Here is a 144,179-nt window from a genome sequence, read left to right on the forward strand (position 1 = left end):
TGGGAAGCAGGACTGCAGCAATGCCACTAGCCTGAGTTCTTTCCAGTCACATCCTTCCAATACATGGTCTGGGAATGGTATACTGCTTTGGTTTGAACTGTACTTGATCTGAACACCCTATCATTTGCTTCCCCCTAATGAGCCATCCTGCCATCTGGTGCATGCAAAGCCTAGATGCTGGAACGGCTTTTCCATTGCTAATCAAAGCACAACAAAGCCTTGTTTCAATTGAACGCAAAGATTCAGGATAGGGGAGGTGGATTACAGCATACTAAAGATCCTGTGGGTTCTAACATCTGCAGCATTCATCCCCACAAAAGCCACAAATCAGTTTGGCGGGAGGACAGCAGTCAGTTTACTGCAAATGAGACTATTGGACTCAAGCAGATCTGTGCTCTGCTAGGGCTCCTTCTATATATGGAGATATACCTATCTCATAGAACGGGAATGGACCTTGAAAGGTCATCAAGTCCAGCCCCCTACCTTCACTAGCAGGACCAATTTTTTTGTCCCAGATCCATAAATGGCCCCCTCAAGGATTGAACTCACAACCCTGGGTTTAGCAGGCCAATGCTCAAACCAATGAACTATCCCTCCCCCCTTCTACAACAAAGCTGTTCAGTGACTTCTTCCATGCATCACCAATGTGCCTGGACTCTCCTTGCTGATCCCGTGTGCCATGGAATCTCACTCCCCTCCTTCAAATGCCTCCCACTGACAGACCATGGCCCCGGCAAAGCACGTGCTCAACTTTAAGCATGTGAATAACCCCAATGGAATTACTCATGTTCTTAAGTGTTTTGCCGGATCAAAGCCTCAGTCAGGATCTTCCAGTACCAACCTTTACCCAGGTCTTCATTATGAACAGTGTCTATAAACGCCCAAGCTATCTTTTTTAAATCCAAAGTCAAACAAATTTTTTTTTTACTTTGTTACATCTTTCAATTTTGCAACCCTTGTTCTCCTAGTGTTTATCATCAGCCCCTTGTTGTGTAAAGTCTCATTTAGAATGTAAGTTCTGCAGAAGAGGAATTTCATTTTCAGGTTCTAACACATAAATACAGCTTTGTCTTTTCTTAGGGTATGTCTACATTACGAGGGTAGTTCGATTTCACTTAAATCGAATATGTGGAATCGATATTGCAAAGTCGAACGTGTGTGTCCACACTAAGGACAGTAATTCGACTTTGTGAGTCCACACTAACGGGGCAAGCGTCGACATTGGAAGCGGTGCACTGTGGGCAGCTATCCCACAGTTCCCGCAGTCCCCGCTGCCCATTGGAATTCTGGGTCGAGCCGCCAATGCCTTCTGGGTAAAAAAATGTGTCGAGGGTGCTTTTGGGTAACTGTCGTCATCCGTCCGTCACTAACGCCCTCCCTCCCTCCCTGAAAGCGCCGGCGGGAAATCGGTTCGCGCACTTTTCTGGTCAGTGACAGCGCGGATGCCACAGCACTGCGATCATGGATCACGCTGCGACCATCGCTGCAGTTGTGGCCGTTCTCAACGCCTCGCAGCTTATCATACACCTTTCCCTGAGGCAGATGCAGAGAAATCAGGCGAGGAGGCTACGGCACCGCCGTGAGGGCCTGAAGTCGGAGAGTAGCACAGAGCTGTCAGAAACCACGAGCCCAGCGCCCAGGACATCACGGTGGCAATGGGTCATGTGGATATTGTGGAACGGCGATTCTGGGCCCGGGAAACAAGCACGGACTGGTGGGACCGCATAGTGCTGCAGGTCTGGGATGAATCCCAGTGGCTGCGAAACTTTCGCATGCGGAAGGGGACTTTCCTCGAACTTTGTGAGTTGCTGTCCCCTGCCCTGAAGCGCAGTGACACCCGGATGCGAGCAGCCCTGACTGTCCAGAAGCGAGTGGCCATAGCCCTCTGGAAGCTTGCAACTCCGGACAGCTACCGGTCAGTCGCGAACCACTTTGGTGTGGGCAAATCTACCGTGGGGGTTGTTGTGATGCAAGTAGCCAACGCAATCGTTAAGGTACTGCTCTCAAAGGTAGTCATCCTGGGAAACGCGCAGGTCATCATAGATGGCTTCGCCGCGATGGGATTCCCAAACTGCGGTGGGGCTATAGATGGGACTCACATCCCTATCCTGGGATCGGACCACCAGGCCAGCCAGTACATTAACAGAAAGGGCTACTTTTCAATGGTGCTGCAAGCACTGGTGGACCATAGGGGACGTTTTACCAACATCAACGTCGGATGGCCGGGCAAGGTTCATGACGCTCGCGTGTTCAGGAACTCTGGTCTGTTTAGACGGCTGCAGGAAGGTATTTACTTCCCGGACCACAAAATAACTCTTGGGGATGTGGAGATGCCTACAGTGATCCTCGGGGATCCAGCCTACCCGCTAATGCCCTGGCTCATGAAGCCCTATACTGGCGCCCTGGCCACAGAAAAAGAACTCTTCAACTACCGGCTGACCAAGTGCAGAATGGTGGTGGAATGTGCTTTTGGCCGTCTCAAAGGGAGATGGAGAAGCTTACTGACTCGCTGTGATCTCAGCGAAACCAATATCCCCATTGTTATAGCAGCTTGCTGTGTGCTCCACAATCTCTGTGAGAGCAAGGGGGAGACCTTTATGGCGGGGTGGGAGGTTGAGGCAAATAGCCTGGCTGCTGATTACGCCCAGCCAGACAGCCGGGCCATTAGAAGATCCCAGCGGGACGCGCTGTGCATACGGGAGGCTTTGAAAGCAAGGTTCCAGACTGAGCAGGGTAACCGTTGACTGTTATGTTTGTGGACACAGAAGCTGAACCTGCCCCCGTTTCTTTACCCAGTTTATGTTGACTATCCTCTCCAGTTACATACCCCCTTCACCCCCTTCCCAAAAAATAAAATCAGTTCTATTTAGTTAATGAACACCGTTGTCTTTATTACTGTTTTCGCGGGAATGTTTTAAACCGGGGACGCAGACTGTGGCGGGGGGCGGGTTTAGTGTTCTGATGCAAATGATGCTTCTAAACTCCCGGAATGACAGGCTCCGCAGTGGTGGACTGGTTGTTTCAACGGAGCCTGCCAGCACTCCTGGGCGGAACTGCGTGTATGTGTCGGCTATGTGACTTTCTGGCAGGGGGAGGAGGGTTACAGATCCCCTGCTGCGTGGCTCTGTGATCCAGGATAAGGACCGCTGCATAAGATCTGTAACTGCCCTCCCCCGCCACAAAGTCACAGAGCAACCCCCCCACCCCCCACAGAACATGAAAACCACCTCCCAGATTGACCAGGGTAACTAGTGACTGCACTGTGTATGTGTCCTGATGCTGGACCTGACCCCGCCTCTGTACCCTGCTAAAGGTGACTGTCCTGTCCAATTACCAAGCCCCTTCCCCCCCTTCAGACAGACTCTCCTCCAAAAGAAAATCATGGAAACAGTAATTAACAGAAATGAATATTTTATTATGAACCACACATGAAACGTGGGGGGTGAAACTTGCACGGGGGCTTCTGTGAGGTGGGTAGGAAAGGACTTTTCAAATTTTGGGGAATGAGAGCCTTCTAGTGCTAGAGCAGTCTGCAGGGGTTGACTGAAAGTTTTAACGGCCCTTGCCGCCCCTCCTTCTTTGTACTTTGGGTGAGGGGGGTGTGGGACTTGGTGGCGGGGGAGGGCAGTTAGAGATAGACTGCAGCGGGGCTCTGTCCTCCTGCCTCCGGTCTTGCAGAACATCCACAAGGCGCCGGAGCGTGTCCGTTTGCTCCCTCATTAGTCCAAGCAGCTTTTCAGTAGCCTGCTGGTCCTCCTGACGCCACCTCTCCTCCCGTTCCATGACTGCTCGGTGCATTTGTGACAAGTTCTCCTTCCACTGTGTCTGCTGGGCTGCCTGGGCTCGGGAGCAGCCCATTAGTTCTGAGAACATGTCCTCCCGCGTCTTCTTCTTCCTCCGCCTAATCTGCGCTAGCCTCTGGGAGTGTGCTGACAGGCTGGGTTGGGAGACAGTCGCAGATGTGTCTGTGGGAATGGGAAAAAGGGAGTGAATTCCTGAGACAGATAAATGAAGTTGTGTACAAAGAACCTAGTCTTTCTCTGTGAACAAGACCATGCACTGCACCTCTCACATGCGCACTCAGGACAAGGTCGAATTTTCGGCCCTCGCCTTCAGTGCCTGGGGTCTTGCAGTTATCTGAGAAGCGGGGCAGGACACCTGAACTTCTGTAGCGGGCAATCATGGTAAGCCGTAGACTTGTGGCTGCTTAAAACTGTAATAGTAGCACTGGCCTCCTTTCACATTGAAAGCAATGCCAGTCTCTGCTGCCAGCAATCAGGACAGCATGAACTCTGCCCCTGTCCCACCCCCTCGCGGCTGTCCCAGGGAAAGATCCCTGTATGCTGCCCCTCTCCCTCCACCGCGTGGCTGTAAAGCAGTCCCAATACTAACATTCCCCTCCCTAATTCAAAGCAGGGCATCATGAGCGACATCACCCTCATGAGGATCTCGGACAGCGAGAAGGAACGCATGCTTAGGGAAAGCATGCAAAAACCAGGGCCGTATGCTGCCATGCTCTGCCGTGCGATGATCCCAGAATACTTGATTGTGTCGTGGCGGGGAAACGTGTCCTACCACGGAGGGCCCAATAAGATCACCCTACCCAGGAACCTGATGAACAGGCTGGAAATGTACCTCCATGAGACCTACGAGGAGTTCTCCTATGAGGATTTCGCGTCTATCCCCGGCCATATTGACCGGATTTTCGCGTAGGTGCACTGGGACTAAAGAGTGGAGCGTCTTGGGCAGCAGAATCATGAATTACCGGACATTGTAAAATTTTTTTTAAATACTTGAGACTAAATAGTGAAGAGCCTAAGGCAGACAAATCATGAGAAACCCTTTGTTACTATTGTAAATATTCCAGTTTTGTTGCAGATAATTGTTTACATGTTTAAAGCACTTTAGGAAAAACCCATTGTTAATATTATAAATATTCCCGTTCTGTTAAAAATAAATGTTTACATGTTTAGAGCACTTACTGCTTGATCCTTCCCCTGATTCTGTGTCCGGGCTAACGGCTGGGGACGGTTGGTAGGGGATCTCGGTAAGGGTGATGAAGAGCTCCTGGCTGTCGGGGAAATCAGCGGTGCCAGCGCTGTCGACTGCCTCGTCCTCCTCATCTCCTTCTTCATCTTCCCCGTCCGCTAACATGTCCGACGAGGAACCGGCCGCGGACAATATCCCATCCTCAGAGTCCACGGTCAGTGGTGGGGTAGTGGTGGCGGCCGCACCTAGGATGGAATGCAGTGCCTCGTAGAAACGGGATGTGTGGGGCTGGGATCCGGATCGTCCGTTTGCCTCTTTGGTTTTTTGGTAGCCTTGTCTCAGCTCCTTGATTTTCACGCGGCACTGCGTTGCATCCCGGCTGTATCCTCTCTCTGCCATGGCTTTAGAGATCTTCTCATAGATCTTAGCATTCCTTCTTTTGGAGCACAGCTCTGAAAGCACGGACTCATCGCCCCACACAGCGATGAGATCCAAGACTTCCCGATCAGTCCATGCTGGGGCCCTCTTTCTATTCTGGGATTGCACGGTCACCTCTGCTGGAGAGCTCTGCATCGTTGCCAGTGCTGCTGAGCTCGCCACGATGTCCAAACAGGAAATGAAATTCAAACTGCCCAGACAGGAAAAGGAATTCAAATTTTCCCGGGGCTTTTCCTGTGTGGCTGGTCAGAGCATCCGAGCTCGGACTGCTGTCCAGAGCGTCAACAGAGTGGTGCACTGTGGGATAGCTCCCGGAGCTATTAGCGTCGATTTCCATCCACACCTAGCCTAATTCGATATGGCCATTTCGAATTTAGCGCTACTCCTCTTGTTGGGGAGGAGTACAGAAGTCGAATTTAAGAGAGCTCTATGTCGAACTAAATAGCTTAGTGGTGTGGACGGGTGCAGGGTTAATTCGATGTAACGGCGCTAAATTCGACATAAAAGCCTAGTGTAGACCAGGCCTTAGAGTCACTACAAAGGGATATAGTCCCATGTCTAGAATCAGATGACTTCGCTCATATGGCTGTTCTCTGTTAGATCTGCAAAGTGATACACACAGCAGCCAAAAAAAACAAATCTTACTACATATTATGACACACAGACACATATACCACATACTCTTATGCATATTTATTAACTGTAAAGAAAATTAATAGTTATTAAGGCCAGAAGGGGCCATTATGACCATCTAATGTGACTTCCTATGTAATACAGGCCAAAGAACCTCACCCAATAATTTCTGCATCAAGCCCGTAACTTCTGTTTGAGCTGTCACAGATCTTTTAGAAAGACACCCAGCCTTGATTTAAATACTTCAAGTGACGGAGAATCCACCACCTCTCTGGGTAAGTTTTTCCAATGATTAATACTCTCACAGTTAAAAATGTGCACTTTATTTTTAGTCAATTTTTCTAGCTTCATCTTCTATCATTAGCTCTTATGCATTTTTCTGCCAGATTAAAGAGCGATATACCACCAGAAATCTATTCCCCAGGGTGGTTGCTTGTAGACTGTGAGCAAATCATCTCTTTAATTTCTCTTAGATAAGCTACATTGATTGAACTTCTTACATCTCTGACTTTACATTCTTGTCTCTCTTTTCTGAACCCTTTCCAAATTTTCAACTTTTTAGAATGTTCAAAATCCCATCTTGGCGTCACAAAAAACTTATTCTGTCCCATGAGAACAGCCAGTATGATTCTGATTTTACACAGCATCCACATTGTTTGTAGGCTGTGTAACAGAAATTAAACTAGCACATTCAAAACTCTGCTTCCGCTTGAAGTGGGCTCATCACTTCCTGTTCTATGCACAGAAGTGGGAATTCAGGTCAGAGTGAGAAAGTGTCTGTCAAGTTGGAAGCCGCAACAGTACAATTTTTGTCCATGACACAGACATGCCACTATTGGACAGGAACTGCTGGCTTGGCATGGGGGGAACTGGTTTAGAGTTGCAACGATGCTAAAATAGGGAGATGAATTGTGTAATGGATGCTTGCACAGTGCCTGTCCCACACTATACCCATCTCATTCTCTTATTTTCATGAATCTGCAGCCCTGTGCTGCCTTATGGACGAGAGGTAAAACTCAGGTCAATGGCCACTGTGGTCAAAGTTACTGTGACACTTTTCAAAAGAGGAAGGGTTTCAAAGCTAGGGTTCTGGTCAGATTCCAACCGGGATAACTACATTCTGCTTCTGAAAATCCACCCACTCTTTGAATTGGGCTTAGTATAGAGCTGAGCAAATGTTAAACTTTAAAAAGGAAAAACCCAGACATTTGGCAGGAATGATAACATAATATAAATAATAGAAAATGACAGCAAACACTTGCTTAGGAAAATAATATACTGTAAATTCCCATCACAATAACTGACGTTTTTCAATGAGAGGTTGTCTCACCCTACGAGGGAATCAACGCCTCTTCTCCCTGGCTGCAAAGCCCATTTTCATCCCAGCTGTCCTGCCTTCATCTCTCTCTGGCTTGCAAAGCTCCTTTGCTTCAACGCTACAGTGACTGCACTCTTTCCAGCAGGTCCACCCATAAATGACAGCTCCTCACCTGGAGGGCCACACCAGTCCCACAGGTGCCTAAACTTATTCCCTTTGTCAGTGTCCCATTGGTCAGCCTCAGGGGTCACATGGTCTATGTCCCTCATGGCTGGCTCCTTGCACACTGCCCTTCAAAGTCCACCCACCTCTCCCCAGCAAATCCCCTTTTTACCCCAGCGCTGCCTCTTTCACCTCTTTCTCCTCTAATCACCTTCTAACTGCCTCTGAGCCCCCTCCCAGCTTGAGCTGCCTTCTCTTAACGGTATCTCTCCCCAGGACAGCATCCTGGGTGCTGCATCACAGCTGTCGGCCCTAACATTACTCCTCTTGGTCAAAACTGCAGCAAGCGATAGTGCCAGAGCTACTACACCTGTTCAACCCGAAACGAAATGCTTTGTTTAGGCTGCATGCTGGGTTTTAACATTTTTGAAACAATACAAAAATAAAATAAAATAAAATAAAATAAAATAATGGTTTTGGCCGAGAAAAGTTTAGTCTGAAAATTTTTGCCTTGCTCTGATTTAGTATTCAGTCACTCACTGTCCTGTGCGCTGTTTAACAACTGCCAGATTTCACCCCGGCGGTGGCTACATTTCAGTGGTGGGCCTCGATATTCAGCCCTGTAGGATTCTTGCTCACTGGCCAGCCATGGGGCTGGTGGAAACCAATCGCACTCAGAATGAGACTGATAGCAACTAGCTACGCCTTACCCCACAAAACCCTGCCTATGAAATGAACTATTCATGAATGGTATGCTATTATAGCACCAGTGATGCCTCACTGACCCTCCCACAGCTGAGCTATCCAACTTCCCAGCAACCGAAGATGGGATTTGGGAGGAGATCGGAGAAAAATGCAAATGAGTAGACAAGCCGCTTAAGGAGAAATTAATCCCTAGGACAGATAAGGCCCCCATCCCCCTGCTCCTGGAAAAGGATGATGATCTAAACTGCACTTCCTAGATGAAGCTATAACCATCTGCCGCAGGAAGTAGTGATGGCAGTGCTGAGGGGGACACTGGAGGGTGTATCCCTTCCAAAGGTTGAGTTAGTTCCTCTCTCCTCCTACCATGCAGGGGAAGAAACACTGACTAATAATCGCTTGATGTAATGAGCAGCTTTCAGCGTGTGGCTAATGCTAGGCCATCTGTGTGATTACTGTGTACACAAATACATACACAGATAATTACACACACCTCCCTTGTGAGCATTAGGGATGGGGACAGGGGATAGGTATTTGTAGCTACAATTTTCACTGGCTTTTTTAAATGCCTCAGGGAGGCTCAAAACTGCATGCCTTCTCCAGGCTCCCTGATCATTTCTCCCTAGGGACTAAGAGGATACCCAGAAGAGATTCTCCCTGAGGAACTACGGTTCCCAGCACCTTAGAGTTCAGCTTCACATCTGCATCATGCCGCCAATGCAGACAAGCCTAGGACAATGGAGACTGGCAGGACTGCGCTGTAAATCTCATTGCTGTCAGTCAGGGTGGACACAGAGAGAGGGTCAGATAAGAAGGATGGAGAGATCTTTGGCAGGGTTTACACCCACTTTGCATAGGTTTGAATGGCTGCATCAGGAACAATGGGAGAATCAGGCCCAGTATCTGCTTGAAATCTGTTCAAGCCACAGCCCAGCACGTCCACCCACAGTGCACAGACAAGCACCAGCTCACAGTGATAGCTCTGGTATTCTCTCGGAATCAAGTGACAGACAAGTTCAGGCTTTAATCCAGCATGTGACCTGAACTCATCCATTGTGGTTTCTTGTGGAGATATGAACGCTGCCCGCGTTACTAATCCTCGGGGCTGAATTCCGAAGATCTTTTATATTAAAAAATAGGACATTCTGGCAGACTGTATTCTATGAAATGTATCTAAATACAAGTCAACAGGCGTGCAATTATAGCCATTCCAGTTCTTTCATTCCAGTACAGAATTTTCCTACTTCTTTATGTTGATCCTTTCATGTGTCCACATTTGCTTTTTCTGTGTCCCCACATATGACTGTCTTCATGATTATTCTGAGCTCTGATCATGTTACCGCTCTAAGAAACTGATTTTCAAAGAGCCTTTATTTCCTGGGTTGTCTGCCAGTCTTATACTACACCACCAGCCTGCATTTGATAAACGAGCCGATAATAGCCTAAAGAGAGTTGAAATTTAGTGCTTAGCCCTGTAACCGAATCCGAATCAAACAATGATGAATGTTCAGATGCCTAAAGCTACTCAGGGGCATTTTTATAACGTCTTTTAAAGCTTGTGCCAAAGGTAAGAAGCCTTTTGAAGATGTCTTTGTGAATTACAGCTGCTGAAACACTTCTCTTTGTCCTTCTAGACACTGATGCAATTATGCCCAGCTCCAAAAAAGAAGATAAGTGATAAATTACAAGAGCCGTATTATGCCTCACGATCAAGGTCACCCATTTTGAATTTATGAGCAAAGCAGGTAATGTGCAGTTTGATGGTTTGTTGATATACCTTTCATGCAAATGCGTTTACAACACAGCCGTTGGAAATGACTTTAATATGACAATGCTGTTTGCCTCATTTAAGCATAATTTCATGTGGTTTTGGCAGCCATATTACCTTGACCTGTGAGCTTATCAGATCTCACAATCTAAGCAGGGTCCGACCTGGACAATGTTTTTGGAAATCTCCAAAAAATCATTCAGATACACCAGAAAGTCGTGTTAGTAGGTGCCCTTCTCTCCAAGGCAGTATTGATGCCCAATATGGGGCTAGAGGAGCATGGGGCTATGCTACTACAGAAGGTCTCTTTTACATAGCACTGAGATCCTGGGGCCAGATCTGACCTTGTGTGAATTGTCATAGCTCAACAGAAGACAATGGAGCTCTAACACCGTCCACCAGCTGAGGATCCAGCCCTGAATCTTTAAAAGATTTTCCACAACAGTAAGTGTGTGAACGCTGGTATTCTTACAAACTGTGCTGTGGCGAACAGTATTCTGTAGAGCCGAATCCCTCTTCTGATTTCAGCTGGAGAAATTCCTTTAACTTTCTCCTCAAACAACTATGCTGGCATGTGGCAAATACAGAATGGCTGCCACTCTCCACCCCAGAAGTGGTTGCACATCAATGGCAGGGTGAGCGAAGACTCAGGCTGTTTGGGATCCCTTACGTTGAAAGGCATCCCATAAATCTGAGCTGATATGATTTAGTCCATCTTGAATGAGACAGAATTGCTGATAGAGAGAGTCCCACATGCTCACCCGACACTGATGACTATAAGGAATGCAGGGTATCTATGTAACAAATGTTCTGTTTTATGAAACGTTCATGGTTACAGACAACAGGAAAGATGGTACTTGGAACAATTCATACATTATATAATAAAGTGCTTGGATCACTAATGATGCAACCAAGGTTATGGGAACAGTCGTTAAAACTACTGAGAAAATTAAAACAAACCAACATATGGAAAGAAAGAAACAAGACAGGGAACATCTTTGTTACCATCTATAAAAGGGAAACAGGCACTAATAAATCAGCTGATATAGAGGCCTAGGTGTATGACTCTTGACTGTAATGCCAAAGGCCCTGGCTTCAAAGCCGTCATGGCAGAAGTGAAAATTATCTATAGCCCATGTTGTGCAAGAGGTCAAACAGATGATTGTTTTAATGGCCCGCTCTGCCTTTAAAATCTCTGAAGTCATAGTTCAGTGCAAACAGGAGAAACGTAAAACAACCTAATTGTCAATGATAATAATGGGGGGGAAAACTGACCTTATATCCTAGGAATCTGCATTAAAAACCAAACACACCTGCACCTGCCTTAGAAGAGTTTTTACTTTACTTGGGGATAGACCATTACACTGTTTTTCTCTTTGCTCCCCAATATTCTGTGATCTCCTTGGCACTTCAGTAGATTAAGTTTGACAGCAATGTTGCAGAAATGCAGGCAACCGCTATGTTAACAGCTTGGAGAAACTGAAGTTTGCAAAGCTTCCTTTCCTCGAGGGAGCTGCATTTTTCTAAGATTATATTATTACTTGGGCTGGCCACTCAGCAACTCAGCATCATTTCCCTTTTGGGTGGGAAAGTTCTCTCCTCATCCTCTGACTCTAATTATGATTTCAGCCTGAAAGGATAAATGTAAACTCTGCATAATCAAAATACAATAAGAAAGCAGTGTCTCGTGTAGCAGCAGCAGGATATTATGGTACATATGGCTTGTGACGCCTTAAAATATAGACATACATCTGTACACACCTCTATTACGTCTACACAAAGAGAGGGAAACCTGGTTGGCTATTATAGAACAATTTCCCACAAATATGCACTTGAACAGTCAATACATTCATTTAGACTGGGTTTGTGCCCCTCTTACATCTGCTCCCCATGAATATTCTTGCCGAGTTTACTAACATTCATGGAAACAGTGCGTTTGAAATGACAATTGCAAAATGTCCACGAAGAGAGAATTTTAAACATGTAATAATAATAATACCTAGTTCCTATATAGCACTCTTCATCAGTAGATCTCAAAGCATCTAACCAAGGAGGTTAGTAACTGTGAGTATTCCCACAAGAAACTGTCAATCAGCCAATCAGGAAAGAGAAAACACACCATAGGACCTACAAGTCAAATCAAATGTAAACAACAGAGCCCCCATTTGGGATATCAAACAACAAGCTGCTTGCACACAATCTGCAGGCTAAGAATTACTCTCATCTGGTGAGTAGTTCTGAATAAAGACATTGGTTTGGAGAATCCTCAGGTAGCTGGTTAAGTTGCCTTTAAGGCTACGTTGCTCCACCAGAGAGTAACAATGCAACCTTAGCAGGTGGCAGGAACCAGTCCCGTGCCTTTTTACAGAAACTCAATGTGGGCTATGGAGTGAGTGGATTAATAAAGTTTGAATTAACAAGGTGCTACGGTATGTATGTGTGTGTGTGTGCGCGCGCGGGGGAGGGGGGGATGCAAGTAGAAAGATACCTTACTTCGAATGGGAGCGGGGGAAAAGACCTTGTGAGCTTCCCAAATGCCACCTTAACACACACACACCCTCCCAAGAAAACACAGGAATTATTTTGGGGAAGTTCTATGGCCTGCGTTATACAGGAGATCAGACTAGGAGGCCACAATGGGCCCTTCTGGCCTGGGAATCTATATAACATCCTTACCCTCACTCTAAGAAAACAAAACAGAAATCCCTGAGCGTTTTAGAACTTTCTGCTGCCCACTCAGATTAAAATACAGCAAGCCTGGGCTTTTCAAACGGACTTAGCCCTGTGCGCTGGGAACAGAGTTAGGTCAGCGCTATGCCTTTTTGAAAATCCCAGAGTGAGTGCTCATTTGGCAAGTTCCACTTTTATGTCAAAGATGTGAAAAGGAAAAGTGGAGAAAGCTGCAATGCTCTGGGGCAGAAAGGATGGAGGCTGTTTTGCCATCCGACACTCCGGCTTACACCCCCCCGCAAACTGTTTTATTTATCCTCATTTTTGAAATCGATATACTTAACTTGGCGAGGACGCTTGCAATTCTGGCAGTCTGGCCTTTAAGCAGGGCTCTTGCTGGGATTTCAGAGAAGTTGGGGAACAGGAAAATTTGAAAGTTCTTAGAAGGAAAATAATAGAAAGCCTGGGAATAGCTTTTCCAGGGTACAGATTATTGCTGCACAGGTGGGGTTTTTGTTTGTTTGTTTGCCTTTATAAGAAAGCAGTCTGGGATTCTTAAATTGTGCTTTTATTGTATTTCACTCATGTTTTCACTACACTGTGAAAGTGCTGCCCCCCCCCCCCCCCGACTGTGAGCGTTTAATAAATAACATTATTATTTGTCAAGTGAAGTACTGTTAAAGCCTCAGTCCTTCAGCCTTTACATGCTCATATGATCAATGGTCCTGAACACAACTTTCAGGTCTCTCATGCCATTACGACTTCAAGTTTTATTCACAGACTTTAAGGCCAAAAGGGACCTTTACAATCTGACCTCCTGCATCACACAGGCTGAAGAGCCTACCACTTACCAGTAAAATCTGCCAACTAACCTTAGCCTTCCAAGGAAACAGCTAATGCTCATACACAATGACTGGACATTTTGTTTATACTTTCAAATACATGGTGATTCACAATGGGTCAGAACTAGGGGCCACCAATAGAGCTGGGCAGGAAATGGTTTTTGAGATTTCATAAATTTTCCCATTCCGCTTTGGGACAACACCAAGACCTTTCAAAGTTTTTTTTTTAAAAACTAAAGAGAGGGAGACCTACCCCAGAATAGCCAATAGCATGGTGGTTGGTGCACTTATCTGGGATGTGGGTCTCCAGAGACTTAAATCTGGGGCTATTGGCTATTCTAGGCAGAGTCTCTCTCTCGTTTTAAGCAGAAATCCATCCAGGCCTTGAGAAACCCTTTCCCGATGAATGTTTCATTGAAACCTGTATAGTCTCAACGGAGGAAAAAAACCAACCACCAGTTTAGAAGATTCGGCGTTTTCTGATGAAAAAACGGTTCGTCAAAAAATTCTTGACCTGCTCTATCTACCATTGTTTTCCAGTGGTGTAAAGAAATCTCTTTCCAAGAATGACTTGAAATATCACAGTTCTGAAGAAGCAGTCTGGAAATGTAAGACTTCTGCCCAACAGCAGGAAGCCAGAACCACAACCTCTGAACAAGTCCTTTTAACTTGTATGCTGAAACCACAGTCAAACAAAAGTCATTTCACACAGAGCGATTTTCTGCTGCACCTCAGGAAAAACAAGTCAGTTTCAAGATCAAACTTGCACTTACTTCATTTATGGCAGGCGCAAAAGCTCTGTAGCAAAGACTCCTATGATCATACACCCAAAGGGAACCTTATTGAAGATTAGGCTTTAATACAGATGGTACAGACTGTGCCATCACACACAAAGTGAACTCCCATCTTCTCACAGTACAATTTAATTTTACAAGATACTCAAGTAACTGTCCCACAATACACATCAGGGACAACAGTGGAAGTGTAACAGCAAGAAAATGTGAGGACAAGAAAGTTAAGGCCCTGACTCTGCTTAAGGCTAGGATTCGTGAAACTTGAGTTTTAGGCCCAGTTTGGCCACAGAATTCCACAAATCACTTAATCACTCTGTGCCTCACTTCCTCGCTGGTTAAACTGGGATGGTGTTAGCAAGATCCATTAATGTTTGTGAGGTGTCCAGTTGTTAGAACAAGGAGTGCAACAGACAAGGAAGGTAGAAGGTGGTACCAGCAAGTGCCAGGGTGCAAACCACCTGAGATCTTAAGCAGCATTGGAGAGCGGGGTTTGAGTTCCAGATTTAAACGACGGATCCAGGAGGCTGGGGGAAAGAAACAAACTGTTCCAGACACTGAGTATGTTGGGCAAAAATGCCATCGTCATCCTTATCTGATCAGTACTGTTAACTCTTTTGATACTTACGTAAATCACATTCACAGAGGAACTCATCCAGGACATGTTACAATGGCGGGAGTACGTCACATGGGCATTTCTTCTAACCCAGCACCAATTAATGCGCTGAGAGAATAAACCTTTCGCACTGTTTTTCCAGCCACGAGAAAAATTGCAGCTCATTACATTACCTGTTTTAAACTTAAGCAGTGGTTACTGAGTGGCTGGGATGATCGTAGGAAGCGTGCTGGACTGCTAGGCGTGTGTGAGGCCTGTCATGGCTCTAATAGTTTGCAATGCAAGACTGAAACCATCAGAAATAGCTTCTGTAATAGCACTTATAATAAAGTATCTCATCTCACATTCATGCAATGCTTATTGCAATAACCCAGCATATGACAGATTCATTCCATGTTAATGTAGGTGTCATAGTCTCTGTAAATCTGGATTACAAACATTTGCATTTCATCATTCATTAATCTGCCATTAAAATAAATGGTTACTGATTCAAAACCCACTTAAGTCAATGGAAAGACGCCCATTAACTTCAGTGGACTTTCCATCAGACCCTTAATGCCTGTAAAGATCTGGGAACTGAGTAGCTCTCTCTCCCCTTCTCTTTTGTTCCCCTGAAGGAGCAAAGCTAAATCCATATAACTTCAGGGACTACAAATCTGCAGCACAAAAAATCATTTAATTTACATTTTGCATAAGGATGAGTAGGGAAGGGGGCGAGACAGCAAAGCATGTTAGTGCATAGGTCTTCCAGGTACAGTACAGAGACACGGTGCTTGATGCACCATTGCTCTGCACCTTGAGCAGTCATTTACATCAGTGCAAAGTGGGTGCGATCAGAACGGCAGTGTTTTATGTCCACTTTACACTGATGTAAATGATTAGATAAGGTGCAGGCAACAGAGAATCAGGCTCATGGACTGGAGGGAATCATGTGATCAATACTATTGAGTGGGAGGGAGATTTGAAACCAGCTTGAGGACACAAGCCCCCCTCCCAAACCCATCTCCCTGCTCCCCAACGCTCCTTCTACCAGAATGCTTCAGAGATGGGAGAGGAAGGGAGTCAATATTACACAGTTACTTCTAATGCTCATAATGTGCAGCACTAAAGAAATGCAAGGCAGCAACTGGCGTGGAAAAGATGACGGAGGAAGGAAGGAAGGAAAGACAACACAGACATGGAAAGGAGGAATCTACTTATTTAGGCATTTGCACGGCTCCCATCATCACCAGGCTATCCGAGTACCTCACATACCATGGCCACATAAGAGGGACAGCAGAGAAGACAAGGGGAAAAGACATAAGGGGAAAGATTTGCTTGACTGGGGACCCTTGTCTAGATAGGAAACTTGTAGAGGCCCAGTGCTAGCCTTTATCATCATCATTTGCATTATGGTAGCACCTAGAGGCCACAGCCCAGATCAAAGACCTATTGTACAAATACAAAGAGCAAGCGGCAGCCCCTGCCCTAAAGATTTTACAAATCGAAGTAGACAAGACAGACACATATGAAAAGGGAAGTAGTATTATCCCCATTTTACAGATGGGAAAGTGGAACAGAGAAATAAAATGACTTGCCAGTGGACATAAAGCAGTCTGTGGCACAGTCAGGAATTGAACAACATCTCCCAAGTCCCAGTTCAATGCCCTACCCACAGACTAGCCACTTCCTCTCAGGTATGCCCCCTCATGGTATGATATTAAGATAAAACAACTGCCAATAGAAAATGCATAGCAGAGAGTTTAGGTGGTCTCACAATTCCAGCTATTGCTCGAACCATCTGTCCTGTTTCTCAGCATGACTACTTTTTCTGAATACATCTGTGCCCGCCCGGATTCAGTTTCTATGTTACACAACAAGCAAAAAGGATTTGTCCTAGTCCTAATTTATTCACATCACAAAATGATTGCATGGTTTTGGCACAAACAGCCTACTGAAGGGAATGGAGGTGAAGTTGAAAGTCAAGACTGAGGTGCCCCGGCCGAGGTGCGGAGAGCAGCTTAGATAGGGCCTGCCTCTGTTATGCATAGTTTGAACTATCTCCGCCAGCTGCTCACTTTCACAGGCATTAATTCTTAAGATTAAGTTTCACTGCAGAGCTCCTCTCTGCTGATACCATCTACTTACCTAACTCTGCTGAGAAAGAACCTTTGCATTCTGACTTCAAAGAGAGTCAGACCACAAGCTGCCAAGATGCAATCTTTGTTTCCATGTAGCGACAGAGTGATGAGTTTACAAGAAATGCTTGTGGAAGGGTAGGCAAGATAGACAAAAGCTAACTTTTCAAGTGTCTGTAGCTCAAACCCCAAATGATTCAGTAGACCACATCAGACTACAGCTATAATACAGAATCATTATCTTGACTGATAGGCACAGAACCTTACCTAACATCTAGTGGATTGCAGTTGTCAGGACATAATGTAATTTATTAGGTAGTTTACCATGGTTTCCAGCAGCCACCATGCTCTCAGCCTTCCTAATTCCTCCTAGGTTAAGACTGACATAATTCATGGCCTACTAGAGCATGATAAACTCTATGGAGAATGGCTCTCAGTGAAAGGCCTGAGCAGTCGCTCACAATAAGCCAAATTTATTTTAGAGCTCTTGCGCACATAGTTTTAGTTTTTCAAACCTTAATGATTGAAATGCATTCCTCTCTCACCTCAGGAGTCGTCAGAGCCATGAAAAGATGCTGCACTGCTATCTGAGCTTAAATTATATATATATATTTTCTACCCATCTAGGAATTTACATGACCCTCATCATTTAAATCTGAGCACATGATGATCATTAATGGATTTTCTCTCTGTCAGGTAGGGAAGTATTGTCCCTATTTTACAGATAGGGAATTGATGCACAGAATAGGTTAAATGACTATCTCAAGGAACATAGAGACCTCTGTGGCTGAAAATGCAATAGAACTGAGAGGCCTCTTAAATCGAAGCCAGTGCCCTATTCTTCCTCCCTTGTTATGCAGGCATCATTGTACATAGTTCTTTATAGGGCTTTATTTGATCCACCCAGGTATAAACTTTCTTTTATATGTGTACATTTGATAAAAGGCACCTTCTGGATATGTTAAGAAAATCAAAATATTTTTTCAAAGTAGTTTTAACCATATGTTCTGAAATTGTAGCTCTATAAATAAAGTACATCTCTAAATAGCACAATGTGACATTGGGGAGTTCTCTCCACAGCAGAAATTACTGGGTGAAATTCTATGGCCTGTGTGACCACAAGGTCAGTAATCATAGTGGTGGTCCCTTCTGGCTTTAAAACCACTGAAGCTATATTTATCACATGCTAGAGTTCTTTACACTGTACACAGAAATCCAATGCCAACTTTTCAAACATATTAATCATCCTTAGAGTTATGTGTTCAAGTTGGAAAATAGGGAAGTCATGCTGTTTAAAATTATATCCACTTTCCCTATAAAAAATGTGGCCTGTGTGCCAGCCTGTGTAATCACCAATCTAGGCACTGACCATGGTCAGTGGATACCGCTGTATAGTGTATACCTGACAGATGACTAATAAGAAGAGGATTTTACAATCTATTGTGAATAGCTTCCCATTCTTCATAGCAGAAGTGCAAGAAAGAAAGAAAGAAATTAAAAATTATTACAATTCTGAAAAATCCCTACATCTGGATCTGAAAGGCCAGTAATCAATATGAAGCAGGATATGGGGAAATCTGAATGAAGAAAACATCTGGGTGGTATACAGAAGAATTCTCACTGCACCTGCTGATTTCCTGCCCTGGAAGCATTGCGTAACACCTGGTAAAATATGCACCTTTGGAATGCAGCAGCAACTAACTGCCATTCTAACAGTCGGCTACTAAACTAAGGACCATCCTGCAGTGTATCCACTTCCTATTGAGGTTCTGCTAGCCTTGTCATTTTCATTTCCACGTTGTTTTTAAAAAGTAGGAGGTAGAATCTTTTAAAGTGGATTCAGTCAGTATAGTGGAAATTTACAATCTGAAATATGTAAATGAAGGAATCTGAATGAATGAATTTTATTGTATTCTTTGCACAAGCCTTCATCTGCTCAAACCCTCCTTTACTACACTAGTATACAACTGTGCAATGTTCAAGTGATTTCAAGGGACCCAATAATTTATAATTACCCAAGCAAATGAATCTGTGCTTATAATATTTCTTTAGAGTTCAGTTTGATATTTTGTTACAGGCTTCTGTAGTCTGTACTTAAAAGTATAAAGGCATCATACTCTGTTTAACTTAATCATCTCTTAAACCCAGAGGTATTTCTTTTCATATTCTATTCTCCCGCAACAAGGTAGCATTTAAACTTTTGAAACTCTAAACTACATCTGAGAATGTGAATTTTAATTCCATATGTATTAACTAACAGGATCACATTTATTTTCTTTTTTACATCAGCACCTGTTTTGCCTTTTCATAAAATGTAAACGTTGCCACAAAAAAACAGGCTGATGAGGATTGCAAATTAAAAGTGAAACCTGAAGAGGAGAAATAGTCCAAACTTTTCTCTCTCTCTCTCCTTTTGTATCACAGGCTACTAAGGTCACCAGAATGACATAAATGCTTACACTGATCAGGGCCTGAACCTTTCCAGTGGTACAATTCCAGTATGTTGTAAGGGATTCATCCAATATTACCTTCATCATGTATATGTTATCTCACAGACTTTGCAAATAGAGGCTAAACTCCTTAGCTTTACAAGGGCAGGATTCAAAGCTCTTTGAAGCCAATAAGAGTCTTTCCATCAACTTCAAGGGGCTTTGGGTCAGACTAAACCCAGCTGAAGGGTGCCGGCTGTTCTGCAGCGCTGCCCACACACCCCTTGCTGGAGTGCCTACATTAACTTTCCTTTCCTTTGCAGCCCTTTGTGTTGGAGGAGCGCCCGATTTCCCCATTACTCAGAAACAGCTTCCCGATGCCTGTGCACCCAAATCCGCTAGGAAGTAGACTCGGGACAAGCCCCCAGCCTGCTCGCAGTGCTCCCATCGCAGCAGGGAGCCCCCAGGCAGGCTCCCCCCAGCTAGTTACAATTACATAATTCCAGGGATCTACCCCAGCAGCTGGTTCGCCACTTCTTAGCACAATTCCTCTGCTGCTTTCTCTCTCTCCGCCCTGTGGGATAACACAAACCAGAGCCCATTCCCCCTGGATACGCGTCCACGCCGCACCCCAGCGAGCATTGCAAAGTGGCCGAGGAGGTGCATTGGCCCCCACACCCACATGCAACCTCCTTGCCAACATTTGAAAGCTGCAAATAGGGATTTTCGGGATGGGTGAGTGGGATAAAATAGGGACATGCTGATTTAAAAGACCAAAACCAACTCCTCCTCCTCCCTGGAAATGATTTAGCCTGGAGGGGATTTTTGCAGAGGGGGGGAGTTGCAATGATTTTGCTCCAAAAATAGCCACACAATTGGCCCGGGTCTCTGCAGCTGGCTTCGGTGCCGCCTGCCCTTGCCGGGACGCGGGATGATCGGATCAGCCCCCCGACCGACCCTCCCTATGGCAGCGAGCAAGGGCTGGGGAAAGGGGGAGCCCTCTCCAGGCGGGGCAGCGCCTTTGCTGAAGCCAGAAGGGTGCCAGGGCTCAGGGGCACCCAGGGGCGAGCTGGGTGGGTGGGTGCCTGAGCGGGAGAAACCCCCGCACCCTCCCCAGAGCAGCAGCTCTAGTGCCTCACTCACCCGGGCTGCTGGTGTGTCCTCCCGCGGCCGGCTCCGAGGTGCTGCCGGACACTGGCGGCGCCCAGGGCACGGAGCTCTCCCTCTCCCAGGGAGGCAGCCGGGAAGCGGCCGCCGCCGCTGCAGCCGCTGCAGCAGCAGCCGAGACGCCGCGGCTGGAAGAACCCTGAGGCCCCGCGGCCGGCGTGGTGGCTCCGCTGAGCTGGGTCCGAGCACGGGGGTCGCTGGAGGAGGCGAAGGGGCCCGATCCCGCAGAGGGCTCCAGCAGCAGGAGGAGGAGGAGGAGGCTAAATTGGCGCAGCAGCAAAGTGCACGTTGCTCGCATGATGCAGCTGGGGGGGCTTCACATGCCCGGCTAGTAACAGGAATAATTATTATTAATGAACCCGGGATAGATTATGGGGCGGGGGGAAGCGAAGGAAGCAGGAAGATCAAGGGGAAGCAGCGGCAGCCCCTGCCCTAAAAGTTCCTCGGGTCCACGGGGAGGCTGAATGGGGGGATTTCATGGTCGAGCCCCCGAGGGTAACACTAGTAAGTGACTAACAGCCTCATGCTAATTACATGGAGCCTGAAAGTAAAAGGACAGGCACAGGCTCCTCCTAGAGGTTGACATCACCAGCCAAAGCCGCTTCCCCGGCTCCGCTGGTGCCCTGGCCAGCCCTCCTCCGCAGCCCCATCCCGGGGAGAAGGGGCCGGGGGCTTTGCAGACCGGGGAGGGCGGGGACAGGGGCACCTCAGCTTTGCCCTACCGTCCTGAGACATGAAAAGTGCTCCAGCGTGGGACTTCTCCTCCCGCAGTCAAACCAGGCTCTGGACTGCACAGGAGAGGGGCAGCGGTGGGGTTGTGTGAAAGCATCTGACACCACACGGTTTCTCTTCCATTATTATTTACTTATCATGAGAATCGCAAGATGCCTGATAACAATATGTTCTGCATGGATATCTTTACATCCTCCCCCCCCAGTTGTTCCTGGCCCTGGGCTCCCAGCTTCTCCAGCTCGGTCTGAGATTGCAAACTGTTGCCAGAGGAGGTTCTCTTGAGCACATTGGCAGCACTTAAACAACAATAAGGTCCTGGTCTCTGCAGGGGCGATTTTATCCCTACACCCTGCTTGCACATATATATAACTACAACGTTTGTGTGTGAGTTACCATGGAGTAAAGGGTGTGGAACACTGTGTCAAACCAGTAGTCCAGCAAGTCTGGTATCTTGTCTCTTGTCCCCTGGCAGTGACCAGTACTGCTTCAGAAGCAGATGAATATCTGCCCAGTTGTACATCTGTCCACTTGCACAATGGTAAACAAGAAGGAACAGTTTTCCTCCTGACCCTGACGGTGTTCCTCTGAGTCCATGAAGCATCAGATTTGGTTGCCGTCTTAGGACCCAACATTTAATTCCCATTGAAGCTGCTCAGGAAGCGCCTTTTGCAAGATCAGGCCCTTAGCATACATCACTGCACATTCTTTTATTGGCTGTAAAGTTATCCAGCCCTGTTTTAAATTCCAGGAGAGCATTTGACTCGGCAGCCGCCTGCAGTAGTGAATTCCACAGGCTGGCTGCATGCTGTGTGAAGGATTTCCTTTTATTTTTTTTAAATTACCTACCATTAACTTCATTGAGTGACCCCTTGTTCTTGTAACTTGAGAGCCAATATAAAGGATCAGCAGATTCGTTTTTACTATACTATTTGTAACCCTAAATATCTCACTTACATCCCCTCTAAGTTTTCTTTTTCCAAGTCCAAATAAATATAGCCTGGGTAGTTTCGCCTCATATGTAAATCCTGACAGACTTCTAACCTTCTTCTCTGCCTTTCTCTGGAGCTTTCCAATCTCAGATTTAACTTTCTCAAAGTGCAGCAACCAAAACTGAACACAAGGCTCCAAAGCAGGGTGCTCCATTGTTCAGTATATTGTCACTGGAGTAACACAACAAATCCACAACTACCTCGACATCCACAGCTGCCACTATGCCACACACTATGGCCACTGCGTCTTTCCTGCTCCTGAAGCACAGTCAAGCTAAAGTAGAATCAGGTTAGCTGGTAGCAGTATAGGGCCTAGAGTCTGACACACACCGTTGAACAGTTCTGGTTCCATCCAGTAGAGGGCAGTGGTACACATGGACACTAGCCAGTTCATTACAGTATGGTCCATATTGTTTTCTGCCCTTTTTAAAAATGTACTCTGGCGTTACATTTGTTTTTAACTACTACTGCATGCTGGACAAACATCTCTTCATTGAGTCCAATCACTCCCAAATCATTGGGCACAAAGAATCATGCATGATCAGTGCCCATTGGTGCATGATCTTAAACATTTTCCGCCCTGCAGTTATGCATTTCCTTACCTCCGTCATTGTGCTCCCTAATCGCCCCATGTGGACTGTCTCATATGCCTCTGTGCTTTTGACAGACTTACCAAAGCAACTTCGCTATTCACCATTATCAGAAATAACTTCACTGAACTTCTCTGATAAATATATTGAAATTAAACCAGTGCAAAATGCAGAACCCTAGGGCAGCCAACTATTAACCTTTCCTCCACTCTGCTCACAACAACTTTTGGTTTCCTCTTGTTAAAACCCAGGAACCGATTCAATGTAGACAGTTTTTAAAGTATTAAGAAACCGAAGCAAACAAATCACAACTACAAATCTCACATTGTACATAAAAGACCCTAATTCATGACAAATTTGACATGAGTGAACTAGGCACCAGGCAACTAAATGAAATGATTACGAAGCAGGAGGGTAATTACTAATGCACGAGTTGAAATGGGACATCAATTTATTTCTCAGCTATTTCTCAACAGTTTTCCCATTCATTCTTTATTGGATAACTTGTTTAAAACAATCAAAGTGAGGTAAAAGGAGGCTATTCATACTTAGCTAAGGTACCTCACAGGGCTATACTAAGGCTTAGTTAAAATTTGTAAAATACTTTAAGATTTTTTTGGATGGACTATGAAAGTATTAATATTAGCCTTTCAAGTACCCATCCTATTTATACACACTGAATTTTCTGGTTTTGCACGAAATGCTTAACTGCCACTTTGTTTCCTGCCCCTAATAATTATGATTCTTTGTAAACTGCTTGTAGTTGCTGGAATGAAAGTCTCGATAAAGAACAAACATTAGGTCTCACTACCTCCTGTGAGGTAGCCAACTCCTATTTTAGAGATGGGGAAAGCGAGGCACAGAGATGAAGTTTGATATGCCCATGGTCAGATAGCTGGGTAGAATATAGCCCAGACATAAAGTGACCACAAAACTTACTCTAGAGCTGAACTTGGCCCTAGTGTCATTACACTGAGTCTACGGCTCTACCACACCAGAGAACACCCTCCCCCCCCCATTTCTAATCCATTTAATTGTTCCCTGCCATAATTGCACTCTCTGAAATTGTAAATCCAACGGGCAGGAGGCACAATATCAAACGCTTGCCTAAAAATCTCAATACATTATTCTGACTGTCTTGCTCAACAGGCACGTTGAGAACAAGATCAGAAACACATGAACACAAAATACTCATTCCGGGAGAACAACTGAATTATACTGTGTCAGTACGAAGTATCTCAGTTTTCCACTATACATATTGCTTAGCTGGATCACCATTATTTGACATTGAAATAACTTTAAAATCAGACAAATGAGAGCTAAAAAGAAATATTAATTAAAACCAGAGATGAGCTCAAACTTCAAATGAGGATCTGAACCTTTCCAGAATTCTGGAGTCAGGGGGGTTGGATAAATCCCTACTCAAAAGTTTCCAGGAGCATAGGTATACAAGAGAAGTGATCAAAGCCATATATATATATATATATAGAGAGAGAGAGAGAGAGAGAGAAATATATATATAATTTACACACACAAAGTTAAGTGTGCAGCAAAACACCAGGAAATGTTCAATTAAGGGTACCACATTGTCCTTGACCTAGTGGCATCCTGGTTAAACTTAATATAGATGGAGAAAAACAATAATAGGAGGTGTAGGTCCCATACCACTTCATAGGATGTAACCATAGCGCCTCAAGTCCCATGCTGTTGCCTGGGGAGTAATGCTTGGATTTGCCTTTTACAGCCCACAATGTAATAATTAGCAGTCGGTGTGCAGAGCTGAGCTGTGGCTAACTGGAACATAAAAACACATTAACAAGAACAAATACATTTAACAAGTATCTGACATAAAAACGTGGGGAAAACGTGCCCTCTCTCTGCCATATTTACAGGCACCGCTGGTACTGTATTAGCAGGCTCTTGAAATGAAAATACCCATATTCACACTTCCCCAATTTAAAGCTTTTCCACTACAACTGCCCAACTTGTTGGGGGTTTGGGGTTTTGTGTGTGTGTAAGTTTAAAACTACTGTTTCTTTTCTTCATGTTATTTTTTCCTCTCTCCACTTCACTGTCTTACATGTGTGTAATATTCACCCTTCAAAGAGATTCCCAACAAAAATGGCAGTGCTGCCAACTCTTGAAATTTTATTGTGAGCCTTGCAATATTTTCCATTTTTCTTTAAGCTTCAACTCCTGGAGTCATGTGAATACATGAGAATGTCAGCTTTCATTTTTTAAAAAGTAAGTTTCTAGCCCTAATGACTGCAGAGGAAAGATTGATCTGAGTGTAGTTTGAAGGTTCAAAACCAGAAGGCAAATAAAAATACCCCACACACACTTTTTTTTTTTTAAATCTCATTATTTTTAAGCCGCACTCATCATTTTTGGGGCATGACTTGTGATTTTTGAATGCTTGAGGTTGCCAATAGTTAAATCACAATAATCCTCCATTCCTCTCTGGCACGACATAACTAAGGATTTCAAACCACTTTACAAACATGAACATTGGTCAAGGTAGGAAATGACCACTCAGATCAAGATGAAGTGTTGCATGCTGGGACCTGTAGTCTCAGTATTGAGAGAAAAAAGCATGGCTGCTATCAGATCAGTTTAACGAAAGCTAACGGGGGGGGGTCATCAGCATCCTGCACGTTGGCTCCGTGGATCTGAACGGGGTGAAGGTTGAGCACCCCTGCATTAGTACTACAGTACTGCGTCCTTCACTAATACATACAAATAATGTGCTCTGTAATGCAAAAGTGATATAAAGGCCAGCAGGCTGTTTCCCTCTCTTTTTAGGACCACAGCCTCAATAAAGAATTTAAGTGCAAGAAATAGTACCACGTGTCAGATTGCCCATGTTTATCCTGACACAAAATATTACCCAATTACCTTCCTGAAACAGGGTGTGATCTAAAAAGTCCATCTCTCTCTCCCTGTCTAATATAGTTGTATGAAACATGGTTCTGGTCTCCTGGTTAATTGAATCCCACTCCTCACCCTGTTTGCAGAGAGGAAGAGCTTAGTTCGTTTTGCACATTGTATTCACTTTGAATTTTCTGGTCCTAACCTGAAAACTCCCAGTTGAAACTACCACGTTTTGCATAGTTTCGAGATGAAACCATTAAAAACTCAGAGAGTTCCTCTGATGTAGAACTCCTACAGGATTTAGTAAGAATGAAACTTATAGGTTATTTTCTATTGTATTAGCTAGGACTTCTCCCTAGGGGTTCATGTGATTTCTATCCAGTATCACAAAACTCCTGCAGTTCACTTGAAATCCAGCCCAGATTTGTCCAAACCTCAGATAATACTTACAAACCTCAGACAAGTTTTGTGTTGATAATAAATTTAAAAACTAGGTGAATTTCACCTAGTTTGAGGTTTGTTATAAAAGGTATTAAGATTACAAGTAGGTGAATAATTCATAATTGAGCATTTTTTTTAGTTTGGAAAGTGTCCACAAATGGATCACAGTTGACTCAAATATATTTGGTATTGGAACATTTTGGCTGAATGATTGTTTGCACATAATGCCTAGTCTGTAGCATGCTTAGAAGCAACTCATTGCAAATATTCAATATTTAAAAATAGGGCTATCAAACCATTAAAAAACATAATTGCAATTAATCGCGAGATTAAAAAAATAGTCGTGATTAATCAGAGTTTTAGTCACACTGTTAAACAATAATAGAATACCAATTTAAATTTATTATAAATATTTTTGGATGTTTTTCTACATTTTCAAATAGATTGGTTTCAATTACAACACAGAATACAAAGTGTACAGTGCTCACTACATATTTTTATTTTTGATTACAAATATTTGCACTGTAATAAAGATTATTAAAAAAGTGCAATCTACAAGTCGAAGCACAAAGGGGCATACAGATGTTTAGCATATCTGGCACATAAATACCTTGCAACACTAGCTACAACAGTGCCATGAGAACGCCTGTTCCAGTGGTGCAAGTGGAATCCATTTCTTACTGGTACCGGGGGCGGGGCAGCAGCTAAGGGGGGGACACGTGACCTCCTCCCGTGACCCTCCACGTGACCCCACCCCCACCCGTGCTCTAGTGGGGCTGCTGCTGTACTGACGGAGCCGGAGGAGACGCAGCTCTGTGGAAGGGCAGGGGGCGGGGCTGGGGGTTCTGCTCCTTTCCCCGCTGCGGTTCCCGGAGAGCCCTGAACCACAGGCCTCTCCTAGGAACTGCAGCGGGGAAAGGAGCAGAACATGGGGCCACTGGTCGGCCCCACGCCAACAGCTCCTCCAGCACGGCTGTACCGCCCCAGTCCCGTCCTCCGTCAGGGCTGCTGTACAGATGGAGGAGACCCTGCATGGAAGGGCTGGGGAGGGTACAGCTGCGCCAGAGGAGGAGCTGGGCAGCCCCATGTTCTGCTCCTCCTAGGTCTTTCTGGTTCATTGTACCAGCTATAAATATCTTGCTAGTACAGCAGACCAGACCGCCCTACTTGCCCTGTTGGCCTGTTCTCACTTTCAGGTGACATTGTAAATAAGAAGTGGGCAGCATTATCTCCCATAAATGTAAGCAAACTTGTCTGTCTTAGGGATTGGCTGAACAAGAAATAGGACTGAGTGGACTTTGTTTTGTTTTTGAGTGCAGTTATGTGGGGGGGGGGAAATAATTTACATTTGTAAGTTGCACTTTCACGATAAAGAGATTGCACTACAATACTTGTATGGGGTTAATTGAAAAAGACTATTTCTTTTGTTTATCTTTTTTACAGTGCAAATATTTGTAATTAAAAAGCATTAACTGAGGACCTCCAAACTATGGAACCATACTCTGAAATGGAGGCTCAACCAAACCCTGGAAAAACAATAGTAAGCGTATTTCATCTTGATAATAGGAGTGCCAAAAACACACTGAAAGTAACTTTCTGTGGTAAAAATGTGTGACACCATTACACTCCAACATATATTGGAGTGAAACTTGACTACACCCTCATCTTCCATGATCATCTTGAGAAGGAAGCTGCAAAGATAAAAACAAGAGCCAACATAATCGAGAAACTAGCAGGTACAACCTGGAGTGCGTTGGCATCAGTTTTGCGAACATCTGCAATAACACTTGGACTAGATGACCTCCTGAGGTCTCTTCCAACCCTAATCTTCTATGATTCTGTGATTCAGTAACTGAATATTGTGCACTGGTATGGAGCAGATGCAGCCACACACGACTTGTGGATACCCAGCTGAATACAGTGATGCGGTGCATCATAAGAACCCTTAAGTCGACTCCAGCACCATGGCTATCTATTCTAACATCGCTCCCCTGCTGATAAGCCGAACTGCTGCAACATTCCATGAAGCTCAGTGAATCCAGGAAAACCAATGTCTTCCTATCCATCAAGACCTTAATAACACCCCCTGCAATCTCTTAAGTCCCGCAAGTCTTTCTGGGAACATTCATTTAGCCTCATGCAATCAGGCTACCATCAGAAAGAGGCTTGGAAAACAGATCGGGCTAAACAAGACTTAAAAAATAAGCACCTTGTGCTGGATCCCATGCAAAAGGTTCCTGTGTTTGACCTTCCACCATCATCTTGGTCAACTCTGAACCAAATTCGAACCAACCATGGTAGATGCAGACATCTAATGCACAAATGGAAAATTAAGGACTCCCCTGCGTGCGCGTGTGGTTTCCCACGACAGACCGTCGAACACATCACCATCCACTGCCCAATTTATAAATATGAAGGAGGCATCACTGCAATAAATTCTGCTACTCCTGGTGTAGCCATTTGACTTGATCAACTTCAGGTGAAATTGTAGTTGCTGCTCTACACCAGACATACGAAAGAAGACGACGACAGCGCCTGGAATAATAGTGGCCTGCTCCATGACTGGGCTTCCTAGGTACTACAGGTAATAAATCAATAAAGGGCCATGAACATAGTCAAATCCAATGAGTCCACGAAGCACCATTCAAATTTTTGAACATTTTTTAGAATTCACCCAGCTTTAGTTTGGATAGTGCTAGTGACTTCTAGCCCCCTCAGAGCTCACCAGAAAGCCTGCACAGCAAAAATATAAAAAGAAGCTCTTGCCAAGGCTTATGAGAAACATTTGGATCCAATAAAGTTACAGGTGCATTTCTTTGCCTTTTCATTTTTCAAAGTGCTCTCTCTAGCTGTATATACAATACAGAGTCGCTTCCATTTGCAGTGGAAACCATCCGCTTTCACACAACCAATGCAAATTCCAAATATTAAAAGTCATATCCCAAAGTTTCTGGAAGAAATCTCCCTCCCCCCAACCAACTCTCTGTTTTCATGACAGTGATCTGGCCTCCCACCCAGAAGCAGCTGTGTGCTCCAGCAATAACAGGAACCCAGCTCCTTGCAGAGAGCCTGCATAGCACTGCAGATAGGCGCTTGTGTGGCAGCAAACACAAGGTTGGAAATGGTCAACAATAAAACTATAAATAATGTGGCGATGTAGGGAGGCTCCCTTATCCTGAAGCGATAGTGGATTCAACAGATAATGCCACAGTCACTCCAGAAATGCAGCTGCTGTTCTGACCAAAAGTCGTCAAGAAAAGTTTTGCTTTGGAGGGTTCCGTGCTTAATGCCTCTCTGGGAGCCTGATCCAAAGTCCATGGAAAGGCTTCCTTTGGATCGGGCACAGGGACTCCAGATTAACCTTGCTTAGTTTGCAAGTGGTTTTTTTTCTCCTGCTAACTTAGTCAGCCCCACAAAATCCTCTTGGGATGCAAGAGTCAAGCTGCATCCTTTCCAGTTCCTGGAGCAAAATTCTGCAGCTGAAAATTAGTTCCAAATTCTGCTTTCATGTACATCTGTATCAATCCAGAGTAGCCATTTAAATCGGCCCTTAACTAACCCCGGTGATGCACAAGCCAGAGCAGACTCCAGCTCACTCTCTGACTTAGCTATGCTGGTTCGGCAGTGCCAATAGACATGTCAAGTAGTAAAAACTTATTATTTTTAATAAAGTCATCAGCTAAGACTTGGAATACAGGACAGGCACCAAGGGCTGCATGCACAAGCGTCAGGTTAAAAGTATTGAACAGGGTATAAAAGCCAGGGGAAACAGAGCCTGCGGCTGCACCGCCACTAGTGTACTCCTGCCTAGCATCTGGAGAGAGGTCAAGGATGGGGGAGAAGAAGGTGCCTCATTAGTGCGCTGAGGATCACATTTAAGCCCATGACTCATTCAATATCCGCATTCTCTGCCCACGCTCATCCCTTTTCCCATGTGAGAGAATAGGCACACAAGATGTTCGCTACAATAGGCTTACCCTTACATGCACCTCCGAAGACCTTCCACTTGCGATTGAATTGAATGGTGACTGCCTTGCACTCTGAGGGGAGCAGCTCTGTAGCTGCCATATTGCTGTAGTTGTTTCCTAAGCATAAGTGCATGTGCACTTTAAAAACTGCACAGGAGTTGAAGTGAAAGTGACTGGTTTTGTAATACTAGATGGTCCTTTTCAGGGCAGGTGCTCCACTGCTCAAATGAGGTAAGTATCTGCTCAGGGCTTTGCTGTAGCCTCAGCAACTCCTGGCCTGATTACTTTTGCTCACCCTTCATCCCCTCAGCATCAGGACCAGAGATGGAGGGAATTCACAGCCCAGCCATATAACTCGGCCAGCATCAGCACAGCAGAAGGCATGCAAGTGCCAACTCAACGTGCTCACAGCAGAACTGAAGGGATAGTCCCAGTGCTTTCAGGTCCAATGCCTTCAACGAAGCAATGCACTTCATTGCTTTGGGGGGGTGAGGGGGAGGGGCAAGATTTTTTGCCTGGAGGCCCAAAAAATCCCAATGTTATCCATGCAAGTAGTCCCAATTTTGAGCCATGCAGCTCCTAGGTCAGCAATTAGCATCCACATCCTCATCTCCACTAGAACATTTGGTCATGGAGACTCTTTACTAGCCCTGGATCACACTGTGATTCAGATCTAAAACATTAGGTCCCAAATCTAGACCTCCAAATCTAGGTCCCAATAACATGCCACTGCTATTTTGGGAATAGAAGCGAAACGATTAGGTAGCTATTTTTAAAGCTTCTACCAAATCCGGAGTCACCAGTAACACTTTTCTTTTCTCTGTGCCTCCGACCCAGGTAACCCCCTTTTCTAAGTGAGATCAAAGTACTAGTTGTCTCTGTACAGCTAAAGGCATATCTTGACTGAATACAGAGAGGCCCAGAGATTGAAGGAATCTCAGACTCTCACTAACTTTAATTATAATTCTGGGGCCATTACTTGCAATTCAGTTAACCTGATCTTCTTTCCTTGGAGATTTAAATATAATGCTGCGCCTTTAAGTTCAGGAAACAAAGCCAATTTCCCAGTCTGAAATTCCAGTGGGTCAGTAAAACACACTGTCTCACTGGTAACAGATTGGCCCAGTTCCCAATAGCTCATATAATATCATGAGCAGCATAATCTGTAGAATCTACAGGATCAACGTGTCTTCATTATAATGTATTGTGGTTGGTTGTTCTCTATCTAGTTTCCCATATCACTCCTATTACTATCACCTAAGCTGCAGAACTGAAAATGGCAGCTGTCTCTCTCCTTAGCCTGGTCATGCAACTAAAACATACACCAAAAGTCAGGATGGACCGCGAGATACCCATGAGGTGAGATCTAGTGATGACACTGGACTGGGAGCTATAGACCTTGGTTCTGTTCCTGGCCTAGCCACGAGACTCCCCGTGTGACCTGGCACAAATTACACAGGGCCAAGCCCACTGACTTCAACGGCGCTATGGCAATTTATACCAACTAAGGATCTCATAGACTTTAAGGCCAGAAGGGACCATTCATGATCATCTAGTTTGGCCTCCTGCACGTTGCAGGCCACAGACCCCTAGCCCCTTATTCTCATAGTATCTCAGTTCCCTGGCTATTATACTGCTCCTGCCTGGTATTGCTCTTGACTACTTATATTGCAAGCATTTCAGATCAGGGATTCTCTCTTGCTACATGGTTGTGTAGCACCCAGCACAAAGGGGTCCCAGTCTCAGTTGGGGCCTCTAAATCCTACTGTAACGCAAATAAATGGTAAAACATTTAAATGGCTGCTTCACAACACTTTGGGCCTGTTTTGCTAGCAGGATAATCGCATTGGAAAGAGCAGTGTAGAAAACGTACCCAACCACAATCCACCAAATGTACATTACAGTATTAACAATAAACCAGAATTCTTCTTGAGATCTGTACATTTATTTAAATAATTCTTTCCTAGGTTGAATGACCTTTTACAAATCATGTTTATTTCACAGCTTTCTTCTTAAAAAAAAAGCTTGTTATCAATAAATCTGTGGAGTCAAAGCAAAATAGTTATGGTGATAGCTGAAGTATATGAGGGTCCAAGTATATGAAGTATTTGAAGCAGAAATAGCAGGACATTTTCTTAGTGATAGTAACCAAAGAGTACTTGTCTGGGAGTAGCTAGCACAGATACCTCTCAGAGCTATTCTCTGAACTGATCTTAAGGTAAATTATATCTTCATGCAATCCACAGAGTCCAGAGTTACTCTGCTCAAGGGAAGTTACTAACCTGGTGATAGGTTGCTGTAGGGTGGGGAATAGTAACGAATTCCCACCCACACTCTTCCTTCCCGAAAAGGGCAAGAAAAAATATTTCACGCCCATGAAGGTTTCTCTAACGTCAGAGGAATCAAGATGTTTTTGGAAGAGGAGCACAAGTCACAAGATAATCTTACAAACATTTGTTTTGTTAACTTGTAGCATTGCTCAATTCACATCAAGAGTTTTTGCTTCTTCCTTCTGCTCATTTGATGCTCATGAAAGAGAGAGACTGAGAACGTTGCCTAGAATTGGCCCTGGTGCAGCTCTGCCAGTGCACCTCAATCTTGTCCCAAAACACAGCTGGCTCTTTGAGCATGTTGTCGCTCTAGAACATATTTAATTATTCAATGGGCCTCGTTCTGCTCTGACTGGTTTTCAATGGGGTAACTGGGACTGAGGTGCTTAAGTCTGGGGTTTAGGTACCTAAGTCCCGTTGTGGATCTGGACCAAGGAGACAATGCCACGGAGAGCTGCCATCTTCCATCCCCCTATCTACTTACTCAGGTAACTCTCTCTGCACCATCAGAGCTATTTTCAACTCTATTCAGCAATGATAAAAAGCTCTTCTTCCGTCATGGAGGCAATTATTAAAGTTTAATATTTAACCCTTCCAAGAGCGGGAGCAGCCTATCCCTTTAGCCAGACGATACATGGTTAAAATAGACTTTCGCTGTAATGTGATCTCCCGTGTTCAGTGCACACTCAGGGTGTGCCTGTGATGTCTTACACTCATGTTGCTGTGACAGCATAGCATTGTGCCCATTTGTAAGAGAGATGGATTATTTCACTGGCACACAAGTACAAGAAACCATGTATTTCAGTTCATACTCCATCTAATGCAACAAGTGCCATCCTTCCTGAGGGAAGTTACGCTGCAACAGCAACGCCATATTATTGCCAGAGCAAAACTATGGACATGCTAATCCTGATGCATTTGTCTAATCATAGTAGGGTGAAATTCACTGTTGTGCAGAAGGCCAACAAAACCCTGTGCAGTGCTGAAGTCCGCTTTCAGAGCCCCCAAAATATTCTTTAAGTGGTGCTTATGGCCTTGTGCTAGGCCTCTGCACAGGACTGAATTTCCCACATTAAAGCCCAGTATAACTGACAGTATTGTTACAGGGCAAGCAGCACAAAGTCGTGTCAGAGAACATTAAGATGGAATGAGAGTTTTTGAGAGAGGTAAAATGTGTTTTGATGTTTGTTCTGGTTTTTCTGACAGACGGACATTGATAAAACAACATGAATGGTGCACAATCAAAACCTCATTGCACAAAGCTAGAAACTATTGTTCGTATTTCACATTGTTACGTCTGACGGATAACTGAACGAACTGTGGTGTCTGATATTTAAACATTCCACACCAAAACCAGTCATCTGGTTTTAATGAACACATTTCCCAAACAAGATATGGGTAGTAAAGGGACATTTTTTTCCCCTTAGATATTTTGCTTCTGTTTGCTGTCTCTGATATCAAAGAGGGCATTAAACTGTTTAGGACCTAAGAAAGAAAATGTAAAACAAAGACTTTCTAACCATCTCTCATACCATGCTGTGCTATGTGCTTTTCTCTTATTTAAACGCCTTATTTCAGAAAAATGGGAGGCTGAATGAGCATCCTGAGATGGAATGAGCAGCAGCATATTTAGATGCTGCTAAGTTTTAAGTGCATGAAATTTTGCAATATATGGCCCTTAGTATAGAACTATGGCTATGTATCATACTGTAAAAGGAACAAATACAGCATGTGCCAGGTTGTTTGAGAGCCCAAATCAGCATGAAGAAAAGGTTGACGATTGCAGAACTACATTAAACACAGTTTACAAGGTCATACTATGGTTAATTTGACCTTAACATTTAATCAAAATTGCCCCTTATTGAAGGCTTCTGCTAATAGGTTTCTGCTTTGAACTGATCTTTTCACAGGCAAGATATCAGGAAAAAAGCACCTGAAGTGTCTTCACAGATAAATCTATACAGGTTCACTATCTCTGAGCATCCTGTACCACCACAAGTCCATTTACAGGTCCAATCCTGCACCATTTAAGTCAATGGCAAGACTCACATGGAGGTCCGTGGGTTTAAGATTAAGTCCTACATTAGGAAAAACATTCGGCTTTAGTTTAAGAGGTGGATGTACACTGGCTCAGAATCCCACTGAACTTAAGGGAAGTATGGATCAACATCCAAACTTTTTTATCTAGAGTACAGAGCAAAACCAGAATATCAGATCCAACTCTTCTTGATATTTGGGGAAGATCAAATCTAGATCAGAACAGAGCTCAGGACCATCTCTATGTATTTCTATCAGTAGTTGTTGTTGTTGTTGTTTTAAAGAAACGTAACTAAGGAATCCTGAAATGAATGTTTCTAACATGAAACAGCTTGGGGTGGGTCAACCCTCAGGCTGAGTTAATTTGACAGCATCCCTTTAACTTTCACAAGAGCGATCATTTAAGGAATGCTGAATTGTGACCAAAGCAGAAAATTAAAATGCGGAGCCAACTTTCAGTACCATCCCAGAATTACTTTATTCATGATTTCATTGGTAAAGCTGGTTTCCTTCCACCTGCAGGAAAATATCACATGGTAGAAACAGCGCTCAAATGGGCTGACCCTGTGAAGTGCTGGTGAATGCCTTCAGCTCCCACCAAGGAGTCAAGGGCCTTCAGCCCCTTCTAGTAGCATTGGTCCCAAAGCTAGCAGGAATTCAGAGCTTTTTCTGTAGCAGATGCAGAGATCTGGTTATTATCGCACTGAACACTATAAAATTGAAAGACTCAAAGATTAAAGGAAATTAATTATCACTCCCTTTTTTAATACATTTTAAATGCCCAGACTTATTTTGCAGTGCTCACTACTATTTTACTACATACTCCTGAGGCCTGCTCCTTCATTTCAGACCTCAGCAGGAGCTTTGCCTGCATTGTTTCCTATCTGAAGGACTAAATACAAGTGATACATTTCTTCTTCTGATTGAAGTAAGGGTGTGGCCACATATATCCTAATAGGTACTTTTTATTCATTTATATAAATTATTATTTTAACTGGGACATGTTGTATTTGGAAACACTGTAGACCTTCAGAAAGAGAGTCCCCAGATTATCGCCTATGTTTCAAGATTCAGCCTCTCCCAATCCTCCTTTCTGAAGTGATGTTGAAAATAGCTATTTAGTGCTGATAAGGCATAATTTCACAGTATGACGATACAGAAGAGTTCATCGTGATACAGAAGAGTTCATAAATTTAAATGAACGGGTTTGATTCCAATTTTGAACACACTTCATAATCCTCTCGCCTTCACCATTTCGGCCTTTCATCTAAATGCCTTAAAGCACTTTATGAGCACCAATTAATTAAAACTCACATCACCCCTGTGAGGTAGAAAAATATTATTTTACAGGCAGGAAAACTGGGGCATAAAGAGGTAAAGTGACTAGACTAAGTTTGCACCAAATCAGTGGCAGGGCTGAGAAGAGAACCCAGGAGTCCTAGTTCTCAGCTTGCTGCTCTAACCAAAAGATCACCCTGCCTCCATAGTCAGTCCATGGAAGTTTCAAATTGCATTCTTCAAGCGTTTATAGTTTTTGTAATATTTAGTGTGTACAGTATTTGAATTCTTTAGATTTCTAATGCTATTGTCCTCAGTTACTGATCACTTTACTATAGTCCTTTAATTTGTTTTGCTAAACTGGATAGGATATGGAATCCGAGTAAAAATTGCAAACTTTGTCCTTTGTAAAAAAATAAAATAAAAAGACACAACCCCAAACAGTGGAAGCATTAAAAAAAAATAGTCACATTGTTCAAGTATTTTTACCAGGTGCCACAACAGCGATTAGTGTTAAGCGACTGCTGGAGTGAACAGCCGTATCCGTTTTTGTTTTTTACTGAAACTGATTGACAAACTCTTCTCTTCTGATAATAGAGGAATGGTGGTAGCGGTCTCGAGAGGCAAAATCTGCATTCTCTTCAGTGAGCTGAGTGGTCTCCATGCCAACTGTTGCAAAGGATGGTGTAACAACAATCTGCTCCTCTGGGGATGGCCTTCTCCTGAAAACAGACAAACACACAACCTTCAGCTGTCCCATTGTTTCCCAATCTATCAGCAGCTGTGCTTTGAACTATGTAAACAAAACAAATCGAACCTCTGATGCACAAAGACTTAGAAAAAAGACACTAAAAACTTTTCTTGGTGGCTATGTGAGTTGCAGAACTCAGAGAACATTTTCCTCTACTAGAAAAAAATAGTAACCTTGCTTACAAAAATATCCCTCCTCTCCTTGGTTGCTGTCCAGTTGCTCCAAAAAGTTCTTCAGCCACATAAAGTGAGGCAGAATTTGCTTCAATTACAGTTGCACTTTGTGGCTGCTAACAAATAAAAGGATAGTCATATCTCTTACCAACCCTTTCCCAAAGTTTACAGGCAATGTGGTTGCAGAAAAGTGAGAAGGATCTACTACTAGTCATCCTGCTCGTAATGGTAAAGGTCAGTCAATGTAACTTTATGCTACAGTAAGATTTTTAGTGAGCTCTCTGTCTACAGAATATAATCTACTGTATTCAAGAGAACTTTTTCAAATTTAGGGGCCTAAATTTTGGCAACTCAGTATTGTCAATCTCAAGGATTCAAAAATCATGAATCGGGATGAAAAAAATCATGAGATTGGCTTAAAAGTCTTGAGATTTTTAAAAATGTTAGGTTCTTTATTGTTGCCTCTGGTTTCTGACTCCTTAGGATGCACACTCTTCATGATTTCAAGCTTTTCTCTGCATCCATGAGGTCTAGAAACTTTCATTTAACAAAAAAAAAAGTAAGCTGAGATTTTCATGGCATCTCTTGATTCCAGGAGCTGGGGTTTGAGAAACACGTCAAAATTCACATGACTCACAATATAATTGTGAAAGCTGGTGACACGGTTACATCCATATATAATATTTGAATAAGTAACCTGATTGTGCAAAGAGCCCTCAGCTGCCTTTAAAGTTCATTCAGCATCTTCCCAGATTGGGCCCTCAGTCTCGTTAAAATGTCCTTTCCCACCTTGCTTTGCAATTGTAAAAATAAATCTGAAGCCAAACCACCTACAATTTATTTCTGTGTGATATTGTGGATATAAAACAGCGTCAGGGGTGTGCTTTAAATTTTTTTTAAAAAGCTGTGCTGGGAATTGACTGCAGGCATTATTATAAGGCTACCCTACCAGCTGTCTAAATTAGAGAGATTTCATCTTGTGACAAGAGATAAACAAGATCAACTTCTAACTTGGACTGCTGCCAGCCTTACACTGGATCCTTTCTAGCTGTGTCTCGACCGATCAATACTACTGACAAAAGGCACCAAGGACTCTATCAAGCTGCCAAGCTGCAGTATAAGAACCTCCGGTAATAGTGACACATCTACCCAAAGGTGTGGAACTGGCTCATTACAGGGGGAACATTTCTCTTTTTACGCCCACACGGTGGATTGCTCATCCGCTGCACTGCAGCTCTCTATTGCAGGAGTTGGGTATGGAATGGTCCACAGAGATTTGAAGTGGGAATAAAAAATACACAGAGGTGTCAGGAGAGGAGAATCATTCCCTACCTTTGCAATGTGTGTATATAAAGCAAATAATTAATGTGCATATACACCTAGGGGGAACTGGATGGACGTGGTGTACAGCACACAGATCCTCTTGTTGGGTCTGACTCACTACGCAATGACTAATTCTGACTAGCCTTTTAGCACGAACCCATCCATCCACCCTGTTCTCATGCCTCACCTCATAACTCTTCTCTTTCACTCACATCATAATACAAACGAACAATGTGAAAAGAGAAAGGAAGAAACCCCGGACCTAATAAGACACGTAGAAAGCTTAATTCAAGGCCATTCCCCCTCCTTTGCCTGTATTTTGTCTAACTCAGGTTCTGATCCTGCTAACACTAATGAAGGTATGAAACTTTACTCCTGGGAGTAGTCCCAATGGCCACAGGAGTAAAGTTATACACACGATTGTGGGTTTGCAGGACTGGCACCTTTGAAAAAAGTCTTCAAGGCAGGTCCCTTGTCTTCTTTTATATAGGGGAGGCAGATTGTCTATTGCAGAGGCCCCTGGGCTAGGAGTCAGGATGTCTGGGCTCTATTCCTTGCTCTGCCACTGACCTGCTGGGGAATCTTGGCAAGTCACTTCACTCCCATCTCCCTCCCACCCTTCGTCTATTTAGACTGTAAACATTTTGGGACAGGAAGTGTTGATCGCTATGCACAGATACTTAGCACAATGCGGCCCCGATCTTGCTTGAGGTCTTTAGGTAATAAATAAATAAATATCTAAAAAACACCATGCGCACCAATGGTGTTATACTAAAATACAACAAGAAACAGTCATCATCATCTCTTCTGAATAGCAAGCTGTGTGGAACCTGGAACCCGACCTCTGCTTTCCTCCAGGAATTGACACTAGCCAGTATCCTCGCTAGCATTCCCATCCAAATTCTGGATTAGAATATTGCCATCTAGCACATACAGGGCTTGTCTACACAGTGGGGTGATTCACTCTATGGCATTCTGATTTCTAAAGAGTAATTGGTCTGTGCAGCCTCTGCTGCGGTGCACTAAAGGTTCCCTAGTGCACTTTCACGTAAATAGAAGTAAATATTTATTTTTGCCAGTAAAGTAAGCACATGCAACGCTGAATATAAAAAGGGGGCAGGTCTATTGATTTAAGTAGTAAATCACGTAGTAAAAAACGTAGTCACTTTCTCTAGCCATATCAGCACTCTAAATACAAGATGATATCAGTTATATCAAGGAACTCCAATACACCAAAAGAGGTGTGTAACAATTCTGCAACACACCGCCACATTTTTTCACAATGTCAATTGTTTATTGTTAAGCGTGAGCATTACTTATGTCACCACCAAGTGATTAGTACCAACCTGCATGAGCTGACCAAACCTAACTTAATCCAGCTGAGAAAACTGAAGTTAGCTGCTGCCCCTGCAGAGGGAAAACACATGAAAAGTCACCATGCTGCTAATTCTCTCATAATAGCTTTACATGATCTAGACTTGGAATAAAATCTCAAACAAATGTGCATATTGTTATTAGCTCTACTTACACAAAAGGTTACAGGTTTAATAACTGTGAGAATGTGTTTCATTTTTTCCCATACATGAAAGCTTTTAAAGATTCTCAAGAATGTAACCTGAAGAGAACCATTGATTATTCCTAGACATAAGCTTTATTAAACTGTAATAACAATATCCCCTATATTTTCTCCAGTAGATCTCAAAGCACTTTACAAAGGAGTGTGTATCACTATCCCCATTTACAGATGGGGCAAATAGACACAGAAAAGTGAAGTGACTTGCCTGAGATCACCTAGGCAGAGTTGGGTATAGAACCCAGGACTCCTGAGTGCCAAGCCAGTGTTCTAGCCACTAGGCAACATTGCCTCCTCTACTGGTATAGGTAGTGACAAAATGTAGTGATCATTTAAGGAGCAGAAAACTCAAAAGCATGTTCAAATTGTATAAAAAACAAAGATTGAAAAGCTAGGACATTTTAAGTTAAGGTAAATCTTTCAAATAATATGTTGGAAAATATGGAAAGATAGAGTTAAGGTACTCCTAATAACCTTTATTCTGCCCCAATATTCCATATCGGAGATAAATTGAGGCTGAAAAATGGGGAACTGATGTGTAGAGGGTAGATGGGACATTCAACAACTTAACTGCTTATTTCTACGTTTCTTATAATTTGCGTTCATGGGATCTGCAATCTAGCAACCTCAAGTCTAAATTATCAAAAGAGGATATTTTCAAAAGCATGTGAGTGATTTAGGAACTCAAATCCCATTGACTTTCAAAGTTCCATTGATTTTTCTCCTCCAAAATTTTGTGCACCCGCCCTCCCACACATGCACACACAGAGGTCGTCAACACATTGATCCCCACCACATATATACCAAGGAAGTGTAGGCTACGGTAGCTTGCTTTCTGAACTTACTTTAGTATTTAATTTTGAACCTGTACAGTATAAACCAATCACATGCATAGATCTTTTCAATGCCCTTTTGCTTAAGAGTATCAGATTATGTTCCTCACATATTCAACCAGTTTAATTCAGAATCAAAAGGCCCTCTTGTTTTGCCATTACAAACACTGAGATTTAATGAGATGCTTATTGTAATTCCAATTTTCACAGCAGTTTTCTCAGGTAGATTTATATTGACTAATTAGGTTTATAAAAGTGTATTTATAGATTAGCCATTGATGTAATACATTTAATATCTGCAATTCCTATTAACTCTTAATACCAGTGCTTTTACTTATAGTAATTGCTCTTTCTAATTTATTTTATAGCATAGCAAAACAGTTTATTAACTTTTAGAGATGTTTAAACTCATCAGACCCAAAAATTAATCTGGTAATGCTAATTGTAGCCAGAGACAAATATAGAACTATGTTTAAAGAGTCAATTATCAAATTTTACAATAAACTAGCAAGGAAACAAAATCTGCCATTTGTAATGTGTAACTCACATGTTAAATGAAAATGCCTTAATTTCAAATTAACTCCAATTAAAATGTAATAGGTATTTAAGATGATCTAATGCTACGGATTAAAAATACTCACCAGGGGGTAGTCCAGGACTCATTTGGCCAATGTAGAAATATAGAATAATTGCTACACTCAAATTAATGAGAGTGTAGATCCATTGAATGACAAACATGATTACAAGCGATCCGATTGCCTGTTGAAAATGCAGTGTTCAGGATTACTACACAGAGCATGATTGTATTTCACTGTTACGCTAACAAATATTTCCTGCAAAATCCAGAGGATGTTTTCTGCCATTTTTCTGATCTTGTGCAAGACCTGGCAATACTCTGGACCCTGGGGCAGTATTACCAGCCATACAGAGGGGTTGCCCAGAGCAGGAGTTTATTCTTCAAGATGAAAACAGGCCAATGCCTTTGATGAAGCCAAATAAAAAGCAGCCTGTACCTATGAGAATCCAGTATTTTTATTGAATATGACAGCACTGGAGCTTTCAAGGTGTCATTTGAACATCAGAAACTCCACCTTCACCAGCATTGCCAAACCCTGTACACCAAACCACCCCCATTTTATATCCTACCGAAAACCTACGTTCTGCACCCCCAGTGCCTCCTCTGGAGTTTTAACCAGTAGCTCTGGATAATCATAGATCTCCCGGCCGTACCCTACTGGTCCTCTGGCCTACCTCCTCTATATAGGAGTGGGGAGAGAGCTGCCACAGAGCATGGCTGGGTGATATACAGAGAGCGAAGATAGACTTCTCTGTGGCTCCCAACCCAAACAAAATGGAAATGCGCTAGACCCATCAAAGTCAGCAGAATTTCAATGGGCTTCAGATAAGGCCATAAACCTGATTCCTTTGTGACTTTTTGCTTGTTTTTCGCAAATTTGGATCAATATTTCCCAAATTTTTCACCCATCATATAGACGGGTTGAGATTTGCCACCTTTCAACATGCAGCAGAATTTCGCCCAAAGGTCATTACTATAATGATGAGAGAGCTCTATGATGCAACTGCCTTACAACATAATCATCATTATTACTATTTTCTTATTTGCTTCCTGTAGCACCGCCTATGTGCAAGATGCTGTACCAGTATAACAGGAGGCATGGCCCTGCCCCAAAGAGCTTACACAGAAAAAAACAGAAAGATACGATAGACAGCAGAAGGGAAATGAGAAGGGACTCAACCTAGAAGTAAAGTGGTCAAGGTGACTGCTTAGTCAACCCTTTGTATTATCAAACTCTGTATTACCAATTTAAAAATACAGGATATAATTTCAAAAGCGTCTAAGTTTCATTTTCAAAAGTGACTTAGGAGCCTGAGTCCCATTGTGCCTAAGTGACTAAGGCCCAGATCCCTGAAAGGGATTAAGGTGCCTAACTCCCATTGATTTCAATTACGTGCCTTTGAGGGTATGGGCCTAGACCTCTTTCAGAAAGGGACGTAGGCACTTTTGAAAAATGTATCCATACAGAGTATCCCCCTGTTATCCTCAGGCGCACCATCCATAGAGTCTCATAGGCGTCAGGGTAAACGTGGGTTGTCAGGAGGTGTCTGAATAGGGGTCAGAGTAGTGTCTTTGCATGCCAGCTCAGGAAGCATGTTCCATGTCTGGGGGACAGCATGGAGATGCTTGTAGGAGAAACAGTTAAGCAAGTCAAGGCTGGCATTACTGCCAGAGCTGAGCAGGCAGGGGAGTGGGGCAGACAGAGGCAAGGGGTCAACAAGTATATTTATAGATGTGCACATATATTATTAAGCTTCCATATCAAGTCTTTTAAATCACTGTGTACCTACCCCAGCCCCAGTTATCCACCATGGTCTCTTTCCAAGCCAAATCATTCCACAGAAGCCAAGTCTGCTTTAATAACAATGTCAGAATCATCTCTTTACACAAATGTAAGAATTCCCCCATGCTTATGTGAGGTGTTAACCGCAGTCGTGATATAAGAGCTCAGTATTTGGGAACCACGCTGTTTACTGATCCAAAATGTAGATGTTAGCTTGCAACTGCTTAGAAGATTTCATCCACTCAGGAAAAGACACCTTACATTCATCCCGCCCATCTCATCACAGTTCAGCAGGGCCTTTCTCTGGCAGTTAGCATTTGATGAGCAGATGAGCTACTGAGCAATGTGGTTTGAAATGTGGTTGCCAAAGCCAAGCTAAAGATAGTGGGTAATTTAATAGGTGCGCTGTATGTTGTTTAACTGTACTCACTATACATATACATGAAATCACGTATGTGGAGACAATATCCATGTGATAAAGTGCAAAGCCAGGTGATAACTTCATTTATCATGTACCTCTGACCACCTTTCCTGCCATCTGCTCCAATCCATCTCCCCAAGACTTATTTTAATGTTCCAAATCCCTCAACTGCTTCAGACACCTGCGATTTTTTAAGAGAAATGTTTCCCCTCCTTCCCCAAAGGTGGGATTTCCCTCCAAAATTACTCTTGCCCTAGGTCTGGGGAAAGCAAAATTCTATGCAGTAACGGTTCTTTGATACATAAAAATGGCATGGCTTCTAAGCTGACATCTGACTACACTGCACGGCTAGAAAGGGGAGCTTCACACCAATGATAAGGGGGAGATTCCCAATGGAACTAGTCATGTTCTTTCTGGTCTGAAAAGGCCCCGAGATACCTGCCTTTTTAGGTCATTGTCAGATATTTTGATGATGTGCAGTGAGCCCTGTACAGTGGGATTCATGCTAAGTAAGGCACCTGGGCTTTACAGGTGGAAGGATAAAAGATAGTCCCACTCAAAATGCAAACATTCCTAAAATAGTTTTCTGATATGTAGGTGGCACATACATAATGCATGTGGTATTCACATTCTAGCAGCACAAGTCTGGATTAGACACTTCACTTCTGAGTGGCAAAACCCTGAGTAAACTGTGCCGATCACCCAACATTAGCGCTTCTAAAACCTTTATACCACAACACATAGGAATTGCCAGACTGGATCAGACCCGAAGCCCAGTATCCTGTCTCTGACAGTGGCCAGCACCAGATGCTTCAAAGGAAGGGTGGGAACCTCACCATAGGCAGATGTGGGGTAATGTGCCCCCCATGAAGGTTTCACCCTGATCTGTAATAACTAGAGATTAACTTAAGTCCTGAAGCATGACGTTTAATAAACTTTCCACAATTTTTGTTCGCATTAGGTATTACTATGATATACACCATCATATATATGCCTATGTCACTTTCAGTAGGACTGAACTTTACAGGTAGTGAAGTGTCCAGAAGGACCCCTAGACTGAATAGCACCCTCAATGGCAGGAAGGCAAGTGGATGAATGTGACATAGGCAGCACACGGATTCCTCACCTGTTGCCAGAAATTTGAGCAAAACAATGGACCCCCAATTGGCTAATTGTGGAATCTCATTTTAACGAAGTAGCAAAGATGGCATTCTTCTTCCATCTACGAAAAGGACCCATAGAAATGTGCACACCCAGCCAGTGTGATCAACCAGGTCTTACTGACTGATTCCTGTAACTTCACAACTGCTGGTCTCTCAAAAACCACTTTGAGAAAAGTGCAGTTGCCTCAAAATGCTGCAGTGAGGTTAATCATTGGTGCAAGATATCACAGCCATATTCATCTCATTCGCAAATCACAGCCTGGGCTTCCAACGACGTTTCAAGCTGATTTTACACTGTCTCATTCATAGTCTTGTTTTGCTTATTTTGCCATCGGCCTACATTTCATCTTGCTCCTTAGACCCCAGTCTCTAACTACTATGGGCTACATTCTACTCTGGGTTACACCACCTAAATCCAGAGTAACTCTGGATTTACATCAGCAAGACCAGGAGCAGAATGTATCCCTTTCTTCCTAAATATGGATTGGAAGCAGGAAGTCAGATCCTAGGTTGGGACTCTAAAATTATGGTGTTCCCACACTATTTAAATAAGATCAACCACTTCTGTCCCATGTTGACTTTTAGTGAGATCCTGGTCTGGCCTGCTCACACATGAAAGGGAATAAGATGGCATACGCCCACTATTTGCATTTTGTGGTAGGTGAAAGCATCCTCTGCAGAGTCACTAAGCCCTTTCCCACTGGCCCAGGTGGGCAGTGATTGGGCGGAGCGAGAATGGATAGACCCTTGGCTCTGCGCCCCCCTCCCAATGCATAGGGCAGCACAAGTGCACCAGGTAGCGTGCAGATGCAGGGTACTTGCCCCCAATGCACTGGGGAGGTTGGGGATTGGGAGGCAGATTGCGACACTGAGTCATAACCTCCTTCCTGGGCTATACCTGCAGCAGCCAAGCAATGCACTGCCACACACACAGGGCTCATGGCAAAGTCACAGCTAAGCCCTAAAGCTTTTCATTCAGCCCTGTGTATCTGAGCTCTACGATTAACCAACCACATAATGATTTGGGATACTGGAAATGAAAACCCCCTTGCCAATATATTTAACTGCATTGATTGTGATTTATTATTTATTTATTTTTACTTTTCTACCATCCTAAAGCGATGCGCAAAGTAAAAGAAAGTGACTTACACCAACAAGGGAAACCCAGTGATTGCAGAATCTGGCGTAGAAGGAAACTGGCATTCTCTGAATTTCTAGTTCTTGATTTTGTTGCTTTACATTTGTATCTATAGAAAGAAAAAGAAAACAGAAGCATTACAAAACCAACACAGGTGATGAAGTAGAGCTACATCCTAGGAAGCAGCCAGGTTACCCCTTGGTTAGGGTCTTTGTCCTCTATCTACATCAAGTTACATGAAAACAAGATATAATTTCAGGCTTCCAACTTGCATGGCCAGGTTTAGCACTGGTTGTAGAGCGGCAGTGTTGTCTAGCATTTAGTGCAGGAGACAGGGAGTCTGGGGTTCTATTCCCAGTTCTGCTACTGATTCTTTGTATTATCTTGGGCAAGTCATTCCCTCTTTGTGCCTCACTTTCCTCATATGGAGGATATAATAATAAAACCTCACAGGGTTTTGTGAAGCTTAATTAATAAATGCTTGTAGAACACTAAGGGCTCATCTACACGAACAATTAGCTTGCGGCAAGCAGGGGTATGACTGTACCCTGCACTAGCCTGCCCATACTAACTGTCCGCATGGAACCTGCTGATGCACATTAACAGTTCATTAGTGAGCATTGATCTAGTGTTCTTTGAAATAGGACTAGATCAAAGCACATGAACAAACTTAATGCAGGTCATTAGGACCCACACATACAGTTAGTCCCTAACAGCCTAGTGTGGGCTAGATTCACACTCAGCTTGCTGTGAACTAAATGTTTGCACAGACAAACCCTAAGATTCTCTGATGAAAAACTCTACAAATTCAAAGCATTAAGTATCCAGATCTACAATATAAATTAATTCAGATTCTTAGATGCAGTGATGATGATGTGACGAATTACTCATGGTCTTCTTGCACACCATGGGGATAATTTCATTCACAAGCCTCCTCCCCCCAATATCAAGATGAAAACAAATGCCATAGTATGCTCAGAAATCTTTTAATGTACAGCATTAAGAATGCATTTGCAGAATAAGCAGCAGCATGCTATAGACAGTGAACATTCCCACATAATTTTGCCTGTTCTCCAGCAATTAATCTTTCACTGGCAAATTAGATTGGAACCTCTCCTGTGACTCATTATGATGAACTCTACCCTCACCTATAAAAAAAAAAGATATTATTGCCATGAATCACAGAATGACAGCATCATATAAAATTAGTCTCTAGCCTGCCTACAGAAAAGTGCCAGCAGGACAAAGATTATTAAGCAGCCCCCCATGAAAACACAAATGTCTATCTCTGCTCTTGTGATCTTTACCTTCCACTTTCTGATTGGGAGGATTCTGCAGCTCATTAAAAAGTTGTTCTCCATATTCCATTAGCTCATGGTCACGTTTTTGCTCAGTGTCCACAGTTGATGATAAACACAGATTTCTTTCACTCTGATGACTCTGTTCAGCAAAACTCTGCAGACGTTCATCACTAGGCTCTGATGTTTTGGTGCAACAGTAAGGGGCGGGGGCAATATTATAATCAAGATCCAAGAGAAAGCTGTCTTGTAATGTTTGCTTGGCTGGCTTCTTTATCTTTCTCTGTTTGACCTTTTGGTTTAAATTCTTGTCTCTCTCTTCTTTCTCTTTATGAGTCTCTGGATCTTTATTAAGAGGCTTAAAAAGCTGGTCCATGTCTTTTGTGAATTCTAACAAGGTGCCATCTGATCTGCTTTGAATTATTCCATCTGATCCATAACGGGAAGTTTTCTCAAAGGTTAAAGGCTGGGAAGAGTTGACAACCCTAGATTCCTCCCTCTGTGTCCTTTTGGGTTTCTGCTGTAGGATATAACTCATAGAGACTGAGAAATAAGAGTAGTCCACAGCAATGTATGTCAGCATGAAGTTTATGGTGACTATAGGAGCAAGGATGTTCACTTGGCCAACGAAGACGAAAGCCATGGTGATGAGACTCGTTAAGCAAATTGCAGCCACTGGTGTCTTGTTACGCCCTTTCTATTTTGTAAACCAAACAAACATATTTAAATATATATTTGCATACTCCACCAACCCAAAAGTGAAGACTGCCCTCTCTGTTCACACTGATAGAGGACCATCAACATCTAGGCAATATTCTGATGGACATCTCACTGGTCATGAAATAAGGGAATATATACATATATGAACAGAAGCATCAGAGTTTAGTGGCTTAAGTGAGGGACCAGGAGCCAGGAACTAACAAACACAAATCTGACTTCTGCCACTGACTTGCTGTGTGGCCTTGGGAAGGTCACTTAACTTCACTCAGCATCTCAGTTTTCCCATCCGTTAAGTAGAGTAATAAAACAATGCTAAAACTCACAGAGCATTGGTAGAATTCTTATATTGTTTAGACGGGGCTTTGGAGAGGAAAATTGCTAATGATCGTTAATCATGCATTTCTAATTTCAGGTCCATGCAAGAACATACATTGTTGCCAAACAAAAGGCTTGCCATATACAGAAACTGGAAAGGAGCTCTGAAAACGGTTTCAATTGGCAGCTAAGCCAAGCAAGCCTTGTGGGGCAGCGAGGCAGAGGAGAGGTGCCATTTTACATTAGAAGCTGCTGGCCTGGCCTTCAAATGAGGCTAAACTGCAGCCACAGTATTACCGGATTCCGCATTTAGCATTACTCCTCTTTTTATAAAGAAGCCCCAACTGTCTTAAGGCCAAGAGGAAAGGAGCAGACGAGAGGTTAAGCAGTCAAGGATGTTAAGGGGTGTGTGTCAGGAAGAGCAACAAATGATGCCAGGCGAGGATCAGGAAGGCAGACTACCACGAGAAGTATTGTTTATTCTTTTACTTTGGGGCAGGGTGGAGGTAGCGGGAGGATGGAAAGGAGGCACAGACTGAAGTGCGTCAAGCTGAAATAAAGGACTGGGAGTTGGCAGCTCCTGAACTTTAACTCCAGGTCTAACCAAAGGGCGTCTTTGGTTGCCTTGGACGCATCACATCATGTTTCTGTACTTCTGAGATGCTTGTGCAAAGCCACGTAAGGCTCACGGGACACCAATGAGGGCACAATCTGACTGCAAAACCTCTCTTACAGGTAATGCTGTGTGAGACATAAAGAACCTCACTCCACTCTCAGGCTGCGTCTTCACTGGGAAATTCGTGCTTAAACATGATTTTCAATAGCTGAGTTAGCTGACATGATGCTGACTGGCCAGCACAGACCAGGACAAGCGGTGGGCAAATCCTACTGGGATCAGGGTTTACCTATGACTAGCAGACACAACGCTGAACACGTCTTGTCCTTGTCCACACTGACCAGTCAGTGTGACACATGGTCAGAATCACGTCACCACTCTCAGTTGGAGATCAAATTATATTCAATGCTAGCTCCGCAGTGAAGACAAGCCCTTCAAGCTTAGGGTGAGTTTGTGGGGCTGGCAGTTAAAACAAAGATGTCGCTTTTTATGTGTAAATGTGATCTGGAAATCAGCGAGACACACTCACAAAGCAACTTTACTAAGCAGAACCACACTAATTAACTTGGAGACTCTGATGTAAACCTACAGCACGTAATAGATTCTTCTTGAGGAATTTATGTTTTTCTCTACCCAAACCCTTACATTAGTGCCTAAAGCATCACCTGGGGTAGGAAAACACTAAGGCAAGAAGGCACCATGATAGAAGTTTATAACTATCAGTGAGGAGAAAATATTAATGCTGGAGAAGGATTATTATTAGAATGGTATAAATAGGCAGAATGGGATGATGACATTAAGAAAAGGAAAACTTAGCCTGAATATAAGGGTATGTCTTCACTACCGGCCAGATTGGTGGGCAGCGATCAATCCAGCGGGGATCAATTTATCGCATCTAGTCTAGACATGATAAATCGATCCCCGAGCACTCTCCCGTGGACTCCTGTACTCCAGCTCGGCGAGAGGCGCAGGCAGAGTCAATGGGGGAGCAGCAGCAGTCGACTCACCATGGTGAAGACATCACAGTAAGTCGATCTAAGTATGTCGACTTCAGCTACATTATTCAAATAGCTGAAGTTGTGTAACTTAGATCGATCCCCCTCTACCCCCCTAAGCATAGACCAGGCCTAAGACAAAATCCTAAAGTGCAAGATAGGACTCTGCATGAGAAGAAGCAATATTTTACAGGATCATGGCCTAGATTTATTAGGTTGTGGAATAGTAACCCTAAGGAAGTGGTGGAAGACCATTACTTGGGACATTTAAAACTGGATTGGATGAGACACTGTCAAGAATAATCCTGCACTGAGGGATGAATTAGATGATTTAATAGGACTATTCTGGCTCTAATTTACTATCAATTAGGAACTGAAATGTTATGTGCTTTTTTTAAATTAAAGAGATTTTTGGAGGCATTTAAACATTCACCTACCGTATTGGAAACACAACACTCTGTATGGGAAGGCGGCTAGTTATTTGACCATGCGGACTAATGTCACTGCCCATGCTGAGTGAAATGCACAAATGAAAGCAGCAGCATAAATGGTGAAAAGGAAATTAGATTTCTAAGCCTCTTGTGGCTTTAGCAACCCAAGGGAACATTTTCAAATAGCAGCCAAGTGCCTAACTCCCATAGGAGCCAGCTGCCTAAATGACATTTGTGCCTTGGACAATCTCCCACCTAAGGGGTTATTAGTACCACAAGCAAAACATGTCAATCATGACTGTCCCTTTCATACAATCTTTCAGCTCTGATTGGATAAACAAGAAATAAATTAAAATAAATGCTTTTCAAATATAAAATACTAAGACTTTCACCAGCTTCCATATAAACCATAGTACTGACCATACAAAGGTACCGCCAATAGTGTCTAGAACGTACAGTCCAGTTATACCAACAGTAACACAAAACATGCCACTTTGAAATATTTTTCATCCTATATTGTCCTCTATTGTACGTGCTTCTTTAATAAACACACAGCTCAAACGGAAATTATTTCCATTTCCTCCACACTCATTTATTAATAGAAAAGGATAATACATCCTGCACCTTACACATTTTCCCAACAATATGAGAAATGTGTCTCACACATAACAGGCTTCAGAGTGGTAGCCGTGTTAGTCTGTATCAGCAAAGAGAACGAGGAGTACTTGTGGCACCTTAGAGACTAACAAATTTATTTGGACATAAGCTTTCGTGGGCTAAAACCCACTTCATCAGATGCATGGAGTGGAAAATACAGTAGGAAGATATATATATACAGAGAACATAAAAAGATGGGGGTTGCCTTACCAACTGTAACAAGACAAATCAATTACAGTGGGCTATTATCAGCAGGTGGAAAAATCAAGCATAACAGTGTTCTCAGAAAGCATCTTAAGTATTAGAGATACTATTGAGACAGGGAACAGATGGTACACTCTTAGGATGCTTCTGGGCTAAGGTTAACAACACTGAAAACAACGTTCAGCTCCTTCATATTAACTAGGATTACGATGACTACAAACATGTTTAAACCATTGTATAAACAAACCAGTGCAGAATGCATTGTTACGGGCAATCCACTTTATTAACCGGCCCGTGAACCAAATCAACAGTCAATTCTCAAGGTAGCAGATACAGGCAGGGAGGAAGGAGATTTTCCTTTAATTCCTAACCTCTTTTCAAAGCACTTCCTGTTCTGGTACCTTGCCAGCACAAAGGAGTTCATATTAGGAAATGTTATGAAAAAACAGAAGCTAACTATGCCATGTTAGCATCAACTTTGCCGCCATTGCGTCAAAGTCAATGAATGACACCACAATAGTTGAGTGCAGAATTTGGCTCTTTCCACAGAAGCTACTTAACTACTTTCAATGCTTTGATTATTTTTTTTAATTATTATTACTTTTATTTTAGAGAACCACAGGAATATTCGAGAAACAGTGCACACAAAATGGATACACTTAAAAACTTATTTTAAAGTAATTTTTCCTCACTTTATTTACAAGGCCTTGCACATGTGAAAAATTGCTCTCTTGAGATTTTTCCAAACTGGTTTGCTATTACAGGGTTGCCTTGAGAGAGGCAGTTTTTTCCCTTCATCTAGAAAAAAACAGAGTCAGAAAAGAAGGATTTGGTTTGAATTTATGGTCCAATCCTGCAACCCTTATTCATGTGAGCCCAGTTGAAGTAAACAGGACTACCCAGGTGTATAAGGCTATGTACATGAGAAATGGCAGCAGAAACAAGCCTTGGTCAGTGTTCAAACCAAAGCTTAGCTTAAAAGAGCATTTAAGATTTGTAGTCCCCCAAACTGACCTTCTTTAAAATGTATCCGTCTATCCTTTTATTATTCATTAATTTTACAGAGTCCAAAATGAGTTAGGCACCTCACAATATAAATAAGAAGTGATATCTGCCCTCTGATGCTTACATACTAAGGCCATGAATCTGCCACTAGCAGAACTGGGCCTAATTTCAAACATGATGAAATCAAGGGAAACGAAAAGCTAGCAGGGAAGAGTTATGGAGGAAGGACAGAGTATACAGGCTCGGATTCAGCAAAGCACATAAGCATATGCTTAAGCCCCATTGACTCGATTGGGACTCAAGAACGTGTGCGAAATCTACATGGCAGCTTGAAGTAGTAAAGGTGGTGGTGGCGGGTTAATATATTAAGACATAAATTAGCCACTCATTTTTTTTTTTATTAACTGGCTAATTTATTGTGGGCATCATAAAAGAAATGGGTCCTATGGAGGGACTTGAATAACGAGAGGATAGAGGCCTTGCAGACCAGCTCATGAAGGGTTTTCCATGAATAGGGTTCTGTCTGGAAGAAACCAAAGAGACTGATGTGAGAGAAGTGGACTGGGGTACTGAGGAAGACATCAATGGTGGAACCGAGGGGGTGGGGTGGGGCATACAATCAAAGACAAAGTCAGAAGGGGCAGTTATATGGGTCCTTGAAGGCAAGGACGAGAAGCTTGAACTTCCTGCCATGAAGGAGGGGGAGTCAATGGAGGGGGTTCAAAGAGCAGGTGACATGAACAGAGCAACAGGCAGGGAAGAGGGGGCAATATGAGTGCTGGTGAAAGCAGAGATTAGAGGAGGAGTTTATAGTAATCAAATAGGTAGATGAGGAGGACCTGGACTCAGACAGAGAGACTTCTCCCATAACTCTGTATTTCTTTACAAAGCAAATATTTGAATGCGGTTTCCTTTCAGGGTCCCTTCCAGTTCTATGAGATAGGTATATCTCACCTGCTGATCCCCATTGGGGAAAAACCATGACCCCCCTCCTCTCCTGGTATTTAATTACTGTACATCAGCCAGGACAATCTATTGACAGCAGATTCATTGTTTCCATGCATCATTAATATTTGTTTGTTATAGAACCCATAGCTAATTCTACATCATCACTGATTACTAACCCCATGTCCAAGAAAGGAAAGGGTCGGTATCACTTTTTCCTGGGCAATGCACTGAAGGATTCGGGGTGCTCCATACAAACCTCCCATGCAGGAAGCTAAGGAGGAAATGTACAATCCTAATAAAAACAAGAAACCCACCAAGGACACCTGGAAAATGCAAAGAGAAAACAAATATTTATCAGATATTTAAAAAAACACTTAATTGTCTTTAAACACAGATTTTTCCAAATTAAAATCAATTAATTTCCTTTGTAAATGCTAAAGACTTTGGCAAAAATTTAACAGAACGAGCCGTGTGAAAATAGAAAGTTAACCTGCTCTGTACTGTGAGTGTGAACTAGTAATACAATAAAATTATCCCATGAAAGCAGTTCAGTGTTGAACATTCTGTACCAACTGGAAACCACTCGATAAGCTCACGTCCAGAAATATGTGCCACTTGGAGAAAACGCTTCGAGGAAGCAGACATCTGATTCCATTCAAGTAACTGGAAGTGAGTTTGAAGGGAGTTTATTTCAGGAGAGCACACTTATATACCGAGATCATCATACAGGAAGAGCTATCCCAGGCTCTAAACCATCCAAAACAGGAAGACAAACCCCTGTGTCCCATAAGGGAATACCAATAGTGGAGGAGTAGCAGGGGAGGGGAAGAAATCCACACTGCAATCAAATCAAAGCTGCCATTTAAATAAATGGGATTTCAAAAACATGTTCCAAAGGATATAATGCAACGACTTTATTTTCCTGTCTTAAATGTGTAAGGAATTTCTTTAAGTTAAATGAACATAAAACTTAAAAATCCTTAAAGCAATAATGCTAAGGAGACTGCTTTATTCATATTTTGTATTTGACACCTTTGGTTCTACTGTATTCCAAACCAATATTTAAATTTTACAAAACTTTTTACAGGCTCATCAATTAAGGGCAAGCACCTTTTATTACTAATATTTTGTATGATGGAAGGTGTCAATACACACACATAGTAAGAGTCCCTGACCCAAAGACTTTACAATCTCCGTAGACAAGACAGCAAAGCATGGGAGAAAGGTGTAATATCCCCATTTTACAGATGGGGAACTGAGGCACAGAGAGATAAAGTGCCTTGTCCCAATTCATAGGTAAAGTCTGTGGCAAAACAAGGAACTGAACCCAAATCTCCCGTCCAGTGCTTTAACCACAACACCATCCTTCCTCTGCTTTTCACTACTGGGCTGGAGCAAGGCTGCTGTTTGACAGCACACAGCAACATTATACCCTTCAGAACAGGAAGTGAAAAATATTGTAGCCAACTGAAATTTCAAAGGGACTCTGGGTCAGCAGAATGTAGATGCACAAACTGAAATCGAATCAGGTAATCTCCTCATCTGAAAGAAGGTGCCTCTGGCTACACAGTTGCCTGTAAGACTATGGTGGAACATGGATTGTTTCAGTAGCTTTTAACACGGAAGAATAACACCTACTGAACCATCATCATAACTTCTTGCAGCATCCTGTGTTCACCTTGCTTCCATCCATGATGTGAATGGGCCCCCCAAATTCTAGCCAATTGTATAATTTAATGACATGATATTTCCCTTAACATCCACATTAATTGTGCAGGTATTGATCCTTGGAAGAAAGAACAAGTTATAGTTATACAGAAATACAGACAAAAAGAGAACAGATTCATTTGAGATTAGCACAAGGGACAGGGAACTGGAAGATCTGAATTCTAGTTTCTCTGAGGAAGAAAATATAGAGGCCATTGCCAGTATTTTCAATATAAGTTAAGGGTTTATTATACTCTCAAGATGAACAGCAAAGCAAAGGAAATTGCATTTGTCTTTTCCTGCTTCTCTGTGATGTATGAAGATGGCTTTCAAATTTCTTTCCAAAATACTTTCCCATATTTTTTTAATACATGAAACATCAGGAATATCAATGAGGACCTCTCTTCCTTGTCTTTGTTAGAGGACCTTGGCAAAATCTTTGGAGGACCTTAACAGAGATGTTTCACAAGACAATGGAGCTACAGTTCTCTCCTCAAAACTGGATAGGAATAGGATGCTGAGTCTTAGACATCTAAAGTAACAGTGAGGACAAGAGAGAACCCTTCCTTATATGTTGAAGAACAGGCTTAGGATCTGCTGAAAGGTTGATGTTGCTCTGCCTATGTCTAGTTCTTATACTGAACCCATCCCTATGGTATTTGAACTCTAGAGACATTCCATCATGTAAAGAAGAGTAAAATGTCCTTTGGGTGGGAGCTCCAAAGAGAAGCAAGGGCAGAAATTGATGCGATTCCTTTGTGGAATTCCAAAGCCATCCCATGGTCCATGGAGAAAAGCCAACAGTTTGTGGCCTGTGATAAGTGACTAGTACTAACTGGAGGAGTTAGAGACCGAACTGATCAAACAAGCTTGCAGCTAATGGAGAAAGGTCAGGAGGTCACTGCTACGAGTTAAAGGATAGAGGCAAAACTTTTTTTTAAATCTAAAGAATGTATTTGCTGACCACATGGATCATCTGAGATGTGGACTGCTCTGAGTGCTAAAATCTGCAGGAGGCTTGATTATCACAATTATGCAAGGCCTGAGATTGCCCTGTTGAGGACTTGCTTCTGGATGCACAGGTGAATGCAGGGAAATGCTGGTGCAGTGAGAGGTTTTGGCCAGTGTAAAGGCAGTTAGTTTTCTGTAGAAATGGAAATGAATGTGGGCTGCTTATTAAGTGTGAGACTCCCTGCCTCCCAGACTGACTGAGCAACTCCTGCCACTGCACTGACACATGAATCTGCAGAGCTGTCTAGAAGGATATTGCGTCTCCCGCCCCCCCGTGCAGCCAGACTTGTCTGACAAGACTTGCCACAGGCTGTCATTTCTGGTCAGCGTCCTGGCTTCTACTTTTGCTACTTCATGGAACAGGGGGAAAAAATTCCACGGCAAATGTGTCAGCATTTCTAGCATGTGGATCCACCTTACACACATACGAGTTCACATGCAGCCCTCTGCCCAAATAAATCCACCACAACAAGCACACAACAGTTGCTGCCAGAACAGGAGAAATTATCAGCACTGCTTCAGCTATGGAAGCTTGATAAACAGGGCTCTTGCCATATTCTAGGAGACCGTGTCTGCATAAGAACCAGTCATGCAAGACAAAGAACTCCAAAAAGCTGAACAACAGTCTCTTTCCCTCCATCCAGTATTTTGGATAGGGGCTATTTTCTCCCTATGCCTCCCCACCTTGCAGCTGCCATCTTTCCTGCTGTGCAATGGACTTTTGCATAATATATCGCTACTGATCCTTAACGAGCTAAAGAGATTAACTGTCATGTCATCTCCTTCCTCTCCCGGCCTATTCAGAATACCCGGCCACTCCACTCTTCATATCCCTCAGCTGAAGGAGCGACATGCTCCATTTTCCACATACTTACTTTAATCAAAATGGTGGAAAACAGGCAGCCTACCTTCTCACACTGAAATAAGGAGCATTTCAGAGTAACCCTTATGATCTGTAGAGCTCCAAGCTGCTGAAGGGTGGAAAGAAACACTGGGCTGTGAACTGACACAAGGAAAGGGCCTGAATTGTATGAGGGCCCCATGGTAGCTGAAGTAGCTCGCAGCCTGTATTTCCCAGGAGGCGGTGGCTGTGGAAAGAAATCATGCTGCAGGTTGCTGAGGCCTACCATGGTGTCCCAAACAGAAGCATGTCTTGCAATTGCTTAAGGCTGGTTTTTGAAGAGGGGAGGGGGAAGAGCCAATTCGTTTTGAAAGACACAAGCAGGACTAAGGTCTATAGCATTCGCTAGGGAGTCTCCACTGCACCAAGAATCCCGGCCTGGGGCCCTCACATAACGCAGAGCAGGACATCCTCAACCAGTGGGGCACGGCCCAGAAGTGCATCATGAAGGGGCGACTGCTGGGTTTCACCCCACTGGGTGGGAGAGAAAAGAATCATTGGCAAATCCCAGACGCTTGGACGTGGGAGCTGCTAGGGCAGGGGAGTGAAGGAGCAAATCAATCCCACCACCTGCTGCTGCCCACCCAATCCTGCTGCAGCTCCTCAGCCATGCTCCTATATGTACAGCACTCAGCCATAGGTGGTATGCTGAAGGAAGCAGCACAGAAATAAAGGTGGCACGATATGGTATTGCCACCCTTACTTCTGCGCTGCTGCTGGCAGAGCGCTGCAATAGCCACTGCTCTCCAGCCGCCCAGCTCTGAAGGCAGCACAGAAGTAAGGTTGGCAATACCGCAACCCCCCCTAAAATAACCTTGCAACCCCCTGCAACTCCCTTTGAGTCAGGACACCCTATTTGAGAAACGCTGGTCTCCCCCGTGAAATCTGTATAGTATGGGGTAAAAGCATACCCCCCCAAAAAAACCAGATTTCGGGGGGTGGGGGGAGACCATATTTCATGGTCCGTGATGCGTTTTTCACGGCCATGAAATTGGTAGGGCCCTAGCCATAGGGAAACGGCACTTCAAGAGGCAGCACAGCCAGTTCCACAGCCTTTTCAACTGGTGCTGCCCGCAGAGCCGAACAACATGAGGACTGGGGAAGTGAGAAGCTCCACAACCAGCAATGGCTTCCCCATCCAGGCTTCAGCAACAATCTGGTGAGCCCCTACGGAGACATAAAAGCAGCCATCTTTTTTTGACAAGAGCCCAATCCCACCATACTTTGCAGGACTGGGTGGGTGGCAGTAAGGAACCAGGGATTTTTTTTTTTGAGGTTTCCGGAAGTAAAAGGTTGAAAGCCACTGGTACAGAGTTAGTTGAGCTGAGTGGTTACTTCCAAAATGGTGGCACAGAACAGCAGGCCATATCTGAGTCTACCTGTGTAGCTTGGGATGTACCAGCAGGTAACAGGCATTCCAGTCCATTTCCCCATAATATTTGTCTCCGAAGTTGTGAACCTAGAGTCTCTCTGTCTATCTAAGGTATTAATATGGCCCCCATTCCCATAGCACCTCACAACCTGTAATGTATTTATCCTGTGAGGAAGGGAAACGCTATTATCTCTCATTTTGCATATGGGGAACTGGGGAACAAAGACTCTAAGGCCCAGATTTCTAAAGGTATTTTGACATTGCTGCGCTCGGCACTGCAGTGCCTAACTAATTTAGGATCCTACATACCATTTTCAAAAGAGATTTAAGTACTTAGGAGCCAAAATCCTCTTGTCAGTTGATGCGATTTAGTCTCCTAAATCACTTTTGAAAATGAAATGTAGGCTCCTGCATCAGTTAGGCATTGCAATGAAGAGGGTGGCAAAGCCTAAATATATCTAGAAACCTGGGCCCAAACAACTTGCCCAAAGTCACACAGGAACTGTGTGGCCGAGCAGAGAACTGAACCCAGGTCCTCTGAGCAGCACCATAACCACTGGATCATCCGTCCTGTCACAGGTAAAAACAAACACACACCTCATCCTGTTCACTTAAGAGGTTATTCCCTGCTTCTTTGTGTCCCTGAGGTTGTACATGTCAGCTGGGGTGTGCTTGACTAGTAGTGGGTAATAAATTTACATTTTCTAAGAAAGCTCAAGATACATTGACCTTTTTTCTTATTTATGAAAGCAGCCTGCATTGTAAAGGAGGTTGGATGAAAAGATATAAAATTCATTCTGCTTGGAGACAGCATCTAAAATTCATGCTGTGTTTTGAAAACCCTCAAACCAACCCATCTTCCCCCCCCAGGCTACCCCCCCCCCCCCCCCCAACCCCCCCCCCAACGAACTAATTTGGCTCCAGGAAAACAAAGTGTGTTATGAATGGATGGATGAAAAATATGAGAAACAAATCAATGAACAGACATTTACATTAGAGAACAGAACAGCCACTTTTGATTTCAGAATGCTATCAATACAAAACCACAATACTATTGGTCCTATTTAAAAAAAAATACTTGAAAGAAACACTTTATAGTTTCAGGCTTTGCCTATCATTTTAGTCACCAAAAAATGCTTGCATTTAAATGTGCTACTTGACATTCCACTCAGGGCTTAGGGGGAAAATGTCTTTTCATTGAGATTGTCAAAAGTAAAATAAATAAATTAATTAACTTTTAAAAAGTTTAGAGAGTACAAATACTTCACAAGAAATTGGCAGTCCTAGCCTATTAGATCTCCTTTGAAGTGAAATTACTTCGTGCCCCTATTTTGTATGTTCAGAAAAATACATTCTAAGGAAGACAAACAGCCAAATGCTTCTTTAACCACGACTGACAGAAATGGAAAGTTTGCACAGTTTTTGATTTGTAATTTCTTCTCTCAAACAAGGCCAATAAAATATAAATGTGCTTATAATAATTCTAATAATAAGCCATATTTTCTACATGTATTGCATCACCACTTCATATTGTACAAGGGGAAAAGAAAACTGTATTTGTTTTTTCTTGTGTCTTTATGATATGCAACAATGGCATAAGACTCTCTTTCCAGAAGATTTCATTGAATCATAGACCCATAGGGTTAGAAGGGACCACAAGGGTCATCTAGTCCTGTGGTTCTCAACCGGTGATCTGGGGCACCCTACAGAGCCGGGAGCAGATTTCAGGGGGTCTGCCACTATAATCCAGAGAGCACAGCCAGTGTTAGCCTCACTGGGGCCCACGGCAGAAAGCCAAAGCCCGAGCCCCGACTCCCTATGGCCTGGGGCCCCGAGCAGTTGCCCTGCCTGCCTGCCACCCCCTAATGCCGATATTAGCTTTTAATCAACTGGATATGCAGAAAAACAGGTGTTGTGGCACAGGTGGGACGTGGAATTTGTATAGCATGTTGGGGGGGGGGGGACTCAGAAAGAAAAACGTTGAGAACTGCTGATCTAGTCTAACTTCCTGCCAGGATGCAGGATTTGTTGTGTCTAAACCATCCAAGACAGATGGCTATCCAACCTCCTTTGGAAAACCTCCAGTCCTCCAGTGAAGGAGCTTCCATGACCTCCCTAGGCATCTGTTCCATTGTCCTACTGTTCTTACAGTTAGGAAGTTTTTCTTGAGATTTAATCTAGATCTGCTGTGCTGTAGTTTGAACCCACTGCCTCTTGTCCTGCCCTTTGTGGCAAAAAAGAACAACTTTTCTCCATCTTTTTTATGGCAGACTTTCAAGTATCTGAAGACCATTATCCTATCCCCCCCCTTAATCTCCTCTTTTCCAAACTAAACATACCCAGTTCCTTTAGCCTTTGCTCATATGGCTTGCATTCCAGCCCTTTGATCATCTTTGTTGTTCGCCTCTGGATTCTTTCCAGTTTCTCTACATCCTTTTTGTACATTGGTGAATAAAACTAGACACAGTACGCCAGCTGAGGCCTAACCAGCCCCGAGTACAGCAGTACTATCACCTCCAGTGACTTGCATGCTATGCCTCTGTTAATGCAACCTGAAATTGCATTTGTTTTGTTTGCAACAGCATCACATTGCTGACTCATGTTGAGGTTGTGATCCACCACAACTCCCAGATCCTTCTCAGCTGTGCTGCTGCCATGCCAGTTTTCCCCCATTCTGTGTTTGTACATTTGGTTTTACTTCTCCAAGTGTAGCACCTGACATTTGTCTTTGCTGAATTTCATTTTGTCATCTATAGCCCAGTTCTCCTATTCATCAAAATCCCTTTGAATTTTACCTCCGCCCTCCCAAGTGTTTGCAACACCCCTCCCAGCTTTGTGTTATCTGCAAATTTGATCAGTATGCTCTCTATTACTACATCCAGGTCGTTAATAAAAATGTTAAATAACACCGGACCCAGAAAAAATCCCTGTGGAACCCCACTTGAGACCTCCTTCCAATCCAATATCATTCCATTAATAGTTACTCTTTGTTTGTGGTGGTTTAACCAATTATGTATCCACTTAATGATAGTTCCACCCACAGGCGCCAACTTTTGTTGGCGCCAGTGGGAGCTTGCGTCCCCCCCCGCCCCTGGCCCCACCCCAACTCCGCCCCCTCCCTGCCCCTATTGGACCCCTCCCCAAATCCCCATCCTGGCCCCGCCTCTTCCCCAAGCGCGCTGCGTTCCTTCTCCTCCCCCCTCCCTCCCTGCCTTGCTGTGCGAAACAGCTGTTTCGTGGCACAAGTGCTGGGAGGGAGGGGGGAGAAGCAGGACGCGGTGGCCGCTCCGGGGAGGAGGCAGAGGCGGGGCAGAGGCAGAGGTGAGCTGGGGCGGGTCAGGGAGCTGCCAGTGGGTGCTCCTCACCCACCAATTTTTCCCTGTGGGTGCTTCAGCCCTGGAGCACCCACGGAGTTGGCATCTATGGTTCCACCGAGCCTGCATTTGTCCAGCTTACTTATCAGAATGTCATGTGGGACTGTGTCAGAAGCCTTACTAAAGTCCAGGTATATTACATTCCCTCTATCCACCAAACGAGTTACCCTGTCAAAGAAGGAAATCAAGCTGTTCTGCTTGTTTCTTATGGGGTACTGAAGCTAACCTAATAAAGGACTATCAATATTTATATAACAAAGACTGAATTAAAATGACTAGCGTAGAATCGTTCCACTTTTCTCCCAGAAACAGTGATGATTTCTGTCTTACCTATAAGTGATATAAGCCCCATGTGACGAAGTGGGTGATTTTGTTGGTTTTTTCAATGGTTTGCATGCAGAGCGGGTGGACTCAGGCTATGGCTACACTGGCGCTTTACAGCGCTGCAACTTTCTCGCTCAGGGGTGTGAAAAAACACCCCCCTGAGCGCAGCAAGTTACAGCGCTGTAAAGCGCCAGTGTAAACAGTGTCCCAGCACTGGGAGCCATGCTCCGGGGAGCCATGCTCCCAGTGCTGTAAACTAATCCCCTCGGGGAGGTGGAGCACCTGCAGCGCTGGGAGAGCTCTCTCCCAGCGCTGGCGCCGCGACCACACTCGCACTTCAAAGCGCTGCTGCGGGAGCGCTCCCGCGGCAGCGCTTTGGAGTTTCGAGTGTAGCCATGCCCTCAGTTTCCCTGGATGTTACTGGTTTAACGAGGTGATGGGAGAGGGAGTTTGTTGTTACAGAGGACCAGCGACGGAACTTGGAACCCCAGCCAATGGCCTGGAGAATGGATACCCCAATGACTGGTGACCTGGGGACCGGGAGGCCCAGCTCAGGAGTCACAGCCGGTTCTGGCCAGTGGGAGGACAATGGGCCGTGGAGAGAGGACCCCAGTGACCTGACCAGCCGGTTCTAGCCAGTAGGGAACAAACGGCTGAGAGGAGAGGAGACCCAGGCGACCCTGTTACTTGGCTAGAAGACAATGGACAGAGGTGGGGCTTGGGGGCAGGTGATATCGGATGCCCAGCTGGGAAGCACGGGGTCTCAGGACTGGGGGGAGAGGGCAGGCAGAGCCCACCTGGATGCAGGAGAGACCTAGATGTACTGTGCTGAGAGAGGCCAGGCCTGAGGGCCCTGCGAGTTTCCTATGCTGTGTTCAGACGCTCAGTAAACCCTCCTGTTTTACGCTGGCTGAGAGTCGCTGTGGTCTGGAGAACAGGGTTGCATTGTTCCCTCTGGGAGTGAAGGCCCCGGGGGTCCAGAGTGAGTGGACTCCGTGAGGGAGCCCATGGCGAGAGAAAGGCGTGCTGAGGCTCAGGGAGGTGCGGTTCCAGGAGGCCGAGGGGCTTAACCCCAGAGAGAGAGTGGACCCCCAAGAAGGGCTGTCACACTAAAGAGGGTTCCCCCCAGGGACCATACGGGGCCAAGAGTGGGCACAACCTGGGAGTCCGTGACACCCCACATACGATCATATTTCAGTGTAAATCTAAACTATTTTTTCTTATCTTGGGAACAGGACAAAATCTAGGGCTGCATTCAGAGGGAAAATGAAAGCATGCATTTCAAATAGAAATTATAGCTTAAACTCTGTTAGAAGAATTAAGAATTAAATAAAAGTAAAGCATGCCAAACTAATTTAATCAAAGAAATTCTGTCAAATTGCAGCGAGCATATAATTTTGGATAATGGGGGATAATTGAAAATTAGCCAAAAACATTTTACTTCCACTTAATGTAAGCGAGCAATGAAATACACTGAAATCTTTTCCTCTCTTTTCAGAGGGCCTCAGTGATAAGGTTCATTGACTATGACACTACAAACCGGCTTCGTAGGTATATGCCAATGTGGAATGTCTAGGATTTAATAATCCCATTACTTACACTGCAATTACACTAGAGTGGATATGAAAATGTAAGCCTTGCTTGACTTAGTAAAGATAAGCAGTGTGATTCTTTGGAGATTTCAATTAGACCTAAGCTTCCACTGATGAAATGGGCTATACTGAATAATGTACAGCGTTTATCATTAGGCAACAATAGCATAGTTTAGCTATTAAAGTTATTGCTGTGGAATTACAAGATTCAGCATTATGGGGCATGTTGGAGAATGCAAACTATTCAAATCGATTTTGGGATGGGATTTTCAAAGGAGTCCAATGGCACCCAAATCCCACTGCTTTTCCCTTAGGCTCTGGAAAACCCCAACTTTAAATAATGCCCCTGTAGACTGGAAAGCACCGTTTTCTACAATGGATTGAGTTATTTTAAATTTAACAAATTACCTTTTCTGCTATCATAAAGTCATAGCGGAGCGATTCCCGGGTACAAATGGCTCCCAGCAAGAAAACAAAGACTATATATAGAAACCACCTGAAAATAACAGAGAGAGACGCCGTTTGTTCCCAAAGCAATGAGATCATTGGGCATTTTCACTATTGTTAAGGCCTGAAGAAATTCAGCTACTTACAGTGATCACCATTTAAAAGCTTCACAAATAATTGACATTACTGCAATACTTGTGGTATTCCCTGTTCTAAATTTAGGGACTAGCATAGTACATGCAAAGGCAAAAGTGTAAAGAGATAAGCAGCAACCACTGTATTGCTTTGTTATTTTTTAATACCAACTGGAATCCCTTTGCTTAAAGCAAAGCAGGTAAACTCATATGTAACTTTAAGCATACAAATAATCCCAATGGAGTCAAAGGGGACCATGTGCATGCTCCATGTTAAGCACGTGATAAGGGCCAGATTTTTAAAAATTATTTAGGCACCGAAATGTGCAGATGGGCACCTAGTGGCATTTTCAAAAGTGCCGAGGTGACTGACTCCCATTATTCCATTACTGGGAGCAGTGTGACCTAGTGGATTGCACACTAGACTGAGACTCAGGGGAGCTGGGCTCTGCCACTGGCTCGACATGTACCCTTGGGCAAATCATTTAATCTCTCTATCGCAGTTCCTCCATCTGGAAAATGGGGATAATTAAATCTATCTCGTTTGTAAAGAAAGCACTTGGAGATCTACTGATGGAAAGCACTATATCAGAGCTAGGTACTGTATTAATTATTGATTAATTATTATTATTGTGAGTTAAATATATAAAAATTGCCATTATGTTTTGGGGAAATACAGTAGAACCTGAGAGTTACTAACCCCTCGGGAATGGAGGTTGTTCATAGCTCTGACATTTTCTTAACTCTGAACAAAACATTATGGTTGCTCTTTCAAAAGTTTATAACTGAACAGTGACTCAATACAGCTTTGAAATTTTACTATGCAGAAGAAAAATGCTGCTTTCCCTTTATTTTTTTAGTAGTTTATGTTTATCACAGTACTGTACTTTATTCGCTTCTTTTTTTTTTTTTTTTGTCTCTACTGCTGCCTGATTGCGTACTTCTGGTTCCAAATGAGGGGTGTGGTTGATCGGTCAGTTCATAACTCTGGTTCTACTGTATGTGAAAAAATGGCCTCAGAAAGAACAACTAGATGAGAAATGTCTGAAATAGGGAAATGAGTCAATGTAAATGGACATCTTCCTTCAGTCCCTCCTTAAAACTCACCTCTTCCTAAATGCCTGCAAGTGGGTATGCCAAGTCTGCTGCATATTATATTAAACGTGATTGCCTCACTTTTACCTTGTCCTTCCTGCCTCTATCTGAGGGTAAGGAGCACAGACAGAGGTGTAGCCTTCCACAAATCACTACATCCCACCATGCACAAGCAGGTGGGAGTTGTTGGGCAGGGCAGGGAATTGAGGGTCAGATGGGAGGATTGGGCCAAAAGAAATCTGATGAGGTTCAACAAGGACAAGTGCAAAGTCAGGAAGGAAGAATCCCATGCACCACTGCAGGCTGGGGACCGACTGGCTAAGCAGCAGTTCTGCAGAAAAGGACCTGGGGATTACCATGGATGAGAAGCTGGATATGAGTCAGCATTGTGCTCTCATTGCCAAGAAGGCCAATGGCATAATGGGCTGTATTAATAGGAGCACTGCCAGCAGATCGAGGGAAGTGATTATTCCCCTCTATTCGGCACTGGGGGTGAGGCCACACCTGGAGTACTGCGTCCAGTTTTGGTCCCCCCACTACAGAAGGGATGTGGACAAATTGGAGAGAGTCTAGCGGAGGGCAACAAAAATGATTAGGGGGCTGGGGCACATGACTTATGAGGAGAGGCTGAGGGAACTTGGGTTTAGTCTGCAGAAGAGAAGGGTGAGGGGGGATTTGATAGCAGCCTTCAACTACCTGAAGCGGGAGTTCCAAAGAGGATGGACCTAGGCTCTTCTCAGTGGTGGCAGATGACAGAACAAGAAGCAACGGTCTCACGTTGCAGTGGGGGAGGTCTAGGTTGGATATTAGGAAACACTATTTCACTAGGAGGGTGGTGAAGCACTGGAATGGATTACCTAGGGAGGTGGTGGAATCTCCATCCTTAGAGGTTTTTAAGGCCTGGCTTGACAAAGCCTTGGCTAGGATAATTTAGTTGGTGTTGGTCCTGCTTTGAGCAGGGGATTGGACTAGATGACCTCCTGAGGTCTCTTCCAACCCTAATATTCTATGACGGACCCTAGGCTCCGTCCCCCACAATGCACCAGTCAGAATAACAGCACTGGTTCTCCTCAGGAGGTACGCTGTGCCAGGTAACAAATCTCAGTGACACAATCTGCCTCTCCGTCCCCTCAAGGGACAAAAAAGCAACCCACCGCCACTTGCGTGTGGCAGAGCCACAATTTAGCTTGCCCAGAATAATTTGTAAAATGCCCGGGGCCCAAACGACTCCAGTGTTCTTTTAAGCTTCAGGAATGACCTTCCGCACTTCATGCAAGGTTAATCCGCAACACCATGTAACAGGCAATTACAAGCCTTCAAAATGTTCTAAACATCCCTCCGATAAAACGGTACCCTTTATGGCAGTGAGAGGAAATATTACCATCACACACACTGCATTAAAAAAAAAAAAAACCCTCTCACATCACCATGCAAAAACTGATCAGGATGAGAAACGACATACAAAGGACACAGTGTCACATTCACTATGGGTTTACCACCAGAAGGGCTCCTTTTATCTGCTGGTATGTCTACACAGCACTGGGAGTGTGCTTTCCAACTCGAGTACACAAAGGCGCTAGCTCGGCTCGAACTAGCGCACTAAATATTTCAGTGTGGACACAGTTAGACCAGCCCACCTGACTTCCTAGGTATGCTAGCCCGATCCACCTCCCATCCCGCCATGTGAGGATAAACCCTAAGTCATTCTTCATAAAAAAGTACTTGAGAAATTTAGCTGCAACATGTCAGCTAATATAAGAAAACGACTCTGCCTGTTTCTTTAGAAGGCTTGTAATTTTTATTTTCTTAAAAAAACCCAAATCCAACAACTTTGAAATCTACTCCAGAGTAGTCCAATCTGACAATTCTAGAGTTAATACATATTCTGTATCAGGAAGTGAGCCTGAGGGGCGGAGAAGAATTGATTATATCCGCATTAATGAATCTCTTCACTAAAAGCATCCAGAGTAGGAGGGGGTAATAGATGATCATTTGAACAAGAGCCAGACTTTAATTTTCCAGATGGGTGAGTAATAAAAGGTTGACTGGAATATGAAATAGATTGGTCACATCCAGGGCACACTCTAAACAGAAAGTAAATTCTTCTCGCTCTCTTTCAAGCGACTTACGAAATGCCGATAGCTGCCAGAGACCCGAGTGGGATGCTGGCCGCAGGCTTCTGGAGATCTCCACTCATATTAAACCCAGCCATCACACCTGCATGTTGTAGACAAAGATAAACATAATTTGGAATTAGATCATTTATTGATCATGTCAGAACTGTAGCTATACTTTGTCACGTCACTGTTGAAAACACTATCTGCCCCATAGCCGCAGCTTTGTAAGTAAGTAACCATTCAATCCTGTATCCAATGGTAACAAGCTACCAAAAACATGCCCACAAAGGACCCTTTGTGCAGACTGGACAATGACATGAGAAAAAAGCATGAATTTAAACAAAAACGTCTTATCTTAATACAAACATCATGGAAAACAGCGTTGTTCAATTGTCAATAGAAAAGTGCTGCCATTCATCCCGGTGTCCATTCAACAGGCCGTATTACCCAACTCTGACACATGCAGTTAGACCCAAATAGATGATGGGTTCTTACATCCAGGAGAGACAATCTTTATTATAAAATGGCTTGTACTGTCTGTCTACCAACGACCCCACGCACATTTAACAGATAGAGAATAATAATACTCTGCAGGCACATGGCATCTTCCATCCAAGAATCTGCTTTGCAGATGTCAGTTAAAGCTCACGACACCCTGGTGAGATAGGTATTATCTCTAGCTTGCAGATAGGGAAACTGAAGCTCTGAGAGGTTAAGTGTTAAGCCCAAAGTCACACAGAAAGCACATGGTAGAACTGAGGACAATCTAACTAAACTGTTGTTATTATTTATATGCCAGTAATAATATATGGAGATATACCTATCTCATAGAACTGGAAGGGACCCTGAAAGGTCATTGAGTCCAGCCCCCTGCCTTCACTAGCAGGACCAAGTACTGATTTTTGCCCCAGATCCCTAAGTGGCCCCCTCAAGTATTGAACTCACAACCCTGGGTTTAGCAGGCCAATGTTCAAACCACTGAGCTATCCTTCCCCCCTCTAGTAGTTCCTAGAGGCCCCAGCTGGGATCCCGAGGCAATAGACACATAGAAATACGTAGTACCGGACAGTCTCTACCCCACAAAGTTTACAATCTAAATAGACACGACAGACAAAAGGATAGAAGAAACGGAGAATTATCCCCCAGTTTGCAGCTTGGCAAACGGAGGCACAAAGGGATTAAGTGACTGGCCCACAGTGCCTGAGTCTCAGTTCAGTGCCATAAGCACAATACTATCCTTCCTGGTCAAAATAGCTTTTTCACACTTCCTAGAAGTATTCAGATACTGGTAAAGAGAAAAGTAGCCATGTTACTTTAAAAACATGATGAGAATTTGGACAGTTAGTCCAATTAGTAGTACACTATTAGTAGTACGCTATTAGTAGAACACAATTCTTCAGTGTACAATTAGTGTACTTATCTCCATTGTGAAGTAAGGAAGTATTATTATCCCCATTTCACAGATGGGAAACTAAGTGGTCAAATGACTTGCCCAAGGTTGCACAGGAAGTCTGTGGCAGAGCAGGGAATTGACCCTGAGTTAGTTCCAGGATAGCACCTTAACCACTGAACTTCCTTCCTCCTCAGTTCAACTCATTACCATGCAAAGTGTTTGGAAGGTGCCCCTTGCAGACTATAGTCTACTGGCATGGCAATGAGTCCCCTTCGTTGTGGGGTTTTTGCCAAGATGAATTGCTCCTATCTAGTCTTTGGCTCAGGAAGAAATGCCACACAAGGGCCAATCACTTCATAGGAGCGCCTTAAAATGGCACAGACTTGTGCTGAATTGGAGCCTGTCGTTGCTTATTCACCACCCAAACTCTGACTTCATCATTCCTGTGCAGCATTAGTTTCCCATCTATGAAAGGGGGATAATAATACTTCCTTACTTCACAGTGGTGTATGGGGATAAGTATACGAAGGACTTTAAGCCACTCTGATAGTACAGTAATGGGGCCATATAGGTATGATAAATAGATTAGATAGTGCACAAGAGTTAATGTGAGCATCATCAACCACAGAGCCCAAACAGCCTCCTATATACAACACGCAGACCTCAGATCTTACTGAAGAGGACCAAGGAAGTTCAGGAGTCACAGGTGGTGTCTTGCTATTTTATTCTCCATCACCTTGTCCACAAAGGACATGTTACAGACAGGGTAATAGCTGAAGAAGATTAGCATCAAGAAGTGCTTTCCTGAGTAGCAGGTCCAAAAATTTTCAACGAAGCAGCAACCTGCTTACCCTTAACATAATAAGTCCTCCTTCCCAGTTAAATACAAGAAAGAATGTGTCTGATTGGCAAGCAGTAGGATGGAGTGCTCTCAAAAATTCTAGCTCTCAACAAGAAAAACTGTCCAAAAAATCAACTTGAGAAGCTGGGACATTTCTCTCCTCCAGACATAGATCAGCCCCCATGGAAGCATTCATCCTCCTCCAAATTTGAACAATCTTATCTGCAGATTGTTCTCAGAGAGAATTACCCACGTCTCTGTTTCAATCCGATAGCAGCCTGGATTTTCCACACAGACCCACTATCTCACAAAGCAGATAACGGCAAAGCTGCTGGGCAAGGCAGGATAAAAACGTGGTCAATTCAGCCAGGAAACCAAGGGAGTATCGAGACAGCCTGTACATCACAACTACGCCCAATATAATCCTATTCTGGGAATTATCCATGCGATGGACAAATGAAAACTTTTGCAGAAGGGTACTACCTACATCATAGGTCACAGACAATCAACAGCTACACCACCTCCAGTTTATAACTTAACCACCTACGATTTATCATATATCACTGTCATATGACAAATATTTTTACATTTTCTAGTACATTACATGATAAATCAAGATAGAGAGCAAGGGCCTTTTCCATTCCTCATCTCCTTCATTCCTCAGGAGATGGGGAATGGAAAATACCAGATAAGAGTTCATTTTTAAAAGGGGCCAAATTCTCTGCTCATGTACATTGGCACCACTCCACAGCCTTAGCGGAGCTGTGCCAGTTTGCATCAGCAGATTATTTAACCCAAGATTTCTAAATCTATTTGCGGTCACTTTGAAACACCAGATGCAGTTTCTTCCAGAATTCAGTTTCAGTGCAAAGATATTTCACAGTAACATGACCTCAAGAGGTAAGTTACTTACTTTGTTGTAACTGGAGTTCTTCGAGATGTATGGTCCCTTTCTATATTCCCTTGTGGGTACACATGTGCTTCATGTGCCTAAGACTGGAGAATTTTTGCAAGCAGTGCCCGTTGGTCCTGTGTCCCTACTCTCCTTGCGCTCTGCACGGAGGGCATAAGGGATGAGGCAGACTGACCGCTTCTTCAGTTCCTTCTCCACCACAAATCATGCCACGATTCAAAGCAGAGGGGAAGCAGGGCAAGTAGTGAAATACAGAAAGGGACCATGCATCTTGAAGAACTCCAGTTACAACACGGAAAGTAACTTCAACGTTCCTTTCTTCTTCGAGTGCTGGTCCTTATGTGTATTCCACAGTGGGTGACTGACAAGCCGTCCTTAGAGAGAAGGAGGGTGCGAGGATGCAGGTGGTATAGCTGCTTGTAGAACTTCTGCCCAAAGGATGCATCAGTGGAGGACTCTTGAACCAAGGCATAATGCCTCATGAATGTGTGGAAGGAGCTCCACTTAGCTGCCCTGAAAATGTCAAGCAGGGGACCTCTTGAAGTGATGCTACTGAGGCCGCTTGTATCTTGCAGAGTGAGCCCTTACTCCATGTGGGGGAGGAAGCTGTGCCATCCGGTAACAGAGTTAAGGATACACCTGGAGAGCTACTTAGAGATCCTCTGAGAGGATACAGCTTGACCTCAAACCCGTTCTGCTATGGCAACGAAAAATTTAGGTGACTTTCTAATCGGTTTCGTTCCCGGCAGGTAAAATGCAAATGTTGGTGCTCGTCGCATGTCGAGGGAAGACCCTGCGAGCGGCTACTAGAACAAATGGAAATGCCCTGTCTTGACAGTTGTCGGGACCCACTATAAACCTGAGGAATTTTCTGTGGGAAGGGCGAATGTCCATGTGAAAGCATGCATCTTTCACATTGAGAGCTGTGAACCACGGGTTCTTTTCCAGAGATGGTGTCATTGATGCCACTGTAACCACACAAAGAATTTTAGTTTGTGAATAAAAATGTCACAGTGTTGCAAGTTGAGAATGGGTCTTTTTGGGAACTAGGATATATTTTGAATAGAACCCTTTTCCCTGATGCTGAAGAGATACCTGCTCTATTGCTCCCTGCTTAAGGGGACATTCTATCCCCTGGGAGGAGGATCTCCTGGTGAGAATGGTCCCTGGAAAGGGACAGGGAAGGAGGTTTTTGGGGGGATAGGGAAACTCTATGGAATAGCTCAATGGATGATATCCAGCAACCATTTGTCCATTGTTATCGACCTTCAACTGTGGGGAAAGAGTGCTAGGCAGCCACCAAAGGAGACCTGGGGATTGGGTGGAGATGGCACCAACAGAGGTTCACAACTTTTGAGTATCTCGTTAAAAGTAGCTTTTGGCTGGCACGGGAGGTTGGGTTAATGTGACTGAAGGGTGTCCTGGCCATTGCAGCCTCTGCCTTTTACGAAGAGGTTCATACGAGTGCTGATGGTAATTGCTTATTGTATTTTCTCTGATGGATATATACACAGGGAGCAGAGGGTTGCCATGGAGTCCTTTAGCAAGTGCAAGTTTCATCTGTCTTTTCATGAAGAAGACTGGTCTTATAGAAGGACAAATCTGCTATGGTGTTCTGGACCTCCCTGAGAAACCCTAGAGTGTAGCCATGATTCCCAGGCAATGGCAATAGCCATTGATCTTGACACGGTGCAGGCTGCATCAACCTCAGATTGTAATGAAGTTATTGCCACCAGCTCGTCATCATCAATGAGAGCCTGCAAGTGAACCCTCTCCCTCTGGGGCAATTTGTCCCTGAAATCTAGAAAAGTTTAATAATTCAGAAAATCATACTTAGCCAACAGCAATTGACAATTCAATACACTAAACTGGAGGCTAGTAGATGTAAACACCGTCCTCTCCAGCTGGTCCACACAGTTGGCCTCCTTATTGGTGGAGGTGGCTCCTGGGTGTTGCTGCCTGAATCTCTCTGTGGCAACCTGAACAACTACAGAGCTCGGGACCGGGTGGGTAAATAGAAACTCTGCTCTGTTTTCTGGGACAAAGTAATCTTTCTCTGCCCTCTTGGAGGTAGGGGTACATGTTGCTAGTGCATGCCATACAGTCCTAACTAGCTCGATCCCAGCGGTTGCAGGATGTCTAGGAATTTATGTTGTGTGTCCTGGACTTCCTCTAAGGAGATATGGAATTCTTATGCCACCCTTGGTAGCAGCTCCTGGAGTTGCTTGTGCTCATCTTGAGGGGACAGCAAAGCTGGGGAGACCGCCTCATCAGGAGATGAGGAAGATACTCTTGTCAGTACTGGCAGAACCGGTAGATTCGGCTCATAGTCTTCCTTCAAAGAGAGCAACCAAAACTTCCTCCTGACTGTATAAAAGAGAGAGGGGCAATATGACTCTTTACTACATACAGATCCCGGTAATAGGGGCAGTAGGAAGGGTTGAAGGTATGTTGTGGAGGTCCCCAACGCCTGGGGTACCACCGATCCTGAGGGAGGCGTTTTGCTTGGGTAGGGGAGGCTGGTTCCAGGTAGCTCTGGTTCTCCTGTCTGGACTGATCTTCCTCGTGGAGGCAATGACAGTTCCTCCAGTATATCCAGCCTTCTTGTTGGATTTGGATCTGGCTTGATCAGCAGTGTTGTCAGTTCCGCTGAAGAGAAGCCATGGCTAGTAGACAGGATGGGAGACAGACTTCTCTCATAGCATTTATCTCCTGGTGGGGTCAAAATCTCCCTGATGAGGGTCAGTCCCAACAACAGGGGAGACTGTGGATCCAAGAGAGCAAAGATGTCCCCCGGAATGATGTATCTTTCTGTTCTCCCCTGGGGTGCACAGGGTTCGGTCAGGCTTTACAGACTGAGCTGATGTAGGAAGATTCTGAGTTGGCAGATCCAGACGGGGTTGTGGTGGTACCCGCGGTGGCTGAGATTCCCTATGGGTGCTCTTCATCAATACTGGCAGTTCACTGCCCTGACAGTGGCGTTGCTGGTGTGGAGTCTGGTAGTGGCAGTGACTAGCTGCACTGTGCTTATTTATCATGGCCCTGGAGCTTAGGTCTTTGGGAGCTAGACTTGCCTGACTTGGACAGGGTCAGGGAGGGATCCATCCTCTTTGGAGTGGACTTAGAGGGGGGGAGGGCTGCTCTTGTGCTTATGACAGCATTCCCTGCTCTCCTGAGGAAACCCTGACAGTGGGTCCATAGGTGTATTCTCCCACACTCCTGCATCAGGCCTCCTGCTAGGAGGTGCGCTCCTTGATGTCTCTGACCAATGTACAGAGGGGTACCCCCAGCCAGGGCCTGACACTGGAGGTTCCGACTCAGGCCATGTGATGGTAAGAAGGAACTGAAGAGGCAGTCGGTCCAATCTGCCCCTTATACTATCAGTGTAGCACACGAAAATCGCAGGGGTGCAGTCATGGACCAATGGACGTTGCCTGCACAAATTCTTCGGTCACAGGAGCATGAAGCGCATGCATACCCACAAAGGAATCCATATGGAGACCACCACTTGAAGAATACTGTATTGCTTTTATGAACAGCACAATACAGAAATAATAATAGAAATAAATATGTCTTAATAGAAATTTAAAAAAAGAGCATTCTTTGCCTAAGACAAGCTTAAGTCTTCATTTTCAAAAATGCACCAACAACTGTGTGCCCAGTTTGTGCATGCAGTTTTGCAAGCAACAATATGAGCTGTGCAATTTCTGACTCCTTGCATACACGACCATTTGCACACACACATCCAATGTACATGCGAAATCACGGCAATAATGCAGACTAATTAGGAATGCATTCACCCACAATTTTTTGAAAACATATTCATTCATTTGTGCTTTGGTGAAGTTATAAAGATACAGGTATTTTTACTCCATCTACAGTAATTATTTTAGCCTTTATGACATAATCAATAATCCTCCATGCCCATAAATACACATGCAAGCCAGCAACACGTGTGTGTAAACACACACACACACACACACGTGTGTACACACACATATATATATATATATATATATGTGTGTACACACACACACACACACACACGTGGATCACCTCTTCATTAAATTACAGAACTTTAAGAATAAAGCCAGCTGCATTCTACTTCCCTCTGAAATGCTTTAAATGGCTATTACATGGAAAGATAACTGTGAGCAGAATTTGGGCCTAACTTAGGGTTGCCAAATTTCTTAAAACTGGACACTACAGGCCCCTACCCCAGTCACTCACTCCCCCTCCCATCACTCGCTCACTCCGCCTCCACTTCCCCAGGGACTCACCTGCTCCTGCAGAGCCGGGCTGGGAGCTGACGCAGAGCCTGTCTGCCTGCCCACGAGATACAGGTACGAGGCAGCCCCAACTGAGAAGGGGCTGGCACGGGTTGATGACCTGGCACCTTTCCTCCCACCCCTATGCTGCTCTGCCACCTGCCCAGGCCCCTCCTGGTCCCCATGCCCTGGGCCAGGCTGGCATGGTGTGGATGATAGGCTGCTGCCGGCGTTTACAAGCGGTAGCCGGACTTTTGGTGTCCAGTCAGAAGTAAGGTTTCAGAGTGGCAGCCATGCTAGTCTGTATCAGCAAAAACAACGAGGAGTCCTTGTGGCACCTTAGAGACTAACACATTTATTTGGGCATAAGCTATGTATATAGATACCTGCTACTGTATTTTCCATTCTATGCATCTGATGAAGTGGGTTCTAGCCCACGAAAGCTTATGCCCAAATAAATCTGTTAGTCTCTAAGGTGCCACAAGGACTCCTTGTTTTTTCAGTCAGAAGTACTGACTGGACACCCTACAGACCACCTTTGACCAGACTTTCCGGTCAAAAACTGGACATCAGGCAACCTAGCCTAACTGTAAAACTAACTCCACTCGCATCACTGGAGTCATATCACTGAAAATCCAGAAAAACTGAGGACAGAATTTGGACCATGACCTTAATTTTTTTTTTTATGAAATCCCCAGAAAGTACAATTTACTCAGCTTCACTTCAGAGAGACAAGGTGGGTGAGGTAATATTTTTTATTGGACCAACTTTTGTTGGTGAAAGAGACACGCTTTCGAGCTACACAGAGCTCTTCTTCAGGTCTAGGAAAGGTACTGGGAACATCACACCAAATACAAGGTGGAATAGATGGTTTAGCATAAGTAGTTAACACATAATTTAAGAAACAATTCAAGGTAAAGTGGCTAATTAACACCTCTGCAGTCAAAGGACAAAAAATACAGGTTAGAGGGTTACAGGTTGCTGTGATAAGCTGTAAATCTAATGTCTTTATTAAGACCATGATTTTTAGTGTTTAGCAAACCTATGGATTTATGCTCTGAGGCTCATCTTTTGAAAGTGTTGTGCAGGTTTCCATTGAGGATGAGGACTGATTGGTCAGATATGCAGTGATTGCTCCGTGAAAAGTGTTTGCTCACAGGCGGTGAGATACATACGGACTTGCACATAATCGGAGCCTCACTCATCATTACACAGAGCAGCAGAGTTTCCTAAATATCACTTAAATGATACATATCCAGTCTCTAATGTTAATTCACGTGTGTGGCTTTCTAGCATTTATAACTGATTTATTGAAGGCTGGCATTTGGAAAGAACTTTCCATTACTCTAATCCTCTACTTCTATACCCTATGACAGTGGTTTTCACCCTTTTTTCATTTGCAGACTGCTACAAAATTTCAAATGGAGGTGCAGACCCCATTGGAAACCTTAGACATAGCCTGCGGACCCCCAGGGGTCCATGGACCATAGATTGAAAACACTGTTCTATGGTAACAACAACCTTTCACAGACCCCTTAGACGTAGTCCGACCACAGGTTGAAAACCACTGCCCTATGACAATTGTCTCACTCTGGGACAGTTCCAATCTCCAAACCCCACTCAGTCCCCATCACACAGAACTCCACAAACTGCTTCTCCTCCACAAAGTGTACCTTAACCACTATTTATTGCTGAATCTGAACTTGAACTCTCATGGTGTCTTCCTATGAAGATCCTCTTCACTCACAGACGTAAATCCCAGGACAGTGCAGTTGCAGTGCTGTAGTGCTTTAAGTATAGACACACCATGAGCCTGTGAGTGCCTGAGGCTTGGTCTACATTAGCAACTTACGTCAGTATAACTATGTCACTCAGGCTAGGTCTACACTACCCGCCTGAATCGGCGGGTAGAAATCGACCTCTCGGGGATTGATTTATCGCGTCCCGTCGGGACGCGACAATCGATCCCCGAATCGACGCTCTTACTCCACCAGCGAAGGTGGGAGTAAGCGCCGTCGACAGGAAGCTGCAGAGGTCGATTTTGCCACCGTCCCTACAGCGGGGTAAGTCGGCTGCGACACGTCGAATTCAGCTACGCTATTCGCGTAGCTGAATTTGCGTATCTTAAATCGACCCCCCCCTGTAGTGAAGACGTAGCCTCAGGGTTGTGGAAAATCCACACCCCTGTGCAACGCAGTTATACCGACCTAACTTCACTGAAGAGCTACAGTGGCTCCGCTGCACAGGTGCAGCTGCGCCAGTCCAGCATTTTAAATGTAGACAAGCCCTCAATTCCCTGTACTTCCTTACTCCCATCTTTTTATTTGTCCAAACATACTGCAAGTTCTTCCAGGCAAATTCTTCTGTACGTACTGCACCTAACACACTGGTACCTGGATGGGGCCTCTATGCACTGCTTTCATACAAACAGGAATGGGAGTAAGATCACACAATCATCACTGGCACATTGCTACTGGCAGGGAATTGTTTAAATCCTCCAAATAACAGACTAACCAAAATGAGGGAAGTCGTGCGTAGCAACCCAATTAATTATCCTGTACACTGCACAAAGCTGTATTTTAAAAGACTCTTTAGTATTACTAAAAAAAGAACAAGAGTACTTGTGGCACCTTAGAGACTAACAAATTTATTTGAGTATAAGCTTTCATGGGCTACAGTATTACTACTGGTATTACAACTGCTAACCAATGAAATAATAAACTGACAGAGCTTTAAATAAGTTCAGTCTATTAGCTTTGACTTTCCTAGCTGCCAAGAATCAGCAGCGATGAAGAACCATTTAATACCACTAAGGCTAATTTTCTTTGCAGCTTTGTCATAAACACAGTGGAACCTCAGAGATACGAATACCTCAGGAATGGAGGTTGTTCGTAACTCTGAACAAAACGGTATGGTTCTTTCAAAAGTTTACAACTGAACATTGACTTAACACAGCTTTGAAACTTCACCATGTGGAAGAAAAACGCTGCTTTTAACCATCTTTGTTTAAATGAAACAAGCACAGAAACAGTTTCCTTACCTTATCAAATCTATTTTTTAAACTTTCCCTTTATATTTTCTAGTAGTTTACGTTTAACACAGTACTGTACTGTACAGTATTTGCTTTTTTGTGGGGGTGGGGTGGCTCTGCTGCCTGATTGCATACTTCCGGTTCCAAATGAGGTGTGTGGTTGACCGGTCAGTTCATAACTCTGGTGTTCGTAACTCTGAGGTTCTACTGTACTCCTTTTTTCCCTATTAGATGGTTAGGAGCAGCTGCACTCCAGACATGGGGATGACATGGCAGCCTCCTCATAGCCAGTAGTCACGGGTAAGGGAGAAAGGAAAACCAATACCACCCGCCACTACCTTTCCTGGGATGCTACACCTTGAGGCTGGACTCAGAACAGTGATTCTCCCAGGAGGGAGCACATGGTGCCACTAGACAAGATAGCAGTAAAGTAAAACAAGCTCTCACTGAGCCCAGGCGAGAAGCTGCCTGCCAAATCACTGCCCAACCTGTTTGGACTTAGCATAAGGGAGTTCAATGAGAGGCAAATAAGAAATAACTCAAGCACTTTCACAATGGCCCAGTCTCCATTAAGGTACTGAGCACACTCAACCACCGTGGAAGTGAAAGGACGTTAAGGGAGCTCCCATCATTGCAGGATCGAGCCCGTAGGTTGTGCAGGCAACACAATGATAGAAGATTCAAAAGCGTTTAGAATCATAGAATATCAGGGTTGGAAGGGACCCTCAGGAGGTCATCTAGTCCAACCCCCTGCTCAAAGCAGGACCAATCCCCAGACAGATTTTTGTGCCAGATCCCTAAATGGCCCCCTCAAGGATTGAACTCACAACCCTAGGTTTAGCAAGCCAATGCTCAAACCACTGAGCTATCCCTCCGCCTTTATCCTTTAAAGTGCTTCAGTCCTTCCATAGAGAGTGAACAAAAGAGCAACTATTCCAACTACTCAACAAAATGCATAAAACAGGAGACGCTCAGAGGCCAAGCCTTTCTGAGTGCTGAATGTGCCCTGACACTCTGCTAGGCCCGAGACATCACTACCCCCTCTATCCCTGCTCTGACAAATACTCCCTTTATAATCAGCAGCAGCAGAACAGAACTACAGGAGTGTTTAAGGAAACGGGAAGCGATTCCCTTCTGTAAAAGGCCAGGCAAGTGCTTGAAAGAGAGATTCTTCAGTCGGTCTTCGCAGTAAGTTCATGTAGCCCTGGTGATCCAGCTGGCTGAACGAATATTTTGGGACAAAAGGGAAGTAACAGGAACACTTGCTCCTCCAAGGCAAATGAGGTAGATTTCTAACAAAACAAGTATTTATGCTACTGGAACACTCATTTATTTCATCTGTTTTATGAAACCATATAATATGTCTCCCTGTATTGCAGCAACTCTGCTAATGACTTTCGGCTAGTTGCTTAGAGCTAATCCTCTGAAAGTTCATTCTGTAATCCAAGGATTCATCACCATGGAAACTGCTTACAATCGGTACTTTTTATAGCAAAAAAACAGCATCAACAAGAGGAATTCTAACTTGAATTGATGGAGATTTCATTCTCACTTGGCATTGCCAGATTCATTTTTTATGGTCTTTTAGTTAATTTAGGAAAGTGAAATAAAACCAAATCCACAATTAAATTTAACAAATGTGTCAGCTGGAATGATAAGCAATGGTACTACACATACCACGCCACCAGCCTTCCCCTTACACATACCACCACATCAGCACAGCAACAATCATTAGCAAGAGTCTCTCAGTAGCTATGCTGAGAGGCTAATGCAAAGAAAAATCTATAATTAGGGAGAGAGGATAACTGTGGGCTAGGGCATTGAGTAAAGCGCTGGGACTCCGCACAAACGGGTTTTGTTCGCAACTTTACCACTGATTTGTTGTGTGATCTTAGGCAAAACTTACCTGTGCATTAGTTGCCCCATCTAAAATGAAATGGGAATGCTCATCTACTTTAGGAGAAGCATTTAAGAATTATTACCCAAAATTTAGGAAATAAATCTTGTTCATCACCATTATAGGCAAGTGCTATCAAATGTGATACGGTAGATTAATACTATGGCCTAATAACACTGACCTAAACCAATGCCTAACCCTCTAGTCTGGAAGTCAGGACAGGTTGCATAGATAACAGTGGACTGCATTCAAAGAAATCCCAGCTCCCTGTATCAAGGAGTTAAGATAAAAGAGTCAGTGTCCATTAGGGGAAAAAAGGCATGAAAATTAGAAGGTCACGCCAATTACAGCTCAGCACCAATAGATTAAAAACAACATGGAATTTCTGACCACCAGGAAAAAGAAGATTAAATTAAAGAGTGCAATGAGGCTGTGCAGAATGTGAGGCATCCCAGAATCACTGATCCACCATGCACTCACTAAGGCTGGCATGGCCAACTCTGATAACCAGGAGCGCTGCTTGCGTTGCTGCCCTGAAAACGTGCTTAGACTAATTCACATTGTTTATGTGTGCTCGCCTCTATAATGCAGTTTAGGTAATAAAGCATAGGTAATAAAATGTATAGTACCTGTAGCAGCTGGGAAAAACACTCCAAAAACAGTGAAGAAGGACTCCCCCGTACTGTAGTCCGGTAGCGTGTTGTTAAACATAAGTTCTTCCGAATATCCAACAAAGCCATGTTCTGCAAACACAAGGGGTTTAAATGTAAACTATAAGAAAATGGATTTGGAATCGGATAGATGGAAATCCTTATTTACAGTCTCTCTCTCTCTCACACACACACACACAGGGTATATCTACACAGCAAAGAAAACCCCGTGGCTGGCCCATGCTAGCCAACTCGGGCTCACGTGGCTCGAGCTGCGGGGCTGTTTCGTTGCTGTGTAGCCTTCTGGGCTCAGGCTGTCCACGCAGCAATGAAACAGCCCCACTGCCTGAGCCCCGTGAGTCAGCTAACCCGGGCCAGCTGTGGGTGTCTAGTTGCTGTGTAGACATACTCTCTCTCTCCCTCCCCCGCCATTGGGGAAGTCTATTTTCCAAACACATGTGACCACACCAATTGGTTTAAGCCCTACATTGGTAATAACTAATATGAATTCAGGAAAATATGCTCAGTCCTATTTTAAATTTCTGGAGAAACTATAGCTAAATACAACGAAAATGGGCACGGTCAGATCATCAGCTGGTATAAATCCTCACAGCACCATTGAAATCCTTAGAGCTGCCTGGATTTAAGCCAGCTGAGGACAAGGCTCACAATATCTATAAAGGCTTGTCTGTATGGAGAAACTGACTGGCAGAACTACAGCAGTATAATGATCCCACTATAGCTATGCCAGTATAAAACTCTCCACTTCTAAAGCAGAGTTATTATACTGAAATAAAGTCACTTTTATTCCAGAATTGTGTCCACATGGGAGTTATAGCACTGAAGTATAATTTTACCACTATAGATCTGCCTGTCAGTTTCCCCGTGTAAAGAAGCCCTAAGTCTACAATTGACAAACATTGACTGTGAGAGTTGCCATCAATCAATACATACAATGTATCTTTAAGCACATGTTATCAATAAACTCACAGCTGAGATAAACTTGATGTACTGTAGATTAGGTCCTCTCCTGTAGGTTAGACTCAGACACAGACTGAAAAAAATAAGGCCCTATATTATAGCCAGAGACTCCCACGTCAAGTTTTATTCTTATCATCCCCACCTACATTGTTATTCTGTTGCTGCACTATGGTTTCAAAAATGTAGATGAACACATGGCTGTGCGCTATGACCAACAAAACTCCTTCCCAGATCTTCAGCAGATGTTTAAACTGGTGTGTAAACATGTATCATAATGAAAAACAAATGCCAATAACTGCGTACCTTCTGCTGTTGCTGGAGATTTCATGCTTCCCCACACCCACCTCATGCTAAGTTTTTCCAGATCACACATGAATTTTGATTTAAAAAAAAAGGAAAAGTGTTATGAAGTATGGAAAAAGGCAACTGGTGAGAGATCAGCACTGTGTAAACGATAATCTCAAAGTATCTACGAAATTTATTCCCCCCTCCACCACCCACCCACACAGTGCAGACTTGGATACCGCAAATTAAACCAGCTGAATTTGCCAGACATATTTGAGGCTGACAGCTCAAGGAAAGGTCATGGGATGGTCATAGTAAAAATGGCTCGGATCATGGAAATGTGGTAAGTAGTAAATGATGCATACAACAGACTCTATAGATAAAGTGACCATATTGTCTCAGTTGACTGGGACAGTCCTGTTTTTTCATATGGTGTCCTAGTGTTGCAGGAACTTCTTTCAGGAGACATGAACTGTACTGGTTTTTCATTTCATTAATCAAAACATTTGCTTTAATAACTACAAAATGTTTGTCCACGGCATATTATTATACCAATGAGAATTTTCCCTGTGTTTATGAGGAACTAACAGTCCAGTGGAATGAGTGTTCAGTGCAATGACCAGTGTTTCACGTGAAGAGAAAAGGTGACTGAGTGTAGACTCTATCACAGCTGTCCTTTGCCTCAAAGAGAACGTAAATGACTCTTTTGATGAGAGCTCTGCTTAAAACATCTACAAATTTTACTTCTAAAAACACAGAGAACAACAGGGCTTTGAAACCATCGCAGAAAATTCCTATGGATAATCAAAAGTGCCTACCGAATCCTCATCAGCTGGGTGGCCTTGGCATGAATGGATACTCACTGACAAAAAGCACAAAAAAAAGTCTTGCTACTATTTTTTTTTTTAAATCACAGAATCTTAGAAGTATAGGACTGGAAGGGACCTAAGTATGTCATCTAGTCCAATCCCCTGGACTCATGGCAGGACTAAGTAATAACTAGATCATTCCTGATAGGCATTTGTCTAACCTGTTCTTAAAAACCTCCAATGACAGAGATTCCACAACCTCCCTAGGTAATTTGTCCCAGTGCTTAACCACCCTGATAGTTAGGAAGCTTTTCCTAATGTCCAACCTAAACCTCCCTTGCTGCAATTTAAGCCCATTGCTTCTTCTCCTTAACCTCTGAGGCTAGGACAACAATTTTTCTCCCGTCAACATAGCGCTGTCTACACCGGGAGTTAGGTTGGTATAACTGCTTTGCACAGATTTTCCACAACCCTGAGCGATGTAATTATACTGACAAAAGTTGCTAATGTAGACCAAGCCTCAGGCACAAAGAGACTCATGGTATGTCTATACTTAAATCTTAGTCTGGAGAAGAGAAGAGTGAGGTGAGACATAACAGTTTTCAAGTACATAAAAGGTTGACTTAAATGGAAGTTTTGCCCAAGTTAGAGTTGCAGTAAGGCTGGCTGAAAATATTCTGTCAAAACTATTGTTTGATGGAAAATTGGTTTTTCAACTGAAGAATTATTTTGGGAAGTGTGTCTCTCCTATCCCAAGCATGTAGTCAAAGGAGAGCAGTAAGTACTCTAGAGCCCAACCAAAAGCATTGCTGGGAACCCTCCTTTGTATGACAATACAATACAAGAGATTGATTTATTTTTGTAGGGATTCTTGCTCAAAAAGTAAATGGCATGGTCTGTTGGTTGGCCTTATGTAAGAGGGGCCCAAACTTTGAACACTGGGGGCTGCACTGGCAATAGGCCACTCACCTGCATCTAATTTATTTATAAATGCACAGAACGTTAGCGATCCTTGTGCTTCTTCCCCTCGTTGCATCCAATCTTCCCCCTCTTTATTAGTTACGGTCACTCGCTGCAACACATCTAATCTTGGATTGCAAGACCCGGCCCCTGTATTCGTTTTGTGAAGTATCTTGTGCACTGTGGGTGTACTGTATAACAGTCATACTATTTGTTTGTTCTTCCATTTGCCTTGGCAGATGAATACAAAATGCCTATTGAGGAAGTTTATCCCTGACCAGCATCATCCTCACCCTCAAATCTGAAAGAGAGAACAGTGCTGGGTCTTATTTTATATCCTTGTGGACCATTGTGTGCCCTCGCTTTTGGATTTTGGAGGGGGTGTTAACCATTTTACCCACTGCTATTATGGTATCAGCCACAATCACAGACACACTGTATACAAACCAAAGGATGTCAGCTACAGTCCAAATAAAGGCTGAGAGCTAACTTGCTTTCAGCTTCATTTATGGCTCCTGGTGAGAAGATTTTGAGAAAAAGTCATGCCTAGAGAAGGGGTCGGTTGGATCCCTAGGAGAACGGAGGAGGCACAGGATTTAGCTCACATTGTACTCAGATCCCTCACCCACATTGTGCGGTATATTCCAAAAGGAAACAGAAAGCATCCGTAACTCTCAACACTTCTCACCGAAGGCGAGGAGAAGCTCCCTCACTGAGCTCTAAATGCTGATGTTGGAAGCTTTGTTTCTCCTCACCCTTGGACAATTTTAACAGTTGGGTTTTTTCAGTCTGAAGAAGAGAAAAAGACTCGAGTCAGCTTTGAGACGTGGGGCTCGAGAACACAGGACACACCTTAGTGGGCTGGCTGTGTGCAGAGCCTGAGGTTTCTGCCTAGCACTTTAAGATCTTGGAAAATGACTGATTTGGAGACCCTGCCAGCAAGCAGTGGTTATTTGGGGTCAGCCCATTATGCAACTACATAAAGGATATCTGCCCTGCCAAGTTTTATGCAACCTGGAGCTCATTACAAATTAGTCAAGTTTTGGCCAGATTCAAAAAGCCTACTCATAAGCTTAAAGTTAAGCAAACCCTGGCAGGGAGGCAGGACCGACCATGGAACTAAATCATGCACAAGTGAAAACTACCTTAAAGAACATTCCACCAAATGATCGTCACTTACTACACTGTACTTGTGGTTAGAGATTTACGCATAAAGGTGGATGCTGAAGTTCTTGGAAGACCGTCAGATTTAATAAAAATAAATAAACCACCACGTTTCTATTCCAAATACCACAAAGTGGTACCTGGCTTGGATTTTTCTCACTGGAACAGTCAGCAAGTTTTTTCTTGCCGGATGTTTTCTGGGGCTGACTCTAGAATGTTCACGATCCTGGAGGGTAAGATGTGGGGCTAGGGGAGCCTAGCATAACTGTACAGCGCTAGAGTAATTATCTCCTCTTCTCTATTTCTCTCCTTCTTCAATCACTAAATCCTGTCTGTTTCCTCACTGAAGTCGACCCTGTTCCTCTCCATCACCATTGCCAAAACACTTGCAAAGTCCTCAGTCTTCATAGAATCATAGAATATTAGGGTTGGAAGGGACCTCAGGAGGTCATCTAGTCCAACCCCCTGCTCAAAGCAGGACCAGGGCCAGTGCAAGGAAGTTTCGTGCCTTAGGCGAAACTTCCACCTTGCGCCCCCCCCCCCCCCCCCCCCTGGCCCCCCCCCCCCCTGCCCTGAGGCGCCCCCCACGCAGCAGCTCCCCCCCTGGGGAGCCGTGCGGCACCTCCCCACCCCAGCTCACCTCTGCTCCGCCTCCTCCCCGAGCACACCGCCCCCGCTCTAATTCTCCTCCCCTCCCAGGCTTGCGGCGCCAAACAGCTGATTGGCGCCGCAAGCCTGGGAGGCGGGAGAAGTGGAGCGGCCGCTGCGCTGGGAGAGGGAGTCTGAGCCGCACATGTCAGCGCACCGCCGGCAGCCCAGCCCAGGAACGCTGTAAAAAAAAAAATTGGGGGCACCACTTTTTGCCGCCCTCAAATCTTGGCACCCTAGGCAACCGCCTAGTTTGCCTTAATGGCAGCACCAGCCCTGAGCAGGACCCATCCCCAGACAGATTTTTGCCCCAGATCCCTAAATGGCCCCCTCAAGGATTGAACTCACAACCCTGGGTTTAGTAGGTGAATGCTCAAACCACTGAAACAGCATTTTGGAGAGTGCCTAGCCATTGGGCTATGGTATATTATGGTGCGGGTCTCTCTCAATGTCTCCTGCACTGTGTATAAATAATTAAATGTTTTTTCATCATAGAATCATAGAATATGAAGGTTGAAAGGGACCTCAGGAGGTCATCTAGTCCAACCCCCTGCTCAAAGCAGGACCAATTCCCAACTAAATCATCCCAGCCAGGGCTTTGTCAAGCCTGACCTTAAAAACCTCTAAGGAAAGAGATTCCACCACCTCCCTAGGTAACCCATTCCAGTGCTTCACCACCCTCCTAATGAAAAAGTTTTTCCTAATATCCAACCTAAACCTCCCCCACTGCAATTTGAGACCATTACTCCTTGTTCCATCGTCTGGTACCACTGAGAACAGTCTAGATCCATCTTCTTTGGAACCCCCTTTCAGGTAGTTGAAAGCAGCTATAAAATCCCCCCTCATTCTCCTCTTCTGCAGACTAAACAATCCCAGTTCCCTCAGCCTCTCCTCACAAGTCATGTGCTCCAGCCCCCTAATCATTTTTGTTGCCCTCCGCAAAAATGTTTTTGGAACAGGGATATGGGTCTCCCATCTGCCTGGTGAGTGCCTAACCACCAGGCTATACAGTCATGTTCACTCGCTCTCGCTCTCTCTGGCCCAATGACTATTCAAGTATTTTATTCACAGGAGAGACTGAGACAGACCCATACCAGAATATCCCATAGCACAGTGATTAGAACGATCTCCTACACCATGAAAGAACCACATTCAAACCCTTCTCTTCATCGGAGGGGGGACTGAACACGGGTCTCCCGCATCCCAGATGAGTGCCCTAACCACTGGATTAAAAGTTATAAGGTGGATGCTCCTCCCTGCATTTTGTAAATGGTATCTAAGGCCCCCTTCCCCCCCAAAAATTGGCCAAAATTATTAGGCAAATTCATGTTAAATTTGCAAATAGTGTTAGGTTGACCCAAACTGCATTTTTCAGGGGGGGGAAACCCCTATTCATCCAAAAAAATGTCACCCAGCTCTAGTTGTGGTATTACGTCCTTTCACCACAAAGTTGTCCGTACAAGCCCAGTCAGCCTCAGGGCCGGCCGGAGCCCCGGGGCGAGGGTGGCAAGCCCCGGCGGGGGCTCTGCTCTCCCCCCGGCAGCCGGGGGCAGGGCGCCGGAGGGGAGGGCGGCCGGAGCCCTAGGAGGAGGGCGGTGAGCCCCGGCGGGGGCTCGGCTCTCCCCGCCCCCCCGGCGGCCAGAGCGCCGGGGGCAGGGCGGTGAGCCCCGGCGGGGGCTCTGCTCTCCCCCTGGCAGCCGGGGGCAGGGCGCCGGAGGGGAGGGCGGCCGGAGCCCTAGGAGGAGGGCGGTGAGCCCCGGCGGGGGCTCGGCTCTCCCCCCGGCGGCCAAAGCGCAGGGCGGCGAGCCCCGGCGGGGGCTCGGCTCTCCCCCCGGCGGCCGGGGGGAGGGCGCAGGGGGGAGGGCCGCGAGCCCGGCTGTGGCCCCGCTCTCCCCGGCGGCCGGAGCGCCGCGCCGCCCCCCTCCAGGTGCCGCCCCAAGCACCAGCTTGGTTGCCTGGTGCCTGGAGCCGGCCCTGGTCAGCCTGGTGGTACCCAGAGACTGTTGCTATGTTGGATGAACTATATGAAATGAATTTGGTCTGGTCTAGTTTCCAGAAGACAAGTAACTCCAGCACAAAACCAGTACAAGTACAGTATCCTATTGAAAACCTCACCAGAGGGGCAAAAGACTGACTCAAGTACGGAGAGTCAGCTACCCTCTCTTTCCTGGTACTCTTTCCTTCTACGTCAGAGCTGAAGTATGGTGTGGAGAAGCTTGCACCACCTCCGCCTGTGGAGTGAATACACATAGGACTTCCGTTCATTGGGGCTATGCAGCTCACACCAGCAGTAAACTCACTAAAAAATGATACCCATAGCCCATAACAGAAGAGCAACATTTTTCTTCACCAAGAAAAAGTCAAGACTATTCTCTTAATTGTGCCCAGTGTTACTCACAGTGATTTTCTAACACAGTGCTAGGGATTAGTTTCCAAACATCTGAGCGGATGATCTCCCATTCAGGGTTAAACTTTAGAAGAAAAACAACTTGCATGCACATGGATTCCTGAAGGTCCGTAAATGGTTTCTGTAATTCATTTGCTTGTAAGATTTCATGCTACAAATCACAATGGAGATCGTGGCACAACTGCTTGCTAACATTTTGTCCCTGCCTTCCAATTTACATAAACAACTGGATTTAGTTCTTCTGCAGACGACAGCCAAGATGGGATCCACTGGTTATGATGACAGTTTTGCAAGCTTCACTGAGGCACAACCCAGTGCAAGTGCCACTCACGCTACTTTAGTTAAGATTGTTATTCAGTTATAATCTCCTTTGACATGCACAAACATAGGGGAAGACACTGTCCCTGCCTGCTAATCTAAATCAGACACAAACAGTAAAAGTTCAGCCAACTGTGAAGGTCACTTGAAATGGTAGAGATCTCTGGTGAGTTATCATGATCAAAAGGCCGTGGTGAAGATGTGTGGGATCCAAGGAGGAAAATGAATGGTACTGTAAGTGCCTTTCCCAACCTGCTTCAAAAAACAAAGTCTGCACACTGCAAAGCCAAAAGACAACCCCTACTCTCCCCACCCCCACAGCCACCTTGGGCTTTGTTAACAGTGAAATTAACAATAAAATAAAGTCCAGCTCAAACCTCCCCAAGGTGGGCTGCTCCTCGGGCTCCCCCCTTGTCACTACTTGGCCCGCACCCTAGATCCTCTCTCATGAGGGAGTCACTTTGGCCTCCCTTATATCCAGGTGGACTAACACCTATCTCAGAAAGTTAGTAGAACTCATGTAACCCTTTCCCCAGTAACACCTGTGAAATATCTGTGTGGGGTGTTTCAGCAAATGCTGCCAACCTGTTACAGGCAGGACATGGAGGGAGATCTCTGAATGAGGGAGCAAAGATGAGAGAAGAATACAGAAACAGTGTTTAGGAGGGAGGATTGGGAGGAGGACAGGAAGTGGGAGGGAGTTGGAAGAAAAAAGAGCAGAGAGAGATGCAGAGCTGAATGGACTTGAGTGTCAGAGTTTCTACTAAATAACCCTAAATTCAGGGATAACTTCACTGTAACAATTCACTGTGGCCTGAAACTTGGTATAGGCGGCATAAGCACAAGCGAGCTTTTTTTCCCCCTCAAGCCCACAAATGTTACAGGAGAAACTGCATTCAGCTATTGCTGAGCTGTAAAACAGAACCATTCAAAAGGGAAAGATGAGTTGCCAGGTAAGCCAGACTGGATGAAGCACAAACAAAATCTTTGCCAAACCAGAACTGAGATTCAAACAAGTTTTAACATTTTTCAAACAGCGTTGAGCAGACATCCCCGCACTTCCTGATTTGCTCTAGAAATACAAGAAACTCTGCTTTAAATCACATTTTCTGACAGGCACGGGTGGATTAATACTACGATGCTGGGGCCAGATCCACTAAAACTTGGCAACCCCTCCCCACAGACAGCAGTAGGTGTGGCATATGCTAGCTGAGTTAGGGTAACGTAATTCCCAGCCGCTGCCTGCCACTGCTTTCCCTTGGACCATGCCATGATGGGACCTGCAGGGTTGAAAGAGGGTTCCTAGTGCACTTCCTCCTCCCTAGTGTGTGCACTAGCCACTGTTGGTTGGTTGCAACCAGCTTTGCGCCCTGCCACATTCAGCATACAACTTGCTGCTGCACTCCAGGCCTCCAGCCACTGTATATGGATCCAAAAATCTTACTAAAAAGCCTGATCATGTGAGATTCCAAACCAAACAGTGCTGGACACATTTGGATCCGAACTACCAGAAGCTTTACCTAAAACAATATGTTAACACCTTTTGTGAGTCAACCCATTACTAGCACTAATTTAGGCTGCTGCTTTGCAGTCCATTCACCCCAAAACAAACTTCATAAACATAAATACAAACCAAGTTTGGAAGTGTTAGTTCATGCACGCTATCAGATCACTGAATGGAACATAGCAGTATTAGCTCATACAAGCACGTGCACTGCAATTCTAGACACTACACAAAAGGCTAAGCACACAGTGTTCCAGTGAGCCAGCTGGTGGATTGGGTTAGTCCATTTGCCACTCACCTCTGGAGTTCTGGGTTCAAATCCTAGCTTTAGGTTGTAAGTGAAACAGAGTCTGGTGATATCCTGGGTGCCCCACGAATAACTGCCTATGTCTCAAAGGTGTCATAGCATCAGGGCAAGACTGCAAATCACTGCTTGGGCCTGGAAAAAGCAGCAGAGCTTTATTTGATTTAAATAAATCCTGATCGATCAATGCACGTGTGAGGACAAAATATATCCATGACATAATTAGCACAGTGATGCAAGGACACGGAAGTACAGAGAAAGGTCTCCGGGGAAGACTGCACAGCAATTGCACAAGCTCAGCCCAATAGTGCAGAGGTGCTCAGCCCCTTTCAAGCCCTACCTGAAGTCAAAAGGCTTTAAGGAAGCTCAATACTTCACAGAAGCTGCTTGAAGTCTTGGTAGGACTGGGGCCCACTGTGCCTGGCTCTAACCAATGTTAAGGCAGCCATGTTGCCAGACGTGCTAAATACACATTTGTCTTTACAGCAACAGGGAAGGAAAATAGGATTACTACATAATTTAGTTCTTAACTCTCAGTTCAACTCACACTAGTCATTAAAATACTTATTTTAGTATTATTTGTCGGTGTTCTTATTAAAACTAATTATGGTTGAGGCCACGTGGGGATACTCTGCAGATCCTGATGAAATGCAATTTTAGGTCCCAATGCTGCAAGTGGATTGTCACATCCACAGAGAACTCTATTCACTTCAAGAGTCCTACGTGCTAATGATGTCTCCCTTTACCCATGCTGAGGCCTGAGTCCCGCCACGGGCCCCTTACAACACCCCACTGACTAACTTGACAGACGCCATTCTAGGATAGGTGTCTTGAACACTGCTAGATGAAATCAGAAACAAGAGAGAGAGGATCTGATTGCTATTTTTTCCTATTCAAAGTGTACTAATGATAAAAGGAGAAGCTGGCAGTGTTTATTAGAAACCCAATTTCCCAGGCGGGTTATAAAGTACGACAAACAATTTATTTCAGGCCCAAACACAGCGCACTTATAAGCAATAAAAAAAAAATAAAAAACAAAAAACAACCCTGCATCACCATTTTTCTTGTAAAAAAAAAACAAACAAAAAAAATGGGAGGGGGGGAAATCACTGAATAGTTTTGAAAGAAAGAATCCTGGTCTGAGATTTTTTCCTACACCCATAATAAGCAGGGCAAACCCAAAACGAAAGATTATATAAAGTCTGTAATTGAAGCAGAAAAAGCCACAGTTAAAACAATCTAAAAAGACCAAGCCCTGAGAAAGGCAATTTGGACTCCTTATCTTTTGATGGAAAAGAATGTGCTCCCTTAGATTAATGACGTGTTTACCCAAAAGGAAATCACCACCCTTCTGAAGCATTGACTGTTTGTTCCTTCCAAGTCACTGTTTTCTGATTCTGAACTGATCTCCCAAACCTCCTGTTTAAAGTCAACACACAATACAACTTCCTGTCAGCTATTGGCTGTGAGGGATCCCAGAATTAACCCTCTCCCGAAAGCTGCCAAAGGTTGGAAATTTACTGCACCTGTCGTTCTGGCCACTGCCAATGTCAACAAGGAGGAAAATGTGGTACTGTATTTAGGTCACACTTCAGTCAAGCTGTACTATGCACATGCAGTGAGACTGGGATTGCTCTAATTGCAGCCGGTGAAATTGTAGCAGGAGGATGAGTCAGCCCCCAATAAATATACAAATATTTTTATGTAGAACGAACAAGTTAACAAGTGCGTAGACGGCCAGCGCTTTAAGGGGAAAACACTCACTGTGCATGGTTTATGACTACTAAACAGAACACGCTTTGCAAAGTTTAAAAACACAGCATGCTGCATCTCTGCAGTTCAATGCAGGTTTCAATACACGGTAACACTTTCGATTTTGCGTGCATTTCTACAGCATGTCACCAGAGGATCTCTAAATGCTTGATCAACATTTAAATAAGAACCACAGCACCTTTCTGAGGCAGGTGAGATTATCACTATTCAATAGCTGGGGAAACTGAACTAATAAGAGGTTGAGTGACTCACCAAAGCTCACCTGAGTAAATTAATTACCGAGCAGGGAACTCAGGCCTCTCGTTGTAACCACAAGGTCACTCTACCTCTTCATATTATATTCCTTCCAAGGATAATACATTAATATTTACAATATGAAGAACTGTTTATTGGATGAAGAAATAACTTAATATTAGTCAAAATAAAAGCAGGTTAAAATCCCATTGCTACTTGCTGTCCAGTAGTAAGACCTTTAAAGGGATTTTATATTGGACAGTGTAGTGGTTCTGATGGCTATTACTGAGACCTGGCTGGAGTGGAGGAATTGTTCACTCCAGGGTTTTCAGTAATTCAGCATACAAGGATGTCTAGGATAGAAGTATCCTGGGGTTGTCTGGGTGAGCACGAGCCTTGGGTAAAAGCAGGGACTCGGTGAATATCTGTCTCTTGTATGAGTAACAAAACTAAGCATTAGGATTGTCTCCCATTGTACCAACCCCCACACACCTCAGAGAGTTTGGCAAGTTCATCTTGGTTGTGGCGAAGTCCCCATCATTTATTTTTCTTGAAGACTAGGACAGATGGGGATTCAGATTCTTTAGCGATCAAACTCCACCAGTAAATAGACTCAACTCACTGCAGCCACCTAAAGAAGCCATTTATACTGGACCTGATCTTCTCTCTCAGCTTGGTTACTTCTTGGGTTGCACTGGCCCAGGAGCGGTGCCAGGGTTTTTGCCGCCCTAGGCGGCAGCACTCCTTCTCAGAGCATTCGGCGGCGGGGGTCCTTCCGCTCCGCGTCTTCGGGGCGCTTCGGCGGTGGGTCCCGAAGCGAGTGAAGGACCTGCCACCAAAGCGCCCCAAAGACGCGGAGCGGAAGGACCCCCACCGCCAAATTGCCGCTGAGGGCAGCAAAATGCCGCCCCCAAAATCCTGCCGCCCTAGGCGACCGCCTAGGGTCGCCTAGGGGAAGCGCCGGCCCTGCACTGGCCCTACTGAGATATCAATCAGTAGTCTTCATTTCAATAAATGGTTACACTACTCAGACCCAGGACCGGCTCTAGGCACCAGCAAACCAAGCATGTGCTTGGGGCGGCACAATTCCAGGAGCGGCATTCTGGGTGGGTTTTTTTTTGCTTCGGCAAACCTCTCTGAGGTTTTTTTTCTTGGGGCGGCAAAAAACCTAGAGCCGGCCCTGCTCAGATCTTCTGCTGAAAAGGTTCTGGCCAAGACTTAAAAAAGAAAAAAAAATTAAAAAGTTAGGCTCCAAATTTCCTATTCAATTTCCTAAATAAGTGACCTGATTTACAAAATGCTGCATTCTCTGCCTCTCCCACTGAACTGATGGAAGTCAATGGAAGGTGCAGGGTGCTCCATGCTTTTGAAAGCCAAGAGTCTATATTATCACCTTAAGCATGTAATAGCTCTGGTGAGCTCTGCGGTAATTCTGATGTCTATGCGCCCTTCTCTAAGCAGATGCTTTGAGAGTAGTGGAAGCTTATACAGAAATACTAACCATGGTCATTAACACACTGATACCTGTATGTTCTCGCCCTTGAAGAACACTGGGGTTTGAGAAGTAAAGAGACAAGGTAGGGATTAGAATGTAGGTGGAGAGAAACGTAGATCAAATGCTGCACTCCTCACAATACTATCTGAGCACCTCATGGACAATAATGAAACAAGCCTCACGACATCCCTGTCGATGTAGTTAATAGAGGTGGTTAGAACCTCGAATTTCCAGGGGAAAATCTGAAATTTCAACAACAAAAAATTGCTCTAAATCAGAACCAAAAACTGAAATTTCAAAATTTCCTGCAGAACAAAATTCTGAAATTTAATTTTGGAAACCTCAGAATGACATTTCATTTACATAAGGTCAAAAAATTATGTTTTAACTTTATTAACTCAAACTTATATTACATTATAGTTTATAATATAATCATGACAAAAATGACATGTCATAACATTATATTATATTGTGACCTCAGAATGTAATAGTGAACCATTTAAACTATTATTTTAAATTGTATTGTATATTGTTTGTGTATATTTTATAAATTGGTACTGTAATTGGTAAAATAGTACTGTAATTGGTACTTTGTATTCTAACTGGTAATTGGTATTCTAATTGGTTTGGTAATTAGTACTTGGTTGGCTCAATTGGTATTCTAACTGGTCATTTGTAATTATTACTCTAATTAGTAATTGGTTTAGTAACTGTATTAATTTATTATTAATTATAATTAAATTATCATTATAATTATATTATATTTTCCACAGTGCAGATAGTAACCAAATGCCCCATGCACAGTTTTCGATCCATTGCTGACTGTAGGACAGGAAATCAAATTAAATAAGAGAGGCAGCTGGAGAAATAATTTAATATTTGCAAATTATTTTCATAAAGAAAATAAATTAAATTACTTAGGCAAGGCTGGGCCACAAAACAGTGGCGTCACCACTGGGATGAAACACTGAAGGAATGAAATCATGTAACATAAAAGATCTCATTAATTTAAAAACAATCAGTCTACAAAAAAGAAAAAGTGATTTTGGTTTTATTTAATTGCCCCATTCAAACATAATGAAGAGGAGGAAAGTAGAGATTATGGGACAGTAAACATTTCCCTTGAACTACTTAACCTTGTTTGGCTTCTAGTACTAAATACACTGCAGCTATAGAGAGAGACAGGGGGCAGGGGGAACTATATCAGAATTTATTTAAAAAAGCACAAGGAAAAATTATATCCGACACTATGGCACAAGTAGCGCTGACAGAGACAAGGAAGTTCAAAGCTGAAGTGGCAAATGCTGCCAATGTTATTTCCATGGTGACTAGCTATCGTTAGCATCTCCTTACAATGACTGGTTTGATATATACTAATAATAGTTATCACTTAACATAGGGCTTTCCATCCATCAGCCCCAAAGCACTTTATAAGGCAGGTAAAGCATTACCAACCCCAGTTTAGAGATGGGAGGGAGGGAGAGGGGAAGTGATGAGGCCAAGGTCACACATGTACTACGTGCTATATATTTATGAAGGAAGGGAAAATCACCAGATACTGTTGGGGTTTTTTTCAGCAATACACAGATGCTTTTTAAAGTTTAGGGCCTTGATTCTGTCACTTGGTGTGTATTTGCAGGGCCATGCAGAGCCCCACTGATTTCAATGGGGTTCTGCCCATATGAAATAAATAGCTGAATCAGGGCCTAGTTTGGTCGATCCTGCAGTCCGTACTCATGTGTGTAGTTCTGTTGGATTCAATAGAGTGGGGCAGGCTATCGAGTAGGAAGTAAAAGAACATGAAAAATGGAGCATTCAGTGAAATTCAAAAAACAGACCCCCCCCCCCCCCCCCCCCCCCCCCCCCCCGAAAAAACCAACACAGAGAAGAGAGAGAAGAATATGGACAGAGACGAAATTTCTGCAAACCTAATCGTTGGACTGCCCACCTAGGAAAGCATTAAATGAGTGAAGAGGATAAAGACAGATTAAAATGAAAAACAGGATTTAAGGGGAAAAAGAAGTGCAACTTGATAACCAGGATGAAAGAGGCCATAGGCAGAGAACCGTGAATGGAATTTACAGGCATATTTTGTCCCGCCCACTTTATCCACCAACTCCCATCCCATGAACAAAAGCAGAGATTAAGAATAAAGAAAGCAAAGCAAATTCCTGTTTTTCTAAATTTAAATATCCTCTTCGTACGACAGCTATTGTTAGCTGATTCAACACTCTTGGCTCCTTCTAAGGCTCTGACTGAGGTGTCTGAGTGGAAGTGCAAGTCCCACCTCTATGTGCAATAGGGCGACGACAGAAGTTCCTGTCAAAATTAACAAGGTAGCAGCACAAAGAACACCAGGAAAAAAGCTCGGTACCATCACCAACAGCCATTCCTTGGAGTCAGCCACAAACTCACCTCCGCTAGCGCAGTTATTAATCGTTTGTGTCACGGTAGCACGCAGAGCACCAGCCCAACGCAGGACTGCATGGCGGCAGGCACTGTATACAAACACAATCGGAGTCCTTCCCACTCTCCCCTAAGCAAAGAACAGCACAAAGTGGTGCTGCCACAAGAGTGCAGCAGGGACTGAATTGTGACTCAGAGTCTCATAACTTGGTCCCTGGTTACCTTCTCACTCCAGGGACCTAACTTGTGCCAGACCTTTGTCCTGGCACAACTTACTTCCCAGATGTACTGGTTCAGACGTGCATGTTGGAGGGGATGAAGTCAAGATTCTGCCCACTCCCTGCTTGCCCACTACCCACCAGGTGCCCCCTCTGTGCTGTGAGCTGAATGCAGGTAGCCCCTGCTCAGGAGTATAGGGGTGCCTTCTGTGTCCCCGTTCCCCCAGAAAGAGCACACCGACTGGCTCATGTCTGAGCCCAGACCCATCAAACCTCTCTTCAGGACACTGTTCCATTCACAGCTTTGTTCACATGAACCTTCAGACATTAGAAGTCGCAAACAAAGGTGCCATTAACCAGGGATACTATGAGAGGACACACTCATGTGGGCATCCAAACGATTGCCCTCTCTGCTCAATGTATAAAGGGATGTCTTGACTCCAGAGGATACCCATTAGCCTGGCCCTGGTGTGTGTCCCCCACTGCAATGCGACGTTACTGTGTCCCCACTGTCTCTGCGCTCGTCTGCGTGTGTCTGGGAGCATAACCCATGGTTCTTTGTGCTGAGATGCTCTAGGATTCTTTCCCAGTAACTTGTGGGAGAACTTTTCTGGCCTGTGGGAAGTCACTGGAGGGCTACCAGCACCTGAGCGATTTAGCCTGCATCCTCATTGCAAAGTGGGTGGGTTCCAGCTCAAGTTAAAAGGGAGCCCAACTCTACTCCCCACACCCAGCTGGGTTAGCTAGCCTGGGCTTAAAGAACCTCCAAGCCACAGGTTTTTGTGTGTAGACAGTAGTGGGCTTTGGGCTAAAACCTGGGTAAGAGCCCAGATTAACTCTGCAGTGAAGACATGCCCTGCATGGATCATCAAGAGGATTAGTGATGAGACATGGGCTGTACTCCCTTCCCTGCTGTTCCCTCCATGAACTAATCCATTAGGCCATTACCCTCTCCTTCCTCAAAACACAATCCTGCCACAACCCCATGAGAAGTCAGTCAGCCTCTGACGGCTAGATGGAGGGGCAGCTGGAAAAAGTACATATTTAGTTTGATTATATGTAGTTTAAAAAAATCAGATGTGTACATGTATATAAATCACTGCAACAACTGTATATACTTGCTTGTAGCCTCTCTCCACCTCCCACTGTTATCACCATCTATTTGTAGTATGGTAGAACTCACAACCCCCAATCAAGGATCAGGGCCCCATTGTGCGAGGGACCGTACAGACAAACAACAAGGAAGACTGGCCCTGCCCCAGAGAGCTCCCAACGTATATGTCAGGCAGGACACAACAGGCAGATGAAACAAGAAAGCAGAGCTGAGAAGAGCAGAAGTCACAGTTGCTACTTGTCTAACCAAAGCCAGGGAGGAGTGATTTACATGCATTTATATATATATATTTTTTTTTTAAACAGTGAGGGTGACTAAGGGCTGGTCCACACTAAGCCCCCAGTTCGAACTAAGATACGCAAATTCAGCTACGTGAATAACGTAGCTGAAGTCGAAGTATCTTAGTTCAAACTTAAAGGTACTTACCGCGGGTCCACACGCGGCAGGCAGGCTCCCCCGTCGACTCCGCCTACTCCTCCCGCGGAGCAGGATTACCGGCGTCGACGGCGAGCACTTCCGGGATCGATTTATTGCGTCTAGACAAGACGCGATAAATCGATCCCAGAAGATCGATTGCTTGCCGCCGAACCAGCGGGTAAGTATAGACGTACCCCAAGTACTGGAAAACACTTCCACAGGAAGTGGTAGATTCTACACCTCTTGAAGTTTTCAGATCAAGACCGGATGCCTTTCTGAAAGACATGCTTTAGCCAAACACAGGTTTTGGGCTCACTACAGGCCTGACTGGAAGAAATTATATGGCTTGTGTCCAAGCAGATGATCTGATCTGATGGTCCCCTCTGGCCTCAAAAATCTATGAATGCTGGCAGAAGCAAGTTTTAAGGGAGGGTTTAAATGGAGAATATGATGGCTGCCTTAGGAACTTCGATGGAGAACTTTTTCCAGGCTTGGGAGATGGCACTGGAGAAAGTGCTGAGGTTTTTGAGGACCAGGGGACAGGTGGCCCATCAAGGTTGGCACCACTGGCAGAGCGAAGGCAGGGGCTGATAGCTAAGTGTGATAATAGAACGAACAGATGGGGGCGGCTCACTTTGCATCTGAGTTCTACTGTAATATCAATATTTAATTACTAATAATCTTTTGCATAGATGGTTGGGTACTTTTATTTCATTTCTCTCACCTTATTTTGCCTAAACAGACATTGTAGGTGAAATCCTGGCCCCATGGATGTCAGTGGCAAGACCCCTAGGGACTTCTGTGCAGTCTGGACTTCACCCATCTCTGAGTAGCTATTCCTAAACATGGCCTTTTGGTATTTTTAAGGGGAGAAATCCAAGTCAAAAGAAAATCACTCACCAACAGCACTGTTATATAAGGCCCTGATCCCGCTGAGGACCCTCAAAAGCAGCATAGTCCAGCAGATAAGGCACTGGAGTCAGAATCAGAAACCTTAAGTTCTATTCCCGGCCCTGCCACTGACCTGCTGTGCGACCCTGGACATGTCCCTTCACCTCACAGTGCCTCAGACATATTCGATGATCACAAAGGTCCCTTCTGCACTCAAAATGGATGAACGTCATCTACTGAAATCAGTGGGAAATGATGGCACACGGCACCTTGCAGGAGGTGCTTGAAAGCTCACAGGATTGGGTCCATAAAGGGCAGCTTGTTGTAATAAATCTCTGTCCGTGTGTCACCCTACAGACACCATCACAACAAAACACTGAGTGTTGTTTAATACAATCAGAGCAGTGGCTGTGCATTGGGGGCTGGAAAATGAGCAGAGACAGATGCAGGCTCCAAACCTACATAGGAGTGGGAGGGTCCAAGTGTGATAACCCCAGCGCCTCAAAAAAGTTATGGATCAATTTTTTAAAAAAAATCTTTCTTTAAATACTTACTTCAGAGACTATACAGACCTTTGTAACCTTCCTGTCAGTATCTAAACAAGGATCTTAACAATGTTATCACTTTTTAAAACACATCTATACTTCAGTTCCTATCCCAGACAATTGGCAGGTAACCAGTTAATAAATTCCTTCGCCAGACTGTTGAATAGACTGGCCTATGGTCAAAAGTGATGTCACACCGATTCAATGTGCTATAATTGGAAAAACCTGGGTAAAGCAACCGCGTGTGTTTTACTAAATAAAGATCGCATTAGAAGTCTCCTGCTTTATTCACCATTGTGTCTACCTTGTTCAGTAGCAAAGTGGGATTTTCTGTTGCCCTTTCTTCAGTGATTTCTACTCAGAATTTGATGCCAATTTCCAGATGTGTTTCAAGCCAGGAAGTCAACAATCAGGCTGGATAAAGCCTGTGGGATTAGCTACACATCATCATCTGACACACACATCCTTCCTGTACCTCTCTTTCAAAATGGGGCACGCCCCTTACACCCCCCCGAAAAAAAAACCATGTAGAGAAAAAGGGTTATTTTATTCTTCGATTTTTTTATTTATTTTTGTGATAATTTCTTTAAAAAAAAAAAAAAAAACTCAGTCCACCAAAGCCCCTGAGACACCATTTTAAGGATCTTTACAATGATGGAATGTTTATACAACAGAGAACTCGATTTGACGGTGGTAGGTTCCCTCTCTGCGAAATGGCTCATGAGAGGCTCCCCTCCTCTTATAGCTAGCCAGCTGCAGTGCTGCTGACTAACGAATGTCACTTCTCCTGGTACTGTTACAGGAAGCCCAGGGGATAAAAAGCCTTCAAAGAATTCGCCCTTCGAAGAAAAGGGAGAACAAACGTTTTTTCCAGGTTTGGCAAAGCTAGTTTCAATATACTAAAACCAAAATGAGTGACAACAGGGATGTGCTTTATCTGAAGAATAACTCCAAAGAGAATTATCCTAACAGTGATACATTTGGAAATAGCAATAGGATAATATATTGTGTTTATGTAGCACCTCAGCTGAGCACCTAAAAGCACTTTCAACCCCACCACTAATGTCTCACAGCATCTCTTAGGGCTGGTCCACACTACCCGCCCAATTCGGCGGGTAGAGATCGATCTTCTGGGATCGATTTATCGCGTCTCATCTGGACGCGATAGATCGATCCCAGAAGCGCTCCCCCGTCGACTGCGGAACTCCTGCTCGCCGAGAGGAGGAAGCGCTGTCGACGGGGGAGCCTGCCTGCGCTGCGTGGACCCGAAGTAAGTAAATTTAATTCAATATAGGAAACGTCGACTTCAGCTACGCTATTCTCGTAGCTGAAGTTGCGTTTCCTATATCGATCCCCCGCCCCAGTGTGGACCAGCCCTTAGAAGTGAAACCTCATTTTACAGATGGGGAAAAGCCACAGGCCTTGATCCACCCTAGCACTGTAGGGTCCTATCCACAGAGAGGTTAAGTGACTTGCTCAAGGTCACACAGCGAAGTTGGCGGCAGAACCAACTCCCAGTCTGAAGTTCACACCACTAGCCCATGCTGGATTTAATTATGTAATCTGCAGTCACAGCCAAAGAGAACACTGAGAACACAGAGAACACATTTTCTTTTAAAGGAACATTAGACGTTTAAAAATTGCAAAGCAACAACCATTTCTATGTAAACTGCTATTCTTTTTCATCTCAAAAAAGGAACAAGGCATGACAAAATTAACACCAGATCTCCTCTCCTCCAAACCCCGGCTCCCCCAACACCAACCCTTTTTATTTACTCCCTCAGTAGTTCTATTTTCACAGAATACCTGAAAGCAATTGCCAAAACAGGAAAACAGGCGCCTATTTGAAGGGAGTATTTGGGAGTAACCCTCCACGAAAATTACTAGAGATAGGCTAGGAAAATAAAAGTAGGGCATTAACAGCGGCCTTATCTTCTTTTTCCATGACTCTAATGTTCTATGCATAAAGGCCAAAAGGCTTTGCATATTGTTCTGAAGAAGTGATCACGTATACTGCAGTAGTCTTCTATCTTTATCGTTTACTTTTTGTGGGTAGCAAATAGAGACGAATATTGAAATGTATGATCCCAAAGCAGTAAATATTCAAATACAAAGGACAAAGGCAAAAAAGAAAATGGTGTTCAATGTATTCAAATATATAATAATACTGTCACAAACACAAGTCCTTATTAGGGGGTCAAAGGGCACCAGGACTTTCTGGTGCTGAGGCATGTATACTGGACTCAGTAAAAATAACACAGTGTCCAGCTAGCAAGACAATATGGCTATTTTTCACTCCCTAGCACAATAAGGCTCTCCACTTTAAGCAAGCCCCATATTTTATTGAAGCAGATGTTCATACAAGGACCATGGGATCCAAATTTTCAGAAATGACTAGTGATTTTGGGTGCCCAGCCTGAGATGCCTTAAAGGGGCCTGATTTTCAGAAAGTTCTAGTCACTTCTGGAAATTGAGGCTCTGGTGACTGTACCATGGAGCAGCTATAGAAAGCCCTGCCGCTACCAAAGAAAATGGAAGAGTGACATCGCTAGCAACACTCAGCAAAGCACTGGTATCAGTTGCATGGGAAAACTCATATACCTCCCACCATTATCTTCCCAGTCATTCATATCTAGGCAAGGAGCTTGATACAGATCAGTTGATATTCTTACGGGTTCTCCTTCATTGCATTATTTCTCTCAATACTGGTTGTTAGTGCTCTTTCAGCGACATCTGAAATACACAGAGACACTTTCTGCCATCTCACATTACATCTCATCTTTAATTTGCTGCCCACTGTCACCCCAGGAACTTGCAGCATTACTAATTACCTGGTATTACTGTCCTCAGTGGGGTCTGCAACATCTCCCTACTTAGTAAGCAATGGACTAAGTAATTATGCTAACCCATTGTGAAAATTCTCAGCCTACATTTCTTACCCTGATAAAGTGAATTAATGAATGGCTAACTGTTCTTGGGCTGCAGTTCACATCAGTGTGAGCAGGGGTCAGACTTTAGCATTGTGGGGCTGGGCAGGGCTATTTGCTGACTCGCCCTGGCAACCAGACCAGCTCCAGCTCAGGGCTATAAAAGCCTGAGGGATTCTCTGAGGAAGTGCAGCTGAGAAAACCCCTTTTATACAAGTACAGTCCTGCCTCAAAAATCTAAAAATAAGGGCAAGCCACAGGAAAGGAGTGAGTTTTTGGACAATATCCTATTTAATAGCTGTTTGTGTATATGTGTCTGGGGATGAGTTTAGGGAAGGGGAGTGGGGTGGGGGGGGAAGAGCCAGGGGACTCTGTCCAAGCAGAACGAAATAAAGACACTAGTTTAAGTATTGCTTTACGACTGAACTCCTTGGGGGAGAATTGTATGTCCCCTGCTCTGTTTTACCCTCATTCTGCCATATATTTCATGTTATAGCAGTCTCGGATGATGACCCAGCACATGTTGTTCATTTTAAGAACACTTTCACTGCAGATTTGACAAAATGCAAAGAAGGTACCAATGTGAGATTTCTAAACATAGCTACAGCACTTGACCCAAGATTTAAGAATCTCAAGTGCCTTCCAAAATCTGAGAGGGACGGGGTGTGGAGCATGCTTTCAGAAGTCTTAAAAGAGCAACACGCCAATGCGGAAACTACAGAACCCGAACTACCAAAAAAGAAAATCAACCTTCTACTGGTGGTATCTGACTCAGATAATGAAAATGAATATGCATTGGTCCACACTGCTTTGGATTGTTATTGAGCAGAACCCATCATCAGCATGGATACATGTCCCCTGGAATGGTGGTTGAAGCATGAAAGGACATCTGAATCTTTAGCACATCTGGCACATAAATATCTTGCGACGCTGGCTATGACAGTGCCATGAGAATACCTGTTCTCACTTTCAGGTGACGTAAACAAGAAGCAGGCAGCATTATCTCCTGCAAATGTAAACAAATGTATTTGTCTGAGCAATTGGCTGAACAAGAAGTAGGACTGAGTGGACTTGCAGGCTCTAAAATTTTCCATTGTTTTATTTTTGTACATAATTCTACATTTGTAAGTTCAACTTTCATGATAAAGAGATTGCACTACAGTACTTGTATTAGGTGAATTGCAAAATACTATTTCTTTTGTTTTTTTTACAGTGCAAAAACTTGTAATCAAAAATAAATATTGAGCACTGTACACTTTGTATTCTGTGTTGTAACTGAAATCAATATATTTGAAAATGTAGAAAACATCCAAAAATATTTAAATAAATGGTATTCTATTATAGTTTAACAGTGCGATTAATCATGTGATTAATCGCGATTAATTTTTTTAATCACTTAGCCCTAATAATAATAATATTTTTAAATGAGCGTCCAGGGCATCCCTTATTATGGGATGGGCATTCATGTAGACTATTAAAAATCCAAAGAAAAAATATATAGCACTTCCATATTTCCAAAGTGCTGTGCAGACAATAACTAGTCCCTTTAGCAAGCCTATGAGATGGAGAAATATCATAAGTACCACCATCCCCATTTTATAGGTGGGCAAACTGTGGCCCAAACAGGTTGCGTGACTTGCCATATGTCATAAAGATAATAAGCGTCAGAGTCAGGATTAAAACTCAGAACAACCTGACTCCCAATCCATGCTCATCCCCTAGACCACTGTGTCTCACAATACCTCTCTCTTGCCCTCGGTACCTAGCTTACTGGCCTGTTACATACTCACACTATCCTCATGTGACCAAACTTAGCAGCCTGCCGCAACAGATCTAAAACTCCAAAAGGTTGATTATAAACAAATAGTGAAGATGTAAGATACTGATCAAGAAGACAAAGATTGTAAAATACTGATCAAGGGCGGAAGTAATTCTTGAGACTGGTATTTTGCCCAAAGCCAAGGACAATTTATTTGTCTTTAAACCACCACACACTTCCCTTCCCTCAAAACCAGGCAGCATTAATTTGATTTCTTGCATAGCTATTGCCTAGTTGAACAGGGTCCTTCTAGTTGCAGTTACAAAATCATTTATTAACCAACAGAACGTGTGAAAAAGATCAGCTGGGTTTATCAATATCTGTATTTATCATCTGTAAATCATTAGATGTTGCCTCGTAGGAAAGGCTTCATGTAAACAGATACAATCAAGGCTAATTTATCTACGCCACTTTAAAGGAAGTGCTGGAAATCCAGACAGAGCGGGTGATTCTTTCCAAAGCCCTAGTGCTTACAATCAGGGCTGAGATACCACTCAGAGGCCTTTGGGGGTAATGCAGGACTTCCCAATGAATACACTTTTCAGGCAACTAAAAAACAAAAAAGTCTCTCATATATAAAGTTATTTGTAAATCACACAAATGAAGACTTCTCAAAACAAGCATTAAGCCAGTAGATATAGTCTGCACACTTGGGGGGGATAGGGAGCTTGGAATGAAATGCTGGGACCCACATCTCCCACCCTGAGCCACAATCAGCCTTAAGGCACTTTTCTTCTCCTCAAGTAGGCCACAGATATACCGTAGATTCCATACTGCTGAACTGGGTACCTCCCATCCACCTCCCTTCCTTTCTTCTCTCTCTTTTCTATCAGATAAATTCACATAAGGAAAACTAATAAAGGAATAAAAAATTCCAGCTGTAAAGTTGCGCATGTTTTCTCTTTCTCGCTTTATTTCTTATATTCCTCCTTTTGTTCTCTCCTTCCAGTTCCATATTCGTCCTCCTGCTATAAAGTACGTCTACACTTCAAAAGAAGATCAGTGGCAGCAAGTATCAGAGCTGGATTAACTGACTCAGGCTTGTGCTACAGGGCTAAAAATAGCAGTGTAGACATTCGGGCTTGGGCAGGAGCTCAGGTTCTGAAACCCAGCGAGGGCTTGGGTCTGAGCCTGGGCTCCAGCCTGAGCGCCTCTGGTTATGTCTACACTGCAATTACACACCCGCAGCTGGCCCATGCCAGCTGACATGGGCTCGTGGGGGTCAGGCTAAGGGGCTGTTTAATTGTGGTGTAGACGTTGGGGCTTAGCCTGCAGCCTGAGCTCTGGGGCTCTCCCGCTTCACGGGGTCCTAGAGCCCAGGCTCCAGCCCGAGCCTAAACATCTACACCACAATTAACCACACCTTAGCCCAAGCCCCTTAGGTTAAATACATTGCTATTTTTAACCCTGTAGCATGAGCCCGAGTCAGCTGACCTGGGCTCTGAGACTTGCTACCATGGGTCTTTTTTTGCAGTGTAGACAGACCCATAGTGTCTCTCTCTCTCTTACGTTGTATCTATTTTTTCCTCTTTATTAAAAAAGGATGGCTAGTTTTAGGCCCAGTTCCCCTCTACTCAAGACAAGTTAATTGAACAGTGAACAACTCTGGAATCCTCCTAATGTTTTCTTTAGTTATATAGCACAGCCTCCTTTATTCTTGAAAAGTACATTAACTTAATTTTCTGTACCTGGCACAACGTTCCTCAATTTACTTTTCTTTCCAAGCATCAGTTGAGTGGTAAAGCAGGTTTAATTTTGCAACACTTATTACGATGAAATAAAAAATTGTTTTCCCAGAGCGTCCTACCTACAAAGAATCATAAAATGCTTTCTCTCGGGTCTAAGTCCTGTGCCTGTGACATCAGAACACTGCTTGCTATCAGCATTGCAAGCACAAAATAGCTTGATGTGAAATTCTCTCAAACCAGCTGGGCTATGAATATTTACAAGGTGACATCTTCCCATCCCTGTTCCAGCAGTTATATTTTTTTTTAATGTTGAAATCAAAACTAAGGACAACGAAAAATGGACTTTGTCCATTTATTAAAAGAACACTGGTGTGTTTGGGAATGGAGGGAAATCAAAGATAAAGTGACACCTTCTGTTTATTTGGATAATTGCACTTTTTTGCGGTCAGTGTCACTTAAGCATTCATGCACTCCTTTCATTGCAATCTAACACATTATGCAATATGCTTCTATGACCCCCAGCTTAGAGGAAATCGCAGGGTTAACATTACTCCATACTGTGGGGTTATTATTAAGTGCAGCGATGTCTGTCTCCAACCCTGGACCACAATCAGCCTTAAGAGACTTTCCTTATCCCAGAAAATATTCCCCTCCATAACCAGGCCACCCGTGATCCTGAAAATGTCTTTGCTTGTAAACGGATCAATATTTGCTTGAACATAAGACCAATTGTTACTAAACGTGGTGCATTTCAGTGCAAAAAGCTACAAAAAAAGAGGACTGATATTGAAGTCACAATGAAGTGCCAAAAGTTTTCAAATTTCAAGCATTTTGGATATTCTTGCTAATATTTCATCCAGCTCCAATAGCAATTGCTGATTATGACGACTAAGGGCATATCTAAAAAGAACCTAAACAAAATTTTCAAAATTATTCTCCAAATATGTATCAGGTTTTTACATTATAAGTAGAATATTTTCCTGGTGACAATTATTATTCTTATTTATTATTTGTTTTATGGTAACCCATTGGAGCCTCAGTCATGGACCAGGAACCCCTTGTTCTAGGTGCTGTAGAATCAAACACAGAAAAGATGGTCTCTGCCCCCAGAGAATTTACAATCTAAGACAAGTGACAGAAGGTGGATATAGACACACACACGGGGGCGGGGGGGAGGGGGAAGCACAAGGGGAAAAAATTAGATAATATTGCCCGTACTGTCTAAACTGTTTGATGTGCTGTCATGCAATTCATTATAGGCTGACAGTTTTATTTTTTAAAGGCCATTACAGGCATCAAACTGATAAGAAAAACTTTTTAATGTAAATTTGTTATCCTTAATCTTTATGGATACAACTCTTTTAAAAACTGGTTCATTGGACATAGCACTCTGTCTGTGCAGGCAGTTTTCTATTGTTAGAAAGCTTTCGGAAACTAAGAACTCAATAAAAGGTTATAGCCAATACTTTTTAAAGTAGTTACCTAAATTTAGACAGCAAAGTTAGGCACCTATGGTCCCAACCCTGCAAACACTGGTACCTGTGTTTAGGGATGTATCCTAGGCCAGGTCTACCTCTATCTTAGGCTGCAGCTTACGGCAACCTAATTATGTCAGTGTACAAACTACAACCTTGTCCCGCCGATGTAAGTGCCTTATTACACCGACATCATAACCCCAACTCCACAAAAGGCGTAGGGCTTATGTTGAAGTTAGGGTGGCACAGTGTCTGTGTAGACACTGCGTTACTTGCATCAGCTGTTGGCTCTCAGCATCCCCCAACACAGTCCCTCTTCAGTAGGTGGAAGTGCTCCTCATGAGGATGTGCACCTCCAACAGAAGGAGGATTATGTGGACATCAGCCGCTGCAGTAATTACTGCGGTGGCTGTAAGTCGAGCTAACATAGGTCGACTTCAGGCTATAGAGATACCCTACGTGTTTGCAGAATAGGGGCTCTGGTTAGGCGCCTAACTTTAGGGATCCACCTCTAGAAGTTTTGGTCTATATTTTTATCCAGCTTTTAAATTCACAGAATCATAAATTAAGAGGAAAACAAAATTTAACGCACGTTAAATACTCTTGCAACTGTAAACATGAAGTATTCATGAAATTTTACCTGGATCTAGGTGCGTGAATGATCCAATGACAAAGTCCAGCGTAGAAACAGCCAGCAGGAAGAGCAGTAACAGTTGGAGACGGATTATCCATTTAACACCAGCCAGGTTAATTCCAAGCAGACCTAGTAAGACTGCCAGTGAAATGCCTCTAACTGCCCAAGTGCTACTGAAACCCAGTAAGTCGGAGATGGATTCCGCAAACCCGGTGATGTACATAGCACCTGCAACACACTGAATGACATTTAAACATAAACACCCCCAGCGCAAGTACTGCCTAACATGCCTGATCAGAAGGATGTTGGATGGCTCAGAGGATTGGTGACAAGATGCAGAGTATTTCACCCGTTAGTTTCAGCCAGTCCAGGCTGGTATTGACTGAAGGTTGTTACCATCTGATGGCTGCACCGTGGTGGATCTGAGAGGAGTTTGGTTATCTCAGTCAAGTCCCTGCAGGACAGGCGCCACATCACAATTTGCACCCTTGTTAATGTAATACCCACCCACTCAGGGTGGTGTTCTGTCCCCCTCGAGTGGTGGCTAGGCCACCCATAGAGATTGCTATGGCCTTCAGTAACAAAGCTGGGCTTTTAGCTCAGGCAATAGAGTCCTGGGTTTGATGCCCACTGCCAATGACCCACCCACAGCCAAAGCGTAACTTTAGCAGAGAGGCTGAGGATTCCCTGGGCCAAACATTCACATGGAGACTAAACACAAGAATGAGGTATGTTGGCAGGATAGTGTAAGAAAGTTTGGACCTGTTCCGTGGGTAAATAGGGGACTTAGGGCTCTGAGACTGTCAAGCTACCTACCTTTTACCAGCTCTAAAATGCACCCTTTTTTAAAACAACAGAATAAAACTCACCCCAGAGACACTGAGCATCTCCTGAACAATACTCTGAAGTGAAAGAAAATACGTTTGCCCAAATAAGAGCACATCTCTGTAATTTCTTGTTTTCCTTTCTTTCTGTGGAGCACCTGCTTGGAGAATGACTGATTGCTTCCCACTTTATTGTTTTCAAGGTTTTTAACTCAGTATTTAGTTTGGATTTAAAGTTTGCTGTTCCACCGGTTCCCTGTCTCTTTACTGGAACATAGCCTGCACTTCTGATAAGCGTGTATTGTGCAACTCAAGTTCCATGAGCTCTGGGGAGAGCAGTTTATTTTTCTTGATGCAGAGAAGGACTTGTGTTCTTCACTGGATGTGTGTGTCTGCAGGAATGGAGTTCCAAAGCTCAGGGAAGTGTGTGCAGGTTAAGGCTACAATTGATGCCAGAGAGAAGATACAAACCCAAGCAATCCTTTCCCTGCCAAACCAAAGTGGCACTACTGGATTCAAAGAAGAAGGCGGGGGTTGGGAAGAGAGAGGACTATTATTCACTGTATAACTCTCTAAACTAAAACTTCCCGCCTTCCTATTATAGCTGACATTTCAGCGACAATCCTTTTCAACGTGCAGCTGATACCAAGGGTCACATTTCTAAAGTCAGGCCGGGGCAGTTACGTGTGAACATCAGTGTGCACCAAACGTATGGGTTCAAAAAAACCAATGTGTGCACGTGCAGGTGTTACAAATTGGTGGCCCATATGGGTATTTGAACTGCTGTGGACTTCTCAAGTTTAGGATGAACTTCCTCAGCCAGGGTGAGTGTGCAACCTATGTTGACACAGCATGGCTCTTTGTCCCCCTCTAATGGTCAGGCCATGTATACAGCTTTGAGTCAACCACTATCTCCTGACTAATGGTCCTTGTCCTTTAGTCCAAGCAGTAGAGGCTCATGCTTTTAGATCTAGTGGTCCCAGGACAAATGACCCAATCTGGTTAGTTAGTCACAAAGAGCACAATCCAACTCCCAGGGAAGTCAAACAAAAGACTTCCATTGACTTCAACAAGAGTTAAATCAAGTCCTTAGTAACTAGTGATTAACAGACCATAGATCACATCCTTTGCTGGGGTAAATCAGCACTGCTTTATTGACTTACGTGGAACAATACTGATTTCCACCAACTTAGCATCTGTGCATTCATGGACAGGTATTTCCAGGCAGACAATGAGTGCTCGCAATGCATCCATGTAATTGCATATGCTTAGTTTTGAAAACTTTGCCCTCAATATGTGTGTTTAATACAGAGAATTTCTAAAAATATAATTTATGAAAGGACGTCTAGTGTTGTGATGGGATATTCACAAAAGATTGCATTTGAGACTTGAAAAGAAAAGTAGAACCTGGCTCGAAACAAAATGCATTAGCCTGAAAAGCCTAATACAAGAAAGAATCCTGAAAGCACAGAGAAATGCCATATAGCTGTTTGCAGGGAGCACTGCAACTTAGGATTTCAGGGTTCTTTTCAACTGATTAACACCAGTTTTTGGAAGGAGTTAAATAGGATCCTTCTACTTTCATAACAAGGCCAAGTAAAAGGAAACAGTATGTATATTGCAAAGGATAATTCAGAGAGTGGAGAGAAAGAAGGAGCTGCTGCGAGTCTCAACGCTATCAGTGGCCTTGAAGCAACAGCCTGTCTTTCCTTCGATAAACCCTACCTTCGCCAGAAGAATGAAATATTTCTACGCATATAAAGGTATTGCTATGACTTCTACAGTGGAGCCAATTTCTTCATAAATGCACCATGGAAATGGGTAATTTTTAAATGTTTTTGAACTATCCTCTCCCCCCCACCCCCAAGATTTCTGCCTTCCATTTAGCAACAGCTTCTAGAGGTCACCAAACTGTGAGGCAGAGGAAAGTTTTTGCGGGACAAGCGGCAACACCATGCGGTGGAGCTCAGGGCGGGAGCACCACCTCCACCCCCTCAATCACCTCAGCGGGCCACCCAGCCTGTCTGGGGTAGGGAGGAGTAACCAAAAATTGTAATTTCAAGTAGGGCCCAACTCTTTGGCATTAACCCCCCCAAATTTCCTCCGTGCCCCCCTTGGGGGGTCGTGCCTCTGATTCTGAGTCTCACGGTGGCTGTAGTTTTAATTGAAAGGAGATCAAACATTGATTAGATTGCCAAGTCTTACTAAATAAAATGCGTTGTCCGCCATTACAGGAATTTTCTGGTGTATCCCCAATGAGAGCTCGTGTAGCCCTAGGGGTATGCGTACCCCAGTTTGAAAACCACTGGGAAAAAACACAGCACTGCTAACCATCTGCAGTTCCTCATCTCTCCAAACCCCACACCCCCACATAAAATGTTTGTCTAGGTAAATCCATGGTCTGCCAGAGCCCAGATTCTATGACCTCAGGACACGCTGCACAGCTCAGTTGTTTTCCCAGGCAGGGGGGGAGATTGGTGGAATTATAGGGCAAAAGGCTGGGGGAAGTCTTTTTCTTACATGTATGACTTTTTTGCATGCCCTGGCTTGTAACTATTGAATTTGTATTTTATGTAGACTTTTCAAATTGGCCAGGCTTTTAAAGACAGCTGCAAGCTAATGCATTTAAATGAACAATTCTTCACTGTGCATGACCTTTTCTGGTATTTCTAATCTCTTTATTTTTTTCAATTGCTATGGGCATTAATAATCACTTTTCTATTAGTAGGGATAGTTGTTTGTGTTTCTTAACCTTTAATTTCAATCCACCACTTCAGTGGCACATTAGGGTTTCTCTAAAAACAAAGAGCTGCAAAACTGTGCACAAAATCAACTACCCATAAGGTCCTCCTCCACATGGGCTCTGGGTCCTCTCCACTTCCCCAATGGCTCAGACACTACTTTGTCTCCAAACCACCTAATCTCTTTTCCCCAAGTGCTCCTCCTACTCCTCCACCCTCATAAGGAAACATTTAGTACGCTATGGGCAAATGTATAACCCCACAGCTAATCTGTAGAGTTTGTATTGTCCAGTTGGCCACCTAGGCTTTTTCCTCTTCAGTTTAAATATTTCCTTGCTTGTAGATGAGCTGTCTTAGCTATGGCATTTTTTGTGTTTCATTCTATTTTGGTCATTGTTCCCATGACCAGCACCTCAGGACAGCAGAGAGAATTCAGACTGTGTCAGAGATGGCTCCATACATGGGGAGGGAATCATTAGCCTCCTCATTAGCATTCCCCCTGTTCAAACATGACAGGACTGATCTGTACTCTTTGATGTATTGCTGTAGATGAGTGACAACAAGCCTGATCATACTGAGAGGAATGGAATTATATGACTACAACTCTGCTTTTCCATGCCACCCTCCTTCTCAGTGGGATCATCTTATTTATTTTAGAGCGTGGAAGAAAAGGACCAAGGGCGTGCTTGCAGTAACAATCATTTTTACCTGACCAAAAATATAAAGGAGGCCAATGGTCCCTCCAACTTGACCACCGAGGACAGTAGAAATCATGGAATAGACTCCTCCACTTCCGATGCTGCACCTCTCACAGACCCCAATTCCAGATAAGACAGTTACCAGGGCAACCACGACAACAAAGGACACCAGAAACATGCCCATTAAAATGCCGGTGTTTCCCTGTAATGGAGAAAAAAAGACACCGAAGAACACAAGGAAAATTATTCAGGGTAGGAAAAAAGACCCATCACCCTCTGAGATTCCAGTTAACTATAACACATTGTGTCAATTCATTGTAGGTTATTTTATATTCAGATTAAATAAAACACACACTTCTCACCTGTAAATTTAGCAACCACAGAAATGTATGTTAATTGTAAAATTCTTGAAACATGTTCAGGTCTTTGAGGTTTAAGGGCCGTCCTTTTGTTGTGTGTATGTGCAGCGCCTAGCACAACAGGCTCTTGGTCCATAACTAGGACTCCTAGATGCCACCGCAGTACAAATAATAAAAATAATAATAATATTTATCCCCACTGGTTCTTTCTAGGAAATTCTACCCTTATCAACAAGTGAGTGAGGGTCTCCTCAAAAGAGCCCTACTTTGTATAAATTCCTGAGGGCATCAGGTTATCTCACTGATCCCTCGACCTGAGATTTAACACACCAGGGTGTTATCAAGGGCAGATCACTACTCAGCTAAAGTTTCACAGTTACAACTCCCTTATAACCATGAATAATCCGCCACAAGGTAAAAAGAGCGGGGGTGGGGTGGGGGGGAGGGAAGACATATTTTGATTGTTACAAATACTGGTTCAGATAAACACAAAACAAAAAACCTCAGCACCCAAAACGTCCTGAAATAAAAGCCTGGATTTTCAAACTGCCCATTTCTTAGGCCCCTAAATGATCGGATTTTCAAAAGGGCTCAGAACCCAGCAGCTCCGATTGAGATCAAATGCTTCTGAAAATCTAAGCCACTAAGAACTACTATGTTGCTAACACTCAAACCAATGAACGACAAAAACAGAAGGAAAGACTGAATATACAAGAGAAAAAATAAACATGTTATAAGTAATTGTTTGCTGGTCGTTAACTGGACTATACACCGTCTCGTCTGACGCAATATCTCAGTCCACACCCATGTGTTCCTCCAGCTTTCCGCAGATGCTTGGGACAGTCCTGCTTTCAAGCAAGCCTGTTCAGTGGCCTGCAACACGGAAATTGGCTCGCCTCCTGGTGGTATCACAAGCGGATTTGTGCAACCTGTGACTTTTCACTTCCTGATCTAGAGCAGAGGTCCACAAACAGCTGCCTTGGCATATGGCACTGGCTTGTTCTCTAATTCCCAGCTGCTAAGGTGCATTAACAGACCTACCTTAAATCCCTTTTCCATGTATCCAACCGCTGTAGCTGTGTTATGAGATGGCAAATGGGCGAGCAGGTCATCTGTATTAGAATCCAAGAACCCCTCGGCCCACAGGTTTACAAGGAAACCCAATTCTTCCCAGAAACATGTAATGCTCTTGCCACCATGTGCCATGGAGCCTTTGGTGACTGCAGCAGGTAAGTCAGCTTGTGTGCCTTGATAGCCATAGAACCAGGCCACATATAGCCCATGGCCTCCCACCAGCTACAGCTTTAAGAGACAGCATACCTTGTGTGCCTTCAGTTTGAAGCTTGCCACGTTTGGTGGGCTTTTCTATTCAAGTCAGAATTCCAAAAGTGAAATAGAATTAGAGACTGTTCAGTGACTTCAGGGAGTCCCGGCATCAAATACTTCTCCTGTGAGCCCTGTTCTCAACATCTTATGCTTGTTCTTCATGCTGTAGAAATCTCTTTTCCAGGGTCAAGAGAGTCTCTTTATGTTCCTGCTGAACTTCCCCAGCTAGTGTAACTCGCTGATCTCTGAATCTCAGTCACTTCCCCTGAAAACTCATCCAGGACCCAATGCCAATGCAGAGAGGATTGGAAACCTCTCCCTCCCCTTCCCACCCCCACAGCGCTGCCCCATTACTACGGTAAGGTTTTGCATAATTTCTCTCCGCTGATGGCTGCCAAGCTGCCTCTCTCCCCATTCCAGTGGCGCTTGTATCTGAGGACACGCTGGCCTCTGGCACCATTTTGTTTCTTATCAGCGACAGGCGGCTGCTGCTTCTATTTTGTGCTGGTCTAAGTCCCAGATCTTTCTGTTGTTGGTGAGTTTTAGTTTTTTTTTTTAAAAAAGAGAAACGTATCCAGGATGTTGCTGTCATTGTGAAATCTTATTTTGGTTCAATATCCTGCTGTTTTAGGTGTTGATTTTATTGGATCAGTAGAAAATGAAGCCAGGGTTCATTGTGAATGCAGCTGCTAGCTGGGTCTACATCACATGAACCCTTATAATCTAGTTTTGTTTTGTTTTTAGATAAAGGAACAATTGTTTCTTTGCCTCAATTATGTACAGTCAGGTTAAGACAGTACTGAAAACTTGCATTTTTTTTTTAAATACACTGAAAAACTTTCAATAGTTTTTTTTTTTAACTGGTAGCAAATAACTTCTATTAATCATCCAGGAGGGATAGCAGCTCTTCCCCACTGCTTGTGGTAATGGATAGTCCATTTGGATCTACAGAAGAAAAAGTCAGTAACACAGACCCTAAACACCAGAATTCATTCTTGCAATGCATCATGGGAAGGAACGCCACACTCAGGGATCAGAGCAGCATGCAGAGCAAGAGAGAAAACTGGAACACTGAAGCTTATTTACACATGCGTGACAGGACATGCTACAGTTGAGACTAAAGGCCCAGTGTATCATTAGTATTATTATCTAATACTTCAATGTGGGCCCAAAGACCTCCAGTAAGAATCAGGGTGTCTCTCGGTGCTGCAGAAATATATAGGAAGACGTGACCCCTGCTGTCTTGAAAATTTTACAATCCAAGGCCCTGATCTTGCAATCAGATCCATGCAAGCAAACCCCTGTGCTTGTGTGAAGCTCCAGTGACTTCAAGGCCTAATACTATTATTTTCAATCGCTCCCCATTTCCCTTTTAAAAATCCTCTATTTGATTTTTTACCTTATTTATTGACTGTGCCACCAGTACCTTTCTATTAAATAGCAAAGGGAGGGATGAAGGCAATATGATGGTGTTGATGAAGGGCTTATGGAAACCTTTCTGACATCTCAGTTGAAATTGATGTGGGAAAGGGAAGTAAACGATGAAAAAACTCACCTATTATGCCTGGCTAATGGGTATCAGTAAAGGGCCCTGGGTAATCCAACTGGGAATGAGGATCTTTCTGATGATGTGACACGTGTGCTGGCAATGGACTATCAGATTTCATAAGGCAAGGATTGGGCCTGGATGATTCATGGAGGAGAGACCACCAAGGAAAATCATGGCAGCTGAAGGAAGTTACACTGGTGATTCAGTAGGCAGCAATCAGCTTTCTGAGTCAGTAATGAACTAATCCCCTAGGTGGAACTAAGGGAGAGGGGGTTTCTGGAGGTTCAGTCTTGAATGAAGGCCTGGACCCTTTTGGTCATTGTAGACCCCAGGACAATTCTCACAAGAGTATTGTTCCCAACAGCCAATGTGGGAACTACACTGGGCCATTGAACCAATATGCCAAATGTAGATGATATAATCAGGAAGTGAGCTAAAGTGGTTATGCTAGGGAACTGAAGGCACTCAGAACCTGGCAGGACTGGGTTAAATGTTTCCCCTGCAGATTCAGTTGGATTTGGTCGTATCTACACTTCCTTGTGAAGTAATGCTATATGTCTTTGAACAGCTGCTTCATTTCCTCCCAGTAGTGGCAACAGGATTCATCGATATCGCTTTATTACGGGCCTGAGTCGCCTCTCAGACTGCATAACTTCGTTGACATTATTCCAAATATACCCTGGTGCCGTGGGAGATCAGAACCTGGCCCTGAATTTCTCTCCCTGTAAAAACACACAGTTCCCTACCCTTTCAGAAGAAAGGCGCTATATCAAATTCTAGATGTTAAAAGTTTCTTCTTGTACCTTTGAGAACAGCTGGGCTCATGACATTAAGTCCAAGGTTCAGCTCCAACATTCCCTCGGGAAGCTTTGCTTTTCCTACATGGAAGCTGCAGGGAACAGCACAATTTACTGAACGAGACTGGATCCTGCTTCATGCTGCAGTATCAGGCTCACTCTTAAAGCCATGACACTGGGATATATGCTACCCTTGAGCCACGCATGGGACTCTCCTGGCTATCAAGGAGAATGTTGTGCAATCCAGGGCCCTTTAGTCAGAACAGCAGGGTCTCCATTTAAAACTGCCATGTTAGAAATACGACTGTTTCAGCGCTGCTTGGAGGAGGACAGTGGAGGATGTGTAACCATGGCAATACATTTTACCTGGAAAGTTATATTTGGATACACCATTACACATGGACTTTTCTATAAATTGTCAGGATTGTTTGGCATTTGCAGAACAGCGCATTACAGAGAAAACGGCCCCAGCCTCAGTGTATTTTTAAACACAGTCATTTACATTTTCAGAAGAGCCGGAAGAAAAACCAAGAGATTTAACCGATTCACGAAGCACAAAATCAAACACAACTGTGGTGGGGGAGAGAATAACCTACTACTTAACCCACAGTGTCACCCACTTTGTCCTTCACTCACCACTAGCCATCCAGTCCTCAGAAAAAGAACCACTCCAAAAATGTTGATCATGCAAGAAGTAAAGACGCCATCCCAGGTTCCAAAGAGCACTGGCTCCCAGACGAACAGCTGTATCTTCCACCAGGGTTTGGTCTGTGTCTGAGATACCTAGAGGAAAGTAAAACCTTTGGTTATCTCCATGCTGTCATCTGGGTGACTGCAGAAGTGGCACAGTGGCCTGCCAAGACTCCTACAACAGGGTGCTCTGCGCATGGCTGCTACAGCGTCGCTTTGCCTGACGTCACCCACAAAGAGCAGTATATCAAGGGAAAGGGGAAACCTTCAGTGATGGGACAGGACCACGAGGTCCACAGATCCCCAGCAGTGCCATGAAACTATTGCAGGCTCCACAACATGGATGCAGAAAGCACCACTATTTGGCCCTTAATCTGCTCTCTCTGTCAGACAGAACTCAATCAAACAAGTAACACCACACCGAAGCACAAAAAAACGGTCTCTACTGTACAGAAGGCAGGGTCACAACATCTCAATCAATCTGGCACAGGACGCTACATGTAAAAGCTATACAGTCAGGTTTTTATCAGGCACAAGAAGATCTGTTACAGGAGCTGCCAATCAGCAGGTTCCCCATTAATGGAGTCATGGTGGAGTGTACTTGGGCTCTCCTCGGGTTCCCATCCCTCAGCTGTTCTTTTTAGGTGACAAATCTGAGGAACTATCCCAGACTGAGGTGTCAATAGAGGCAGTTTCAGAACAAATTGATAAATTAAATAGTAATAAGTCACCAGGACCAGAGGGCATATGCCCAAGAGTTCTGAAGTAACTCAAATATGACATTGCAGAGCTACTAACTGTGGTATGTAAACTAATGCTTAAATCAGTCTGTATGCCAGAAGACTGGCAGATAACGTGATGCTAATTTTTTTAAAAGGCTCCAGAGGTGATACTGGCAATTACAAGCCAGTAAGCCTAACTTCCGGCAAATTGGTTGAAACTATAGCAAAGAACAGAATTATCAGATACATAGATGAACATGATATGTTGGGGAAGATTCAACACAGCTTTTGTAAAGGGAAATGGTGCCTCGCTGACTCTGAGGATTTCAACACACACATGAAGAAGGGTGATCCAGTGCATATAGTGCACTTGGACTTTCAGAAAGCCTTAGACAAGGTCCTCATCAAAGGCAAAGTAAGGAGTCATGGGATAAGAGGGAAGGTCCTCTCATGGATCAGTAGCTGGGTAAAAGGCAGGAAACAAAGGGTAGGAATAAATGGTCAGTTTTCACAGTGGAGAGTGGAAATAGCAGGATCACTCAAGGATCTGTACTGGGACCAGCGCTGTTCAACATATTCATAAATATTCTGAAAATGGGCATAAACAGTGAGGTGGCGAGGTTTTCAGATGATACAAAATTCTCAAGGATAGTTGAGTCCAAAGCAGACTGTGAAGAGTTGCAAATGGATCTCACAATACTGGATGACTGGGGAACAAATGGCAGATGAAATTCAGCTTTGATAAGTGCAAAGTAATTCACACTGGAAAACATAATCCCAACTATACATACAAAATGATGGGGTCAAAATTAGCTGTTACCACTAAAGAAAGGGATCTTGAAGTCATTGCGGGCAGTTCTCGGAAAACATCTGCTTGCTGTGCAGCGGCAGTCAAAAAAGCCAACAGAATGTTAGGAACCATTATGAAAAGGATAGATAATAAGACAGAAAATATAATAATGCCACTATATAAATCCCTGGTTAAAAAGATTAGGAGTGTCCATCTTAGAAAAGAGACTATTAAGAGGGGATATGATAGAGGGCTATAAAATCATGACTGGTCTGGAGAAAGTGATAACAAAGTGTTATTTACCTTTTCACATAACACAAGAACCAGAGGTCACCAATTAAATTAATAGGCAGCAGGTTTAAAACAAACAAAAGGAAGTATTTCTTCACACAATGCACAGTCAACCTGTGGAACTTGTTGCCAGGGAACTTTATGAAGGCCAAAACTATAACTGGGTTCAAAAAAGAATTACATAAGTTCATGGAGAATAGGCCCATCAATGGCTATTAGTCAAGACAGTCAGGGATGCAAACCCATGCTCTTGGTGTCCCTAACTCTCTGACTGCTAGAAGCTGGGAGTGAACGACAGGGGATGGATCACTCAATAACTGTCCTGTTCTGTTCATTCCATCTGAAGCATCTGGCACCAGCCACTGCTGGAAGACAGGATAGTCAGCTAGATGGACCATTGGTGTGATTCAGTTTGGCCATTCTTATGTGCTTATGACTAAAGGCTGGGAAGTGCTCTGGGTTAACTCATCCTGCTCCAGCAAAGGACATGTCCACCACCTTGGAACACTTCTGCTACAGCACATGCAGTTTACATGGTGACAAGCTGGAGAGTGAGTGGGGAAGGAATGTAATGCCTGGGCAGAATATGGAGTGATGCTAAGTCAGCTTCCGCATGGTTAACCGTGGCTCTCCTCTGAAAAGTGACTCTATAGAAAAGGCATCAAGGTTCCATGATTATTTTCCCTCAGTGACTATCAAACTATTCAAAGACGTTTTTTCTAACTGCCAGCCCTGCAAACTCAGCCTGGGTTTCTGAAAGACAAGGTGGGGGTCTTTCTTTCTCATGGATCAGCACCAGTACCAAAGGTTCCACAAGCCAAATTAACCCTTTGGTTACACATGTGCAGTCCCAACATTTTTGCTAGATTTGTACATATGTAAGTGGTGGGAATTTAGTAAGCAATTCTGCTGAAGCTACACAAGAAGAAAGAGAATCCAGCTCATTCATAGTCACAGAGTTTAAGGCCAGATGGGACCACCAGATCATCTAGTCTGACCTCCTGTATACTACAGGCCACCACCATCAGCCAGCGCCCACACACTAAACCCAACAACAAAAATTAGACCAAAGTATTACAGCCCACAGGAGACTAGACTATTATGTGCTATAGGCAGAGAATAGGAGGGAGAGCATGCACCAGTGCTCGAGGACCCCACAATGTCAGGGAAATTACTCTCTCTGCGTTGGCTCTGCAGGGCTAACAGTACAAACTTTTTTTTTTTTTGTCATTACAGTAAGCAGATACCTAACTTAGCTTGTTATTTAAGTGAGTGTTACTGGCTGGTTAGCACTCTTGACAAATAAGGGCACTTATTTAGGCACCTAAATGTGGACTTAGAAGCCTAACATTAGGCCCCTGTTTTTGAAAAGCTCAGCCAAGGCCAATACAGTCATAACAGAAGACTGCTATTAACCATGGGTTTGCTTCCTAACATGCTATAACTTTAGGCATATACAGCATAACCAATATGATCGCAATGATATAGAGTCATGCAGAACTGCAGGTAACAGAATAACTTTAACACTAAAACATTCATTTTTAACAGTTTCAGGTGTGTCAAAAAGCTTTAACCCACTGTCAAGTACAATACACAGCATTCCAGGGTACAGAGTAACTGGGTCCTACATAGGAAAGCCATCAAGTGAGCAAATTAATTTGGAAATTTTTTTTAGGGGAACTGGAAATAAACAACATTTAAAAGACTTTACTAATGATTATGTTATTGCTATTTGTTGGTGATTCGGTAAGTGGTGCTGACGTGGTTACAGAACCCAGGCCCCCCGTCTGATGGCAAGGGTTCCTATGTCATTAGAGATGGGGTCTTTCAGAAGAGATGTAAAATCAAAGTCTCGACAACATGCAATCATCAAGGCACTTTTCTGTATGACCTAGTTAACCCCTGTATCCTAGCCAAATTCTCACCCAGGTACCTCAATTTTCCAAGCTGTTTAAACAAGACTCGGTTCCAGACTTTAGCCCATCCTCCTTCAAATTATGGACCATCATGTTTGGTAGTAGAATCTTAAAAAAAAAAAAAAAAGGCCTACAGACAACCAGACAGCAGCAATTTTCCAAATGTTACCAGAGCTGCCCTTGGAAAGAGCTGTCTGAGACTCTGTGCTGTACTGTGAACCATTCACCACACTCAGTTGTGCTCCAAGCAGAAGTTTGCAATGACTCTCCTGCATGGCCTGAGGGGCAGGGAGTAGGGCCCCAGTTCATTCCTTCAGCTGCTTAAAACAAAAAACACAAACCCACCCCCTTTTGGTACCAGCATGGCTAGAATCTCATAGTGGACGAAGCCAAGAGTTAGAGTTTGGGGAAGGTGACTATACCCTATACCGCTCTCTGGAAACCAACACAGAAGACAGGCCCCTTCCTTGCCTGACATCCAGACAAGATGTTAATCCAAGGAGTCTCATAGAACTTCCATGGACCGGACCAGACCCTGCAGAGGCTACTTTTGACTGGATGAAACATAAGACCTTGAGAAAGGGTGACCATCTTGCAACTCTGATGGATCTCACTAGGGTAATAAGGTATCCATCATGTTCAAGGCCTAAGAAGGAATGAAAACCTTTCTTACTGAAACACGTGATTTTGACATAACCTGATTAATTTCAGATATTTGTTATGTCAGTTTATTCATCTGCCAGTTCATGATGACATCACAAGGGGCTGAAGATGGAACTCAAGAGATTAGTGGCTTGGGGAGAAGGAGCCTTTTCAACATACCTGTTGTGCTTCCTCGTGGAACAGCTCTTGCACGTGCGTGTCACTCCTCAGGCCAGCAGCGCTGCTCAGCACAAACATTTTATCTTTTATGTTAGAGCTGTATGTCCAACGTGCAGCCATAATGCCAATCACAAGTCTGGGGGGCAGAGTATAAGGTCAGCTATTCCTCTCAGACAAATTCCTGTTGCGCTGAAATCTCCACAGATGAGGATTCATGGTTTTGTTACTCCTAGTCAGAAGCGCTGGGGAAGAAAAAGAAAGACAAACCTACTGTAATTTTCTAATTCTGCAGAAGACAAAGAAGCGCAAATCTGCCATTTAAGCAGCACCATCCTTTCAAACCATACCCTTATAATGACACCAGCATGTGAAATATAGGAGCTGCCTCTAATAAGGCATCTTGATAGGGCATGTTTAGTATGAAGACAAGAAAACAAAGTCCTGACCTCAAATTATTTTATTATTTGTATCATACCTCAAGGCAAGGTATGCCAGGCATGTCACAGAACAGATAGCTTGACAGGTCCCTGCCCCAAGCAGCTTACGGTCAAAACAGAAATGCATATTAACAGATGAGAGTAAGGAGCAGAGGATGGGAAGCGACCTCCTGGGTCATCGAGTCCAGTCCCCGGCTATCACAGGCACCCTGTCGTATAATCCCATTCAGAAACATATCAAGCTCCATCTTAAAACTAGTTAGTTTTCTTACCTGCACTACTTCAATGGCAAACTATTCCAGAACCTCACTCCTCTGATGCTTAGAAATCTAATTTCCAACCTAAATTTATTCATGGTCAGTTTATATCCATTCATTCTTGTGCAACATTGTCCTTTATCTTAGATAGCTCTTCCCTCTCCCCCGTGTTTATCCCCTGATGTATTTATAGAGACCAATCTCAGCTGGGGCAAAGGACGTAACAACAGTGTAAGGATTGAACAATGATGTTTAGCATGTATTCTGATAGTTCTTAAATTTGATGATGGGAACTTTTTTGTTCCTTTGGGTTTCTAACATCAGTATTAATTACACTTCATGGTAGCAGGAATTAACAAATACACACACAAAGAATCAATCATGATTACAAAAATCCATGTTTACTTATTTGTATTTGAGTAGTGCCTGGAGACCCCAACTGAGCTCGGCGATCCACTGCGCTAGGCACTGTACAAACACATAGGGAGAGACAGTCTCTGTCCCCAGGAACTTACAATCTAAACAGAGAAAGGAAGATTATTGTCCTCAGCTTGCAGGAACAGTGGGACAGAGAAATTAAGAGAATTGCCCAAGGTCACACAGAACATTGGGAGGCAAGATGGGACTTAAATCCAGATCACTCATGTTCCAGCCCAGGGCCTTAACCACAAGACCACCCTTCCTTAACCAGCCTTCCTTTCTAATTCTGCCTTTGCCTTCAGACAGAACATTGTGAGCACACTAGTATAGAAACAACATCTGTGCTCCCCAGTAGTTGCACTGATGATCCTCCTTTCTAGCATTTCTGCTATGCCTGGTACATTGGACAGCACAGGAGGTGTTCCTTTACCCCGTGCATTTGGTTCATTGATTCCCTGCTGCTCATTCCCCCACCCCTTTGAAGCAAAAAAAAAAAAAAATCCTTTACAAAACAATTGGTTGCTGTTATAGGGCGGTTGGGGCTTCAAGCAGGGAAGCAGCAGCAGGAGCAGATGAACTCTTAAGGAACGAAGATTGTGTTTTTATGCAAATAGCCCCGATGATGAAAACGGAGTGAGGAAAATACAGGACATGCAGGCAAAATTGCTTTTAAGTAGAATATTTTTCAAAGCGTTCCACAAGGCATCAGGCTGCTCTTTAATGGGAAGAGATTTTATTTAGTAAAGCTCCACTGTGATCACTAAAACTCATTTTATTTATGGAAGATGCACCTGGAAGTAAAAGTTGAGCATCGCTGTCCTTGTTCATTTTACGGTGTTCATTTCTAAGACCCATATGCTTGTTGCAGTACCTGGGGGGACACATAGGTAAAGCATTCCTGGCAGCAAAAGTACATTTGCAGCAAGTTTGGAATATCAAGAAGTAATCATTCATTTACCATATCTTCCAAAGGCAAATGTAAACATCTTTCACATAGTAAGGCCCCAGTCCTGAAATTTATAACTTGCATGTGGACGGTGGTATAGGTTACAGGACTGAGGTGCAACCTTGCCAGGATATTTTGCTGTCCTACTTTTTAAATCCTCCAACAGATTTTTCTTCCTTCTTCTACTCACTCTAGTCTCTGAGAATCCCTGCTCTCTCTTTTCTACTCCCCAATCCCTCTGCTTGTCTATCACTAACTTCTCTCTCTCCCTGCACACAATCTCACCCCTGTTGGTCTGAGAACTTTCTCTTCTGCAGCTACTGCTGTATGGAACAGCCTCCCTAATTTTTCTCCCTTTCCTATAACTTAATTCTACAATGATTTATACACATACATGTATCACAAATATTTGCATTCATTTAGCATTGAGATACTGGTTTTGTTTGTTTTTATGGTGACAAGTAATTTGGAAGCTGAGATACTTTCATATTTAATTATAAAGGCTTATTCTGGAAGATGAAAATTACAGCCTCTAGTGTGCATTCTGCAGCTCAAACTGCCATTGTACCTTTTCAAACTAAGACTATTTCATTCATAATCACGTTAAAGAAGCTTCTCAGCCAAAATCACTACTCTAAGCTATTCAACAGATGGCCTCTTTTAAAGAAAAGAGGTTAAAACATTTCCAACTGCAATTGTGTGTGGTCCAATGACCTCTGAAGGGGCTCCCTTCCTGTCATAGGAGTTACTTTCAAGGTTTGTTTTGTGATGGGACCCAGCAGCTTAGAGCACTTTGTTTCAATAAATCATCTAAACCCTCATCATGGTGAAGTTTTTAAAAACATCTAATTTTGGGGACCCCACGGAAGAAATGAATTAAAGATAAATCAAATAGGATTCAGCACAACAAACTTAAATAGCACACTCAGGAACGTTTGATTATATACAAATACAACAATGTTATCCAGGTAATGTAATATCCAAGCTAATTTTGTTGCTCTTCTATATTTTGAAAACAATAGTAACAGAGTATTACATATTAAGGACAATCTCTCTCTAGTAGTATATCAATTTTACAGCCTGACTTGACTTACTTCTATTTAAAGTTGTTTATAAGGTCCCCATCACCTTAGCTAACTAGACACTGTTACACTTATGCTGTAAATGACCAGCTATAATGACAAAACAAGAACAAACCCCACTGGAAGGATTTATATAATAAAATAAATCACAGAAGTAAATGACATTTGCCACCATTGCATTGTTCACTCTGGTTGTATGTTCTCTCTCTTTCTCCGACACCCTGTGTCTGTCCCGTCTATTTAGACTGTAAGGCCTTTGGGGCAGGGACTGTTTCTTACTCTGTTTGTACAGCACCCAGCACAACAGGGTCCTGTTCTCATCTTCCCGTAGGCACTACTATCATGAATAGTATGGTATAAATCAAAGACTGAAGTGAATCAAACCATTCTTGATGAGAGAGCTCTCACCTCTTTGACAACCTACAGAAAATACAGCCACCCACCTATTATTAATTTTTAAATATTAATAATTATTAATTATTATTTTTGTTTGTATTTGAATAAGAGATGTCCAAGGAAACTCACAGATGGGACAGCTATTCCTTCCAAGATTTACCAGGATACAGACTAGATCTCTGTAGCCTCTTTGACGAAACTAGCTTAACCAGCCACAAACATGACCTTGCACACCTCCTCAAGCCTGCCCAGGGGGCCCCTAAATGCATAGTCTCCGAAGCTCGGCTCACGGTCATTCCATCCCCAGACACGAGGCTCTGCGAACCCCTCCCAGCCATCCGAGCCGAGCGAGGCAGGTGCGTGCGCCGGGCAGGTGTAGGTGGAACTTCTGAGCTGACGAGTCCTAGAAAGGACCAGGAAGGAGGGCGAGCCCTGCCCCCCTTCAATCTGGGAGCAGGAGTTTCCTGGATCCGGGAGGCACCTGCAGCTTTTTCTCGGCGCCCTGCCCCCGCCTTCGCCTGCTTGTGAAGATCCTGCACCTTCTGCTCCTGAGTCTCCCTAATCTTCCTTTCCTCTCCTGCCTGTCATTGTTGGTTCCCCCCCAGCCTGCTTTGCCCTTGGAGGGGGGCAGGTAGCAGCAGCCCCTGGTTCTCTGCTCAGTCAGTGGCAGGCTCCGGGCAGCCCATTTACAGGGTGAGTGAAAAACAAACCAGAAGTTGTTTGCCCCAGAAGCAACAACCCACCGCACTGCAGCCCCTGGTGCTCGCTCCGCGCGTGGGGTCCAGGCAGCCCACAGGCCCCACCCCACCAGCAGCCGGTTATCTAGCCCCGGGCTCACATACCCCCACGCAGCAGCTGCTGGCTCTGCTCACCTGGGCCCCCCTCACTCCCTGCTCCCCCTGCCTCTGGCTGGGGGGTTCCCCTCTCCCAGGCTCGCCTTACCCTGGGGTGGGGCTGTGCCTCCCCTCTGCCCTGCAGAGCCAGCCCCGGCCGGGCGGCGCGTTCTGCTGCGATCCGGGACAGGAGGGAGGCGGGCGAGCCTCCAGCCAGCACTGCCCTGTCGGCGCTCTCCTGGGCCGGGCACTCAGTGCCACGTGGGCCTGGCCCTGCTGGTGCTGCGGCGGCGGGACGTGGGGGTGGCCTTTCCCCAGGCAGGGACACTCCCTGGTAGTTTGCACAGCAGCCGGAGAGCGCAACCCTAGAGCCTCCTCTCTCCATCCAGCCTCAGTCACCCTCCATGCCCCCGCCCACAGCTAGCGGCCAGCACTCCCTTCCCCAGCATGTTGCTCCAGTGCTGTGCTAGGCAGCCTAAAGGGGGGACAGACAACAGGGCTTCCCCCAAAGAGCTCACTTGCCTCCAGAAAGCAGGATGGGGGGCAACCCCAACAGCTGGATGGCCCTTATTATTTATTTAGACTTACACACATCCAGCTAACCAGGGCACCTACCTCTAGCTACCGAATACGGCCCCGCTCCTGCCACCACTTCCTGAGGTCAGCAGGCTCTCTGCCCTCACTTAGGGGAGCAAGGGCTAGGGCTTTGCCTTTCTCAGCGCTGGTATTGGCATTCCCAGACTGTAAATACTCCAGCTCTCACTCACACCCGTAAACAGAGCAACTCCTTTACAAGGGTGTTTGATTTATACTGATAGAGCTGAGAGCAGAATTAGAGCCATAGGGGGCAAATCCTAACCCGATTGAAGTGAATGGGAAAACTCCCAGTAGGGCCACAATTTCACCCATAGTGCATGGAGTCTGGAGGTGGAAAAGGCCTGTTTGGTATCTGGCCCCTGACCCTGCCAGTCCAGCATTGTGTCCTGCAGTATATTTTCTACTAGTCCTAGTAAGAGACAACCCTTGTTGGTTGCATCCACAGGGAGCAGCACATGTAACAGGAGCCTTGTACAATTTTGTCTGTTACAAACACATGCAGCCAGTGGGGAGGGAATGTGACAGGTTAGATATGCAAACAGAGAATGAGTCCCATTATCAGAGATAATAGGCTCAACATCCTGTTTGGCAAGCCCGTTTGTTTATTCTTTGACACTCGGGGAACATAATTTTTTCCCCTTAAGGGTGGAAGACAATGAGGCACATAAACAGTCAAATAAGGATGCTAGGCAGCAGCAGCCCGTGTTTCACTGAAAACATGAAACCGATCATTCATTTCCTTATTTCTTATTCAGAATGGAGGCTTTCGATTTATTTGGAAGTCCTAGCACTTTGTGAAAAGAAATTCTCACACACCCACATTCAGCCTGATGGAGCTCAGTGGGCATAAGGGCTTGTCTATGGAAGGGCATTCCATAGTAGCTCTTCCTAAAGAGCTCCCCAAGTGGCACGCTAAGGGGCTGTCTATGCCGGGAATTTGCAAAGCAGATTAAGGCACTCTTATTCTGGAATTCCTTTCTATCCTATATAGGTTCTGAGGTCCTGCCCATCATCAGTATCTCAGCACCTTCCCGTCATGCATTAAGCAATGTAATTACACTTCTGTAGTCTGTTCTCTCCTCCTCTCCCCAGGGGGAGAAGTGTGTGCTGTGGAATGCCGTATTTTGGTAGGGTTTTAGGATTTGTTGCTATATATTTATGCTGGAGAAGGCAAGGTCAAATAAATTTGCCTTGCACTTGGAGCAGAAGATGGTGAAGTTTGAAATGGTCCTCAGTTCCTAGGGTCAGGTTTCAGAGTAGCAGCTGTGTTAGTCTGTATCCGCAAAAAGAACAGGCATACTTGTGGCACCTTAGAGACTAACAAATTTATTTGAGCATAAGCCTTCATGGGCTACAGCCCACTTCTTCGGATGCACAGAATGGAACATATATTGAGGAGATATATATACACATACAGAGAGCATGAAAAGGTGGGAGTTGTCTTACCAACTCTGAGAGGCCAATTAAGTAAGAGGAAAAAAAACTTTTGAAGTGATAATCAAGATAGCCCAGTACAGACAGTTTGATAAGAAGTGTGAGAATACTTACATGGGGAGATAGATTCAATGTTTGTAATGGCTCGGCCATTCCCAGTCTCTATTTAAGCCTAAATTGATTGTATCTAATTTGCATATCAATTCAAGCTCAGCAGTTTCTCGTTGGAGGCTGTTTTTGAAGATTTTTTGTCAAAATTGCCACCTGCAAGTCTGTCATTGAATGACCAGACAAGTTAAAGTGTTCTCCTACTGGTTTTTGAATGTTATGATTCCTGATGTCAGATTTGTGTCCATTAATTCTTTTGCGTAGAGACTGTCCGGTTTGGCCAATGTACATGGCAGAGGGGCATTGCTGGCACATGATGGCATATATCACATTGGTAGATGTGCAGTCTCAGATCAACCCCAAAGAAAGTTCTAGCTCCCCCAGAGACAAGCTTTAACCTTTTTGTAGAGAGTTATGCTGGGCCAAAGGCACATATTTGTTGCCCAGGATCTTCATCTCACACCTTTAGGCAAACTTTTAGATATCCTGGCCCTAGAGCTCCTTGAAGACAAGGACTGAGACTTTGAACTTGTTTTGAAATTCTATGAGAAGCCAGTGCAGAGAACAGAGGACAAATCTGATGTGTTGGCAGTAGCCTATGCTGCTGAGGAGGCACTCTGCAGAGTTCTGGATTAGTTGGAGTTTCCTAAGCGCTGAAGTTTTCATCCCCACTTATATTGCATTGCTGTAATCCAGACAAGAAGTAATAAAGATCTGAATCACTGAGGCCAGGTCTTCATCTGCCAGGACGGGACAGAGTCTTCTAGCCAACCAGAGACGTTAAAGTATTACTCATGGATGCTGCTATGTGAGAGCTTAACATCAGTGAGGAATCCAATTGTAGGTGTACATTTAATCAAAGGAGACTGCACCATCACTGCAAACACATAAACTCAGAGACATTAAGGACATAAGGGACCCTCGCAATCATCTAATCTGACCTGCTGCATGTTGCAGGCCACCGAACCTCACTCAGCCACCCCTGTAATAGACTCCTATCCTCTATCTGAGTTACTGATGTCCCCAAATCTTAATTTAAAGACGTCAAGTTACAGAGAATCCACCATTTACTCTTCAAACCAGCATGTGACCTATGCCCCACACGGCAGAGGAAGAAAAAAAAACCCAAAGGGGTCTCTGCCAATTTTACCAGGGGGAAAATTCCTTCCAAATCCCAAATATGGCAGTCAGTTAGACCCTAAGCAGGTGGGCAAGATCCACCAGCCAGACACATGAGAAAGAATTCTCTGTACTAACTCAGGGCCCTCCCCATTCAGTGTTCCATCTCCAGTTGTTGGAGATATTTCCTAATAGCAGTCGCAGATGGGCCATATGCCATTGTAGGCAGTTTCATCATACCATCCCCATCATAAATGTATCAACCTCAGTCTTAAAAGAAATTAGGTTTTTTGCCCCCACTACTCCCCTTAGAAGGCTGTTCCAGAACTTCACTCCTTTGATGATTAGAAACCTTCATGTAATTTGAAGCCTAAACCTATTGATGACCAGTTTATATCCATTTGCACTTTCGCAAACATTGGCCCTTAACTTAAATAACTCCTTTCCCTCCGTGGTGTTTATCCTTCTGATGTATTTATAGAGAGCAATCATCTCTCTCCACATTCTTCCTTTTGTTAGGCTAAATAAGCCAAGCTCCTTAAAAGTCTCCTCTTGTAAGGTAGGTTCTCTGTTCCTCTAACCATCCTAGTAGTCCTTTCTCTGCACCTATTCCAGTTTCAATTCATCTTTCTTAAACATGGGAGACTAGAATTGCACACCGTATTCCAGATGAGGTCTCAACAGTGCCTTGTATAATGGTAATAACACTTCCCTATCTCTACTGGAAATACATCACCTGATGCACTCTTGGATTCCATTAGCCTTTTTTGTGGCCTGTATCACATTGGCTATTCATACTCATCCTGTGATCAACAATAAACCCAGGTCTTTCTTCTCCTCTGTCACTTCCACCTTATACATCCCTAGTTTATAGCAAAAATTCTTGTTGTTAGCCCCTAAGTGCATGACCTTGCACTATTAAATTTCATTCCATTTCTATTACCCCAGTTTTCTAGGTCTCCAAATCTTCTTGTATGATACTCTAATCCTCCTCCCTATTTGCAATACCTCCCAACTTTGTGTCATCTGCAAATTTTACTAGCACTCTCCCACTTTTTGTGCCAAGGTCATTAATGAAAATGTTAAATAAGATCGCTTCCAAGACTGATCCTTGAGGAAACTCCACTAAAAACATCCCTCCAGCCTGACAGATCACCTTTCAACATGACCCATTGTGGTCTCCCCTTTAACCAGTTTCTTACCCACCTTTCGATTCTCATATTAATCCCCATCTTCTCCAATTTAACTAATAATTTCCCATGTGGAACTGTATTAAATGCTTTACTGAAATCCAGGTAGATTCACTCTACTGTATTTCCTTTTGTAAAACCATGTTGCATTTTATCCCAATTACCATTTACCTATATGTCCTTAACTACTCTCTCTTTCAAAATGTGTTGCAAGACTTTGCATACAATTGAGGTCAAACTAACAGGCATGTCGTTTCCTGGATCACTTCCCCACCCCATTCTTAAATATAAGTACTATATTTGCTATTCCCAGTAATAGGGGGTAACCTGTGAGTTTCCAGATTCATTAAAAATCCTTGTTGGGTTTGCAATTTCATGTGGCAGTTCCTTTAATAATCTTGGATGGAGATTATCTGGGGCCCCTGATTTTCATCCAATTAAGCTGTTTGGCTTCCACCTTTGATATGATATCCTCATTTCCATTAGCCACCCTGCTACTACCCCTAAACTCCTCATTACCCTTATTAAACCTGAGGCAAAGTATTTGGTTATGCCATACCTAGATTATCTTTAATCTCCACCGTAATCTTAGTGTTTAGTGGTCCCACTTTTTTTTTTTCTTGTATTCTTTTTATTTATATGACTAGAGAACCTTTTACTATTGGTTTTAATTTCCTCTGCAAGATCCAACTCTGTCTGGCCTTTGGCAGTTCTCATTTTTTCCTTAGACTTTGACCTCCAAGACATAGCTTTCCTTGCGCAACCATCCCTTCTTCTATTCCTTGTAGGCTTTCTGCTTTTTCTTAATTACCGGTTTGAGATGTTCGTTCATCAAGTTCAGTCTACAACCCGTCCCTATGAATGTTCCCCTTTATTTGGGATACAGGCTTAAGATACTTTAAGTCAAAGCTGCAGAAACTAATTTCAAGTTTCCTCCACAGTCAGATCCTTGAGTTCTTCAGTCCAGTCCACTTCCCTAATTAATTCTCTTAATTTTTTTAAATTTGCTCTTTTAAAATTAAGGACCCTAAGTGCAGACCTATTTTTGTTTATCTTCCCATGTAGTTTAAACTGAATTAACTCATGATCACATGAACTAAGTGGTTGTCCTCTACAATCAGTTCTTATAGGAAGTCCTTGCTGCTTACCAATATTAAATCTAAAATGGTATCACCCCTTCTTGGTTCAATAACTATTTGGTGCAGAAATCTGTTGGCTACCACATCCAGGAATACCTGGGCCTTACCGTTATTAGTAGCACTTGTCCTCCAATCTATATCTGGGAAATTAAAGTCTCCCATGATTGCACAATTCCCAGTAGTATTTATTTAATGACAAATATTAAAGAGATTTCTATCCATATCCAAATCAGATCCCAAGCATGATCCCAATAGAGCCTCTTTTACCTTTCTTCCCCAAAGTAAATTTGACTCAGATTCTGTTTTCTCCATTCCATCACTTTTATTTCTTTAAAGTCTACCTTGTCATTATTATACAACACTACTTCTCCATCTTTACTTTTATTTCTGTTTTTCCTGAACAGCACATGTGCTTCAATACCTATATTCCAGTCATGAATACCATTCCATCTTGTTTCTGTTATCCCTGTAACTTCCTGAACCAGTAGTTCTAGTTCCTCCATTTTGTTATCCAGCCTTCTTGCATTGATGTGCAGATATCTTAGTTGTTTTTGCTTGGCTTCATCCATATTCCTCACCTAATTAGGTAAGGTCATTTTACTGCTAGTATTGCCTACCTATTACAGTCAGTGATATTGGTATTATCTTTCCTCTTGTTGTCCATTCTCCTACCCTCTGTTGTTCCTTTTCCCACTGCTATCTCTTTTGCTTGATTTTCCTGCTGCTCAATATTAGAATCAGGTGTGGAGATTACATAAGCATCTCCCAACTGTCTCCTCTACATTGCTAGTTTAAAACTCTTTTAATTAGCTGTGCCAACCTCCAACCCAGAAGTCTATTTTCCTCCCTACTCAGGTGGAGTCCATTCCAAGAAAAGAATACTCTGTCCATGAATGCCTCCCAGTGGTTGACTATCCCAAAGCCCTCCTTGTAGTACCACTGCCTGGGCCATCTGTTGATCATCGTACTCTTGTCTTGCCTTCCCTCTCCTCCTCTAGGGACAGGTAGAATCCCACTGAAGATCACCCAAGCCTCCTTATTTCTTTAAGTGGCTTCTCCAGCCTGGCATAATCTGCCTTGATAGCAAGAACCTATCAGTATCATTTATTCCCATGTGAAGGAAAATCAATGAACTCTTTCCTGCTCCCAGTAGATCCTTTTCAGTCTCAGGTCCACATCCTGTATCTTAGCTCTCAGCAGACAGCACACCCTTCTGTTCTGCAAATCAGCTCTGGTGACAGACCTTTCTGCTGTTCTTAGTAGGGAGTCCCCTGTAGACCTGTCTCTTCCTGGTGTTGGTGCAAATGTTCAACCTTCCTCTTTCTATTCTTTCTGGCTGCAATCTTCTTGTCTTCTGTTCTCACTTGTTGTCTTCTGCAAATCATCCTCTATCCTCCTGGCTACCTCCATTGTCTCTTCCCATATTGTTGTAGAACTAGCCACTCTTTTCTTCTTACTTGCTCTTTAATCTGCCCACCAGCCTTACCTCTGTCTTGTTTGGGTTTAGCTTCAACTAGCTGCTCATTATCCATGAGCTGATCTCATCCAGGCCCTGGGCCATCTTGTTGTTAACGGTATGGTCATACATGGTGAAGGATAGGTAGACCTGTGTGTTATCTGCATATCGTTGATCCTTCAGTCCACGTTGTCTGGCCAGTTCACCTAGTGGTTGCATGTAACTGTTGAAGAGGACTGGAGAATTGATCCTTGTGGGACACCACAAATCAGGGGGTAAGTGGGGGAAGGTCAGTTTTCCATTATTGTTTGTTGAGTGTGTTCCTTCAGGACACATTACCCTGGACTCCTGCCACTCTTTCAGGTGAGGCAGCAGTATCTCATGGTAAATAGCGCCAAATGCTGCAGAGAGGTCCAGGAGGATTTGAATGGATGTCTGCCCTTTATCCATTAACTGGAGGAGTTCATCCAGCAATGACACTAAAGCAGTTTCAGCTCCATGTCCTGGCCTGAACTTAGTGCCAGCAATGCTCCCTGCCATGTACATTGGCCAAACCGGACAGTCTCTACGCAAAAGAATAAATGGACACAAATCAGACATCAGGAATCATAACATTCAAAAACCAGTAGAACACTTCAATCTCTCTGGTCACTCAATAACAGACCTAAAAGTGGCAATTCTTCAACAAAAATCTTCAAAAACAGACTCCAACGTGAAGCTGCAGAACTGGAATTAATTTGCAAACTGGATACCATCTGAATAGGCCTGAATAAAGACTGGGAGTGGTTGGGTCATTACAAAACCTAAACTTAATTTCCCCAATACTAATTTCTCCCTACTGTTACTCACACCTTCTTGTCAACGGTCTGTAATGGGCCACTCTCTTACCACTTCAAAAGTTATTTTTCCTCCCTTGGTATCCCGCTGTTAATTGATTTATCGTGTTAGACTGACCTCACACTTGGTAAAGCAACCCCCATCCTTTCATGTATTTATACCTGCTCCTGTATTTTTCACTTCAATCATCTGATGAAGTGGGTTCTAGCCCACGAAAGCTTATGCCCAAATAAATGTGTTAGTCTCTAAGGTGCCACAAGGACTCCTCATTGTTTTTGCTGATACAGACTAACACAGCTATCACTCTGAAATCTTAAATTAGGTGATCTTGTAGTTGGCCTTTGCTTACCTTCTCTATGAGCTTGCTCAGGAATGGGAGGTTTCACACTAGGCAGTAATTGACTAGAACCAATGTATCCAGGGTGGGTTTCTTCAGTGTTTGTCAGACTATTGAGTGTTTGAAGGAGGAAGGGAAGATTCCATCACTGAATAACTTGTTGGCTACTTCAGTTGAGAATAGGAGCATCCACATGGGGAAATATTCTGGAATAGCTAAAGCATTTTAAAGTCACACCTTACCTTATTCTGAAATAACTTCCCTATGTAAACACCCTAAAATTGTTCTCTCAGAGACAGGCAGGGGTCAGAATGGTGCAATTAGGTGGAGCACAAACTCAAATGTGGTGGGTAGAAAGCTGCCCCCTGAAGGACAGGGAGGTCTAACTCAGACCTGCTGTCTAGAACAATAAATATCTGTGTATGAGAAATGTCATTGTCTTTTAAAAACCCACCTCTCGAGGATGTAATTTTCTAAAGATCTCTCCTTTCACCTGCCCACCCTTCCACCATCCTCCCTTCAAAGACCTAAATGTTCATTACAACTAGAAGAAAACAGATTCTCTAATTACTTACACCAGTGCAAATCAGGATTAATTCCATTTAATTTGGTGGCATAAAATTGATGTAAACTAGAAAAATTAAGACCGCTGATTTTAGTGGTTTGCGTTAGGACTCAGTGTGAATGGGGAGGAAGGTTTGTGTGCACAATTGTACTTTGAGCAAGAAGTTAAGGATAGGTTTTCAAAAGCATTCAAAAATGGCCTAAATATGCTCCCACTTAAGTCAATCGGAGTTTTAACATCATCTTGACTGGGAGCAGTTACATTAACACTGAGTATTTTTGAAAATCCCACCCTAGCATTTAACTGCAACCATATGTGTTTCTGATGCGTGTTAAATTTCATTTACCTTTAGCAATGCTTAGCCCGTTCATAAAAGGGTCCAGACTGATATGCCACAGTTATTTTTGTAAGTCTACTCAATAAATCATTCCCAAATGTATTTAAATATTTTTGAGAGAACAAACAGTGAAAATGAGAAGTGGTAAGCAATATACTACAGAACACGCTCTAAAATTACATATAGGAAATATGTGATGATGTGGTGTGGTATAAATAAATTCTCTCTCTCTCCAACCTGTAAAGCTAAGTTCCTTAGTTCAGCTGGGAGGGGGGAAATACAATTAATACATTAAAACATTTCTAAAAACATCCTGAAATATCTTCGTTATACATAAGAACAATATGAACTTGAAGTTTGGTATCTTGAGTGCTTTCAGGGTCCCCATGGAAAGCCAGGAATCTCCCCTTTCCAATAATACAGAACTCCCATTTCAAGGTTATGAGATGTTGGATGCCAATCCTAGCAGGACTGAATATTGTTCCTCTTAGACTTTAAAATAGAAATATCTCCTTTCTCCATAAAATTATACTATTCCAGCCATTTGAAACTGCTCAGAGGATTGGAATGTGGAGACGGATTCATCGGCAGAGTGGATGAAGTGATAAAAAGATGATATACAATGAGAGCAAGCAAACAAGCAGGCCGGGGACAAATTCTGGGGGCCGAGAAGTGTAGCAGATCAGACAGCAGGAAGCAGATTCCTGAGGTGGGAACGATAGTAGCAGTCAGGTTAGTCAGCAAGAGGGAAGTGAGCCATATTTAAAATGGCTACCAATTTGAGTGATCATCATTTAACTAAACAGAGACTGGGAGCACTATGTAAGTGGAGGAAAATGTGAAAAATATTCTTACTTCCATGCATATTAATAAGGACCATCACAACCTTCATCTTCTGCACCACATGCAAAGCCCTTTGACCAGTCTTCTCTTACACACACAGTAATGTGCATATTTTAAAAACAACCTCAAAAGGAAACACTCCACTACACACATAATTCTTGCCCTGGAGAGAGGATGAGAGAGAGAATGAACCACATGTGACGAAAGTTTAATTTGGACTAGCCTGGTGCTTTTGATTTAACAGCAGCAAAGTCCCTGTATTTCTGCCTTTGTGAAGTGGCACTAATAATCAGATCTGACCATGAGAAAAAATCATATAGAGGCAACTGTGAAAGCTAATGTGTTCAGTGTCACAGCTTGTACTTCTGTACCTGTACCAGCCTACCTCGCTCAAATAGCAGCTTATAAGGTTATGCAGCCCAGGGAATATTATCTGTTCTGAAAGAAGGTACCTGGCTACAATATAATATTGGTGTAATGAACTGTGTCAGCAGATAGAAATGTAACTTGTGGCTACGGTCATGAATACACATGTTTACAGGCCAGTAAGAGAGCTGTACTGGCATAGATATCCTAAGATACCAGAGACATGTGTATGCTTGCAGAACCACAGCCAAACTGCTTTACTAATCAGTGGGTAGTAGTGTATGATAACTGTTACAGTATCATACTTTGGCTCTTGTGTACGAGAGGCACAGAAGCACTGGCCAACAAAATGAACTCCAGCTGGGAAAATGCTAGTCAAGCCAGAAAAAATAAACAGTTGTGGTTTGGTGATGCTGGGATTCAGAACACAGGGCCAAAAGCTGCCTTGCAACACACCCACAAAACTTCTGCTGAGCGCATACAACAGAGGGAAGAATCAGTCTTTTTCAGAAAGTGCATGACTGCTGACACCTACATAGATCAGTAGCTAGGAGTGGAAATTTGGGTGGGCCCCAAATTATGGTGCATGGGCAATGAGCAAAGCTCTGGTGTTACAGCAAATCATTTATACTGCATATTACTGTGGATTATTGCATATTATATTTGAGTGCCAGGGCGCATGATTATAGGGGAGTGGTGTAGATAGTGCAGAGAAGGGATTGAGAGCGAGGATGCTGGGTGCTAAGCTGCTCAGTGGAGAGGAACAATCCCTGCAGTCCCACAAGCAGGTACAGGTTAAGCCAGGGAAGGAGGGGCGCTAGTCAGCATGCTTGCGGGGCCTGGCTCTTATCAAAGCCATGCAGACCTGGAAGAAGTTTGAGGTGCTGAGCGGAGGCAGCAGTGGGACTGACTAGGTTGTTCCACTCTGCTCCCTCCCAGCCATGGCGTTCCGCAGACAGGCCGAGAACCACCCACTCTTCAGCCAGGAGTTCCTGACCCATAATCACAAGGACCTCAGCTTCTGCATTCACACAAGCTTGTACCTGGGAGGACCTGGGTGCTAGCTGGGTGGACGATGGTCCACTGTCAATAGGCTGGTGTGCGTGTGCATCTGTGAATTAATAGGCTGGTATGTGTGTGTGTATGTGTGTGCAGGTTGCACTGCTAAATTATGAAGAAGACAATCTAGTGTCAGAAAATTAGCACTGATAAATGTTCACTGGGAAAACGTTCTAACATCCCTTCCTATAGTGAAAGGCAGCTTAAGCATCAATGATTCTTTTTTAAATGTCAATTATTAGCTACCATCAAGTGCGTTACTAAGATATTCCACAGAGCTGCTCTTGTTCATGTAAGGATAACAATGATTGACAAGGTACCACGTGGTTGGAGATTAGATACACAGATGAACTACAACATTTTTTTTTTTTTTTTAAAGAAATCAAATTGCTTGGAAAGGCTCTAACAGAGGAAAAACCACTCTGCCTGCTCCCCACTATCCTTAGCGTTGTATTTAAAAAGAAATAACCACCCTCAAATTTGAGGCAATCACAGCCTGAGCAATCGAAACTTTCGCCTGCCTTTTCATTTACCAGAGAAAGTGACATCATAACCACCTTTGACATAGCCTGAAAGAGTCTGTCTGTTCTAAACATCACTGTAGGGAAGGAATGCAGGATTAGCTCACAGTATATGATTGCTCAAGGCCCAGAGCTTCCAGAGCACTCCCTGTCACCACACTCTCAAGTTTCCTTCCTCCTGGCCCAAACCTTGATAGAGTAAATGAAGGGCCCAGCCCCGCTCCCTGTAGTCATAATTGTAGCCTGCCTCCTGAAGAAGTCCTTTTGAAACCACCAACCACTCAGTAATGACAAGAACTTTGACAACTTTCCTATCTCTGTAATAACAAGTATCCCTGACCTGCCCATGTTAAACCCGTGACAAAAAGGCTCTCTGGCTTTAGCACACAACTCCCTACCTAGAGTTACTTGTATCTTTCAAATTTCCCCGAACAAGCGGCTCAGAAAATGAGTTAATGCAGTTCCAGGATACAATGATTCTGGTATATAGCTGCAGCTGAGCAACATATAAAATATGGTTGTGGATTTTTTTAATTAAAGTGCCCAAACCTTCATAATGACCCCAAAAGCATTCCCAGCCACCCAAGAGCCTCTGCAACTTGGGAGACGTGGATTCTATTCCCGGCTCGGCGTCTTGGTTTCGCCATCTATAAAGTGGAATAGTAAAACTGACCTTCTTTGTAAAGTTGTTTGAAATCACCAATGAAAAGTGGTACATAAGAGCTAGGTATTAAAATAATAAGTATAACTCAACTATCATAAGAAGGGGGGGAGTTGATGGCAATCCAATTTTCAGGTCTTTCATATGTCCCCTTTTTGATTCCTTAGCTGACAGGTATGTTCCTCTGTCAGCCAGGGAGAGCCACTATGCCAGTAGTCATAATGAGTGGAAGAATTCTGCTTTTTTGAGTAAAGCTGCTAAAGGAACAGAACAGGATTAACACCTTTGCAAAACTATCATGAAAACTCACCAGCCCAGGGACAAAACCTACACTCACCTGGTCTTTACCACAATTATAATTTTAAAGTATTATATTTTACTTGCCTGTCAAAAAATTGTGCTCAAACTGGGCAAGTGGATGAGTAGAATTTTCAAGACTGGATTTACCATGTGACATCTTACCAAGCTATCATATTTAATTCCTGTCAATGATCAACAGAAGTGGGTTTCATATGCACACATCTGACAGGTTTAATAATTTAAAGCATGGGTTGGATGCTGTGATAGAGCATGTGAACTTGAAGGAGAGCCCTGCAGTGGAAGTAGAAAGGAGGCATACAGGAAGAGGCCACTTACCTGAAAGACCATTCCAGTGTTGCTGGCTTCACCAACTTCTGAAAGGAAAACACATACCTGTTCCATTTTCAGTCCCTCTCAAAAAATTGTTGGTTCCCAATGAAAGACTTGCACTTGTTTAACTCCATGTCTTGAGAAACAGATTAGACAAAACATCACACTAGTTACTGTAGGAAACAATCCTCCATTGGCTTAGTGAGGGTGATGGATGAGATCAGTATTAAGTCTTTTCCAGACTCTGGTAATAACCAGCCTCCACTTATGTGAGTAGATCACTGAGTAGAGCTTCAGTATGGTTTATCACATGAAGTAAAAGGAAAATTCCAAGTTAAAGGGACAGGGATTGTATCCCTCTAAACACAAGGAGCACCAATTCTGACAGGACAGGCTGTTAAGGAAGTCAGATTAAGAGCAAGATGATTACACTTCTCTGTATGATAACCATAGCAAATATTAAAGATAGCTTAATGTGTTATTCTCTTTGCAATAATATTAGCTCAGTGAAGAATTAGGGGATATTTGTATTCCAGCTTGGTTTGCAACAATTGCTACTTTTAAAAGAAAACTGGGGTAGATAAATATATATTACATCAAATTATTGACAAATGTACCTATTTTCAAGATCACAGATCTACACTATTAGACAATGTTACATTTAAAGCATGAAAGCCAACAGTCTTAGGCTACCAAGTTCAGATTTAAATGTTGCCTTGTTTCCAATAACTAAAAAAATAACTAAAAATAAATATCACTAAAGTAAGAAAATTGAATACAGAAAACAGATCTGCTGAATAAGGAGGTGCAACTTTCTCCGTCATATTTCAAAGTACGCCCACAATCTAAGATTCGTTTTACACATTTTTAAAATTATGACTGCAATCATGTTTACATATCTTGTGTGGCTCTTTATACATTGTTTTCTTTACAATGCTGTATGTGTACATTTCAGTAAAATCATAACAGAAGTGATGCACTATATTTATATGTATAGTGTACTCAACCCGTATTTATGGGATGCATGTTTCTCGTTGCTTGCACAACCATGTAATGGTGCACTGACTGAAAGCAATGTGCATAGCAGTACACAGACTAAAAAGGAGTGGAGTAAGGAGAGTCATACTAGCTTTAACTCAGAGTTTACATGACTTTGTGTGTCATCTTTACATATACTGCGATAGAGCTATCAAGTCTACTTCTTATGCAAAGTCAAACAGATTTCCAATCAACAGATCTACACATTTCTCAAAATGATTTTGTTACTGGAAATGGTCTTAATTATATACCAAAATCATCAATACTAAAACATTTCAGTAAAATAATGTCACTAGGGCTTGCTTTTATTTTTGATCACAAGATTTATTCTTCCTTATAAATGCACAATGCTATGATTTGCAATTCTTCTTATGGATTCTGCTTCAATGCAGGAAGAATATGCTCTATTAAATTATATATTACACACTGTGCATTTTTAATCCAATATATTCAAAACAATATTAAAATTCACATTTCTGACATGTACAGTTAAATGTACTAAGGCCTGATTCTCATTTACACTATGGCCTCTTTACAGTGCCATGGTGGTGTAAAGGGCCATTAGTGTGCATAAGAATCTGCCTCACTTATCTTTTGTGATCCTACTCTATAGTAACACAATCAACTCACAATTTCTGAATTAAAATTAGTATCAAGTGTGGTAATAATATTCCAAATCTATAGGAGGGAAAAACAGGAAATAAGCCCTAAGAAAATGTGCTGTACCCCATAACCAAATATTTAAATATTTCACTTATTTGTTAAAATTATCCACATCATTTCTGGCATACTTGATATATTTCTACATGCCTTTGTCTGCCATGTTAAGAGATCAAATTTTGTCTTAAATCAACTAACATGAAAAATACCGCTAAACAGTTTAATTCATAAAACAGTATTCTATACTTTTATTTTTCAAACAGCCAGTGACCACATTTAAAATGCATCATTTGCAAATATAAATTATCAAACTAATAGATTAATTAAAAATGAAAGCAAATAACGTAATTTCCTTTAGTATCACAATACATAAAGGGGTATTATAAACCCCAAATGGCTAAGTTAACCATAAGAAAACAGTAATGTCAGAAGCAATGAAACCCATTAAGCCACTTAATGAATAAATCAATTCTAAGAATACAATATCATTCACTATGACTATGCATAAAACCCATCTTCCACTGTATTATACAGGCACAACAATCCAATCGTTCATGCCATATTTTGTCAAGCAAAATTTAATTTACAATCACAGTCAAATGAATAGGAATAGCAACTTCCAAAGTATTTAAAAATTGTTTTTAAAAGAGAAATAAAGGCAGAAAAACGATCTTTTAAAATGTATTGTTAATGAAAAAATTCATTTGGCCAAGCCTGCTAATCAAGTAGTTTTATTCTTTTGATTTTAGAGTAACACAATGCACATTTCTTCTTTTAAATTCCCACTCAAGTAAACAAAACTCCCATTAACTTGAATGGGAGCAAGATCAAACACTAAGAACTAAACAATTCTGGTTAAATAACCTCCCTGCAAAATATTTTTCACCTTTCTGAATGGATTATTAAATTCAAATGCTTAGAGACTGCTTTGAAATGAAATAACCCTTTTATACTTGTTTTGACAACTCTCTCTCTCACACACATACACTCACACACACACACACCCACACCCACCCACCCCTTTGTCATGAAATCCCTGATTTCACAGGAACTAAGACTCATCTCCTAATTTCTATCAGAAACATAAGGAATATACAAATTCATACTTTTCAGGTTTATATAAAACCATCTATTACTTATATACATTTTTTTACAGATGGAACTTGAGTTTTGATTTTTTTTTATTTTTACTCAAACGGTAAAATGGACGGAACTGATGGTGTAGGTTAAAGGAATACTGTATTAACACTGAAATAAACCTATTATCCTGCCAAAAACTTAACTATAGGGTGTTGGTCTTTTTTTATTAGTTGAAATACAAAGAAGGCATATGGACTTCAGGAAAATAACACTATATCAGAAAATGCACTGTAACAGTGTTGCACTATACATACATACATACATACATACATACATACATATATATATATATATGTGTGTGTGTGTGTATTCAAAATCATCATATTTCCAGACTCAATTTAGCACTACATAGTATGCCCTTGAAATAAAAGGTCACCTGCTTTATTTGGATACGAAGTTCCCTTCCAGACAGCATTAAAATAAAGACAAGAGTACACAGACAAAATCCAGTATAATTCATTTCTGACAATGAAAATTCCCTCCATACTGTTGCAAAATTCCTTCTACTGAAACGGTTTTGCTACAATAATAAAAAGCATACATTACATATAAAAGATACCAGTGTACTAAAAGTGACAGAAGTGGACTAGCAAATCCTTCAAAGCACATATTATATAACTGACTAGCATTTAAAAACATTTCTCTTATAAAATGTAGGTCATTTACATTTATAAATCTGTGTTCTTTCTAAAGCAGTGATGACTGTGTTCAAATAGCTATGCCACACTCTACCATCCAATACCTAGTCAGTTCAAACTATAGTAAGTTTGACACCTTAATAACTGAATAAACCCATTTCATCAGTTGAGGATAACTCACACTTAAAAAATAAGCACGTAAAATGAACGTACAACTTGTAGAGTCACTATTTAACTGTATATGAATTATGAAGAGAACTATTCCTTTATATTGGAGCCCCAAGTCACATCAGGTCAGTATCAGGACTTAAGGACTCTGAATTAAAGTACAAGAATTGTCAGGAATCAGCACAGAAGCAGAAAAGTATCTCTCTTCCTTTAAAACTAAACTTTTGCAGTCTTCCTCATCTCGCAGAAGTGCAGTAAAGCCATTCATTTCTTACTGAAAGCGTGTACAGACGAAGTCATAAATCTAAAGCCTGTCTCCTCTGTGACTGAAATTGTGCTGTGTAAACAATGTTATATACTCCAACAGGAGGACAGTTGAATTTATTTATAAAAAATGATTAAGAATATTGATTAACTCAAACAAGGCTATTTAACTCCAAAACTATTTTTGGAACTATCCTTATGCTACTTGTAAAGTTAGCACTGTCATGTATTATTGCTTACATACAGTACAACATCATATGCCTTCTAACATAAAGCAGTACTGTGATCAGTTTGTATATATTTACAGCATTTTTGTGGGGGTTTTTTTTAAACAAGCTATAAAAACATTACATACTTTACAGACAATACAGATTTCCACACTGGTACTCAATTCAAACAAATGGAATGCATAACAATAATAAACATCATAAAGGAAGACTGACATAAGTCCTTGATTGTCAAGACACATTTATATTTATATATAAACTCTAACTGTGCAGAATCAAAGATTCAATCATAGGTACATCCTTATTTGATAAATCATATTTACAGCAAGATATTGCATAAAAAAATAAAATAATGTCGTTTACACAATTTTACCTTTCCATCCATTGGATTAAGGAAAGCAAGAAACAACTCTTAGAAATGTTTGCTCGCCTCAATTTGTGTATCCTAAGAAAAGAAATAGTTTTTAAAAGGAAACATAAGGTTTTTATATGCAGAGTATAACAAAAGCAACTATAAAATTTATTTCCCTGACTTAAAGCAATTTAAAACTGAACAAAAGTTCAAATTTAAACTTAAAGGTGTTTTTCATTAACAGTAATACTTTCTTAGTACAAGTTCTTTGAAAAAGTGAATTCTAGTTTAATGTGTTACATGCTTAACATAAACATGCACCAACATAAAATGAATGAACTTTCAAAATTACAAGGCTTCCATTTAGTAGAACTTTTAACACTAATAAAGCATAAAATTATTATTTTGCCTCAGTATTGACCACATAATTTGAAAGTCCACAAGTGTATTGGTACCAACTCAAGTAACCATAGCACAAGCATATGTCTCCCTGCTAAAGTTTCCAAATGTATTCCAGGAATATTAGGAATTTCCCTGCAATTTGTAATGAAGTTAATTTAAAAAAAAAAAACTAACAAGAAAATTCAGTTTGCAAATTTACATACACAGAATAATGAAATACTGCAAAATTCAAAGTAGATTATTTGGGTCATTTTCAACTTTTTGCTGCACATGAGGCTAACTTAAAAATAATCAAAACAAGCACAGAATATATTGTTTATATCCAGATTTTTCAGAGGGAAAACCAAACATTTTTGAAAAAGCCACAGTAGAACCCCATTAATGCACGGTAATGACTTGGAAAACCATTACAAATGACTGAATTTTGAGAAGTAGCAAGTGAGCAAGCAAACAAAGGCAAGAATATCACATCACAAAATGTACTTCGTTCATTTATTGCGACAACTGTAGTTAGTTTCCATTATACTACTTCAGAGTATACTAATAAATGTTCTGTAGTATACTTGGTTGAAGTAACAGACTTATTAAAGTGAGACTTCACTACAGTACTTTACTATTAATACTTTGCAGAGTCGGGAGAAAGCAGATTGTATGTGTAAGAATTAGGGGGTGCGTTAATTAGCAATCAGCGAATTAGAAAGATTTTATTGTATTTCCCCTTTATCACTGAACTGCTCCCTTTCTCCAAAACATTGACAACCTACAATATAAATATAAAAAGTAATAAAAATGTTAAACAACCATGAGTATTTTAGGGGTTGTTGTATTTTCTTCTTGCACCATAATTTTCCCATAGGCAACACCAGGAAACACACAGGACCATGAAAAAATTCATTTTAAAGTCTGATTTAAATTCTTCATATTACTGTTTATAAGACCAGTGTATAGTAGTACACAATTCTATCCTCCTCTTCAAACTTTATCATTTATGATTAACTCACTCTCAAACCAGTACAAGAAAATGTAGATGCTTACTAATATACCATTGCAAGCCAATTCCTTCATTATTAGTTATAATCGTGGTAAAACATAACAAAGGACTAGTGCTCAAAGGGACACTGTCAAGTAATTTAGGCCCCAAATACTATCTATTTAAAATTATTATTGTCTGGGAGTAAATGCCCTAAATTTTCTAAATATATGTTTTTCATTTATCCTTACTCTGTCACAGAAAAAAACAGCCATAAAAGATTCCACCTTACACGCGCACACATCCACACCTTTCACAACTTCTAAAATAATGTAAGAGC

The 144,179-nt window shown here is 43.3% G+C and overlaps 1 protein-coding gene across 1 annotated transcript; it reads right to left on the reverse strand.

Moving 5' to 3' along the window:
• Positions 1 to 34,908: 34,908 nt before the first annotated feature.
• SLC12A8 (solute carrier family 12 member 8) lies at positions 34,909 to 120,644 on the reverse strand. Its single transcript, XM_029910471.1, has 13 exons — positions 120,411 to 120,644; positions 115,816 to 115,962; positions 111,159 to 111,350; positions 106,892 to 107,123; positions 79,849 to 79,962; positions 66,889 to 66,976; positions 63,492 to 63,579; positions 52,979 to 53,125; positions 46,921 to 47,608; positions 45,625 to 45,722; positions 41,173 to 41,290; positions 39,472 to 39,532; positions 34,909 to 36,600 (listed from the first exon to the last, which is right to left on the reverse strand). The coding sequence occupies exons 1-13, from the start codon at positions 120,528 to 120,530 to the stop codon at positions 36,435 to 36,437; spliced, it is 2,259 nt and encodes a 752-aa protein (XP_029766331.1). The 5' UTR covers positions 120,531 to 120,644; the 3' UTR covers positions 34,909 to 36,434.
• Positions 120,645 to 144,179: the final 23,535 nt, after the last annotated feature.

The sequence above is a fragment of the Terrapene carolina genome, unplaced genomic scaffold (genome assembly GCF_002925995.2).
Source record: "Terrapene carolina triunguis isolate 2854851 unplaced genomic scaffold, T_m_triunguis-2.0 Scaffold62, whole genome shotgun sequence".
NCBI classification, from domain to species: Eukaryota; Metazoa; Chordata; order Testudines; family Emydidae; genus Terrapene; species Terrapene triunguis.

Bases quoted from the DNA above. Each gene is read 5' to 3' on its own strand.
- SLC12A8 (XM_029910471.1), bottom strand. From the start codon at position 120,530: ATGGCTGCACGTTGGACATACAGCTCTAACATAAAAGATAAAATGTTT. The intron at 115,963-120,410 runs GTATGTTGAAAA...ACTTTCCTCTAG, and splicing joins TCCACGAGGAAGCACAACAG to GTATCTCAGACACAGACCAA. The intron at 39,533-41,172 runs GTGAGTATTTTT...TTCCCTCTGCAG, and splicing joins GAGTCCTGGACTACCCCCTG to GGGCAGCAGCTAACTTCAGT.